The sequence below is a fragment of the Musca autumnalis genome, unplaced genomic scaffold (assembly GCF_047663935.1).
Source record: "Musca autumnalis isolate F117 unplaced genomic scaffold, ASM4766393v1 scaffold_5, whole genome shotgun sequence".
In the NCBI taxonomy this organism is placed as follows: Eukaryota; Metazoa; Arthropoda; class Insecta; order Diptera; family Muscidae; genus Musca; species Musca autumnalis.
The window spans coordinates 54,877,970-54,999,142 of NW_027412088.1; the positions used below are offsets into that span (position 1 = coordinate 54,877,970).

The 121,173-nt window shown below is 37.2% G+C and overlaps 4 protein-coding genes across 5 annotated transcripts; 2 read left to right on the plus strand and 2 right to left on the minus strand.

Moving 5' to 3' along the window:
- Positions 1-12,296: 12,296 nt before the first annotated feature.
- On the minus strand, positions 12,297-14,634 carry LOC141387400 (uncharacterized). The gene is made up of 2 exons (XM_073957031.1): positions 14,458-14,634; positions 12,297-12,742 (listed from the first exon to the last, which is right to left on the minus strand). The coding sequence occupies exons 1-2, from the start codon at positions 14,579-14,581 to the stop codon at positions 12,495-12,497; spliced, it is 372 nt and encodes a 123-aa protein (XP_073813132.1). The 5' UTR covers positions 14,582-14,634; the 3' UTR covers positions 12,297-12,494.
- A 9,554-nt stretch (positions 14,635-24,188) lies between these two features.
- On the minus strand, positions 24,189-105,021 carry LOC141387547 (uncharacterized). Of its 2 annotated transcripts, none has more exons than XM_073957428.1 (3): positions 104,391-105,021; positions 80,138-80,204; positions 24,189-25,405 (listed from the first exon to the last, which is right to left on the minus strand). In XM_073957428.1, the coding sequence occupies exons 1-3, from the start codon at positions 104,454-104,456 to the stop codon at positions 25,080-25,082; spliced, it is 459 nt and encodes a 152-aa protein (XP_073813529.1). In that variant the 5' UTR covers positions 104,457-105,021; the 3' UTR covers positions 24,189-25,079. The 2 variants fall into 2 exon arrangements, with proteins under 2 accessions (XP_073813529.1, XP_073813528.1); XM_073957427.1 differs by lacking the exons at positions 80,138-80,204; positions 104,391-105,021 and adding exons at positions 69,605-69,662; positions 75,831-76,371.
- On the plus strand, positions 27,001-63,754 carry Adck1 (aarF domain containing kinase 1). The gene is made up of 3 exons (XM_073957426.1): positions 27,001-27,248; positions 61,894-63,180; positions 63,250-63,754. Exons 2-3 carry the CDS (start codon positions 61,975-61,977, stop codon positions 63,589-63,591), a joined length of 1,548 nt encoding a protein of 515 aa, XP_073813527.1. The 5' UTR covers positions 27,001-27,248; positions 61,894-61,974; the 3' UTR covers positions 63,592-63,754.
- A 6,149-nt stretch (positions 105,022-111,170) lies between the features above and the next one.
- On the plus strand, positions 111,171-116,131 carry LOC141406680 (uncharacterized). The gene is made up of 9 exons (XM_073992574.1): positions 111,171-111,278; positions 111,348-111,434; positions 113,417-113,526; positions 113,590-113,684; positions 113,753-113,884; positions 113,950-114,098; positions 115,427-115,571; positions 115,633-115,883; positions 115,949-116,131. The coding sequence occupies exons 1-9, from the start codon at positions 111,237-111,239 to the stop codon at positions 116,099-116,101; spliced, it is 1,164 nt and encodes a 387-aa protein (XP_073848675.1). The 5' UTR covers positions 111,171-111,236; the 3' UTR covers positions 116,102-116,131.
- Positions 116,132-121,173: the final 5,042 nt, after the last annotated feature.

Below are 121,173 nucleotides of genomic sequence, written 5' to 3' on the forward strand. Positions count from 1 at the left end.
TCGATATCAATGCATACCGCTAGTGTATACATCTTCCTGTCGAAGGTTATCTCGATGTGGTGTACAACCTCATGTAATGCGGTTTCCACTGATCTACCTTTAACGTATGCATGTTGTTTGTATTTAAGCATATCGTTTGGAATCTTGCTCTTAATCATGGTGTCGACTATTCGTTCCACGGTTTTAAGCAGGAAGGATGGTAGGCTTATCGGACGATAAGACTTAGGAATTGCGTAACTTGCCTTCCCAGGTTTGGGGATAAATACTACCCTCGCCTCCTGCCAGGCTTTAGGGGTATACGCAAATTTTAAGCATGCGTTAAAAATTCCAGATAGTTTGGGCGCAATGAAGTCCATCTCTTTCTGGAGTAAGGCCGGAAATATCTCATCCGGCCCCGCTGCTTTGAAGGTTTTAAAGCTCTTGATGGCATCCTTTACCATCGCTTCATCAATTGTTGGTGCTTCCTCTGTAACACATTCCCTCATTACCGGCACCCCTGCGTGCGTCGCAGTGTTCGGCGGGAAATGTGTACTCATCAAAAGCCCCAGCGTGTCCTCGATTGTTTCCATCTTATTTCCCATATCATTCACCATGATCTCGGTTTGTGTATGGGTTTTCGATAGAAACTTTTTTAATTTGGATACATCATTTACGCTGTCTACCTGTTCACAGAAAAGTTTCCAGGAATTGCGCTTTGCTGTTCTAGTCATTTTGTTGTATTCTTTAAGTTTTGTGTGATAGTTGTCCCAGAATACAGCTAATTTCTTTCGTCGAGCTCTGTTGTAAAGCCCTTGGACCTCTTTGCCTTTGTTACGAATTTCTCCTGTCATCCAGGGTTTTTCGTAGGCAGATTTCCTCTCTCGAAGGGGACAACTTTCTTCGAATGACTTTACTAAGACCTCCGTTATAATGTTGACATTTCTGTCTATATCTTCCGTGCTTAGGCATTCATATCTATCGTGCCCTAGCCTGTCTTTTATTAGTTTCCCAAATTTTATCCAATTGGTTTTGGATTTATTTCGGAAACTTATAGGTTTCGGCGATGGCCGTGTTAGTTCAAATCTTATATAACGATGATCCGAGAAGGAGTGCTCTTCCGAGACCCTCCAATTCTGCACCTCGTTCATAAGATTTTCGGAACATATTGTTATATCTAATACCTCCTCCCTAATCTTGTTAACAAAGGTGGCTTTATTACCTATGTTAAGGGTTATTAGGTCGTTAGTATTCAAGAAATCTAAAAGGGCTTGGCCCCTTTTGTTAGTATTAGTACTACCCCACGCAATGTGGTGTGAGTTAGCATCGCTATCTACTAGTACTTCGTTACCTGTTTGTTTTGCTTTCCTCACCAACCGCTGCAGCTCCGACGTAGGTGGTAGTGTCGGCGAGTCGAACGGTAAATATACTGACGCAAGGTACAGTGAGTGTCAAAAATATTCGGTTTTAAATTTCACCAATAGTAACACCTCAGTATTTTAGAAGCCCATACCCAATATTCAAAAAACCAAATACATAAAAAAATGTTGGTCCTGTGGCAATTAAAAAATGTATGTAACATGGATCCATGGCAACCCTATAAGCGAGAATAACAAAGAAGAAGTTGTTAACCCTGTTTTCTATGCGTCAAAAATATTCGGTTTTTGTAACTTTTGTTAAATATTTTGGCAAAAAACCGGTCAATATCGAACTTTTCTCCAATATTAGCATAATTTTCAATAATTGCGAACAGAATCTTTGTTCCTGTGTGCAATAATATCATATTTCATAGCAAATTATCAAAATTTAGGGCTAAGGAAAAACGCTATCCTAGAAAAGAGAAAACTGTTTATATTTTATTATAAAAAGGGCAGAAACAAAGGGAATTTCTGCTCATTTTTGAATAATTAGTCGAATATAGTTAAAATAATGTGCAAAAGTCACGAAAATACAGAAATAATCGATTTCGTGAAACACATAAGCCAGCCAAACCAAGGACTGGGAGGGAAGGTAGAGGAATCTCCTGGAAAATTACGGCTAAACCGCCCTTAATTTTCTTGGAATTGATCACCGAGCCCTAATTGACTTTCAGAAGATAGAAAATATGCACTTACTTTCCAAAAAAATCGTAGGGATAAAGCCTTTCATGGCCTTGTAACACATCACACACGATTGGCTTATTTACATAACCAAAAATCTAGTTCAAATTTCGCCTTGATGTACCTTCAAAACTTGATGTACATCAGAAACTTGGTGAAATGGAGTTAGTTTTGAATGCCTAAGCAGGAAAATCAGTATACCACCAAGTTTCCGGCCTTTCTGTGTACTCCAACACAAAAAGTACGAAGAAGCTTTTAGGAGGCATATATTTATCAATGACTTATGATGTGTTACAAGGCCATGAAAGGCTTTATCCTTACGATTTTTTTGGAAAGTAAGTGTATATTTTCTATCTTCTGAAAGTCATTTAGGGCTCGGTGATCAATTTCAAGAAAATTAAGAGTGGTTTAGCCATAATTTTCCAGGAGATTCCTCTACCTTCCCTCCCAGTCCTTGGTTTAGCTGGCTTATGTGTTTCACGAAATCGATTATTTCCGTATTTCCGTGACTTTTGCAAATTATTTCACCTATATTCGACTAATTATTCAAAAATGAGCAAAAATTCCCTTTGTTTCTGCCCTTTTTATAATAAAATATAAACAGTTTTCTCTTTTCTAGGATAGCGTTTTTCCTTAGCCCTAAATTTTGATAATTTGCTATGAAATATGATATTATTGCACACAGGAACAAAGATTCTGTTCGCAATTATTGAAAATTATGCTAATATTGCAGAAAAGTTCGATATTGACCGGTTTTTTGCCAAAATATTTAACAAAAGTTACAAAAACCGAATATTTTTGACGCATAGAAAACAGGGTTAACAACTTCTTCTTTGTTATTCTCGCTTATAGGGTTGCCATGGATCCATGTTACATACATTTTTTAATTGCCACAGGACCAACATTTTTTTATGTATTTGGTTTTTTGAATATTGGGTATGGGCTTCTAAAATACTGAGGTGTTACTATTGGTGAAATTTAAAACCGAATATTTTTGACACTCACTGTATATATTTCCATTCCCCAGCTTCAGCACAGTTGCGTCCGATGTTGACAACTCTGGAGAGAAAAGAAAACTTAAGTTTTTGTGACATATTATACAGGTTCTCAGTCGAGACCCCGTATTTGCATAAAACAGTTGGTAGTTTATATGGTTTAGTCCAGAGACCTTGTTCTGAATAGTCCAAGGTTCCTGGATCAAGCCAATATGGATTTTACCTGTATTGATTTTCTCCATCAGGGCCATGGTTGCCGTCTCGCTCCGATGGAGGTTTATCTGGATGACCTCAATCATTGGTCCTCCGGCATCGACTCCCTTTTCATTGTTGCTGGGAGGTAAAACCTCTTCGCTATTTTCTTTGGCTTCCTCGCTTTCGCCGATTACCGCCTTTCCTGTTTTGAAGCGGACTGCGTTGGAGATGTAGAAAGTCCTGCCCTTAGTCTTTGTCAGACTAGCCATGGAGAGATGGGCAATTCCGACCACAAGGAGAGTTCCGTCCTCCTGCTCCTCCCTGTGGAAGACCTCCCATCTCTTCACGGCCAAGTCCTTGTTTTGACGACCAAAGACTTCGAGCATGCGTTCCGTCTCGAACTTGCTGCCCCATCCTCTGACGAATACTGAAGTTTTTGTTAGTTGAGGAATTTGGTCTTTCCTCACCAACTTTAGTTTGCCGTTTTCCCATGGAGGTATTATGCTGCTGATAATATCCTTGAGGGCGGCAACGTTTGCATGCTGGGCAAATTGGAACACCATCACGTCCCCTTTGACCCCGCTGCTGATAATTTGAATTGGATCACCTCCAATCATTATGTGATCCAATATCTTATTGTTGACCATTTCCTCAATTGCTGGAAGATGGTCTTTGGGTAGCTTTCCGGAACCTCTATTGGTATCGATCACTGCATAGCAGAGTTCGTCCCTATAGCGTTTCTTGGCTACCTTGGCGTAAGATGGCGGCTCTCTACCAGTCTCCGCAGCCCTCTTCCTCTTCTGCCGGGTCCGGGATTTCTTCGCAGAATCCCCAGGCACTGCAGTCGATTCCGCGGCTGGGCACACCCTCTTCACGTTCGAGCTGACTTTGTCGCCCTCTGCCAAAGGATTCTCGGAACAGTCTCCTTTGCGTGGTACTTGACGCGGTGCACTCGAAACGTTTGGGGATGTGGAGCTCTTTTTCTTCTTCGTCGGCTTTACAGTGTTCTGCTCTTCGGGGGATCTGATCCTCTTCGCCGCTTCCGAAGAAGTGGAGGGAGTGTTCATGATCCCTGTGGGAGCATCCTGCGATATAGCCTTTTTGCTTGCCCGTTGCTTCCTGCACTTGCGTCGTTGAGCACCAGACCGCTGCTTTTTGTGTGTTGTGAGCTTTGCAATGCTGTCGCTCACTTCGTCTACCATCTTGTGGACCTCCTCCTTTTCTGGGATTTCCATGAGCATGAACTTCCCCTTAGCTTCTCAGTCTCTTCCTCCCTGTATCTGCCCTTAGGCTGTGTGCTTGTCGCATTACCTTCGACCACAGGTGCCAAGGCACCCACACCTGTGGGAGAGATTTGCTCACGATCGCATGATGACGACGGGGTGTGACTCGTGGGCAGATCAACATCACCCGCCGGTACTGGGTTTATTAGGCCCTGCACCGTAACTTTTTCGCTTTGTCCAACTTTCTTCATATTGTGTTTTTTGTTTTAGGGGAACACCCCCATAGTCAGTTTTTTGTCCGCGGGGAAAATAAATTTCCCTGAGGCAGGTGATCGTACTAATCCGTTCCGGAACAGGTTTACTCACAAATGAATTCCCTAGATCTAGAACAAATTAGTACGGTCATCCGCCTCCTCCTATCCGCCGGTGGGGACGCGCCCGGTAGGAGAACTGACAAACACCCTCGGGACAGCAAAGATAACATTCCATGTAGTTTCTTTATATGTAGGTATTTCTTTATTAAACACATTATGGAATTGGAAGAATTGTGAAACGTTTTTTTTTTTTCAAAACTCCCGATGTTCCTTTGTCAGATCAATAACATCAATTTTTGGTTCAATCAAAATACAATCATTGCTTTCATTGTTAGCAAGAAGTTTTAATTTGCCACTTGATTCCACCTGCTTCGCGTTCACCTCCCCCTCTGGTGTTGTTTCATTTGATATGGATGCAAGGGATTCCGATGATTTCCATGAAGTGGATAAAGATTTTGACGATTTTGGTGAATAAATATTAAATGAACTGCTGCGAGCATTGCTTGTTATGGAATCCTTAGAAATATTTTTTGTCTCATCCAAGGATGTTCTGCTATTCGAATTTTTCTCGGACATGCTGATATTTTAGAATTGGTAAATGTTGTAATAAAAAAATATGAAGAAATAATTTGTATTTATGACACAATAGATAATTTTTGATAACAAATTTAAATTTTAAATTTACAAAATAAACGTATTCAATAAACGTGGATTTTTTTTAACTTCTTAAGAGGTCCTAAAGGTGGTAATAAATTTGGTTTTTCAAAGATTTTAAGGGCAGAACTTTGAATCATTTTTTGGAGGACCTCATAAGGGCTCAATAAACTTGTTATACCCTCCACCATAATATGGAGGGTATAATAATTAAATTTTTTATTCCGTTTGTAACACATCGAAATATTCATCGGATACCCTATAAAGTATATATATTCTTGATCAGGGTAAAATTCTAAGTCGATATAACCAAGTCCGTCTGTCAGTCCATCTGTCGAAATCAAGATACTGCTCGCAATTTTTAAGATAGAGCTTTGTAATTTGGTATAGAAGTTTCTATTACTGCTAGGATTATTACTGTTTCTATTACTGCTAGGATGGCCTATATCGGTCCACGTTTTGATATAGCCCCCATAGAACGATACTCCCCGATTTTCGGTATTTTGAAGATTTTAGCTTCATTATCACAAGGAAATGGCTGAAATTTAGTACTTAGTCTTCATTGGGGGTATAGAACTTTTCCCCAGAATTTTGTCGGTATAGGCCCGACGCCTTCATATAGCCCCCATAGAACGGTTCCCCCGATTTTCGGTATTTTGAAGGTTTTAGCTTCATTATCACACCGAAATGGCTGAAATTTTGTACTTAGTCTGGGTTGGGGGTATAAAACTTTTCCCCAAAATTTTGTCGGTATAGGCCCACGCCTTCATATAGCCCCCATAGAACGGTACCCCCGATTTTCGGTATTTTGAAGGTTGTGGCCTCAATATTCCACCGATTTGGCTGAAATTTGGTATTTAGTTTTCACTTGGGGAATACAACTTTTCGTATGAAATTTGTTGGTATAGGTCCACGCCTTCATATAGCCCCCATAGAACGGTACCCCCGATTTTCGGTATTTTGAAGGTTGTGGCCTCAATATTTCACCGATTTGGCTGAAATTTGGTATTTAGTTTTCACTTGGGGTATACAACTGTTCGTATGATATTTGCTGGTATAGGTCCACGCCTTCATAAAGCCCCCATAGAACGGTACCCCCCGATTTTCTTTATTTTAAAGGTTGTGGCCTCAATATTCCACCGATTTGGCTGAAATTTGGTATTTACTCTTCACTTGGGGTATAAAACCATTCGTATGAAATTTGTTAGTATATGCCCACGCCTTCATATAGCCCCCATAGAACGGTACCCCCGATTTTCGGTATTTTGAAGGTTGTGGCCTCAATATTCCACCGATTTGGCTGAAATTTGGTATTTAGTTTTCACTTGGGGAATACAACTTTTCGTATGAAATTTGTTGGTATAGGTCCACGCCTTCATATAGCCCCCATAGAACGGTACCCCCGATTTTCGGTATTTTGAAGGTTGTGGCCTCAATATTTCACCGATTTGGCTGAAATTTGGTATTTAGTTTTCACTTGGGGTATACAACTTTTCGTATGAAATTTGTTGGTATAGGTCCACGCCTTCATATAGCCCCCATAGAACGGTACCCCCGATTTTCGGTATTTTGAAGGTTGTGGCCTCAATATTCCACCGATTAGCTGAAATTTGGTATTTAGTTTTCACTTGGGGAATAAAACTTTTCGTTTGAAATTTGTTGGTATAGGTCCACGCCTTCATATAGCCCCCATAGAACGGTACCCCCCCCCCCCCCCCCCCCCGATTTTCTTTATTTAAAGGTTGTGGCCTCAATATTCCACCGATTTGGCTGAAATTTGGTATTTAGTCTTCACTTGGGGTACAAAACTTTTCGTATGAAATTTGTTGGCATATGCCCACGCCTTCATATAGCCCCCATAGAACGGTACCCCCGATTTTCGGTATTTTGAAGGTTGTGGCCTCAATATTCCACAGATTTGGCTGAAATTTGGTATTTAGTTTTCACTTGGGGAAAAAACTTTTGGTATGAAATTTGTTGGTATAGGTCCATGCCTTCATATAGCCCCCATAGAACGGTACCCCCGATTTTCGGTATTTTGAAGGTTGTGGCCTCAATATTTCACCGATTTGGCTGAAATTTGGTATTTAGTCTTCACTTGGGGTATTCAACTTTTCGTATGAAATTTGTTGGTATAGGCCCACGCCTTCATCTTGCCCCCATAGAACGGTACCTCCCGATTTTCGTTATTTTGAAGGTTGTGGCCTCAATATTTCACTGATTTGGCTGAAATTTGGTATTTACTCTTCACTTGGGGTATAAAACTTTTCGTATGAAATTTGTTGGTATAGGCCCACGCCTTCATATAGCCCCCATAGAACGGTACCCCCGATTTTCGGTATTTTGAAGGTTGTGGCCTCAATATTTCACCGATTTGGCTGAAATTTGGTATTTAGTTTTCACTTGGGGTATAAAAACTTTGAAATTTGTTGGTATAGGTCCACGCCTTCATATAGCCCCCATAGAACGGTACCCCCGATTTTCTTTATTTTAAAGGTTGTGGCCTCAATATTCCACCGATTTGGCTGAAATTTGGTATTTACTCTTCACTTGGGGTATAAAACCTTTCGTATGAAATTTGTTGGTATATTTCCACGCCTTCATATAGCCCCCATAGAACGGTACACCCGATTTTCGGTATTTTGAAGGTTGTGGCCTCAATATTTCACCGATTTGGCTGAAATTTGGTATTTAGTTTTCACTTGAGGTATAAAAACTTTGAAATTTGTTGGTATAGGTCCACGCCTTCATATAGCCCCCATAGAACGGTACCCCCGATTTTCGGTATTTTGAAGGTTGTGGCCTCAATATTCCACCGATTTGGCTGAAATTTGGTATTTAGTCTTCACTTGGGGTATAAAACTTTTCGTATGACATTTGTTGGTATAGGTCCACGCCTTCATATAGCCCCCATAAAACAGTACCTCCCGATTTTCGGTATTTTGAAGTTTGTGGCCTCAATATTTCACCGATTTGGCTGAAATTTGGTATTTAGTTTTCACTTGAGGAATAAAACTTTTCGTATGAAATTTGTTGATATAGGTCCACGCCTTCATATAGCCCCCATAGAACGGTACCTCCCCGATTTTCTTTATTTTAAAGGTTGTGGCCTCAATATTTCACCGATTTGGCTGAAATTTGGTATTTACTCTTCACTTGGGGTATAAAACCTTTCGTATGAAATTTGTTGGTATATGCCCACGCCTTCATATAGCCCCCATAGAACGGTACCCCCGATTTTCGGTATTTTGAAGGTTGTGGCCTCAATATTCCACCGATTTGGCTGAAATTTGGTATTTAGTTTTCACTTGGGGAATAAAACTTTTCGTATGAAATTTGTTGATATAGGTCCACGCCTTCATATAGCCCCCATAGAACGGTACCCCCGATTTTCTGTATTTTGAAGGTTGTTGCCTCAATATTCCACCGATTTGGCTGAAATTTGGTATTTAGTTTTCACTTGGGGTATAAAACTTTTCGTATGAAATTTGTTGGTATAGGTCCACGCCTTCATATAGCCCCCATAGAACAGTACCTGCAGATTTTCGGTATTTTGAGGGTTGTGACCTCAATATCCCGCCAAAATGGCTGAATTTCGGTATTAAGTCTTACTTGGGGGGTGAACAACTTTCCACCTAAAATTTGTTGGGTTAGGTTCAGGCCTTCATATAGGCCCCATAAAACGACACCTCCCGATTTTCGGTATTTTGTAGGTTGAGGCTGTGGTTATACATTTCTCTATTTTATTGACTTGCATAATTTTGCATATGTTATATGTTTCGATTGCAATTGAATCAGAAGCCAAAAATATGCCCAGTCCCAACATTTGGCATGAATCGGGCCAAAAATAGGGGTTGCATAAAATTCCGCTGTCTAGATATAATAGATGTCGGTAGTGGGAGCATCTTAGAGATTGTTCTGGACTGGTCATGAGAGCGACTACGACAGGGACTATGTTGCTGCATGATGCGGTGGAACACAGCCCCCAGTGAGTCGTCGTCGTTATCAACATACGTGATTCCCCTGCAGTCCCCCCTGAATACCAGCCGTTGCTGTTCCAATCGCTAAAAATTCATCCTTTTTATTTTAATTGCAATGGTAATTTAATTGCCGAGGTAAGATAGATCATGGTCACAGCGTTGTGATGGTTACAACGTACTGAGGAAAAATCGCACCAGAAGTGGAGGTGGGAGATAAGGGTTTTCCTATTGCACCAGTCTATTCTATCTCGCTTGAGCCTGTCTCTAATGACCCGTACATGGAATGTATGGGGGTAGCAGTCAGGTTTGGAACTGCCGAGATAAAGTTGCTGAACGTATACATCCCGCCGAGAAATAGCTGTATCTCAGTTTACGAGACTGACATTAGCCCGCTCTTGGAAGGTCATAACCGTCTGTTCTTAGGGTACATTAATGCGCATCATGAGATGTGGCATTAGATCCTCGGAAACGACCAGAGGTACAGCCCTGGCTGAGCAGGTTGACAGCTCTACATTTTGCTCGGTCAATGAGAACACTCCTACCAGAATTAGAGGAGTGTGTCACAGTTCGCCAGACATAACCATCGCGTCACCTGGTCTGACATATGACGTCACCTCGCAAACCGTCATTTTCCTTGGATCAGACCATCTCTTCTCAATTGTCTACATCAGCAGACCGCTCGATTTCATTACCTCTGAACGCTGCACTTTCATCAGTCATGGAAATGATAACTGGCCGAGTTTCAGAGAGTTCAATAATCACCGTTTCAGTGATCTTCCCAACTCTTGTGATGTTCGGGTAGCGGAAAGGACGTTCCGAGACGTCATCACTGCTGCAGCCGCTCGCCATATACCTGTCGAATACCCGAAGTAAGACAAAACTTCCCAGCAGATGCGACGGAATTTGCAAATGAGCGTAATGAGCTTCGTCGAGCTAACCCCAATGACCCCAGAGTCAGGGAAGTTAACAGGTAAGCATAAGTGGAACAAGTGGCTAAATCATCTGAAGAGTTGCAACATTGGGGCCGGAGCAAGTGAATTTTGGGCAACGGTTAAATCACTCTCGAACCCTGGAAGGAGGGAAGATATTTCAATCGACAGTTTGTCGAGCACCCCGAAAGTGACAGGGCTAAGAGAAGAGTACTACATCGCATTAGATATCTTCCTACCGAGAAGGAACCACCAAAATTTACAATGGATGATGTTGTGAATGTCATCAGAAACACTAAAGCACTCAAACCGTTGGCCCAGATGGAATCTCCATGGTAATGCTGCAACAGCTGAATAAGGCTCGACTCTCGACTCCACTATGTCACTAAAGTTCACAACGTATCACTAGCCACCCACATCGTTCGCGAAGTCTGGAAAATTGGCAGGCTACTAAAGCCAGGTAATGATGCCAGCAAAAGTGAATCGTCGCCTGTAGCAAGACCCTTGAGGCTTTCGTCTTCACCAGTGTCAGAAATAGCAATCCAGTTGCCGATCATCATCATGGGTTCGTAAGCAGCACAGCACGACAATTGCGCTGCACGCCATCTCCATACATATTTGTCGAGGACTCAACCAGAGCAAGCGTGATGGTGGTGCCCGACTTATCAAAAGCCTTTGATGCTGTCAAGCACAACACGCTGTTTGATGACATCGAGCAGAATACCCTTCGGCCAAGTTTGAAACGTTGAATATTCAATTATATTTGTGGACGCCTGTCGTACGTGGAATTCAGGAATAAGAATACCAAACCGCGTAGAGAAAAACAGGGAGTTCCCCAAGGTGGGGTGATATCTCCGAAACTGTTTAACCTCTACCACTCCCTTATTTGGCGTCAGGTACCTTCCCTGATGACACCTGTGAAAGACTGAACTCTTATTTAACCGATCTTACCATCTTTTTCTACGCCAGGAATATGCAGATATCCGCCACTAAATCTACGGCCACTCTGTTCACCGCATGGACGGCTCCGGTGAGAAGAGAGTAGAATGTCGTGATCGATGATAGCAGAATTCCCGACATCAAACTACTCCAAAATTCTAGGGGTCACATTCGACACTACGTTCACGTCGTCCGCGAATGCCGCATCTATCAGCGATGAACTGAAAAGTAGGAACAAGGTCATCAAGTCCCTAGCCGGCCGACCAAGTCCCTAGGTCGGTCTGTGGTAAGCTATGAGGCGCTAGTTTGGTTCCCGACTTTATGTGATTCGCAATGGAATAAAATTCAAACTTGTCAGAATGCCGCCCTGAGAACAGCAACAGATTGCCTCCTCATGTCTTCAGTGAACCATCTACATGAGGAGGCAAAGATGCTTCCACTAAAGCAACAGAAAGAGATGCTTTCGTTACAGTATATGCTCGGGTGTTACCGTGAGAGTCATCCCAATCACCATTTGGGCGTAGGCCCGACCCACTCAGGCACATCAAGAAGGATCTTCAAGTTCTAGGGGAAGAGGCCCGACAATACAGGAGATAACTTCTAGTTCAACAGGCATATCAAGCACGTTTAAATAGCATTCACACGGACGCAGTTGCTAAGGCCATAATCAAATATAGTGAGCAGCTGCCACGACAAACCAGAGTAGTTTTGACTCAACTACGCTCGGGATATTGCAGTCGCCTAAATTTTTATAGGGCAAAGATTATTGGCACCGTGCAAAACATCTGTCCAGTATGCGGCATGTCCCGCACACCGCACTGCACCTTTTCAATTGACCTGCCAAACCTACTCATCTAACTCCAGTGGAGCTGTGGTTACATCCCATCGAAGCAGCCACTTTCCTGGAACTAGAGATAGACTCAGATCCAGATTACAGAACATACAATAATAAACACAACAACTATTTTTTCTATAACAATCAGTTTATTTAAATGGCGCCCGATATTTATTGGTTAACTAAAAGTTAATTTATAGTTTTAGTAATTAATTTAAATAATAAAAATAAAAGAAGGCGTTAAGCTAATGTTACAAACAGTCATGCAGCTTCGTTTTTGCCTTCCTCATAATATCGATCACCGTTAATGCTGTTGGTGCGTCGCCATCGACTCCAATTGAAGCAAGGTCGGCAACTAACTCATGGTTGTATTGCCACTGATGTTCTCTTCAATGTTAATTGTTGCAATTCCATTAGTTTTTGCTTCAATACGACCTGTTTTACTTTTCTCTTTCTGTAAATCTCCTGGTTGCGTTGCAACATCTTTATAAGCCGGAGAACAATCTGTGGTGGTCATATTGTTAGCTACATTACAGCCAGCTTCTTTGGGAAAATAAGGAGTTGAAACGGTCTCCATTCTGGCATTTGGAACATTTTCAGGAGCTGAAAAAAAAAACAAATGGTTGTTGTATGTTTAACATCAGGTTAGTTACATGTTACGCATACTAGCGTAAAATAATTTCGTCTGATAAATGAAATCGTAAGTCATAAGTTGAGTCATAAAAATGTCCACACATTATATTCCTACACAAGTGCCGAACGTATAATTATCGCTGGTTACGAAGTTTTTCGGGAAATCACACTCACAAGACCCGAACGAAAAGAAAGAGCGTACGAAATAGAACAGACAGTCTATAGAAGCGCCCCTTTCTTTCAGAAAGGTTCTAAAGCAGTCACCTTTCTTTTAGAAAGGGGTATAGAAGCACCCTTTCTTTTAGAAAGGGGTATAGAAGCACCCTTTCTTTTAGAAAGGGGTATAGAAACACCCTTTCTTTTAGAAAGGGGTATAGAAGCACCCTTTCTTTTATAAAGGGGTATAGAAGCACTCTTTCTTTTAGAAAGGGGTATAGAAGCACCCTTTCTTTTAGAAAGGGGTATAGAAGCACCCTTTCTTTTAGAAAGGGGTATAGAAACACCCTTTCTTTTAGAAAGGGGTATAGAAACACCCTTTCTTTTAAAAAAGGGTATATAAGCACCCCTTCTTTTAGAAGGGGGTATAGAAGCACTCTTTCTTTTAGAAAGGGGTATAGAAGCACCCTTTCTTTGAGAAAGTGTATATAGAAGCACACTTTCTTTGAGAAAGTGTATATAGAAGCACCCCTTCTTTCAGAAAAGGGTCTATCGAAACACCCTTTCTTTCTTTCTTTCTTTCTTTCTTTCAGAAACACCCTTTCTTTCAGAAAATGGATATAGAAGCACACTTTCTTTCAGAAAGGGTCTATAGAAGCAACCTTTCTTTCAGAATAGGTCTATAGAAGCACCCTTTCTTTCAGAAAGAGTCTATAGAAACAACCTTTCTTTAAGAAAGTGTCTATAGAAACAAGCTTTCTTCCGGAAAGGGTCTATAAAAGTAACCTTTCTTTTAGAAAGGGTCTATAGAAACAAACTTTCATTCAGAAAGGGTCTATAGAAACAGACTTGCTTTCAGAAAGGGTCTATAGAAGCAACCTTTCTTTCAGAAAGGGTCTAAAGATCAACCTTTCTTTCAGAAAGTGTCTAAAGATCAACCTTTCTTTTAGAAAGTTTCTATAGAAGCACTCTTTCTTTCAGAAAGGGTCCAGAGAAGCACCTTTTCGTTCAGAAAGGGTCTATAGAAGCAACCTTTCTTTCAGAAAGTTTCTATAGAAGCACTCCTACTTTCAGAAAGGGTCTATAGAAGCAACTTTTCTTTGGGAAAGTGTCTATAGAAGCACCCTTTCTTTGAGAAAGTGTCTATAGAAGCACCCTTTCTTTGAGAAAGTGTCTATAGAAGCACCCTTTCTTTGAGAAAGTGTCTATAGAAGCACCCTTTCTTTGAGAAAGTGTCTATAGACGCACCCTTTCATTGAGAAAGTGTCTATAGAAGCAACCTTTCTTTCAGAAAATTTCTACAGAAGCACCCTTTCTTTTAGAAGGACACTATAGAAGCACCCTTTCTTTGAGGAAGGCTCTATAGAAGCACCTTTTCTTTGAGGAAGGCTCTATAGAAGCACCCCTTTCTTTTGGGAAAGCTCTATAGAAGCACCCTTTCTTTGAGAAAGTGTCTATAGAAACACCCTTTCTTGTCTTTATAGAACGTAAACGTGATTGCAATTAAGAAATTTCTAGTTGAAACTTACCAGCGATAGTGGACTTGGTCGTATCCTTAGCCGAACGACGTTTAATATACTCCGCAATAGCTATACATGCCATACTTATCCAGAATATACATAAAAGAACTTCAAGAAATAGAAGAAAATACATTTTTTGCTCGTTTTCGAATTAATGAGGAAAGAATCGGCGAAATGGTCTTGTCGAAGTCGTATATCGTACTATTGAAATCACAACCACTGAACTAAACGAAATTTTTGCAGATATCTATCAATTCAGTTAACACATACAAACAAATAATTGTTTATATTGAAATGCATTAACAAATTTCCACTTATCGTTGTATGTAGAAATGACTTAAATATGGAAATTAGAAAATAGTATGTAATATGAAAAATCATTTAAATTTCAATATTTATTACTTCAAATTAGTTTCAGAATCCACATACTAATTGGCCACCATCCATTGATGTACTGGCACTTTCAGATGTCGCCAGAAACACAGCATGTGTTCATTTGAAAATTCGGAAAATGTAAGCACATTTAGTAAACTTTAAAAATCAATACCGAACAAAGCGGAGGATGTAATATTTAACTTTATATCATAATTAATTCCATTTGCATTCCAATTTCAAATCCTATTACAAACGATAAGATAAACAATAGTTTGTTGCTAATTTTGTTCTTAGAAAAAATTCAGGAGTTGACAAAGCGGATCAAGAAAACTTATAGTGGTAATGGGTTATTTTTAATGACTCAGGGAAAGACGAAGATTTGCACTGGCAAATCAATTGGCTCGGGAGTGTTTTAATGACTTTCACTAACTTACATATGTATACAAACATCCCGGAAGTTTCAAGAGAGACTTCTAACATATCAATAAGTGCTGGGGGCCACAAGTCCCGGCACCGTTTATTTTGTCTGACTGACAGCATCCTGAATAATTTGCAAGGCACTTTTTTGGAACGTTTGAAGGATTCTCCATGATGTGTGTCCAGAATAATTTTTCAAACATCCATTAAACAATGTGGATTTTTTAACGAATATGTATGTATTTTTTTACAAAAGTGGATTTTTTAAACTAATATTTTTTCAAGTCATCTGGATCTGGGTCTATCTCCAGTTCTAGAAATGTGGTCGATGGGTCGTATCCACAATGCTACTGTAGTTAGTTGAGTAGGTTTGGCAGGGCAATTGAAAAGTCGCATGCTGGACAGATGTTTTGGACGGTGTCATCGATTCGTGCCCTATAGGACTTCAGACGGCTGCACCACCCAAGAGTGGTTGAGCCAAAACTACTATGGTCGTGACAGCCGACACTCCTCAGCTGCTATAGATGGGGGATGTTCTCCGAGAACCGCAATCACAAGATAGTTTTTTATGGCATCTGCGATTGCATCTGTGTGAATGCTATTTAAACCTGCTTGATAGCCTCGTTCTCTCTTGTAAAGCAAATGGTGCAGATGCAGTTCTCAGCGCTCGGACAGTTTTGAATAATTTTTCCGCTATTGCGCTGCATAGCTTACCAGCCTAGGGACTTGAGCACCCTGTTCCTAAATCTCAGCTTATCGCAGATAGCAGTGGCGTACGCGGACGACATGAACATGCTGTCGAATGGGACCCCTAGAATTTTGGGGTAGTTTGTGGTCGGAATTCTGCTGTCAAGAGCCACACGTTTCTATCACACGGCTTCCTCTGGTTGATTCATCGACTAATACCCAGCAAAATAATTTGGAAGTAGTGCAATGTGGACTAGTTCTGTCACGGCATGTTTTGATGCAGTTCAAACGGAGTCGTGAAAAAGGCACTCCAGTCATCACATTTTAACTGCATTTGGATGCAATCCAAAGAATCACATCCACTTGTCACATTTTAACAACATCCGGATGCAGTTCAGCGGAGTCGTGAAAAAGGCACTCCGTTCGCTACATTTTATTAGCAGTTGTTAGAGATCCCTACATGTACATAAATCAGTTTGTACATCTCTATAGGCAGCGGTATACATTTTACAAAAAGAGATAAGCGTGTTAACATTTCCAAACATTTGTTAATACAAACTAAATAATATTTAATTTGTGAACATTTTTCCGGTAACTCACGAGAAGAAAATTTCCGAATGGAGTGCTGTTAGAGTACATTTCGAAAACTTAACTGGTGATGGGAAGACAACCCATTTAGCACATGAAACAGAAACAGTTCAGCTTGGATTAAATGGAGAGCGGAGGAAACACGCATGTTTGCGATTGAATTCAATGGAGAATTTTCATAATTTGTGTTAATGTAATAAAGTTCTTAATATTTTTGTTTTACACAAATAATAAATGCATTTTTTTTGTTCTGGGATATTTTGTAATGGCTTGCACAATTTCCGCAGAATGCCTGTATCAAACACGTGCTTTGGACTGCCTCCTATTCTACCCCAAAGGGTTAGTTAAAATGCTATGCCAAAGGGTCAGTTAAAATGCAGTGCCAGAGGGTCAGTTAAAATGCAGTGCCAGAGAGTCACTTAAAATGCAGTGCCAAAGGGTCAGTTAAAATGCAGTGCCAGAGAGTCACTTAAAATGCAGTGCCAAAGGGTCAGTTAAAATGCAGTGCAATGGAGTGCCTCTTTCAGTAGTCACGCTCTTGTAAAAATCATGAGTGAAAATGCATAATTTGATGCACTTCCAGATCACTTGTACATATCATTTAACTGCCTCTTTGGAGGCAAACTTTTTGCTGGGTATGTGTGGAGATGGCGTGCAGTGCTGTTGTCGTGTTGTGCTGCTTACGAAACCCGTGCTGATGATCGGCAACTGGGTAGCTATTTCTGACGCTGGGGAGAATTAAAGCCTCAAGGGTCTTTGCTATGGGCGACACAAGCAAAATCAGTTTGTACGATTCACCTTTGATGGTATCCTTACCTGGCTTCAGTAGCGGGACCACCCTGTCTATTTTCCAGATAGCGGGAACGATGTAGGTGGCTAGCGACAGGTTGAGGAATATAGTGAGATATTTGACTCCCGGCACATCCAGCTGTTTCGGCATTACCATGAAGATTCCACCAGGGCCCAACGCCTTTGATGACTTAGCGTTCTTGTTGACATTCGCAACATAATCCATGGTATATTGTGATGGTTCATCCTGGGCAGAAAGAGATTTGATGCGACGTAATACTCTTCTCTTCACCCTTTCACACTCGGGGAGCTCGACAAACTGTTGATTGAAATAACTTGCGCACCTCTTCGGGTCAGTCAACGTAACGTCGCCAAACGTGACTGAGGTCCTATCTTCCCTCTTTCCAGAGTTCGAGAGTGACTTAACCGTGGCCAAAAATTTACTTATACCGGCTTCAATGTTGCAACTCTTCAGATGATTTAACCACTTGTTCCGCTTACGCTCGCCGATCAGCCTGTTAACTTCCGGTATCAGCTTCCTGACTCTGGGGTAGTTGAGGTTTTCTCGAAGCTCATCAGGTTCACTTGCTAATTCCGTCGCCTCTACTGGGAAGTTTGGTCTTATTTCGGGTATTCAACCAGCAGGTATATGGCGAGCGGCTGCAGTAGTGATGATGTCTCGGAACGTCCTTTCCGCTACCCGAACATCACAAGGGTTGGGAAGATCTCTGAAGCGGTGAAGAAGTGATGAAATCGGGTGGTCTGCTAATGGAGACAATTATGGGGAGATGGTATGATCCAAGAGAAACAATGTGTTGCCATGTGATGTCATTTGTCAGACCAGGTGACACAATGGTTATATATGGCGCACTGTGACACTCTCCGCTAGGGGCATTCTCATTGACCTGCAAAACCTGAGGTCAGCCCGCGAAATACCCCTCTGGTCATTTCTGAGGACCGAATGCCACAACTCATGATGAACATTAAAGTCCCCCAAGACCAGACAGTTATAACTTTTCAACAGCGAGCTAATGTTGGCCCTATATGCCACTCTGCCCCGGCAATTGCACACCTGACTGTTACTTCCATACATTCCATGTATGGTCTGTATTGAACAGTGTGGTGCAGTAGGAAAGCTAATCGTCTTGGTCTTGCATTTCCTCCGTCCCGGCACGAACCAAAAGAATCCGGAGCAGGCATTCCGAGATAGGCTGCTTCCAACACAGAAAAACGATACAAATACAAACATGTGTACACTGAGGTATTATTTGGGTCTGTCGGTGGAATAATCAGCCTTACGTCTTACTTACTTAGCTGGCCCATTACCGAACAGAAAGAAAAGATCTCCATTCCTCTCTATTTGTTGCTTCGCACTCTGGAATACCGCGCCTTTTCATCTCATCATCCACTTGTTTGCGCCTATTCCTTGGCCTGCCAATTCTGCGTGCACCGCCAAGCGGTCCGTATTTATACGCCTTTTTAGCGGGTTCATCATCGCTCATTCTTATGATATGGCCTAGCCAAGGCAATCGCTGCATCTCGATACGTTTAACAATATTGATGTCGTTGTATAGCAGATACAGCTCGTGGTTCATGCGACGTCGATATTCACCGTCAACGCAGATTCGAAGAATTTTTCTCTCAAACACACCAAGCACTGTCATGTCTGCTTGCGCAAGTACCCATGCTTCGGAGCCAGTGTTTTGTAGAGCATTATTTTTGTTTGACGAGATGTGGCTTTGTTTTTAAACTGATTATTTTAACCAAAGTAGCATCTGTTGGCCAATACAATTCTTCTTTTTATTTCACAACTGATGTCGTTTGTTGTGTTTACGGAGGTGCCGAGGAAGACGAAGTCTTTTACTACCTCAATATTATAGGAACCAACTTCCACAGTCGGTCCGAGCTCAATGGACGCATTGCGCGTCGACACCATCAACTTGGTCTTCTCACCGTTTACCGCCAGACCCACTTTAGCAGATTCTTCTTCGACCTTTATAAAGGTATCAGTTACTTCTTTTACTGATCGGCCCATGATGTCTATATCATCAGCATAAGCAAGTAACATGTGACTATTGGTGTAGATTGTGCCACTTCTTTTGACGTTTGCCTCTCGTATAACCTTTTCTAGCAGGATGTTGAAGAGGTTACACAAAAGGCTGTCTCCTTGTCTGAAACCTCTTTTGGTACCAAACTCTTCGGAGAGGTTCTTTCCTATTTTAACTGAGGACCTCGTATCAGTTAAAGTCATTTTACAAAGGCGGATGAGCTTTGCGGGGATACCAAATTCAGACATGGCTTGGAATACCTTTGAACGCAGCGGGCTGTCGAAGGCTGCTTTATAATCGACAAAAAGGTGGTAGGTGTCGATCTGCATCTCTTGGGTCTTCTCCAGGATTTGCCGCAGGGTAAATATCTGGTCAATGGTGGACTTGCCAGGTCTAAAGCAGCATTGGTATGGTCCAATTATCTCGTTGACCATAGGCTTTAGTCGTTGGCACAATATCCCTGACACGATCTTGTAGGCAATAGGGAGTAGACTTATGCCCCTATAGTTAGAGCATACAGTCTTATCTCCCTTCTTGTGGACGGGGCACAGGATACTCAGGTTCCAATCGTCGGGTACTCGTTTTTCCTGCCAGATGGTGCTAACTAGCTGATGAATACACCTTATCAGCGTGTCGCCTCCGGTTTTGAACAGCTCGGCTGGTAAGCCATCGGCCCCTGTTGCCTTATTATTCTTCAGCCGATTTATTGCTGTCTTTACCTCATCTTGGCTGGGCGGTATACATTCAATACCATCTTCTGGGATTGAGACTGTGGTATCTTCGTCGTCTTCGCTGCTATTGGATACCAACAGATTTGAAAAATGTTCTTTCTATATCCTGAGTACACTATCTGTATCAGTTACCAAATTACCTTGCTGGTCTCTACAGGAGGATGTGTCTGTACCAAAGCCATCAGTTTGATGCTTGACTCTTTGGTAGAATTTTCGGACTTCATTCTGGCTCCTGTACATCTCGATTTTTTCATACTCCCGCTTTTCCATCTCTCTCTTTTTTCTGCGGAAAAGACGTTTCTCCTCTCTCCTTTTCTCCCTGTATCTCTCTCGTGCGCTACGCGTTGCTACTGATTGTAAAGTAGCCCTATAAGCCGCATTTTTCTCTTTGGTGGCAGCACGACACTCCTGATCATACCATGGATTCCTTGGTGGAGGTCTCTGGTATCCAAGTATGGATTTTGCGGCTGTTTGCATGGAGTGGGCAATGCTTTGCCATTGCGCTGATATGTTATCGGGATGAGGAGTGCTTTGATTAAGCAGTTGGGCCAGTTGAGTGGAATATGCTGTGGTTATCTGTTGTGATTGCAGCTTACCGATGTCTAACTTTCGTGTTGTGTCTGTTCGTACTTTGTTTGCTACGTTTAAGCGGGTGCGTACCTTTGCTGCAAAAAGGTAGTGGTTCGAATCAATGTTTGCGCCTCGGAACGATCGTACATCCAACACGCTCGATGAATGTCTTCCATCTACCACAACATGATCAATTTGATTTCTTGTTTTCTGATCTGAAGACAGTCAGGTGCCCTTATGAATATCGAGATGATTAAATCTGGTACTGGTAACTACCATGTTTTTTGCAGCTGCAAAGTCTATCAGCCTCATACCATTGTCAGATGTTTCACTGTGGAGACAGAATTTCCCGACTGTTGGGCCATATTCTCCTTTCCAATTTTGGCATTAAAATCGCCTAGAATGATTTTAATGTCATGGGCAGGGCAACGGTCATATGTTTCTTCTAAGCGCTCGTAAAATATATGTATCTTTGGTCTGTTCGTCCTTTTCTTCAGTGGGAGCTTGAGCGCAAATAAAGCTGATGTTGAAGAATTTAGCTTTTATTCGAATTGCAGCAAGTCTTTCATTCACTTGGGTGAAGCTGGATACCAGATGTTTTAGTCTCCGACTAACTACGAATCCGCAACCAAACTCATGCTTTACGTCATGGCAGCTATAATACAGTGCGTCACCTTTAGGTGTTGTTGTGACGCCTTTCCCAATCCATCGTATTTCCTGTATGGCAGTAATATCGGCCTTGTACTTTTCAAGTACGTCTGCCAATGCGAAGACAGCACCTTCTCTATAAAGAGTGCGAACATTCCTGGTGCAGATTCGCAGCTCATGGTCCTTAAAACGTTTGCGGGGTTCGTCAACTTTAGAGGGGTTTGTTTTTCTTTTCTTTCGTTTTTTCATAGTAGGATGTTTTTTCTAGGGGAGGGTTACTAACCCGACACACATACGAGTAATATAGGCCAAAAGTTGATCAAAACTCAACATATAAAAATCGCGTTTTTAAAAACAAACTATTGGTAAACAGTCACCTGACCCTTTTCTCCATTCGCTATGACCATCCGCAACTATCTGCGGTTAACCAATCCAAAGCAGCAGCCGATTGAACTCAGCTATAATGAAAGCAAAAAAGTACATTCTCAAATATTATAAAATGATGTGAACATTGAAATAAAAATATTTTCGCGAAAATTTATAATTTTCAAGGTTTTTTGTTTTTGTATATTCTCCGTACCAGAAAAGCTTATAAAAGTTCCAATTTGTTTTTGCAGTTTCACTCTTTAATAATGGTGGTACGTCTCTTCCTTCATGCATATTTTTTATGAAAATTTTTAAGATACCTCAAATTTCAAAAGTGAAAAAGTGCATGATGCGAACTTTTGCGGACCTAATTACTTTTGGTGATTTATGCACTGAAGTCTCCTACATTAGATCCAACCATAATATATTGCGCATATTTGCGCCATTCTGAAAAATATCTCATTTTTATCAACTAAAACCATTGAATTATTTAAATATTGAAGTATTTAAGAAAAACATTTACAAAATAGAAATATATTTTGGTTCCAGCGTTCGCCAAATCTACTTATTTTATTTGTACTCATGTGTATTAGAGCTCATAAAAATCGCTAAAGATAATTGTTTTTGCATCTTCACTATTAGTTTATTGTGATACATCCCGTCATTCATAGATATGTTTTATGATAACTCAAATTTCAATGGTGAAATACTACATGATGCGAACGTTTGCGGACCATAGTTACTTTTGATGTTTTATGCAAGTTTCTGCAGATTATGGTGATTCAAAGATAATACGCTACGCATAGTTGCGCCAATCTGAAATAATCATATTTTTCTCCACTGCAATCAAAAACCTTTAAATTTGTTTCTGCAGTTAAATAGGAAAAATTTATGTAAAACAATTGTAAAAAAAAATTACAAAAATATTTTGGCAACGTTTGCCAACACTAATTTTTGATCTGTCTTATAGCCGGGGCTCTTATTTATCAGACTAAATCAAAACTTTTGATAAATGTTTGCGCCATTCGGAAAAATCACTGGTTTTTCTGAAGTAAAATTTAAATAATTTATGTAAAACAATTTTAAAAAAAAATTCCAAAATATTTTGGCAACGTTTGCCAACACTAATTTTTGATCTGTCTTATAGCCGGGGCTCTTATTTATCAGACTAAATCAAAACTTTTGATAAATGTTTGCGCCATTCGGAAAAATCACGGGTTTTTCTGAAGTAAAATAGGGGTAAGACAACAAGTGCGCACAAGGGTTATAACTTTTTGCACTTTTTTGCAAATATCAAAAATACCACCACATAGCCATGTAGAAATAAGGTAGGTAGGTTTGTACCAATTTTCAGCTTGATCGGACCTGTACTACGCCTTTAGTGCATTATTTACCTCATATCCGATGCTAATATATATGGGAGCTATATCCAAATCTGGACCGATTTTCATTATTTTCTACAAAAATAGTCCTTGGACCAAAGATATGATTTGTGCAAAATATTATATCAATCGGATTATAAATGAGGTTTTTAGGAGTTTTAATCAACTTTTAACATACATTACTCCTATGTGCGACGCCCAAACCCAAGTTTTTAACGTTCTTATGGGTGAACGCGCGGCACATGTTAGCTCACTACCTTTAACGGGTGTTAAAGGCAGTTCCCCAGGTGACACCACGGGGAGGTCAGTGTCCACTTGGGATGAAAGAGGGACCAAGATAAATCCTGGGCTTTGCCACGTTAAAACCGGTCAGGACCGTTGCTTGGCATCTTCCATCCCCTACGTCACACGGTTAATAATACATACCTCTCAAATTAGAGTACATTTAGGCCAGCGTCGCCCAACAGAATACCATCAAACTGAAGCAAGTGTTTATGTATAGGTGAAAAAATAACAAACACATGATGTTTATCAGTCGTGTTTTGCTCACGCACACTGTGAATGAGGGAGAATGGCAAAACCAAAACAACTGAGTGGGCGCCCGCAGTATAAAGATGGGCGACCCTGATTTAGGTCCACCACGCCTGTTATTGTATTTTCGTGCAGCCATAGGATAGGTCGGAAAGTTGGTTACGCGTATAAAAGTAGTATTCATAAGTTTTAAAACGATACCCATATTACCCATGTAAGGATAGTAACATGTCAAGGCCATTGACTTGGCCTAGACTTACGCTCGGAAAACTATAAATCGTTTCGATCATGATAAGAAGTATATTTCAAACCGATCCGAAGGAACCCCTAAACAACATTATGGTGCTAAAGTAACACATTCACAATAATCCAATATGCACATTTGGTAAAGTATGAACCTGCAATTTCAAACCGATCTGATGGGTGCTTCAAAACAACACCTAAACCAAAAAATATGTTTCTGGATAGGTGGGCCAAAGAAGACATTCAATGTTAAATTTTTGTTGGCACTTTTAATTTTGAAAGCTCTTAAAGTGGACTCTCAATTTATTTCAGTTGCATACTTACTTCTTTCGTTCCTTTACCAAAACATTAAAAGACATACGATGGACATAAAAATATAATTTTGTATTCAAGTAATTGAGCCATTTTTTATTGTCGTTATTTTTTAGAATTAACGTTTTTGTTTAAAATATTCTGAAATCTATTGCCTTTTTGGGGGACAAAACTAAAACAAAAAATATATATAACTCATATATAAAACAAAAAATAATATAATAATAATATAGGGAGTGGAATTGGATCCATACTAGAGTTGTATAGTTCACGAACGAACTAGTTCAATAGAACGATTCATTGAAAAGAGCGTACGAACTAGATCAGTCGATATAGTTCATTATAGTTCAGTAGCTCATTGAGCACTGACCCAAAGATAAAAGAACGATGAAATCAAACGATTCGATTCAGCACGTCATTCACGTATCATAATGTGACGCCGTCGTCAGAGTTAACTGTTGCCTTTGTAAAGGTAATAGTTTTGTTTACCTTTTGAATTTTACACAGATACCCACACACATCTTTATTCATCGTAATTTTATAATTTTAATAATATTTTCATTTATTTTTAACTTAATTACAAATTCAAAGTTTAATTAGGTTCTTTAAAATATTCTTCTGTTGTTTGTTCTTTATCGGTATACATAAGTATTTGTGTTTGTACACAAATGAACAAACTTGCAAGCGAACGAGTCAGAGCCGGTGAACGATAGAACGAAAAGACAGCTGACGACAGAGCTTTTCGACGAACGATTGAACTACTGAACTAAAAGAACGACCTAGTTCGTTGAAAAGAGCTGAACTAAAAAGAGCGATCAGCTAAAAGAGCTAAAAAGTACAACTCTAATCCATACATAGTAAATGCCGTATAGGAGACCCACTATCCACCCACATAGTCATTTAGGTGTTTAAAAGAAAGAAAAAATGTGGTTTTTTAGCAAATGTTATACAGAGTTGGTATTTTGATTTGTTTTTTCGTTGGTCACAATATCGATAACAGTTGGGGATGGTACAACTGTTTCAGTGGTGCCAGAAGCAGCAGCAGCTGGACTTGTTGTGGCATTGCAAGCGCTGGCATTTTCAATGGTAATTGTGGCAATGCCACTGTTATTTGCTCCAGTTGCACTTGTTGTAGCTCCACTTGGCTGTATTACATCATCATAAGCCGGTGGACAGTCCGGGCTCTTGATACTGTTGTTGCAGCTAGTCTCTTCATGAATGTTCAAGGTGGAATTGGTGTTCATGTAAGCACTTTGGGCATTTTGACGAGCTGAAAGTAGATAAATAAGAAAAAAAATAGATTAGAAAATTTTGCATTGAAATATTAGAGGATACTATATCCAGATTTTTAAAAATATTTGTTTTTTTTTTTTTAATAACGTGGATCTTTTTAAAGTTTTGAACATAATTTAACATAACAGCCATCTGTTATATTCAATAGCTGTGTCTGGTTACCCTAAAATTTGTAACAATAGCTGTGTCTGGTTACCCTAAAATTTGTAACAATTTGTACCAATTGTTGCTGGAAGTCGTCTGTTAACACAAAAAACCAGCAAAAGAGAGCGATTCGAGAGAGACATTTTGACAGTTCTTTCACTGAGAGCTTGCAAATTCTTGCTGGAAAAATTTCTTCTAGCAAGCACTTGCAAGGTCTTCTTCTTCCTGAAAACAATCAATCAGCCGTTTTTAGTTTTTTTGTTGATTTATGTTTGTGAACATTAAAAACAATTTTATTGTGGAAATAACATAGTCTAATTGTATTGTTTTATGGAGAACAAATTTGTAAAGTGGAAAAATACCTTTTTGTTTCATTTTCTTTTTTATTTTTAATAAAATACAACGTGTTTGCTTCCTTTGTTGGCGGACAAATTGTTCTGTTTTGGCAAGTCAGCTGGTTGCTTGCTGGTTTTTGCTGGGAAGGTGTCTGTTTACTTTTTACAATTTTCTAGCAAAAGAGAATAAAAACCCCTTACTCTCTGAGAAAGTTCTTGCTGGACAATTCTTGCTGGGAAAGTAACCAGACAGACTTAATTTGTACCAATTGGTGCTGGAAGTCGTCTGTTAACAAAAAAACCAGCAAAAGAGAGCGATTCGAGAGAGACATTTTGACAGTTCTTTCACTGAGAGCTTGCAAATTCTTGCTGGACAAATTTCTTCTAGCAAGCACTTGCAAGCTCTTCTTCTTCCTGAAAACAATCAATCAGCTGTTTTTAGTTTTTTGTTGATTTATGTTTGTGAACATTAAAAACAATTTTATTGTGGAAATAACGTAGTCTAATTTTATTGTTTTATGGAGAACAAATTTGTAATGTGGAAAAATACTTTTTTTTTCTTTTTTATTTTTAATAAAATACAACGTGTTTGCTTCCTTTGTTGGCGGACAAATTGTTCTGTTTTGGCAAGTCAGCTGATTGCTTGCTGGTTTTTGCTGGGAAGGTGTCTGTTTACTTTTTAAAATTTTCTAGCAAAAGAGAATAAAAACCCCTTACTCTCTGAGAAAGTTCTTGCTGGGAAAGTAACCAGACAGACTTAATATATGCTGTTGCAACATGTTTATCGATCTCTCTCTCTATCTCTCTTTAATTTAGTTGCCTACATACAGTCAACACTGTATAATTGATTTTTTACTTCAACTTTTATTAGATAACCTCAAATTAATGGACATCAAATTTATGTACAAATACCACCAAAAGTGATAGCTGGCAGTAGATTGTCATTTGCCTTAATCTCTCCAATACGAATTTAATATTTTTCCTTCTTTTTTAGCTTATTATTTTAATAGATTTTATTAATTTAAGCTTGTCACAATTATGTGGTGTTGACTGTATGTGATTTCCATAAATATTTTGTTTTGTGGGGTCTTGCGCAGTAGTTAATTTTAGCTCAGCGCCAAACACAATCAGTTTATCTCTGGTCGGTGGGGCACAACGTTTGCCGAATTAGTGAACGAACGAGCGGCGACGGAATTCGTTTGTGTCGTTGACAACAAAACAATAACTTAAAAATAAATGCAATAAATTAAAAATGTTTTTATAATAAAATTTCTTAACATAAAATACCTACTCCTACTTCATCCAAAACACCTTGTAAATAGTTGCAATTTTTCCTCAAAGGTAATGGCAAAAATCCACGAAATTCTTTTTGTTAAAATGCATTTATGTAATGTTTATTATGACAAAACACGTCATTGATGAATTGTGTGTGGAGCATTCTCGCATTTGGCCAATTAATTGGCTGGCTCATTCATTTCAACAATGGACTTTAACAATTTCATCATTCATTCATTTGATTCATAATTTCTCCGTTCAAATAGCGGTGTTAAAGTGTGTAGTTTCATTGATATGCGTAGAGGCGCGTTAGTTAATTAGTCAAAGTATTTAACAACGTTTTGTCTCTCTGCCAACAGTGAAAGTTTTAGTGCAAATATCAAATTGTATATGACGATTACAAAGTGTAATACAAAAACAACAACATTAAAATATGTAAACAATAACAAGGTCGGTCGGTCTCTGTTAAAACGTGTTGCTGCTTGAAGATGAAATGTGTGTGAGATAATAGTGAGAGACAGAGAGCGGTGTTGTAAATTGTAAACAGTGATGCCAATTTTAAACGTAAAAAAATCGTTGAAATTTGGTTACACAGCTAAATTGATCATAGAAACCATTGAGAATGGTAGGAAGGACTTTTTATATAGTAAGGAGGGTACCCGAGGACGAGTATCATCATACATTTTCATGTAAAATATCCAAATAATCTTTTGTGACCCTAAAAAGTATATATCGTCAACTGTATTGAAATTCTGTAACTCATTTTTCGAGTTACCGACAAAAATAGATAACATTAAAATGCTTATAATTTCGACAATTAACGAAAATTGTTGGTAAGATAATAACCAAAATAAAGTCGTCGCTAAGTGCTACCAATAGCAACAGTGTTGTCAACATTTATTGATACTTTTTATTCATAATTTTGCGTTTTAATTGTACCGATTTTTTTCGAAAACTCAGAAAATGAGTTACAGAATTCCATTACTGAAATCATGGTAGAACAATAAAAGGTAACAGCAATACACAGCTGACTGAAGTGGGTTGTAGCGTTAGTGTCAAATTCCATACGACATTTTATATATATATTTTTATTTCGATGTACATTAGGGATATATATTTGCAACCTCTTCCAAGTCCGAACGACTAGCCGCACAATAAAACGCCGCTTATAGAGGCGGTACAACGGTATTTTGTTAAATTTGAAAAAAAAAATAAAACCCTAACAAACATGTGCTTCTTTGATTTCAAAAACAAAAGATTAAACCAACTTCTCTTTTTCAATAAATTTCCAGCGACCCCAAACATTTTTGAAAGAATTCTACTTTCTGCGAGAAACTATGCATTTAGTGGAATGATGTGGAAACATTCAAATTGAAAATTTAAAGAATTTTCATTCATATTTTTCAAAATATTCAAATGTGAAAAATTATTAGTTTTTTAAATTCAAATAATTTATAGACATTTCCTTGGTTTATTTACATATACTTTTGACACTAACATTACAAACAAAACAAATTTCTATGTGGTTGTTGTTGAGTTGTATTTGTTGTAGTATTTACTTTACCTTATATTCGTTATACCATGTACTGAAATGCTCAAATACGTAACGCAAAAAATTAAAATTTGTGTTCATATCCTCAGCCTTTAGGCTTCTTTGATACGACCAAAAATGTGCCTAATCGAAATAATGTATTTAGACACCAAGTATGTTTGGACGAAATCTGTGTCAGGCAATTTGGATTCGATTGAGTGATGTCCGTTCGTGTGACTGGTGCGCACGATAACTCTCAAAAGAAAGCAACCGATAGGGTCCAAAATTTGACATTCGTAATATTTTGTCCAAACTTAGTTTATGTTCGAAGATGGGCTATATCGGTCCACTCCTTCCGGTACATCCCCCACAAAAGTTCAAATTTTTTTGCTAAAATGGTGCGCACGAAACCGAATTGATTATATCTTTGCGTATCGCAATACTACTTCCAGACATAGATCGGGTTCAAATATGCATCGGGCCACTCCTTCGGGTACCGGCCCTCTTTACGATACAATTACGGTATAATTTTTTTCGGATGCTAGTCCATATTTCCAGAGATAATGGCCTAAAAGCTCCAAGAAACCTTGACGGCACCAACTAATATGGTAAATCCGGAAGATAACTCTCGCAGAAAGTTTCTGATTGCTCCAAACTTTGCACATCGTATTATTTAATTTATTCATGGAATATGGACTAAATCGGTCCCGTCCTTCGGTTACCTCCCACACAAAATTTGGGAAAAGTGCAGTTTAACATAACAGCTCGTCTCGGATCGTTTTGATTTTTTTCCCAAAAAGTTATTTTTGCCGGCCTTATTGCTTGCCGGTAAGATAACTCTCGAATATTGATTACATCGGACCACTTTTTCGGGTACCTCCCACACAAAATTTGGAAAGAGTGCAGTTTAAGAACACGTCTGGAATCGTTTTTAAAAGTTTTGGCAACATGTTGTGTATTCGACCCTAGTTAACACAGTACAATTTTTTCTTACATACGGCTGTAAATCATCGAAAGAAGGTTAACGCGGTAAAATATTCGAATGCAAATGGCGTTTAAGATTCCCGAATGTCAGTAATTTCTAAAGCCAGATATGAGGGGTCTAGAAAAATATAAAAGTCTAAGAAATTCTAAACGTAAAGGAAATAAACGAAAGATCAATACCGCGAATCAGCTTTAAATGGCACAACATTAGCAGAAAATCTTATACTGAAAGCTAGAAGAGGGAGAAAGGGAGCTCCTTTACCTCCGCTCTCTCCTAAAAGCTAAAATATTTTCATGTGTTATTTTCAGTGTCTGGCACAAGCAGCGTACGTAAAAATACTTTAAATAACATTTCCAATCGTTTCGTATTTTCCATAGGAACAATACAAAACGAAACATAACCCACGTTGGCCGAGCTCGCTGTTTAGTTTTGTTTTGTATACATTCGTGAGTGCGAACAAAACGAAAAGCGAAAAGTACTCAACTCCTCAAGAGCAGATAGAAAACGGAATAGTACTAAACACATGTGAATAAATCAAAAACGTTTGGTTGTAGATAAAATTCACTGTGGTATGCTGATTGGTGGTTGATAAAATTCACTGTGGTATGATGATGCTAACTTATAGGATTCCCTGTAGGGACTGTGGCCAATTTAAAGCTCACTTAAGGTTGGCTTTTTTTTAAACATAAGTGGCATTTTATCGATCATTTTGCCTTATGCCAACTGACTAATTTTACAAGGCGATGAGCGCCTGAGTGGTCAGTATTGTCCAACGCCAGATAAGTTTTCGACTGATAATAAACTAACTTTTTTTTGCCTATTTTTAGTCAGTATAAAACATAATGTGAAAAAAAAACATTTTTTGTTTCTGTGTATTTTTTATTTTTGACTTTTCATATTCTCTCTCTCCCTCTCATTGTCTCTCTCTCTCTTTTTGTTAGAGAGAAGAAGGGGCAAATTTGTATATTTCCTTTGTGTTCCTTTTTAATTCCAGAATAATACGAGTAATATGTACGAATATGTTCAGTCCATCAACACTGTATTCTATAACTGGATGCTGCATTTGTACGAAGAATATTAAGAAAAAGCAAGTGCGAATTATTTATACATTTGTGCCTAATTTCTTCGACAAACACAAATACTTTGCAGACGGTACATGTTTCTGTTTTCAGAGTGGTTAATCTCTAGATAACTTTTCGACTAACTTTTTATTGGTCGAAAAGTTATCTAGACATGGACAATTGCCGAAAATTTTTTCTGTTCAAAGTGGTTCATCTCTAGATAACTTTTCAGCCAGTTTTTAGTCAGTTTAAAAATTATCGATCTATTATCAATCATTTGATCAACTGGTTAATAAAAGTCCGACAGGGTTGTTAAGCAATCACATGTGTGTGTGTGTGTCTGAGTGTGTCATTGACAATACGCACGGGAAACGTTTCCCAAAAATACTTTTTAGTTCGGTGGTGAATGAAACAACTCGTCAAAGCATAGCCGAAGTTACATTTCAGCAATCGTACAGTTTCCATCTTTTTACATTGAAAAGTTTGTGTTTTTGTTTTGGTTGTGAGAATGAAACGATTCAGAGAAGCTGAAAAGTTTGTGGCTTTGTGTGATTGGTACGGGAATCGTTTTGTTTCTTTCCGTTCATTGGGCACAAGAGTATGGCTAGGTAGAACAACTATCGTTTAAGGGCTAAAATTAGTTCAGTTCAATTTTTTATTTAAATTTTCGAAGACCGTACTTTTCTAGATATGGGGTTTGAAAGTGAACTCGTGGTCTTTAACCGATAAAATGCAATTTTAACTTAGTTCAGGCAATCTCTACTTATTTTAAGCTTTCCTTCCGACACGAACTGGATATATGAAACTACGATCCAATTTTTTTGGGTTTCAATTTACTGTGATTCCATTCTCGAACCTTTATTTTTTATATAGTTCAAATTAAAGAACAAATCAACCACGCTTTCACATATCACCAAAGTTTACGGCATCTTTTTTAGTTATCTTATTAAGAGTAGACTGAAATGACATAATAACAAATCTACAAATATTAGCTCTGTTCCTTTACGTGCAATCTTCAAGTTTTACCACTTTTTACTCGAAAATCGTTCCTTTACTTCTGACACCACACAATTCATATGGGAGCAGTTCACAATTTTTGCTACTTTTGCCCGTTTTACCGTTTTCAAAAGTAAAGGAACAGACCAATTATATAATGATTATGTTAAAGAATTGCAATGATTATTAAAAATAAGATTTTGATCTATTTAGCCGTATTAGCTTTTAAACATAATCCATTGCTTACCTTGACTTCTAACATCTGTTTGATTGTGAATATTTTTTGAATTTTTGATACAACAGAAAATATGAGAAGCAAGCCAAAATAATGCAATTGAACAGCCAATAATACAACAAATGACAATTATAGCAATTAAATAGGGCGGCATATTACAATTAAATAACTTAACACGCTAATAAATTTTTATTGTAACACTGTTTATGTCTGCAATGAAACTAACTTTTCAATTGAAAGTGAAAAGTAATAATCACATTGAATAATGATAGACAAAATTGCTCACACTATGAAAGTGTACTAGACAGCAAACGATAAGATTAAATCGGGGCTCAAAAATGGAGAACATTCATACGTATGGGAGATATTCTCTTTCCAAATATAAATTCTCTATGCGACCCAGGATTATATAAAGATAAGAAATCTTGATTGTGATACATACTAAAAAATTTTTGACTTTTATTTATGGTTTTGAAAATCAATGAATTTAATTCGATGATAACTTCCTTCATAACAAGGAACTATGTTTAATGAGTCATATTATGAAAAGAATTGGAGCCAAATGTTGCAAAACTCTAATTTCTGCATACCTATTTTTTCTGAGAAGATAAAGACCCGAAAGTCATGACTAATATAAAATATAAATGGAATAATAATAATTTCTTTTGTGATTGTTTGAGATTCTCATGCCTTAGTAAAATCGTAACAACGATCTGATGAGTGTTTCGGGTTTCGAGGATTTTATTATAATTAATCCGCCAACTTGAGTCATATTCGTTTGAATAGCGCAATCTTGTTTATGTTTAAGACGTTTTTCTACTTATTTATGCGTTTTTTATCGGTTCTGACGTTTTCCATAATTGCATCTCTGACACACAGTGGTTCAAATCGATTTTCCTGGCCAAAACCCCAAGTTTTTGTCGTCATCGATTGTTAGTTTCTATATGTAATTCGATACTAAACATATTGAAAACAAAAGAAACCAAAAAATTAGATCAAAATATTAGAAGTGTTGGGCGTGTCGTGCTCCTAAAGACGAATTTTTTTTTCCTTAATTTTGGAAAATAAGTAATTTTTGCTAATTTCTGGATAAAGTAAAACTATTTCCGAAACTATAACAGATATTTTGTTAGATAGGTAGGAATGTTGCCTTTAAGAAACGTTTCAATAAATTACCGTAGCTTTTACATGTAGCGAGTTATTTTTGGTCCGTTCCAGAATTGCAAGAATCTACTAATTCTTACTATTTTTCGATAACATAAAGGAAAAATTGTTATCGTAGTAAAAAATAGTAGCTTCTTGCAGATTCTGGAACAGAGCATTTATGTTTCCTCAGGTACTAAATTTTACTGAAATTCCAACATAAGTGGAGCAGAACTTTTAGGGAACAATGTAGAACAAGGTTTGGTATTCGCAGGAAGATGCCCGAGAGTGTCCACTTCCAGCTCATATGTACTTTTGTACACTTTCAGTTCCGTCCGTTTAACACTTTTTTAAATTTATTGAAATTACATGCGTAAAAATGTGTGTTTTTATACCCTCAGCATTTATGCTAACGAGGGTATATACAATTTCATACGGGCAAAATGTGCCTCATGAAAATAATGGTATTAGACCCCAATTACGAAATCCGTTTCAGACAATTTGGAGCCGATTTAGCAATGTTCGCCTGTCTGTCTGGCTGGAGAGCATAATAACTCTCGAATGGATAAACCGATTTGGTACAAAATTTGGCGTTAGTAATATTTTATCCAAACTTAGTTTAAGTTCGAAGAGGAGCCATATTGGTCCACTCCTTCAGACACCTCCCCCACAAAAGTTCGGAAAAATTGTGCGCCGGATAAATCTTGAAGCAAGTAACCGATTTGGTCCTTACTTTGCACAGCGTGATATTTTTACCAGGCATAGGTAAGATTCCAATATGGACTCTACGGTCCACTCTTTTTGGAAAAGTTCAGTCCACGACCTGCTTTCAAATAGCTTTGATTTTTGTTGTAACAACTTGTATTCGCTGCCCCCATTACGACTGTACAAGTTTTATCAGGGGCTAATCCATACTTCCTGAGAAAATAGACCGAAAGGTTAAAAAAACCCTATGGCATCATGTGTAGTGGTTGGAGCGCACGATAACTCTCGAACGGATCAGCCGATTCGGTCTAAAATTTGGAAACGTAACATTTTGCCCAAAGTTAAATCAAATTCTAATATGGTCCTTATTGGTCCACTCATTTGGGTACCTCCCCCCAAAAGTTCAAAACCTTTCACTAAAATGGTGCGCACGACAACTCTCGAAGTCAGTAACTGATTTGGGCCATACTTTGGACATCGTAAAATTTCTACGAGACATAAATCAGCTTAGAATACGGACTATATATGTTAACTCCATCGGATACCTCCCACACATACATTTCTGAAAAGTGCAGGTTATGATCTCCTCTCGAATCGTTTTGATTTTTCTTTGCAACAGGTTGCACTCAAGGCCCCTATTACGATGGTACAAGTTTTTTTCAGTGGCAAGTCTATACTAGGGATAATGGAAAGCAATAACAGATTTTTCGAGTTTGGTCTAAAACTTGCGCTTATTTCAGTTGTTTTAAAACTCGACTTTTGATTATATTCGTCAATTTTCGAGTGTAAAACCGCCAAGTCAAGAATATATGATAGAGCTGGCAAACTATCGATATTCCCAACATTAGATATTTTCGATATTTCATTTCAAAAAATCGATTGTTATCGATATTATCGTTGATTTGTCATCACCAGGAATTTCGAAATAAAAATGGCGGAAATGTCTATACTTTCGTTGATAGTTTGCACAAGTACTTCACAGAAATATAAAGAAAAAACAAATACTTTTATTCAATAAAAATACACAAAAATAAATTTTACTTTTCCGAAAAATTTTTACGTGTGACTACGGACTTAATTTCTCACATCCACAAAAAACCGCAAAATTTTTATTTATTTCAATTAATTTTAGGTTAGGGTTTTTAATCCGATAATATTGATAGCAAAAATATCTGTCGATATTGAATTTTTAAAAAATATTCGATATTATCGATATTGCCATCGAATTTGTGCCAGCTCTAATCTATGGGCAAACTCGATAATCGATTATGCGATTTTCCCTCCAGACAAAAGTCAGCTCTAAAGCTGAGTACACATTGCCAGTTTTGAATGACAGCTTTGTTGGCGCTTGCTAGTGTGGCCGTTCATTTTTGTCATTCATCATGCAACCACAAAATGTTTCGTGGTTGCTGGACGGTTGGACAGTTATCGATAACTTCGAAATATCGACATTCAAAACTGACAATGTGTACTGCTCTTAATCTATGGGCAAACTCGATAATCGATAATGCGATTTTCCCTCCAGACAAAAGTCAACTACGATTTTTAGATTTTTGACTGCAAAAAGTCGATAATCGTTTAACCAAAAGTAAAAAACTCCTACGGCAGGCATGTGTAGTGGCTGGAAATATAAAGTAAAAACAAGTACTTTTATTCAATAAAAATACACAAAAATAAATTTTACTTTTCCGAAAAATTTATACGTGTGACTACGGACTTAATTTCTCACATATACAAAAAACCGCGAAATTTTTATTTATTTCAATTAATTTTAGGTTAGGGTTTTTAATCCGATAATATCGATAGCAAAAAATATCTTTCGATATTGAATTTTTGAAAAATAATCGATATTACCGATAGTGCCATCGAATTTTTACCAGCTCTAATCTATGGGCAAACTCGAAAATCGATCACAAGATAATCGATTATACGATTTTAACTCCAGACAAAAGTCAACTACGATTTTTAGATTTTTGACTGCAAAAATCGAAAGTAAAAAAGCCCATACGGCAGGCATGTGTAGTGGCTGGTGCGCACCTCAACTCCCGAACCGAATACTGCGTTGGACCACACTTTGCTTATCGTAATATTTCTTCGAATATTAGATGAAGTCCGAAGATGGTGTTTATAGGTCCACTCCTCCACAAAAGTTTGAAAATGTTCGCTAAAATGGTAAGCGGAATACCTTATAAACGCAGCAACCGATTTGGCCCAAACTTTGGATCTAGTTATAAGTTTGATCAAAAAACATAGTTTATGTTCAAAAGTGGGCCCTATCGGTCGATTCCTTAGGGTATCATCCACACAAATGATGAACATTTTTGTTTAAGTGCGGTTAAGTGTCTGTGCGAGAATCATTTGGAAATTTTTACCGAAGGTGCCTCCTAGTAGCCCTGTTTACAGCGATATGATCGAGAGGAATGACTCCCAAAATAAGAAACACTTCCAAAATGGACTATGTCGGTCCATTCCTTTATTAATTAATTAGAGTTTTTTACACAAATCAATTTTTTTAGGTATGTATATGAGTTTTTATATGAGTTTTATGAAAACCCAAGGAATATTTTTTAATTTTTGAACAAATTTTAAATTTTTTGACCGAATTTGACCGTTCTTTATTCACCGAAAAGCTGAATATGTTTTCTGTCGAACAAAAAATTATGAAAATATCTTTATCCGTTCAAAAGATACAGAATTTTGACCAGGAAAAAACGATTCTGAACCACTGTGAGCCATGAAATAATAAACAAACATATAATGCTCATATAATATAAAAATACTACCTGACCCGAGTCCGTGTTGCTGGCCCGTTTTTTTGTTCTCCATGTAAACAATAATTAATCTATCCTTTTTTATAACCCACCACTATATGGAGGGTATAGTTTTTTATCATTGTATATAACACATCACCGAAATAGATGACATTTTGTATTTAGTCTTCATAAGGGATATGAAACATTCCCAAGGTCCACATTTTGATGTAGTACGGTACCTCATGGTGTTCGGTGTTTTGAAGCTTTTAGCCGTTTTGATATAGCCCCTAGAGAGTACCGCCCTAGAGATAAAAACAATATTCCAGCATAGAATGCTCTAACCTGGACCTGCAGGTTTTGATATAGCCTCCTCCGAACGGTGCATCCCAATTTTTGGGTATTTTTAAGGTTTTAGACATATTATTTATCAAATTTGGTTATAAATTGGTTGTTGGTCTACGTTGGGTGTCGTTAATGTTCCTGCAGAGAATTGTCGGTATAGGCCCACGCTTCCTATAGAGCGGTACCTCCCTATTTTCGATAGTTTGGAAGTTTTAGCGTTATTATCCCTTAGAAATTGCTCAAATTTGGTAACAATTCCTGCAGAGAATTTTCGGTACAGGTCCAAGTTTTGATATAGCTCCCAGAGAACAGTATCTACCGATTTTCGATGTTTCGGAGGCCTTATTATCCCACCGAAATGGCTTAAGCTTACGACATACGTATTTATACACCTAACTAACCTACACATAAAATTTCACCATATTCTGTCCAGCCGTTTCGGAGGAGTTTAATTTCGAAAATCATGACAGCCCTGAAGAATTTTATAATATGAATATAGATAAACTGCATTGCTGGCCCATCGTTTTAGCGACCAATGTACAGCTTTTGAGACGTTCTAGATATTTAACCTTCTTTAAAATTCGGTTTTGCATTGGTATACTACTATTTTAAACATTTTGAATAATTTGTTTGATTTCCCAATCAAATTTTCTGGAATATCGGTCAAGTAACATTTCAAGATATCAGAATTTACTGTATTCCAAAATGTGTGTTTGATCGCGCTATACCACTCATTAAGGCCAGTTTTACAGCGTTTTTGTAATCACGCTTATTAAAATTATGGCTAATATCTTTATTTATACAATTTTTAAAAATTGTTCTGACCGCGATATTTTACTTCCGAGACGATTATTTCGGATGCAATCGCGGTATTCTACTTCTAAAACACCTATGAATGATAGAGGCTTCAATTGCTATTGTATTAATTACCAATACGTCTAATAATCCCTGAGAGTTCGCGATTTGTTAAAATCCGTTGTGGGGAGGTCCACCGTCCCCTCCATTTTTCCGTATTCTCACACCTACTCGTAATGAACCTACACACAAAATTCGGCCGTTTAATTTAGAACATCATGTTGCAGTGACTAATGCACAATTTTTAGACGTTATGGTTATTTAACCATCTATGAAAGTAGGTTTTGCCTGATTGCTCAATGGGTTTTTTGGGAACTTCGGTCAAGCGACATTTACATTATCGGGTTTGTACTGTATTCCAAAATGTGGGGTTGATCGCGCTTTCCCACTTTTTGAAGCCAGTGTTTATAGCATATTTGTAGTCACGCTTACTAAAGTAAAGGATATTATCTATAATTACACATTTTTGAAAAATTGGACTGACCGCTATATTCTACTTCCGATGACCATTCAGGAACAAAACAGTTATTGCCGTAGTATTGCAATAAATTTTTTAAACAATATGTTGAAAAATATCATGGATTTCGCGTTTTCTTAAAATTTTTTGTGGGGGAGATACCCCGGGCCCTCCACTTAACCCTATAAAAATAACTTACGGCCTTTTCTCAGATCTAAAAACTCCACATACAAAATTTCAAAAATAGTAGACTCTTACAGGCTCTGGAATAGAGCAATTTACAAAGCTTGTTTTGCTAAAAAACGCAGCATTTAGCTTTAATTTTACACCACATTGACAACATTGTTTACGCAATGTCTTCTCTGAGAGCACGGAAACAACTTGTTGGCATTGAGAGATATTTAACATGCCAAAGAAATTTTATTTTCCAAAAACCAAATATGGAGAGTTACAGAATACTGAAATCGAAAATCTGTTAAAATCATTCAATATTTAAAATTAAAAAACAAAAATATTTTTAACTAACGAACTTAAAACGTATTGGTATATGAATTATTTATTAATATGATTTGATGGATTGCAAAAATATATCTTATCATTTTGCATTAATTATAAAATTGGGAAAATACTTTGTTTCTTACAGTGACTCAAGTAATTTCGACAGATTAATAAATTTATTCATTGTTTATCATTCATTCATTTATTTATTCGTTTATAAGACATTTTGTTGTAATTGATGGTATTGAAGACAGGACTTGGGTAAATATAGGTATTAAACCATCAACTAGACTACAAACGTTTGGATGTCTTTGGTGTGTAGAATTATGAACTCATTCCCAAAGTTCGAATGGTTTATGTCCAGTCCAATAAGGTTTGATTGGGGTCAAATCGAATGACCCAACAGATCAGTTTTATTTTTATACCCTCAGCCTTTAGGCTAAAGAGGGTATTTACACTTTGATACGACCAAAAATGTGCCTCATCGAAATAATGGTTTTAGACCCCAAGTATGTTTGTACGATATCCGTTTCAGACAATTTTGAGTAGATCTAGCAATGTCCGTCTGTCTGTCTTTCTGTCCGTCCGTCTGTCTGGCTGGCTGGTGCGCACGATAACTCTCGAACGGATCAATGGATTCGGTTCAAATTTTGGGTATCGAAATATTTTGCCCAGATTCGATTTAAGTTCGAAGATGGGCCATATAGGTCCACTCCTTCAGGTACCTCCCCCACAAATGTTCAAAAATTGTCGCAAAACTTGTGCGCACGATAACTCTTGTAGGGAATAACCGCTTTGGTCCATACTTTGCACATCGTGTAATTTCTACCAAACATAGATGAGGTTCCAATATGGACTCAATCGGTCCACTCCTTCGGGTATCTCCCACACAAAATTTCGGAAAAGTTTAGTTTAGGACCAGGTCTCGAATCGCTTTGATTTTTGTTACGCAAGTTGTATTCGCTGTCCTCTACACGACGCTGTAAGTTTCATTAGGGGCAAGTCCATACTTCCTGAGAAAATAGCCTGAAAGTTACAAAAAAGAGCGCAAGATAACTCTCGAACGGATCTGCCGATTTGGTCCAAAATTTGGCTTTCGTAATATTTTGTCCAAACTTAGTTCAAGTTCAAAGATGAATTATATCGGTCCATTCCTTCCGGTACCTCCCCCACAAAAGTTCGAAAATGTTCGGAAAATTTGTGCGTACGATAACTCTTGAAGGAAGTAACCGATTTGGTACATACTTTGCACATTATGAAATTTCTACCAGACTTAGATGAGGTTCCAATATGGACTCAATCGGTAAACTCCTTCGAGTACCTCCCACACAAAATTTCGGAAAAATTCAGTTCAGGACCTGCTCTCGAATCGCCTTGGTTTTTGTTGTAACATCTTGTATTAACTGTCTCCTATACGAAGGTACAAGTTTCTTCAGGGGCAAGTCCATACTTCCTGAAAAAATAGCCCGAAAGTTGAAAAACAAACCCCACTAGCAAATGCCCGCTACTTCGTATGCGGAAAGGAAAAAATATATATAAACAATATTTAATATTTTTTACCAATATTTTTTCGATTGTAGTCAGAATTTACAAAAAAAAAAAAAAAGTCTGCCGTATCGCATCCTTATTTCGAATTTCCTACGTATCATATTGCAAATTTCAGATTTGACTCCTGGTTTTAACCCTTCGCTAATACAGCATTCCCTTCCAGTACGAATTTCCAAACACTAAACTTTATTTCACCCCTTCACAACAACAATCCCGCACATTTACAATGCAAGGTTCTAGCTTTAGCGGTTTCGCCCAGAACCCGAATAGGTCCGCTAAACTTTCTGCATTCAAAATGGTCATGAAAATCCACGTTTTCGTATATCCCCATATATCGGTACCTCTCGACTTAGTGTATTTTAAAAGAAGAACAAATCTATATTTTCCAATTTTCTTTAAATTTCGACCTTGAATACTCAGAGGATATAAAAGTTTAATTTAAAAAATGTCCACTTCAATCCACGTTTATTAGAAGAGATATTTTGAAGATTTAGAGTATTTTGAAGATCTTCGGCACATTTTCCAACTGAAATTCGGAATTTTTGGCATGAAAGGTTAGAACCAGGGTTTCGGAGTCGAGGTATTTTCGGCTCGACTCCGACTCCGACTCCAGGCCAGTTTTTTTCCACGACTCCGGCTCCGACTCCGACTCCGGGTCGACTCCGACAGTAAATTCCTATACCACTAAAAATCAATAATATGTGCACAATATTTTTATTTTTTTCCTAAATTCTAGCCTATATAGGATAATCTCTTATTTTTTTCTTTTTATGGGCGTTTCTGAGTGAAACCGGACAATTATTCAAGATGAGGTTTTTGATTTCCCTTACTTTTTGCTGTGGAATGGAATGAAACCAGGTAACGTAATTTGGTGACTATGTGGGTTCGAGTCCTTGGCTTTCCTTTTTCACTTGCAAATAATTTCCGATCATCAAGCTTAACTCTAAACGAGAAAATTAATAAAAAATCATTAAAAATGATCTTCGCCTTACAGGCAAATTTTCAAAAAATAGAAAACATCTTTTTTGTATTTTTTGCTGTTTTATCAGCTATCTAATAAAAATATAAAAAATTTTTGCAATGTGAATTTGGATGGAATTTTCGCGATTTAAAATTTAAAATCAATTTTTATCAATGATTGTACTCTTCGATTTTCTTGATTTTTTTGTATTAAACTACGTTCAATTACAAAAATTTTAAGACTAATTTGGTAGTGGGATTCGAATGATTACTATTTTTTCTTATTTTTTTAAAACATGCCAATACAAATTTTCCTTTATACCAGTGTGAAAATGTTGTTATTTTGCAAAAAAAAAGTAAAAAATTAAACTCGGAACGGGTAAAACTTGTGAAGGACAATGAAAATGTGACTATATCGATTTCTTGGATATGGAAAACCTACATACAATTTTCGGTGGAACATTTCCGAAATTTCATCTTTCAAACTTTTTCAGTCCTAGAACAAAAAGGACATGGAAGGCTAGAAGGACAAAATATTCGACAGAAAGATTCCTCATTCTATTTTACTGAGCTTATGTCATCTCAAAATGATGAAACAATATCTCCAAACAGAGATATAAAGCTATTTTCTCAATGATTGTTGGAGGTCAATCAAAAAATTCATTATGTCATAACTCAGAAATTTCAGCTATGGGATCGTTTGGAGTTCTTAACATAATCAATAGCGGCTTTCATTCCGAAAAGGAATTTTACAACCCCAGATCGAGTTACACAGTAAAATGTCCCATAGAGACAACAATGTCTTTAATAGAAGACAAGGATGACTTCTCATAAAAAAAAACAAGTAGACTTCTGACAAAAGAGATAAAATAATAATCTTAATTCGATTATCATTAAACTTATTATAATATACCGTTTGCATAAGTTTTCTTATAGCATTCTTCTAAATTCCTAATGATTTAAAAAAAAAAATAATGTTATATTTCCATAACGTGGAAAAAATTTTGCCCGGAGTCGGAGTCGAGTTATTTTTTTCGACTCCGACTCCAGCAAAATTGCTCGACTCCGACTCGTAGACTCCGACTCCGACTCCGAAACCCTGGTTAGAACAACTTTTTTTACAAAAAATTGTACGGATTTTTTTTTGGTGGCATTTCACCACGTTTTCAAATTAACATACCAAAGCGGTCAGAACAAAAACATTTTTGAAAAAATACTTCACGTTTGATTATTTAATTTCAGTACACTATTTAGAAACGCCTTGGCGTTAACATCAAATCAATGGAACAATATTCAGTACAATTTTTCAAACTCAGAACTTTGTCTCTAATTTTAGAGTGATCTTCATAACAAATAATTTTACATTTCGTATTTTTTGTACAAATAGCATATTTCCAAATTATATAATCCCAGCTTTGTTCCTACAGCCAACACCAAATTTAGTACCTTAACTGTTTACACAATGCCAAAATGGTTTTGGTACCAACATGTTACCCAACTTTTCGTACACATAGGTAAACGTTTCAAAAATTACTTCCTTATATTCAACTTATATCCTAACCACAATTCACTTTTCCAGCTTTATCCGTTCCCCTGAAACCCATTATAGTACTATTTAGTACTTTATGTATAAATAAGTACGAATTTTCAAAACCTCCTCCCTACCTCCACTCTAACCACCAATTGCTAATCTAATACCGCATTTCAAAATTCCAGTTCTACCCTTTACATAATCACAAATTGTGCAAAATTCTATACCATATAGCAAATACCAAAAGGTACCAAATTTTGTATCATTTAGCACTTTTCGTACACGAATTTCCAAAATGTACTTTCATATCTCAGCTCAATCCGTTCACCTTAACCCTATTTATAGCCAATATAGTTCCATTTAGCACTTTTCTATAAGTACGAATTTCCAAAACTACCTCAATCCTGCACTCCAGCAGTAATCTGTTTACGCAAATTCAAATTGTGATTCGTGCACATTAGTACGATTTTCTAAAGCTACCTCCATATCTCAATTCTATATTCCAACAGTAATCTTAATTCCAAATTTCGGGATTCCAGCTCTTCAAATCCAAATCCAAATCATACTAAACTCACTACCATTTAGGACTTTTCGAACTTTGGTACTTCTTTCTTACTCTTCATCAGTGACCCCCATTCCAAATTTCAGGATTCCGGCCCTATTCGTTAAACCATATCCAAATTGTACTATATTTAGTACTATTTAGTACTTTTCGTATACTTTTAATTCGAATTTCCAAAAACCTTTCTTTTTACTCTCCATCAGTGACCTTAATTCCAAATTTCGGGACTCCAGCTCTATTCGTTCATCCAAACCCAAATTGTACTAAATTTAGTACCATTTACTATTTTTCGTAAACTTATAGTTCGAATTCCAAAAACTATCATTTTTACTCTTCATCAGAGATCCTCATTCCAAATTTCAGGATTCCAGCTCTATCCGTTCACCCAAATCCAAATTGTACTAAATTTAGTACCATTTAGTACTTTTCTTGCACTTATAGTTCGAATTTCTAAAAACCTTTCTTTGTTACTCTCCATCAGTGACCCTCATTACAAATTTCAGGATTCCAAGTCAATCCGTTCACCCAAATCCAAATTGTACTAAATTTAGTACCATTTAGTACTTTTCGTGCACCTATAGTTCGAGTTTCCAAAAACCTTTCTTTGTTACTCTCCACCAGTGACCCTAATTTCAAATTTCAGGATTCCAGCTCTATCCGTTCACCCAAATCCAAATTGTACTAAATTTAGTACCATTTAGTTCTTTTCGTACCCTTATAAAACCTTTACAAAAACCTTTCATTGTTACTCTTCATCAGTGACCCTCATTCCAAATGTCTGTATTCCAGCTCAATCCGTTCACCCAAATCAAAATTGTACAAAATTTAGTACCATTTAGTAATTTTGGTACCCTTATAGTTCGAATTTCCAAAAACCTTTCATTGTTACTCTTCATCAGTGACCCTCATTCCAAATGTTTGTATTCCAGTTCTATCCGTTCACCCAAATCCAAATTGTACTAAATTTTGTACTATTTAGTTCTATTCGAGCACTTATAGTTCGAATTTCCAAAAATCTTTCTTTGTTACTCTCCATCAGTGACCTTAATTCCAAATTTCAGGACTCCAGCTCTATTCGTTTACCCAAACCCAAATTGTATTAAATTTAGTACAATTTATTACTTTTCGTACACTTATAGTTCGAATTCCAAAAACTTTCATTTTTACTCTTCATTAGTGATCCTCATTCCAAATTTCAGGATTCCAGCTCTATCCGTTCACCCAAATCCAAATTGTACTAAATTAAGTACCATTTAGTACTTTTCGTGCACTTATAGTTCGAATTTCCAAAAACCTTTCTTTGTTACTCTCCATCAGTGACCCTCATTACAAATTTCAGGATTCCAGCTCAATCCGTTCACCCAAATTTAAATTGTACTAAATTTAGTACCATTTAGAACTTTTCGTGCACTTATAGTTCGAATTTCCAAAGACCTTTCATTGTTACTCCTTATCAGTGGCCCTCATTCCAAATGTCTGTATTCCAGCTCAATCCATTCACCCAAATCCAAATTGTACTAAATTTAGTACCATTTAGTACTATTCGTGCACTTATAGTTCGATTTTCCAAAAAGTTTTCTTCGTTACTCTCCACAATTGACCGTAATTTCAAATTTCAGAATTCCAGCTCCATCCGTTCACACAAATCCAAATTGTACTAAATTTAGTACCATTTAGTAATTTTCGTACACATAAGTACGAATTTCCAAAATCACCCTCATGTCTCAATCATACACTTTAACAGTAATCTTAATTCCAAATTTCAGGATTCCAGTTCTATCCGTTCACCCAAATATAATTTGTACTAAATTTAGTATCATTTAGTACTTTTCGTACACATTAGTACGATTTTCCAAAAACATTTAATTACATCAACAGCACTTCCCTACCTTGATTTCCATACCAATTTCCATGATTCTAGCTATATCCGTTCAAAATATACAATTGGTACTAAACTTTGTAAATTTTAGTACTTTTCGTACACTTAGAGGTCGATTTTCCAAAAACCCTTTGGTACATCTTTCTAGATCTCCAACAGTTACCCTCAATCCAAATTTCAGAATTCTAGCTCTTACCGTTTTCCTAATACAAAGGGTACCATATTTAGTACCTTTTAGTACTTTTCGTACACTTCTGGGTCGAATTTCCAAAAACCCAGCCTTATCTCACCCCTACACACCAACAGCAACCTACACCCAAAATTTCAACTTTCTAGCTTCAGCGGTTTCGTCTGGGCGGTGATGAATCAGTCAGTCAGTGAATACCTCACCTCACTGCTCTTTTATATATATAGACTAGCAAAGTGCCCGCTACTTCGTATGCGGAAAGGATATAAAAAACAAATAAACAGTATAAAATATGAAAATGGCGAACACTGAAAATTTTATTGCACTAATACCAATTTTAATCAATATTTATTGTTATTTTAGTACTGTTCGAATCCTCTTTAGTTCGATTTGAAAAAGATCAGCAGTATCTCACCCTTACATATTAACAGCGATACCAACTTTGCACACCAATACTCACCCTAAATCCAAAGAATACAGATTTCAGCACTGTCTCTACACCCAACAACAAATTGAGTGCCATTAAGTACTCTTCGTACCCATAAGTACGAATTTCCAAAACTACCTCAATCCTACTCTTCAACAATAATCTCAATTCCAAATTTCAGGATTCCAGATTCCAAATCCCAATTGTACGAAATGTAATACTTTTCGTTCTCATAAGTACGAATTTCCAAAACAACCACAATCCTACACTCCAACAAAAATCTCAATTCCATATTTGAGGATTCCAGTTTTATCCATTCAACCAAATCCCCATTGTACAAAATTTAGTACCATTTAGTACTTTTTGTACTCTAAGTACGAATTTCCAAAACTCCTTAGTTCTACACTGCAACAGTAATGTCAATTCCGAATTTGAGGATTCCAGCTCTATCCGTTCACCCAAATCCAATTTGTACTATATATAGTACCATTTAGCACTGTTCGTACACATAAGTAAAAATTTCCAAGAGTACCTCAATTCTATACTTCAACAATAATCTCAATTACGAATTCAGGATTCGTTCACTCAAATCACCATCGAACCAAATTTTGTACCATTTAGTACTTTGGTCACTTCATCAGCGACACTCAGTCTAAATTTGAGGAATCAAGCTCTATCCGTTCACCCAAATACAAATTGTACTAAATTTACTACCACTTAGTACTGTTCGTACACATAAGTACGAATTTCCAAAACTTCCTCAATCCTACACTCCACCAGTAGTCTCAACTTCAAATTTCGAGATTCCAACTCTATCTGTTCACCCAAATCGTAATTGTACCAAATTTAGTACCACTTAGTACTTTTCGTACCCATAAGTACGAATTTTCAAAACTATTTCCATTCTATTCTCTAACATCAGCATTAATTCAAATTTCAGGATTCCAGCTCTATCCGTTCGCCTAAATCGTAATTGTTCCAAATTTAGTATCATTTAGTACTTTTCGTACCCATAAGTACGAATATTCAAAACTACTTTCGTTCTACTCTCCAAAAATAGCCTTAGTTCAAAATTTCAGGATTCCAGCTCCATCCGTTCGCCCAAATCGTAATTGTACCAAACTTAGTATCATTTAGCTATTCGTACCCATAAATACGAATTTTCAAAACTACTTCCGTTCCACTCTCTAATAGCAGCCTTAATTCAAATTTCAGGATTCCAGCTCTATCCGTTCGCCTAAATCGTAATTGTTCCAAATTTAGTATCATTTAGTACTTTTCGTATCCATAAGTACGAATTTTCAAAACTACTTTCATGCTACTCTCCAACAGTAGCCTTATTTCAAAATTTTAGGATTCCAGCTCTATCTATTCGCCCAAATCGTATTTGTACCAAATGCAGTACCATATAGTAATTTTCGTACCCATAAGTACGAATTTTCAAAACTACTTTCGTTCTACTCTCCAACAGTAGCCTAGGTCAAAATTTCAGGATTCCAGCTCCATCCGTTCGCCCAAATCGTAATTGTACCAAATTTAGTACTTTTCGTACCCATAAGAACGAATTTTAAAAACTACTTCCATTCTACCCTCCAACTATATCTTAAATCCAAAATTTCAGGATTCCAGCACTATCCGTTCGCTTAAATCATAATTGTACTAAATTTAGTATCATTTAGTACATTGCGTACCCGTAAGTACGAATTTTCCAAACTACTTCCATTCTACTCACCAACAGTAACCTTAGTTCAAAATTTCAGGATTACAGCTCTATCCGTTCGCCCAAATCGTAATTGTACCAAATTTAGTACCATTTAGTACTTTTCATACCCATGAGTACGAATTTTCAAAACTACTTCAATTTAACCCTCCAACTGCAGCCTTAATTCAAAATTTCAGGATTCCAGCTCTATCCGCTCAGCCTAAATCCAAATTGTACAAAATTTAGTACCATTTAGTACTTGTCGTACACATAAGTACGAATTTTCAAAACTGCTTCCATTCTACTCTCTAACAGCAGCCTTAATTCAAATTTCAGGATTCCAACTATATCCGTTCAGCCTATATCCAAATTGTACCAAATTTTGTACCCTTTAGTACTTTTCGTACCCATATGTACGAATTTTCAAAAGTACTTCCTTTCTACTCTCTAACATCAGGATTCCAGCTCTATCCGTTCGCCTAAATCGTAATTGTTCCAAATTTAGTATCATTTAGTACTTTTCGTACCCATAAGTACGAATATTCAAAACTACTTTCGTTCTACTCTCCAAAAATAGCCTTAGTTCAAAATTTCAGGTCAAAATTTCAGGATTCCAGCTCCATCCGTTCGCCCAAATCGTAATTGTACCAAATTTAGTACTTTTCGTACCCATAAGAACGAATTTTAAAAACTACTTCCATTCTACCCTCCAACTATATCTTAAATCCAAAATTTCAGGATTCCAGCACTATCCGTTCGCTTAAATCATAATTGTACTAAATTTAGTATCATTTAGTACATTGCGTACCCATAAGTACGAATTTTCCAAACTACTTCCATTCTACTCACCAACAGTAACCTTAGTTCAAAATTTCAGGATTCCAGCTCTATCCGTTCGCCCAAATCGTAATTGTACCAAATTTAGTACCATTTAGTACTTTTCATACCCATGAGTACGAATTTTCAAAACTACTTCAATTTAACCCTCCAACTGCAGCCTTAATTCAAAATTTCAGGATTCCAGCTCTATCCGCTCAGCCTAAATCCAAATTGTACAAAATTTAGTACCATTTAGTACTTGTCGTACACATAAGTACGAATTTTCAAAACTGCTTCCATTCTACTCTCTAACAGCAGCCTTAATTCAAATTTCAGGATTCCAACTATATCCGTTCAGCCTATATCCAAATTGTACCAAATTTTGTACCCTTTAGTACTTTTCGTACCCATATGTACGAATTTTCAAAAGTACTTCCTTTCTACTCTCTAACATCAGGATTCCAGCTCTATCCGTTCGCCTAAATCGTAATTGTTCCAAATTTAGTATCATTTAGTACTTTTCGTACCCATAAGTACGAATATTCAAAACTACTTTCGTTCTACTCTCCAAAAATAGCCTTAGTTCAAAATTTCAGGTCAAAATTTCAGGATTCCAGCTCCATCCGTTCGCCCAAATCGTAATTGTACCAAATTTAGTACTTTTCGTACCCATAAGAACGAATTTTAAAAACTACTTCCATTCTACCCTCCAACTATATCTTAAATCCAAAATTTCAGGATTCCAGCACTATCCGTTCGCTTAAATCATAATTGTACTAAATTTAGTATCATTTAGTACATTGCGTACCCATAAGTACGAATTTTCCAAACTACTTCCATTCTACTCACCAACAGTAACCTTAGTTCAAAATTTCAGGATTCCAGCTCTATCCGTTCGCCCAAATCGTAATTGTACCAAATTTAGTACCATTTAGTACTTTTCATACCCATGAGTACGAATTTTCAAAACTACTTCAATTTAACCCTCCAACTGCAGCCTTAATTCAAAATTTCAGGATTCCAGCTCTATCCGCTCAGCCTAAATCCAAATTGTACAAAATTTAGTACCATTTAGTACTTGTCGTACACATAAGTACGAATTTTCAAAACTGCTTCCATTCTACTCTCTAACAGCAGCCTTAATTCAAATTTCAGGATTCCAACTATATCCGTTCAGCCTATATCCAAATTGTACCAAATTTTGTACCCTTTAGTACTTTTCGTACCCATATGTACGAATTTTCAAAAGTACTTCCTTTCTACTCTCTAACATCAGGATTCCAGCTCTATCCGTTCGCCTAAATCGTAGTTGTTCCAAATTTAGTATCATTTAGTACTTTTCGTACCCATAAGTACGAATATTCAAAACTACTTTCGTTCTACTCTCCAAAAATAGCCTTAGTTCAAAATTTCAGGATTCCAGCTCCATCCGTTCGCCCAAATCGTAATTGTACCAAACTTAGTATCATTTAGTACTTTTCGTACCCATACATACGAATTTTCAAAACTACTTCCGTTCCACTCTCTAATAGCAGCCTTAATTCAAATTTCAGGATTCCAGCTCTATCCGTTCGCCTAAATCGTAATTGTTCCAAATTTAGTATCATTTAGTACTTTTCGTATCCATAAGTACGAATTTTCAAAACTACTTTCATGCTACTCTCCAACAGTAGCCTTATTTCAAAATTTTAGGATTCCAGCTCTATCTATTCGCCCAAATCGTATTTGTACCAAATGCAGTACCATATAGTAATTTTCGTACCCATAAGTACGAATTTTCAAAACTACTTTCGTTCTACTCTCCAACAGTAGCCTAGGTCAAAATTTCAGGATTCCAGCTCCATCCGTTCGCCCAAATCGTAATTGTACCAAATTTAGTACTTTTCGAACCCATAAGAACGAATTTTAAAAACTACTTCCATTCTACCCTCCAACTATATCTTAAATCCAAAATTTCAGGATTCCAGCACTATCCGTTCGCTTAAATCATAATTGTACTAAATGTAGTATCATTTAGTACATTGCGTACCCATAAGTACGAATTTTCCAAACTACTTCCATTCTACTCACCAACAGTAACCTTAGTTCAAAATTTCAGGATTCCAGCTCTATCCGTTCGCCCAAATCGTAATTGTACCAAATTTAGTACCATTTTGTACTTTTCATACCCATGAGTACGAATTTTCAAAACTACTTCAATTTAACCCTCCAACTGCAGCCTTAATTCAAAATTTCAGGATTCCAGCTCTATCCGCTCAGCCTAAATCCAAATTGTACAAAATTTAGTACCATTTAGTACTTGTCGTACACATAAGTACGAATTTTCAAAACTGCTTCCATTCTACTCTCTAACAGCAGCCTTAATTCAAATTTCAGGATTCCAACTATATCCGTTCAGCCTATATCCAAATTGTACCAAATTTTGTACCCTTTAGTACTTTTCGTACCCATATGTACGAATTTTCAAAAGTACTTCCTTTCTACTCTCTAACATCAGGATTCCAACTCTATCCGTTCGCCTGAATCATAATTGCACCAATTTTGGTATCATTTATTACTTTTCGTACCCATAAGTACGAATTTTCAAAACTACTCCCATGCTACCCTCCAACTGTAGCTTTAATTCAAAAATTTTAGGATTCCAGCTGTATCCGTTCAACCTATATCCAAATTGTACCAAATTTAGTACCATTTAGTACTTTTTGTACCCATAAGTACGAATTTTCAAACTACTTCCATTTTACTCTCGAACAGTAGCCTTAGTTCAAAATTTCAGGATTCCAACTCTATCCGTTCGCCAAAATCATAAGTGTACCAAATTTAGTACCATTTAGTACTTTTCGTGCCCATATGTACGAATTTTCAAAACTACGTCCATTCTACCCTCTAACAGTAGCCTTAGTTAAAAATTTCAGGATTCCACCTCCATCCGTTCGCCCACGTCGTAATTGTACCAAATGTAGTACAATTTAGTACTTTTCGTAACCATAAGTACGAATTTTCAAAACTACTTCCATGCTACCCTCCAACTGTAGCCTTAATTCAAAAATTTCAGGATTCCAGCTCTATCCGTTCAACCTTTATCCAAATTGTACCAAATTTAGTACCCTTTAGTACTTTTCGTACCCATAAGTACGAATGTTCAAAACTACTTCCATTTTACTCTGCAACAGTAACCTTAGTTCAAAATTTCAGGATTCCAACTCTATCCGTTCGCCCAAATCATAAGGGTACCAAATTTAGTACCCTTTAGTACTTTTCGCACCCATAAGTACGAATTTTCAAAACTACGTCCATTCTACTCTCCAACAGTAGCCTTAATTCAAAATTTCAGGATTCCAGCTCTATCCGTTCGCACAAATCATAATTGTACCAAATTTAGTACCATTTAGTACTTTTCGTACACATGTGTACACTTTTCCTAAACCACCTCCTTATGTCAACCGTACCTTTTAACCTTGATTCTCACACCAAATTTCAACCTATAACCTTTATCCGTTCACAAAGTACGAATTGGCACCAAATTTAGTACACTTTAGTACTTTTCGTACACTTATAGTTCGAATTTCTAAAAACCCTTTGGTACACCTTTCTAACTCTCCATCAGTGACCTTCATTCCAAATTTCAAAGTTCTAGCTTTACCGGTTCGCCAAATACAAACGGTACCATATTTAGTACCTTTTAGTACTTTTAGTACCCTTCCAGTTCGAATTTCCAAAAACCAAGCCTTATCTGTCACCTTCGGACCAAGAGTGACCCTCACCCAAAATTTCATGATTCTAGCTTCAGCCGTTTCGTCTGGGCGTTGATGAATCAATCAGTCAATCAGTCAGTCAGTGAATCAGTCACTCTACTCTTTTATTAATATAGATGACACCATGTTTATGGGTGGAAGCGCAAGATAATTCTCGAACGGAAATGCCGATTCCGGCCAAAATTTGTCCTTCGTAATATTGTTTCCAAACTTAGTTTAAGTTCGTAGATAAGCCATATCGGTCCACTCCTTCAGGTACCTAGCCCACAAAAGTTCAAAAATATTCGGAACAATTGTGTGCACGATAACTCTTGATGGGAGCGACCGATTTGGTCCATACTTTACACATTCTCATAATATCTACCAGATATAGATCAGGTTCGAATATGGACTATATTTGTCCACTACATCCCGTACATCCCACACAAAATTTTGGATAAGTTCACTTTGGATAAATCACTTTGATTTTTGTTGAAGCAACTCAATTCGATGGTAAAAGTTGTTTCAGGGGCAAGTCCATACTTCTTGAGAAAACAGCCCGAAGGGTGTAAAAACCACCTATGGCACACCCATGGTCTATGTCGGTCCATTCCTTTAAGTACCTCTTCCGCAAAATTTTTGAACTTTAATCCTAATCAACATTTTTGTCGGTTCATACGACCAAAATTTTGAAACCCCCTAAATACATAAGTTTTTTGTGAAAAAAGTGTTTCAATTTGCACAGGCTGAGGGTATATCTCTGTCGGCAAAGCCGACTGATACTTTTGTACTTGTTTTTCTTTGGAACAGGTTGCACTCAAGGCCCCTATTACGATGGTACAAGTTTTTTTTAGTGGCAAGTCCATACTAGGGATAATGGATAACAATAACCGATTTTCGATTTTGGTCCAAAACTAAAAATGCGATTTTCGATTTTGCGCTTATTTCAGTTGTTTTAAAACTCGACTTTTGATTATATTCGTCGATTTTCGAGTTTTCTGTAAACTGTAAAACCGCCAAGTCAACAATCTTTGATAAAGCTGGCAATATAATATTCCCAACATTAAATATTTTCGATATTTCATTTCAAAAAATCGATATTATCGTTAATTTGTCATTACCAGGAATTTCGAAATAAAAATGGCGAAAATGTCTATGCTTTTGTTGATAGCTTGCATAAGTATTTCACAGAATTATAAAGAAGAAAAAAATTGTTTTTATTTAATAAAAACACACAAAAATGCATTTTACTTTTCCGAATGGTTCAGTCGATTCGGTCTAAAATTTGGAAACGTAACATTTTGCCCAAAGTTAAATCAAGTTCGAAGATGTTCCTTATTGGTCCACTCATTTGGGTACCTCCCCCCAAAAGATCAAAAATTCTCACTAAAATGGTGCACACGATAACTCTCGAAGACAGTAACCGATTTGGGCCATATTTTGGACATCGTAAAATTTCTACGAGACATAGATCAGGTTACAATATGGACTATATACATATGTTAACTCCTTCGGATACCTCCCACACACAAATTTCTGAAAAGTGCATGTTAGGACCTCCTCCCAAAAACGTTTTGATTTTTCTTTGCAACAGGTTGCACTCAACGCCCCTATTACGACGGTACAAGTTTTTTCAGTGGCAAGACCATACTAGGGATAATGGAAAGCAATAATCGATTTTCACATAATTTCTCACATACACAAAACCGAAAAATCGCGAAATTTCTATTTATTTCAATTAATTTTAGGTTAGGGTTTTTAATCCGATAATATCGATAGCAAAAATATCTGTCGATATCGAATTTTTAAAAAATAATCGATATTATCGATAGTCCCATCCAATTTTTGCCAGCTCTAATCTATGGGCAAACTCGAAAATCTATCACAAGATAATCGATTATGCGATTTTCTCTCCAGACAAAAGTCGACTACGATTTTTAGATTTTTGACTACAAAAAGTCGATTAATCGATTAACCGAAAGTAAAAAACACCTAGTGGCTGGTGCGCACGACAACTCCCGAACCAACGCAGTGACCACACTTTGCTTATCGTAGTATTTCTTCGAATATTAGATGAAATCCGAAGATGGTGTTTATAGGTCCACTCCTCCACAAAAGTTTGAAAATGTTCGCTAAAATGGTAAGCGGAATACCTCATAAACGCAGCAACCGATTTGGTCCAAACTTTGGATCTAGTTATGTTTTGTCCAAACTTAGTTTATGTTTAAAAGTCCATATCGTTCCATTCCTTAGGGTATCACCCACACAAATGATGAACATTTTTTAACCGAATTTGACCGTTCTTTATTCACCGAAAAGCTGAACATGTTCTCTGTCGAACAACAAATTATGAAAATATCTTTATCCGTTCAAAAGATACAGAATTTTGACCAGGAAAAAACGATTCTGAACCACTTTGCGCCGTGAAATAATAAACAAACATATAATGCTCATATAATATAAAAATACTAGCTGACCCGGGTCCGCGTTGCTGGCCCGTTTTCTTGTTCTCCATGTAAACAATAATAATTAATCTATCCTTTTTTATAACCCACCATTATATGGAGGGTATAGTTTTTTATCATTCTGTTTATATAAGGGATATGAAATATTCCCAAGGTCCACATTTTGATGTAGTACGGTACCTCATGGTGTTCGCTGTTTTGAAGCTTTTAGCCGTTTTGATATAGCCCCTAGAGAGTACCGCCCTAGAGATAAAAACAATATTCCAGCATAGAATGCTCTAACCTGGACCTGCAGGTTTTGATATAGCCTCCTCCGAACGGTGCATCCCAATTTTTGGGTATTTTTAAGGTTTTAGACATATTATTTATCAAATTTGGTTATAAATTGGTTGTTGGTCTACGTTGGGTGTCGTTAATGTTCCTGCAGAGAATTGTCGGTATAGGCCCACGCTTCCTATAGAGCGGTACCTCCCTATTTTCGATAGTTTGGAAGTTTTAGCGTCATTATCCCTTAGAAATTGCTCAAATTTGGTAACAATTCCTGCAGAGAATTTTCGGTATAGGTCCAAGTTTTGATATAGCTTCCAGAGAACAGTATCTACCGATTTTCGATGTTTCGGAGGCCTTATTATCCCACCGAAATGGCTTAAGCTTACGACATACGTATTTATACACCTAACTAACCTACACATAAAATTTCACCATATTCTGTCCAGCCGTTTCGGAGGAGTTTAATTTCGAAAATCATGACAGCCCTGAAGAATTTTATAATATGAATATAGATAAACTGCATTGCTGGCCCATCGTTTTAGCGACCAATGTACAGCTTTTGAGACGTTCTAGATATTTAACCTTCTTTAAAATTCGGTTTTGCATTGGTATACTACTATTTTAAACATTTTGAATAATTTGTTTGATTTCCCAATCAAATTTTCTGGAATATCGGTCAAGTAACATTTCAAGATATCAGAATTTACTGTATTCCAAAATGTGTGTTTGATCGCGCTATACCACTCATTAATGCCAGTTTTACAGCGTTTTTGTAATCACGCTTATTAAAATTACGGCTAATATCTTTATTTATACAATTTTTAAAAATTGTTCTGACCGCGATATTTTACTTCCGAGACGATTATTTCGGATGCAATAGCGGTATTCTACTTCTAAAACACCTATGAATGATAGAGGCTTCAATTGCTATTGTATTAATTACCAATACGTCTAATAATCCCTGAGAGTTCGCGATTTGTTAAAATCCGTTGTGGGGAGGTCCACCGTCCCCTCCATTTTTCGGTAATCTCACACCTAATGAATTTACACACAAAATTCGGCCGTTTAATTTAGAACATCATGTTGCAGTGACTAATTCACAATTTTTAGACGTTATGGTTATTTAACCATCTATGAAAGTAGGTTTTGCCTGATTGCTCAATGGGTTTTTTGGGAACTTCGGTCAAGCGACATTTACATTATCGGGTTTGTACTGTATTCCAAAATGTGGGGTTGATCGCGCTTTCCCACTTTTTGAAGCCAGTGTTTATAGCATATTTGTAGTCACGCTTACTAAAGTATAGGATATTATCTATAATTACACATTTTTGAAAAATTGGACTGACCGCTATATTCTACTTCCGATGACCATTCAGGAACAAAACAGTTATTGCCGTAGTATTGCAATAAATTTTTTAAACAATATGTTGAAAAATATCATGGATTTCGCGTTTTCTTAAAATTTTTTGTGGGGGAGATACCCCGGGCCCTCCACTTAACCCTATAAAAATAGCTTACGGCCTTTTCTCAGATCTAAAAACTCCACATACAAAATTTCAAAAATAGTAGACTCTTGCAGGCTCTGGAATAGAGCAATTTACAAAGCTTGTTTTGCTAAAAAACGCAGCATTTAGCTTTAATTTTATACCACATTGACAACATTGTTTACGCACTGTATTCTCAGAGAGCACAGAAACAACTTGTTGGCATTGAGAGATATTTAACATGCCAAAGAAATTTTATTTTCCAAATAACAAATGTGGAGAGTTACAGAATACTGAAATCGAAAATCTGTTAAAATCATTCAATATTTAAAATTAAAAAAACAAAAATATTTTTAACTAACGAACTTAAAACGTATTGGTATATGAATTATTTATTAATATGATTTGATGGATTGCAAAAATATATCTTATCATTTTGCATTAATTATAAAATTGCGAAAATTCTTTTTTTCTTACAGTGACTCAAGTAATTTCGACAGATTAATAAATTTATTCATTGTTTATCATTCATTCATTTATTTATTCGTTTATAAGACATTTTTTTGTAATTGATGGTGTAGAAGAAAGGACTAGGGTAAATATAGGTATTAAGCCATCAACTAGACCATAAAAATGGGATGTCTTTGGAGTGTACACTTATGAACTCATCCCAAAAGTTCGAATAGTTTATGTCCAGTCCAATAAAGTATGATTGGGGTCATAGCAAATGACCCAAAACTGCATGAATTTCAACATGCATGCATTTATTAAATTTGAAAGACCAACAGATCAGTGTCAGATTAAAGTTATTGCATTCTCATTATTTCTCTTTGGGGTTAGTTTTATTTTTTTTTTATTTCACATTAATCACAATCTCACAATCACAAATTTGATTTATTAAAGTTGTGGTAATACCTACATTTAAAAAAGAAACTCTTTCACAAGTTCAAGTTCAAGCTGTTAATTTTTCAAAATGCATAATTTTTGCATAATTATTTTCTTCGCGTTTATTTTGTTTTATTTTCTTTTTTTTGTAAATGTCCATGTGGGTTTTGAGATCAACAGAGGAGATAATTGATTGTGACATAAAGGTGTTTTATGTTATGATTCATTTATTATTTATATGTAGATAATTATCATTATGATAATTATGATGATGGAAGACTAAAAATAACCACTGTGATAGGATAGGAAGATAACAACAAAGATAAATGAATTTGAGTTTTTCAAATGAGTTTTCCGTTAAGAATCACCCAGTCACAAAATGTGTGGGAATAAAGAATTTACAGCTTCCATAATTGTGTTAACACAGGGGTGGGCATAATGATATGCAAAATAATGCATAAAAATAAAAATGCATAGGAAAGTTTGTATAAATCTGAAAAATCTAGGCCACATATAAAGCAATAGTTCGTTTATATATGTATAACCGGATTTCAAATGTCAACTCCTTTACGTATACGTCAAATAAATCCTCTTTAAGAAGGTTAACCCTGCAAAAGGCTATAATATAAACATGACCCAAAATTTATATGATGTTTATCTTCTCGAAGTAAATAGGCGGTAATAATATGCGAAAACAATTCTTAAGGACCATGTCTGTGAATATCCACTAAGAATGTCGGGATTATTTAGAAATAAGGATTTAACACGATCTAAGAAGTACCCACTCGCTATATACCTTCCGGTCGAATACCCGAAATTAGACCACATTTCCCAGCAAATGTGACGGGACTAGCAAATGAGTGACGTGATAAGCTACGTCGTACTAACTCTGAAGTCCCAAGAGTTGGGAAAATTATTCTTGAAGTCTGCAGGGTAGTAGGTGAATATACATCACATTTGAATTAGGTCGAACTTGGTCTTTAGTCATTTACCAGATATGACTTAAGCAAGATTTCCATGCTTCTTATGTGTCGAGGCCTTAACTGAAAGAAAGGGTGCTTCTATTGACCCTTACTGATAGAAAGGGTGCTTCTATAGACCCTTACTAAAAGAAAGGGTGCTTCTATTGACGCTTACTGAAAGAAATGGTGCTTCTATAGACACTCTCTGAAAGAAAGGGTGCTTCTATCTATATCTATCTATACTGTAAGAAATGCTGCCTCTATAGACCCTTACTGAAAGAAAGGGTGTTTCTATAGACACTGATAGAAATGGTGCTCCTATAGACCCGTAATGAAAGAAAGGGTGCTTTTAAATACCCTTACTGTAATAAAGGGTGCTTCTAAATACCCTTACTGTAATAAAGGGTGCTTCTATAGACCCTTACTGAAAGAAAGGGTGTTTCTAAAGACCCTTACTGTAATAGAGGGTGCTTCTAAAGACCCTTACTGTAATAGAGGGTGCTTCTATAGACCTTTTCTCAAAGAAAGGGTGTTGCTATCGGCCTTTCTGAAAGAAAAGGCGTTTCTATAGCCCTTCCCAAAAGAATGAGTGTTTCTATAGACACCTTCTGAAAGAGAGTGTGCTTCTGTAGAACCTTTCTGAAAGAAAGGGTGCTTTTAAATACCCTTACTGAAGAAAGGTGCTTCTATAGACCCTTACTGAAAGAAAGGGTGCTTCTATAGACCCTTACTGAAAGAAAGGGTGCTTCTATAGACCCTTACTGAAAGAAAGGGTGCTTCTATAGACCCTTACTGAAAGAAAGGGTGCTTCTATAGTCCCTTACTGAAAGAAAGGGTGCTTCTATAGACCCTTACTGAAAGAAAGGGTGCTGCTATAGACCCTTACTGAAAGAAAGGGTGCTTCTATAGACCCTTACTGAAAGAAAGGGTGCTTCTATAGACCCTTACTGAAAGAAAAGGTGTTTCTTTAGACCCTTTCTGAAAGAAAGGTTGTTTCTATAAACCTTTTTTGAAAGAAAGGGTGCTTCGATAGAACCTTTTTAAAGAAAGGGTGCTTTTATAGCCCCTTTCCAAAAGAAAGGGTGTTTCTATAGCCACTTTCTGAAAGAAAGGCTGCTTCTATAGCCACTTTCTGAAAGAAAGGCTGCTTCTATAGACCCTTTCTTCTGTAGACCATTTTTGAAAGAAAGGGTGTTTGTATAGAGCCTTTACTGAAAGAAATGGTGCTTCTATAAACCCTGTACTGAAATAAAGGGTGCTTCTATAGAGCCTTTACTGAAAGAAAGGGTGCTTCTATAGACCCTTTATTGAAAAAAGGGTGCTTCTATAGACCCTTTATTGAAAAAAAGGGTGCTTCTATAGACCCTTTCTGAAAGAAAGTGTGCTTCTAAAGACTCTTTCTGAAAGAAAGTGTGCTCCTATAGACCCTTTCTGAAAGAAAGTGTGCTTCTATAGACCCTTTCTGAAAGAAAGTGTGCTTCTATAGACCCTTTATTGAAAGAAAGGGTGCTTCTATATAGGGTGCCTCTGGGGACCCTCTCTGGAAGAAAGGGTACTTCTATAGACCCTTCCTGAAAGAAAGGCTACTTCTATGGACCCTTTCTGAAGGAAAAGCTGCTTCTGTGGCCCTTTCTGGAAGAAAAGGTGCTTCTTTAGACGCTTTCAGAAAGAAAGGGTACTTCTATGGACCCTTTCTGAATGATAGGCTGCTTCTATGGACCTTTTCTGAAAGAAATGTTGCTTCTATGGACCCTTCCTGAAAGAAAGGTAGATTCTATGGACCCTTTCTGAAAGAAAGGTTGCTTCTATAGACCCTTCCTGAAAGAAAAGTAGATTCTATAGACCCTTTATTGAAAGAAAGGGTGCTTCTATATAGGGTGCCTCTGAAAGAAAGGGTGCTTCTATAGACCTTTTCTGAAAGAAAAGGTGCTTCTGTTGACCCTTTCTGGAAAAAGGGTGCTTCTATAGACCCTTTCAGAAAGAAAGGGTGCTTCTGTAGACCCTTTCTGAAAGAAAGGTTGCTTCTATAGACCATTCCTGAAAAAGGGTGCTTATATAGACCTTTTCTGAAGGAAAGGGGACTCCTGTAGTCCCTTTCTAAAGGAAAGGGTGCTTCTGTAGACCCTTTCTAAAGGAAAGGGTGCTTCTATAGACCATTTCTGAAAGAAAGGGTGCTTCTGTAGACCATTTCTGAAAGAAAGGGTGCTTCAATAGATCCTTTCTGCAAGAAAGGGTGCTTCTGTAGATCCTTTCTGAAAGAAAAGGTGCTTCTCTAGACCCTTTCTGAAAGAAAAGGTGCTTCTGTAGGCCCTTTCTGAAAGAAAAGGTGCTTCTGTAGACCCTTTCTGAAAGAAAAGGTGCTTCTGTAGACCCTTTCTGAAAAAAGGGTGCTTCAATAGACCCTTTCTGAAAGGAAGGGTGCTTCTATAGACCTTTTCTGAAGGAAAGGGGACTCCTGTAGACCCTGTCTAAAGGAAAGGGTGCTTCTATAGACCTTTTCTGAAGGAAAGAGGACTCCTGTAGACCTTGTCTGAAGGAAAGGGGACTCCTGTAGACCCTGTCTAAAGGAAAGGGTGCTTCTGTAGACCATTTATGAAAGAAGGGTTGCTTCTATAGAACCATTCTGAAAGAAAGGATGCTTCTTTAGACCATTTCTTAAAGAAAGGGTGCTTCGGTAGAACCTCTTTTTAAAGAAGGGTGCTTCTGTATAACCTCTGTTTAACGAAGGGTGCTTCTGTATAACCTCTGTTTAACGAAGGGTGCTTCTGTAGGACCTCTTTTTAAAGAAGGGTGCTTCTATAGCCTCTTTCCAAAAGAAAGGGTGCTTCTATAGCCCCTTTCCAAAAGAAAGGGTGCTTCTATAGCCCCTTTCCAAAAGAAAGGGCGCTTCTATAGCCCCTTTATAAAAGAAAGGGTGCTTCTATAGCCCCTCTATAAAAGAAAGGGTGCTTCTATACACCCTTTCTGAAGGAAAGGGTGCTTCTGTAGACCCTTTCTAACGGAAAGGGTGCTTCTGTAGACCCTTTCTAACGGAAAGAGTGCTTCTGTAGACCCTTTCTAACGGAAAGGGTGCTTCTGTAGACCATTTCTAACGGAAAGGGTGCTTCTGTAGACGCTTTCTAACGGAAATGGTGCTTCTGTAGACACTTTCTGAGACAAAGGGTGATACTATAGACCCTTTCTGAAAGAAGCGGTGCTTCAATAGACCCTTTCTGAATGAAAGGCTGGTTCTATAGACCGGGAATGGCCAAAACACACACATTTGCAGATTATAACTTGCGCTAGTGTGAGTGGAAACGTAAAAAATGCATCAACCTAACGAATGTGTTTATAGTGTAGGTGTGTTTTGTATGCCCGGGGGCATAGGAAAGTTGTTGTTGGCGGCCATCCCTGCAATGGACCCTTTCTGAAAGAAAGGTTGCTTCTATAGACCCTTTCTGAAGAAAAGGGTTATATTTTAAGCTCATTTTAACCCCTCCTACCTAACTAACAAGTTCAACAATCTCATATCCATCATCAAATAGTTTGTGTTTTCTTCTTCTTCATTCATATCACCACCACACAACCTTTACCCAAAGTGGTGTCAAAAATCATTAAAAACAACTTTGGAAAATAAGCAGGTCGCAGACGCATTTAATTTATGGGCATAACCTAAACCTTCCCCCCTAACCCCTTTATGCAATCTAAACAGCTGACAATTTGTTTATTAATCTTTATATTTTGTTTTTCTTTTAGTGTCTCTACAACCTTTGAACGTGTCACATCTCCCGGCAGCAAACATCAAGACGACGACTAGCCATCTTTCACAGTGGGGAGATGATACGACGCGTTTTAACATACAGTGTTTTGGGCGCCAGTGCCGTTGGTACCGGTTTGAGTTTGCACACCAATGATTACGACATCAATTCGCTGGGTATTGTGCGTTTGAGTCGCTCAGCGGTGGCTGTCATCGATGTGGCCTTGACATATAAACGCGAGCTGTATTATCGTGAATGGGACAAGAACTCTCCCGAATATAAAGCAGAGAAAAGCCGAGTTCACACTTTGGCTGCGGAGAGATTGTTGCAGCTGATATGTGTCAACAAAGGTGTCTACATCAAGGTGGGCCAACACATTGGAGCCCTCGACTATCTGCTGCCCAAAGAATTTGTCCAAACCATGAAGGTATTGCATTCAAATGCCCCACAAAACCCCATTGAAGATTTGCACAAAGTTATCAAACAAGATTTGAAACGCAACGCTGAAGACATATTCGATGATTTTGAACGGGAACCTCTGGGTACGGCATCATTGGCCCAGGTCCATAAAGCCAAACTGAAGACGGGAGAAGTGGTGGCCGTCAAGGTCCAGCATCCCTATGTTAAAGGCAACTCCAGGGTCGACATGGCCACCATGGAGGTGGCTGTCAAGGTTTTGGCTTTTATTTTTCCCGACTTTAAAATCCAATGGCTGGTGGAGGAGTCTAAAAAGAATCTACCCATTGAATTGGATTTCCTCAACGAGGGTAAAAATGCCGAAAAGGTGCAACAACAATTTAAAAAGTACAAATGGCTGAGGATACCACAAATTTATTGGGATTTTTGTTCACCGCGTGTCTTGGTTATGGAATACATTGAGGGTAGCCAGGTCAACGACTTGGAGTACATAAAACGCCATCGCATTGATCCATTTTCAATTGCCAATAAAATTGGTCAACTATATTCGGAAATGATATTCAATACTGGATTTGTACACAGTGATCCACATCCGGGTAATATTTTGGTACGCAAACAACCTGGCAAGGAGGTGGAAATCATTCTACTCGATCATGGTCTATATGCCAATTTAACAGATAAATTCCGTTATGATTATTCCAAATTGTGGCTGAGCATTCTCAATGTGGATCGTGTGGGCATGAGGAAATATGCCCAGAATTTGGGCATTAAAGGTGATCTATATGGTCTGTTTGCTTGTATGGTAACGGGTAGGCCCTGGGAGACCCTAACCAAAGGTGTGAATAAAGTAAAATATTCTAAGGAAGAGGTGAGCGGAAGATGAAATATCTTCATTTTTACCATATAGTAATTTTCTTCTCTTTTTTGTCCTTTACAGAAAGATACCCTGCAACAAAACACCTCACTTGTGCTACCTCACATATCCGATGTCTTGGAACAGGTGGATCGTCAAATGCTGTTGATTTTGAAAACAAATGATTTGATACGTGGCATTGAATCAACTTTACGCACACAAAATCGCATGACCGCCTTTTGGGTAATGTCCAAGTGCTGCCTACGTTCCTCGTTTGGTGAAGAGAAGTCACTCGCAAAAACTAAGTCAAAACGTCTGGGACTCCTTTTACGGGAGAGATGGGAAATATTTAAGTTAAATTTATATTATTTATATTTGGGCCTTATTAATTTTGGTCTTATGGCTGCCATTAAGGAGTTGCTATGACATTGCCGCGACTAGGCGGTCGAACAAATGAAATCCATGTTTTTTTACATAAGTAGATAATTGTTTGTTTCTGTAATTTGTTTTTAATTCAATTTTTTTGTAATATTTACTTAAGTCTAATTTATTTTTGTAAAATAAATTGTAAGCTTTGTAAAGAAAAGAAGAAGAAGGAGGGTATATTTTATGTATAACATGGTCATCTTCTACTCAAATTGCCACCCACTCAATCGCCCGACATTTCTAGAGGTCTTCTATAAACAGAGGATCTCCTGTGGTCTTCAATCGGCAGAAGGAGAACGCTAGAGATCTTCTATACACGAAAGAAGATCTCTTAAGGTGTACTGTTGACAGAAGATGAATCCTTGAGGTCTTTTGTAGACAGACGAATGCTTTTTGAGGGCTTCTGTAAACAGAAGGAGGCCACCTTCGGGTCTTCTGTAGAGAGAAATAGATTTCTTGAGGTCTTCTAAATGCCGAAATAGATCTTTTGAGGTCCTCTATAGACAGAAGACCTCTTGAGGTCTTCTATAGACAGAAGAAGACCTCTTGAGGTCTTCTATAGACAGAAGAAGACCTCTTGAGGTCTTCTATAGACAGAAGAAGACCTCTTGAGGTCTTCTATAGACAGAAGAAGACCTCTTGAGGTCTTCTATCGACAGAAGAAGACCTTTTGAGATCTACTATGGACAGAAGAAGACCTCTTGAGGTCTTTTATAGACAGAAGAAGATCACTTGAGGTTTTCTATAGACAGAAGAAGATCACTTGAGGTTTTCTATAGACAGAAGACCTGTTGAGGTCCTCTATAGACAGAAGACCTCTTGAGGTCTTCTATAGACAGAAGACCTATTGAGATCTTCTATAGACAGAAGGCCTCTTGAGGCCCTCTATATACAGAAGCCCTCTTAAGGTCTTCTATAGACAGAAGAAGACCTCTTGAGGTCTTCTTTAGACAGAAGAAGACCTCTTAAGGTCTTCTATAGATAGAAGAAGACTTCTATAGACAGAAGAAGACCTCTTGAGGTCTTCTATAGACAGAAGAAGACCTCTTGAGATCTACGATGGACAGAAGAAGACCTCTTCAGGTCTTTTATAGACAGAAGAAGATCACTTGAGGTTTTCTATAGACAGAAGAAGATCACTTGAAGTTTTCTATAGACAGAAGACCTGTTGAGGTCCTCTATAGACAGAAGACCTGTTGAGGTCCTCTATAGACAGAAGACCTCTTGAGGTCTTCTATAGACAGAAGACCTATTGAGATCTTCTATAGACAGAAGGCCTCTTGAGGCCCTCTATATACAGAAGCCCTCTTAAGGTCTTCTATAGATAGAAGAAGACTTCTTAAGGTCTTCTATAGACAGAAGAAGACCTCTTGAGTTCTTCTATAGACAGAAGAAGACCTCTTAAGGTCTTCGATAGACAGAAGAAGACCTCTTGAGGACTTCTATAGACAGAAGAAGACCTCTTGAGGTTCTCTATAGACAGAAGAAGACCTCTTAAGGTCTTCTATAGACAGAAGAAGACCTGCTGAGGTCTTTTATAGACAGAAGGTATATTGAGGTCCTCTATAGACAGAAGACCTCTTGAGATCTTCTATAGACAGAAGGCCTCTTGAGGCCCTCTATATACAGAAGACCTCTTGAGGTTTTCTATAGGCAGAAGAAGACCTCTTGAAGTCTTCTATAGACAGAAGAAGAGCTCTTGAGGTCTTCTATAGACAGAATAAGACCTCTTAAGGTCTTCTATAGACAGAAGAAGACCTCTTAAGGTCTTCTATAGACAGAAGAAGACCTCTTAAGGTCTTCTATAGACAGAAAAAGAGCTCTTGAGGTCTTCTATAGACAGAAGAAGAGCTCTTGAGGTCTTCTATAGACAGAAGAATACCTCTTAAGGTCTTCTATAGACAGAAGAAGACCTCTTAAGGTCTTCTAAATACAGAAGCAGATCTTTTGAGGTCTTCTATAGACAGAAGAAGACCTCTTGAGGTCTTCTATAGACAGAAGAAGACCTCTTAAGGTCTTCTTTAGACAGAAGAGGACCTCTTGAGGTCTTATATAGACAGAAGAAGACCTCTTAAGGTCTTCTAAATACAGAAGCAGATCTTTTGAGGTCTTCTATAGACAGAAGAAGACCTCTTGAGGTCCTCTATAGTCAGAAGAAGACCTCTTGAGGTCTTCTATAGACAGAAGAAAACCTCTTGAGGTCTTCTAAATACAAAAGCAGATCTTTTGAGGTCTTCTATAGACAGGAGAAGACCCCTTGAGGTCTTTTATAGACAGAAGAATACCTCTTGAGGTCTTCTATAGACAGAAGAATACCTCTTGAGGTCTTCTATAGACAGAAGAAGACCTCTTGAGGTCTTCTATAAACAGAAGAAGACCTCTTGAGGCCTTCACTAGATAGAAGAAGACTTCTTGAGGTCTTCTATAGACAGAAAAAGAAATCTTGAGGTCTTCTAAATACAGAAGCAGATCTTTTGAGGTCTTCTATAGACAGAAGAATACCTCTTGATGACTTCTATAGACAGAAGAAGAAATCTTGAGGTCTTCTATAGACAGAAGAAGAGGACCTCTTCAGGTCTTATATAGACAGAAGAAGACCTCTTAAGGTCTTCTTTAGACAGAAGAGGACCTCTTGAGGTCTTATATAGACAGAAGAAGAACTCTTAAGGTCTTATATAGACAGAAGAAGACCTCTTAAGGTCTTCGATAGGCAGAAGAAGACCTCTTGAGGTCTTCTATAGACAGAAGGCCTCTTGAGGCCCTCTATATACAGAATACCTCTTGAGGTCATCTATAGGCAGAAGAAGACCTCTTGAAGTCTTCTATAGACAGAAGAAGAGCTCTTGAGGTCTTCTATAGACAGAAGAAGAGCTCTTGAGGTCTTCTATAGACAGAAGAAGACCTCTTGAGGTCTTATATAGACAGAAGAAGACCTCTTAAGGTCTTCGATAGGCAGAAGAAGACCTCTTGAGGTCTTCTATAGACAGAAGAAGACCTCTTGAGGTCCTCTATAGACAGAAGAAGACCTCTTGAGATCTTCTATAGACAGAAGGCCTCTTGAGGCCCTCTATATACAGAAGACCTCTTGAGGTCTTCTATAGGCAGAAGAAGACCTCTTGAAGTCTTCTATAGACAGAAGAAGACCTCTTAAGGTCTTCTATAGACAGAAGAAGACCTCTTAAGGTCTTCTTTAGACAGAAGAGGACCTCTTGAGGTCTTATATAGACAGAAGAAGACCTCTTAAGGTCTTCTTTAGACAGAAGAGGACCTCTTGAGGTCTTATATAGACAGAAGAAGACCTCTTAAGGTCTTCGATAGGCAGAAGAAGACCTCTTGAGGTCTTCTATAGACAGAAGAAGACCTCTTGAGGTCCTCTATAGACAGAAGAAGACCTCTTGAGGTCTTCTATAGACAGAAGAAGACCTCTTGAGGTCTTCTATATACAAAAACAGATCTTTTGAGGTCTTCTATAGACAGGAGAAGACCCCTTGAGGTCTTCTATAGACAGAAGAATACCTCTTGAGGTCTTCTATAGACAGAAGAATACCTCTTGAGGTCTTCTATAGACAGAAGAATACCTCTTGAGGTCTTCTATAGACAGAAGAAGACCTCTTGAGGTCTTCTATAAACAGAAGAAGACCTCTTGAGGCCTTCACTAGATAGAAGAAGACCTCTTGAGGTCTTCTATAGACAGAAAAAGAAATCTTGAGGTCTTCTAAATACAGAAGCAGATCTTTTGAGGTCTTCTATAGACAGAAGAATACCTCTTGAGGTCATCTATAGGCAGAAGAAGACCTCTTGAAGTCTTCAATAGACAGAAGAAGAGCTCTTGAGGTCTTCTATAGACAGAAGAAGACCTCTTAAGGTCTTCTATAGACAGAAGAAGACCTCTTAAGGTCTTCTAAATACAGAAGCAGATCTTTTGAGGTCTTCTATAGACAGAAGAAGACCTCTTGAGGTGTTCTATAAACAGAAGAAGACCTTTTGAGGTCTTCTATAGACAGAAAAAGAAATCTTGAGGCCTTCTTAATACAGAAGCAGATCTTTTGAGGTCTTCTATAGACAGAAGAAGACCTCTTGAGGTCTTCTATAGACAGAAGATCACTTGAGGTTTTCTATAGACAGAAGACCTGTTGAGGTCTTCTATAGACAGAAGGCATCTTGAGGTCCTCTATGGACAGAAGACCTCTTGAGGTCTTCTATAGACAGAAGAAGACTTCTTGAGGTCTTCTATAGACAGCAGAAGACCTCTTGAGAGCTTCTATAGACAGAAGAAGACCTCTTGAGGTCTTTTATAGACAGAAGAAGAGCTCTTGAGGCCTTCTTTAGACAGAAGAAGACCTCTTGAGGCCTTCTATAGACAGAAGAAAAAATCTTGAGGTCTTCTATAGACAGAAGAAATCTTGAGGCCTTCACTAGATGGAAGAAGACTTTTTGAGGTCGTCTACAGACAGAAGAAGGTCTCTTGAGGTATCTGTACAGGTGTTCTGTAGACAGAAGATTGCATCTTGAGGTCGTCTGCAGAAAAACGAATACCTCTTGTGGTCTTCCGTAGATAAAATAAGACCTCTTTAGACAGAAGACAACATCTTTGTGCCTTATGTGGACATAAAAAAGATTTTTTTGGAGTTCTGAAAACAGAAAAAACCTTTTAAAGTCTTCTATAGACAGAAGAAGAAGGGAAGACCTCTTGATGGCCTATATAGACAGAATAAGAAATCTTGAGGTCTTTTATAGGTAGAAGAATACCTATTGAGGTCTTCAACAGACAGAATAACGCCTCTTTGGGTATTCTATAGACAGAAAAAAAGTTCTGTTGTCTTATAAATGCACAAGAAGACCTATTGACATCTTCAGTAGACAGAAAAAATCTTTTATGGACAAGAAAATACCTTTTGAGGTCTTCTATAAATAGAGGAAGGGCTCTTGAGGTCTTCTATATATAGAAAAAGGAGTCTTGGGGTCTTCCATAAACAGAATAATGCCTTTTTAGGTCCTCTACAGACAGAAGAGGACCTAAAGAGGTCTTCAAGAAGGCCTCCTCAGGTCTCCTATAGGCAGAAGAAGACCTAAAGGGGTCTTCTATAGACAGAGGAAGACCTTCTAAGGTCTTCTGTAGAGAGAAGAAGATCTCTTAATGTCTCGCTTTTGATACCACAGCGCGACCAAATATGTTCCAATGACTCAGCTGACGAAAGAATTGAGCAACGGAGGGCATAAATCCAGACTCTTATTCTCCAACACAGGTATTTCAAGTAGCTACAACATCTCAAGAAATAACTGTGCATTTCTAAGCAAGTGTGATCCACAATAAAAAGTCTCTGGTTCAAATAAGAATAAAAATCTAAATGTTATAGTGTTCAATGACATGTCCCATTCAGATGCCAAAAACACGTGTGAAACACATTTTTGCCGGCAATTTTTCCAGACGGCATATCCATGGTAATGTGAACGAATTTGGGAGCTGCGGGTTTGAGCAACTTGACAAAATCCCTGGGATTCAGGGAAGTTCGCAGCACTATAACGCTTTTGCAAGAGATAATTAAAAAGATTTTGAATGGCCTAAACCATTGTGGCAACACTTGATCTTTCCAAGGCGTTCGATATGGACGACCATCCAATGCTGATTTCCTATAATATGATCTTTTCTCTTCCTAATGAAGCCAAACGTTGGATTGCTAACTACCTAAGTCGTAGACAAGCCTTCGCTGACTTCCGAGACCAACAATCCAAATTTCGCAAGTTTAAAATGGAAGTTTAGCAAGGCGGAAGATCCACCATCTATACACATCCGTAAGGACTTCTGATGCGGATAGCATGTACTCCACTTTACACACCTTAAAATTGATTATCTCTAATCAAAATATGTATATAATAATTCGAATCTTAAAAAAATAATTTGAATATAATTTATAATTTTCAGATTACATGTGTAATGTTGCGAATTCTAAATATTTTCAAATTAAATGTGAGAATGATGATTGCAATGATTTTTTTTTTTCAAATAAATTACCTCTCATTTGTTGAAGAGCCAGCTGAGCCTGGACTTGTTTGCGTTTATTCATTGCCAACTTAATAATTGAGGAGAAAGGAAATATAAACAGTTCAATTTTAAGATTTCAATACAAATAATAAGAAATTAGGATTTGTTTGTAATTAGATATCGATACGAAAATGAATTTGTAAGAAAAACGGCAAAACTTGTAAAGTTTAATTAATTCCCTTTTGACCGAAGTCCCACACATCCGACACGTTTCTCCACGAGTGGTTAAGTCCGTTTATCAGGAATATTAGAATGTTATTTGTTAGTGACCAGACGAAGGCTAAGCTTGGTAACTACCATTAATGTTAGTTACTTAATTCCAAACTTTTCCTAAAGTACGACTTTTGTGGTAACCCCATTTTTCAGTATTCACCAAAAATACCATGGTAACTTTTTTCCCACCTTCTTTGTATTTGACGCTGCACACAACGGACCGTATGTACCGAGACCTTAATGATCTAAGAGTTACCGGCGTTGTTAAGTCCAATTATCGGGCATATTAGAATGTTATTTTTTTTTTATTATTTTTTGTCATATCGTTTTGATAGTTTTGTGTTGGGCGCCACTTCTTTATATCTTCCGTAAGTCCATATTTACATTAGGCAATTTTCCTTGCGGCAATTGTCAGTATGAAGGAGAGAGGGGTGAGGCATTTGGTAACCCTTTGCCTCTCAACACCCTCTCTCACCTACAAACTGACAATTGCCGCAAGGAAAATCGCCTAATGTAAATATGGACTAACGAGACAAATACAATCTTCTGAAACTATCAAATCCTGCTGAACCGTTACATGAAGATTGAAACGCAGAGGTTGCCGATGCTCTGAGAGCACACAGTGCCCAATTATGTTGGTACAAGTAGCTAAAATCTCAAAAAAAAATGGGGGGATAAACATTTTTAAGAGAATCCAAGATCGGGCAAGAATTCATAGAATTGTGGAATTCATAAATAAGAAGACCCATAGAGTGAAATAGGGAGTTCCCAAAGGCGGTGTTTGTTATAAATGTTTAGAAGCCTGTTTATGTATGTCCAAACGAAAATGTTTGTGTGTGATACGCACCCAAACTTTAGTTTTCGAAATATTTGCTTATGCTTCAAAACAAACAAAAAAAAAAACTAATTTGAAAAACACACACGATTTTGGTAGCGTTTGGTACGCATTCGTTTTATTTTCGACATACATAAACAGGCTGTAAGTTCAGGCTGTAATTGCACACCCTCCAAACGGCAAAGAGGTCGTTACGTATGTGTGTAATTGTTCGATCTTGGCGTCGGGTTCAATCGTCGATGCAGTTCTTCCATGTGAGGAATATGAAAATATCCGACGCTAAATCACTATCTCGAGCACTAAAATGAAACTCCACTGGAACATAATTTCGAAGATGTCCCAACTCCGACTACTTACTACGTAAAGATATTGGGAGTAACGTTCGATAGCATAATTAAGTTGTCCGAGCAAGCCACTGCTTTTTGTGACAAGATGAGAAATAGGAACAAAGTCCTCAAGTCTCTAGTTGGCAAAACTTGGGTTGCTGACAAAATGCCGCCTTAAGGACTGGAACAAGTTGTATCCTCATGACACCAACCATCTTTATGAGAAGGCGAAAATTTCACCGCTGCAGCAGCACAATAACATGTTGACAAGGCAGTAGCTGCTTTGGTATAATTGCAGTGAGCATCCTTGACATTATCTTGTGCCCAGACTAACCCCCAAGATCGCCATGATCTCTTGAAAAGGGGGAAGGGGGCCTCCAGATCAATGAGCCTATGATGCCGGCTTGGATACCTTTCACACTGATGCAGTTGCACAGGCAGTTCAGTTCCAGCCATACATCTCAGCAGAAGAACGCCAGTTACCAAGACAAACACGGGTGGGATTTTAGCCCAACTAAAGTCGAAAACACAATAAACGTTCGAGTAAAGTTTTGCGGGTGCAATGGTATGCATAGCCGCCTTGAACGCTGAGTGCCCAGGCAAAATTAAATTTTCAACAGTGGCATGTTTTCTGGAAGGAAGGAGTTGTACGACATAGTCCATCTTCGCTCTTGTTTTAAGTTTGGGAGAATTATTACGTTATGGACCAATGTGTATCATTACATTCGATAGTTATCACACCCACGGGTCATAATAGTTGGCCATCATAGGTTGTTAGTTTTTTTTTTTTTGGAACATGGTCGTGCCCACTAGAAACTTTATATCGTTCTAATCAGAATCACAATGATGATCTTCGATAAAAAATACCGAAACGATCCTCCAACAGCTCTTCAACTGCACATAAACGAAATTTTGGACCTTTGCAAAAGCAGTACCCAAAAAGGGATTTTCAGAAATGAACCTTCTTGGAACTTGATGTACAACCTTCAAAATACCGAAAAACAGGAAAACATGGATCTATACTCATAATTCTCTTCTGGAAAGTTTTATACCGCCTACGAAGACTAAACACCAAATTTCAGCCATTTCGGTGGTATCTTTAAGACATAACTTTAAAAATACCCAAAATTGGGGGTATCGTCCCATGGGGGCTATATGAAGATGTGGACCTATACTGACAACATTCACGTGGAAGTTTTTATAATCGCAAAGAAGACTAAATATCAAATTTCGGCCATTTCGGTGCCGTTCTATGGGGGCTATATCAAGACGTGAACCTATACCAAAAAATATCTGGTGGAATATTTAAACCCCCACGAAGACTAAATTTCAGCCATTTCGGTGGGATATTGAGGTCACAGCCTTCAAAATACCGATACTATGGGATCTGTATTATAATACCGAAAGTCGGAAGGTAACGTTATGTGGTGGCTATATGAAGACGTGGACCTGTACTAACAAATATTTGGTGGAATGTTTAAAACACCTAAAGAAGACTAAATACCAACTTTCAGCCATTTCGGTTGGGTATTGAGACCGCAACCTTCAAAATACTGAAGATCAGGTGGTACCATTCGATGGGGACTATATCGTCACCATAAATGCCCGAAGACGTAACCCACAAAACCAAAACTTTACAGGAGAAGTAAAAAACGTTATAAAATTAAAAACTGTTTTACGGAATATTAATCGTATGAAGGTGAGAATATGGGATGTTATCGACCATATACGAAGAGGAATAAATAGTGAAACCTAAACCGTTGAATTGCTTAGTTTTGAGATCTTCCGTTACAACAAAATCTGCAATATTATCCCATTTTCCGAAATGCCATTTTTTGAATTGGATCGTTCTTTTTGAACGTATAAGCTTAAAATTTTGCCAGGGCATGTATTTTAGCTTTATGTATCACATTACGTAAAAAAAAGAATTTCGATTTTCATGTCGGTTACGTCTTCCGGCATTTATGGTGACGATATGAAGACATGAACCTATACCTGAAATTTTCAGATGAAAATTGTTATTTTTATACCCCAAACGATGATTAAATACCAAATTTCAGCAATTTCGGTTGGGTATTGAGGCCGCAACTTTCAAAATGCCGAAAATAGGAAGGTACCGTTCTTTGAGGGCTATATGAAGACGTGGACCTACATATACCGACAAAATTCAGGTGTAAAGTTTTATACCTCCAACGAAGACTAAATACAATTTCGGTTGGGTATTAAGCCCACAACCTTCAAAATATCAAAAATCGGGGGCGCCGTTCTATGGGGGCTATATGAAGACGTGAACCTATACCTAAAAAAATTCTGGTGGAAAGTTTAATACACACAACGAAACTAAATACCAAATTTCAGCCATTTCGGTGGGATATTGAGGTCACAACCTTCAAAATACCGATTATAATCGGAAGGTTCCGTTATATGAGGACGTGAACCTATACCATAAAATTTCTAGTGGAAAGTTTAATACAACCAATGAAGACTAAATATACAAGGTCAGTCATTTCGTTGGGATATTGAGGTTACAACCTTAAAAATTCATTTTTTCCAAGTAGCAGGCTTTTACACAAGGGAATTTCAAAGACCCATATCTCGGAAGTATAGACTTCCCCGAAACGAACTTTATATTTCTGTAATCAGGACAAACAGATCTACCTGTGGTAAATTTTTCAGATTTTCCGCGAGTTGGGAGAGCAAGACCTATTTACCAGGTCACCTAAGTAGCACAACAACAGCTCGATTTTGTTCGAAAATTATTCAAGATGTCAAAATGTTTGTTTACGTTTCCGTATAATTCATTCACATTAACAACAAATTTGACTGATTGAAACCACTATTAATTTCATCATGTTGGAGAGTATTCAATTTATGTCAATATTTCGACGTCAAATCCATAGTGGAATAATAAGGTGTATCGCCAAAAACAGCTGATCTTCATACCAGTCAAGATCTATTTAATTATAATAATTTCATCATGATACCAGTTGTCAAAATGCGTTATTGTGAATAAAATCACATACAAAATGTAAACAAGCAATTCACAGTAATGCATTATTGTGAGCAAATTTGACGTTTGACATGATTTGATGTAATGCTTGGTTTACATTTATGAAATCCACTCGATTTCAACTGTCAATTCCATTGATTAAACGTCAAATAAAATCAAATGGATTTCAGATGAGTTTTAATTTGACGCAATGGAATTGACAGTTGAAATCGAGTGGATTTCGTAAATGTAAACCAAGCATAATGCCAAGTTTACACTTGCGCTCCAAAATCCACTGGATTTCACGAAATCCTGAAATACACCCCGGTGTTTACACTTATTTTTTTGTTGATTTCAAACATATCACAATGATCAAGGTAGATGCATATGCGCAGCTGATCGAACATGAATTTTCAAAACAAGTTGTTGTAAATTGAATTAGTAATCAAAAATAGACGACAATTTAGAACTTTACAACTTTATTTCGAAAGTTATCGTAAAATTATTTATATATCGTATTAATTGTGTATAGTACTAACAAATGAAAAAATAAAAAATGATTTTATCATTGAGACATCATAATAATAAATTTTGATAGATAAAAGTTGTGTTCAGAACATGCAGCAGTTTTCCCGTTTAGTGCTAAAAATGCGTTCCCGTACTCCGAAGTCTAACAAGACTTGCACTTCTCTTTAAAAAAAAAAATAGCGCCGAATAACACCCTATTCTCCTGCTTTCTGCCATACAATTTTGGCATAGTAGAAACCAGCAACATGTTCATTATCATCTAAATACGATAGCTGTTATGTTGATTTGCTGCAGTTTTTGCAATTTCCGTCATTTTTTGGTTTCCGTATTTTTTAACAAATTTGTATGGGGAAGCAATTTTTGACAATTCGCTATTTTTTCCTAACATTACCATTAAAAAAATACTAGAACACAATGAAAAATAGCATTGTAACAAAGTAAGTATATATTTTTTTCACATTGTTTAAAAATTTTGATACTAAAATTTTTTGTGCAGCAATTGACCATCTACCTTGTTTATTATGATACGTGAAACGTGTTGCAACTTTTGGTACTTTTTCAGGGAAAAACAGGGTTGTATATCATGTGTACTGTGATTTCGATGTTGATTTCGCTGAAATCACGAAATGAGATGATTTCATTTTTGTATGCGAAATCATGATTATTTTTGCTTGATTCCGCGCGAAATCACGAAACGCCTTCGAAATCACGAAAAGACTCCGAATGTAAACCAAACATTATTGTGCCATGTACCCTGCAGATTATTATAGAGGGTATAAAAAGGTAATTCAACAATTATTAATTAATTTGTATGTATGGTCTGTTGTTTTAGCTCCAGGATCAGTTAATTGGGGTAGTTTTTCTTCCGCTTTCATTTTCGTATCGACATAAAAATAAGCTATGGAATACTGTTTCACAATGTTGAATCCAAACAACAACATCACTATCGTGACTGAAAAATGTTCCTCCACGCTGTCAAAATGTTTGTTTATGTCTTATTACGATTAATTCACAATTACAATTCATCTGACAGCATTGGTTAAATCTTTTGACTTTTTTATCTTGAATGAACATTTACTCGAATTTTAGACACTCAAGCAGTTTCATTATAGAAAAAATCTCAGTTTTGGGAGAGATTATCAAAAAGGCACTAGGTAGAAATTTTTAATTTTCCTCTTTTCCCATCTTATTGTTTACTTCCTCGAAAATTTTTGAACCATAACCCGATTTTAGATTTCACATTCAACATTGTGAAATAGATTATTCCCGTTTTCATATCCTTTGAAATCTTCACAAACAACAAACCTTGGCAAAAACTAAGCCCACAAACAAGAGCAGCAGAAGGAACACAGCATACAAATAGGCATACGAAAAGTATGGATAGGTATACATAGGAGTCTCTTCTACAACACCACCAGGATAATAGGGTTGCCAAGCGCCGCTAGTCCAGTTCGATGAATAATTTCCATAAATGGAAACATTCCAATATACAGGAGTTGTTTGTGGTGTCCAATTGGACATATTCCAATACGATTGAGTCGATGTAGCGGTCCAGTTGGAGTTTGCTGCCATTGTTGTCAATATGGTTGTATTGTTGTTGATATCCATGGGTGCAATCGTAGTGGAGCTCATATTAAGGGCTTGTTGCATTGTTGTTGAGGATACATTTTGTGTATCCAAATTTAAAAACGACATATCCTTTTTCAAAGAAAGAAAAAACAAAACCGACAACTTGCACAATTCACTTTCACCAACGTAGTAGTTCCACTAAAGGCGGCACGTCGTGTTCATGACCGTTTTATTATTGCAACTAATCGAAGGGAACTTTTGAATTTTTGCAACTCCCTTAATTTTCTTTCTACTTTTGGCATTGCGATTTAACTTTGTTAGAGTAATTACACATTTTTGTAGATAAAAAAAAAACTAAGCAAAACAAGTGGTTAGAATTTTAAGACCAAGCATTATTTTTTTATCAACTACTTTGCTACTGTTCTTTGATTTCTATTTTGTTGTGGAGGGGATTCGATATTATTTATCTATTTTTGTGTTTTGGTAAAGTACACTCGGTTTGTAGGTACACCTAAATGTAAATATGTGTTTGTATTTTTATATCATCAATATTGGAATCGATTTTCATTAATGACCAACGATAAGATAGCATAGATATATCTAAGAATAATTTATTTGTAGGTATGTATATTTTTTCAAGTATTTTTGCAATGTAGACTCGATATAAGTTTAGATAATTTTTGTGTTGTTTTACAATAAAAAAGCAATTACAATAATACGCCAATACTTGAAAATACCAGTCCTCAGAGGATTGAAATCACATGTAAGAAACCTCAGAAAATTCAACTGCAAAATCAACAGACATTAGGTCTGTACGATGACCTGAGGTCCTTGTTCCTACATCTCAATTTGTCGCAGATAGCTGTGGCATGCGTGAACAAAGTGGATGTTACGCCTAGGATCTTGGTGTAGTAAGTGGTCGGAATTCTACTACCATCGACCAGGACATTCAACTCTGTGCTCATATCCACAGTCCATGTTTTGAACAGATTTAGTGGTGGATAATTGAATATTCATTGCGAGGAAAAAGGTGGTAAGATAGAAATTAAATATAACTGGTGCACCTCTTCGGATCGATCAGTGTAGCATCGCCAAACGTGACGCGCTTATACGAAGGTTTAATGCTGCTACAACAACAACTAAGGTCCTATCTTCCTTCTTATCAGGGTTCTAGAGTAATTTAACCATGGCCCACATTACACTTATTCCGCTTCAATATTGCAATTCTTCAGATTATTTAACCACTTGCTCTGTTTATGCTCACCGACCGACCTGTTAACATCCAATGTCAGCTCCCAGACTCTTGGTCGTGCCAATCCGACCAAGCTCATCATGCTCATTTGTCGTCGCCTCTGCTGGGAAGTTTTGTTTTACTTCGGGTATTCGACCAGTAGGTATATGGCCAGCGGCTGCAGCAGTGATGATGTCTGGGAATGTCCTTTCCGCTACCTGAACATCAGAAGTGTTGCACAGATTTCTGAAGCAGTGATTAGTGAACTCTCGGAAACTAGGGCAATTATATTTCCCATGATTGATCCAAGGAGATGAAAGCATGCATTCTGCTGAAGGAGACACTCATTGGGAGATGGTCTGATCCAAGAGAATGCATGTGTTGTCAGGTGACGTCTATAGAAAAAAGTGTCCTCAGGGACCTGAAGAATTCTTTTCTATAGAAAAAAGTGTCCTCAGGGACCTGAGGAATTTTTTTCTGTAGAAAAAAGTGTCCTCATGGACCTGAGGAATTTTTTTCTATAGAAAAAGTGTCCTCTGGGACCTGAGGAATTTTTTTCTATAGAAAAAAGGGTCCTCTGGGACCTGAGGAATTTTTTTCTATAGAAAAAAGTGTCCTCAGGGACCTGAGGAATTTTTTTCTATAGAAAAAAGTGTTCTCAGGGACCTGAGGAATTTTTTTCTATAGAAAAAAGTGTTCTCAGTGACATGAGGACACTTTTTTCTATAGAAAAAAGGGTCCTCAGGGACCGGAGGAATTTTTTTCTATAGAAAAAAGTGTCCTCAGGGACCTGAGGAATTTTTTTCTATAGAAAAAAGTGTCCTCAGGGACCTGAGGAATTTTTTTCTATAGAAAAAAGTGTCCTCAGGGACCTGAGGAATTTTTTTCTATAGAAAAAAGTGTCCTCAGGGACCTGAGGAATTTTTTTCTATAGAAAAAAGTGTCCTCAGGTACGTGAGGAATTTTTTTCTGTAGAAAAAAAGTGTCCTCTGGGACCTGAGGAATTTTTTCTGTAGAGAAGAGTGTCCTCAGGGACCTGAGGAATTTTTTTCTATAGAAAAAAGTGTCCTCAGGGACCTGAGGAATTTTTTTCTATAGAAAAAAGTGTCCTCAGAGACCTGAGGAATTTTTTTCTATAGAAAAAAGTGTCCTCAGCGTCCTGAGGAATTTTTTTCTATAGCAAAAAAGTGTCCTTAGGGACCTGAGGAATTTTTTTCTATAGAAAAAGTGTCCTCAGCGTCCTGAGGAATTTTTTTCTATAGAAAAAAGTGTCCTCAGCGTCCTGAGGAATTTTTTTCTATAGCAAAAAAGTGTCCTTAGGGACCTGAGGAATTTTTTTCTATAGCAAAAAGTGTCCTCATGGACCTGAGGAATTTTTTTCTATTGAAAAAAGTGTCCTCATGGACCAATATCTGAGGAATTTTTTTCTACAGAAAAAAGTGTCCTCATGGACCAGGATCTGAGGAATTTTTTCTATAGAAAAAAGTGTCCTCAGGGACCTGAAGAATTTTTTTCTATAGAAAAAAGTGTCCTCAGTGACCTAAGGAATTTTTTTCTATTAAAAAATTGTCAGTAGGGACCTGAGGAATTTTTTTCTATAGAAAAAAGTGTCCTCTGTGACCTGATGAATTTTTTTTTTAGAAAAAAGTGTCCTCAGGGACCTGAGGAATTTTTTTCTATAGAAAAAAGTGTCCTCAGGAATTTTTTTTCTATAGCAAAAAGTGTCCTCAAGTACCTCAGGAATTTTTTTCTATAGCAAAAAGTGTCCTCAGGAACCTGAGGAATTTTTTTCTATAGACAAAAGTGTCCTCATAGACCTGAGGAATTTTTTCTATAGACAAAAGTGTCCTTAGTAACCTGAGGAATTTTTTTCTATTGAAAAAAGTGTCCTTATGGACCTGAGGAATTTTTTTCTATAGAAAAAAGTGTCCTCAGGGATCTGAGGATTTTTGCTATAGACGTTAGCGGCAGAAACAAAACCACCACCATTGGTTTTAAACACAATTTTACTCACACAAATAAACTTTTTGTGTACGTGAAGATGTGTTAGCCCAAACAGCAAAATGCCTATGTCCGCGGGCATATGAATTGCCTCTGCTGACCATCACTGTTTTAATGGGACTTTTCATTTCATTTTTCACAATTACAATGCAGATGTTGTGTAGCAGAATTTTAATTTTCTTCTTTTCCTACAACATCTTCATTTTACTTGATGGATTTAATGTGTTTTGAAAACGAAAAGTCCGTGTTTTTTGAAATTTATTATTTATTATTGTGCCATATTTTGTCAAAATAATGGGAATTTATAATGTTGGTTGTGATATGAGGTAACTGGCCCCATTTTACCCCAACCGATGACATGTGGCGGATGTTGTTTATGTGCCAAATTTGTAACCGAATAAACTTCTGTGACCTTCAGTAAACCAGCGAACAAAAGAAGAGACGAATCTAAAACTTTGTACGATAAAAATTATGGAGCAAAACAATTTTCTCCAATAGCTGCCTGCAATTAGAATTTATTGCCCTTTGGATAGAAATCTGTCCCAGAATATCTGATAAACAAATCTTATCACAGGTCTATGAACTTTCCAAAAAAAATCAGTTCAAATGGGAGAGTCAATATGAATCACCTTTAAGGCATTTCTTTATAATGTGATGTGATTTAGGTGATAATATATTAGTCCTAATTTAAACAAACCAAATTTATCTTGGGGGTTCATCGCTTTTTGAAGACAAAGGAAGAAGATAGGTAGGTAAATTTTTTTATATTTAAATGTAAACTTTAAACCGAGTTCAGAGTTAAACAACTTACCCGATTGTTGTTCCACCGCCTTCAATTGACGTGACATTAAAAAGTATTTGTATGTTAAAATGGCAATCTGAAAAAGGTATTGAAAAAATATAAATATAATTAATATTAAATAATAAAAAGGATTATATATTAAGTTTTTTTTTCACACAAACTTGGAAAAATTAAAATACGTTAAGTAATTTTAGGAACTACTGTTGGACGAAAGTTATATTTTTTGGATCAAAGATGATAATAAACCTGGATATTTAAAGATTTTTAGGAAGAACCAAAGACCACCGACGTAGCCAGCAGGGAAGTCCGGGTGGTCCGACCAAAGACCACAATAAACGTGGATTTTTTAAAAATTTTAGAATCTACCAAAGACTACAAAAAACGTGGATTTTTAAAGATTTTTTAGAAACAACTTTAATGGAAAAAATATTTTTAAAAAAGCCACGCATAGATCTTTGATGAAAAAAAATATTCTTAAAAAATCCACTCCTAGAGCTTTTATGAAAAAAAAAATCTTAAAAAACCCACGACTAGAGCTTTGATGGAAAAAATGTTCTTTAACAAATCCACGCCTAGAGCTTTGATGGAAACAATATTCCTAAAAAATCCACGACTGGATATTTTATGGAAAAAATGTTCCCCGCCGGGGATAACAATCTTGGCGCGATGCGGGGGCTAGACGTCACAATCCTTCATTTAACTTATTGTAGTGTTGAACTAGGAGGCTGTGATCGACCAAAGGTTATCCACTCTCTGTCACGCACCAACACAGTGCGCTCGAAACTCATAGTGCATCTCTGGACTGAGTGACACAGATTTGGTAGCGATCTCCTACCAAAGTAATGGTGAGATCCCCTAACACCGGGGTGTAATGCGACCTCGTGCCTATCGGTGTTCCAAGGTTTGCAGTTAGGGTACCAACTGTATTCGAACAGAGCCTCGCTTGATACCTGGGCACCACAGCGAGTAGTTAGCGCCCTAGTCATGGTAGTGGAGGGCTATGCCATGGCTGTCCTAAGCTCCCCCATAAACTCATATTCTTTTGGATACTCATTGCTATGCACCCGAACAATGTTGCACCTCGTGCGAATACCCAATCCCTGGACGGGGACGTCAAGAGAACGACACTGGACAGTGTAAGCGACGCCATAAATAAGCAGGGCAGGGAATTGCTCGAGCTCCAGAGGGACAACGAGAGTCTCCGACTAAGTCAGGAGAGCCCCCCTCCATTGGACTGGGAGAGTTGGGAGGATGATGAGATGGATATAACAATTATCACATCTCAATCATCCATCGCTACTCTCTCTTGTGTCCTGGAGAGCTCCAACCTTACGGTCGGGGATCCTGCTCCCTCAGGGGCTGAAGTGTCGGTCGGTTCCGACAAACCTCCCCTAAACAGGCAGGATGCCTTGGTGAAGGATGCTGTGGAGGAGGATACGACGACGGCCTCCCCCATGTCTCCCTCAATCAAAGCTAATAGATCTCGGCTGAAGAAGGATAGATAAAAATACCGAAGAGTTATTTTCTACTGTCAGAGGTTTATTGGCAAAGACCCCTCCGAGGTGACCCAGTCGGAATTTAGGGAAATTGGCCTGAAGATCCGATTTGTGAGGCGTTTCGAACGGAAATATCCTCACATTGAAAAGATCTTCTTGCCAATTGACAAAATTCCGACCCCTGTCGAGGCTGCAGTCTCCAGCCCAGCGGCTGAGACAAGGGCAACCTCTACAGGGAAAAATGCAAATCCGGTCCTGTCAAACTGCTCGAGTCCTTTGCGGACGTATTTGACGACCGCGGTAGGATCGAGCATCCACAAACTAGACAGCCGCCAAAGGTACGGCCTATGTCGACTGTCTCGTCGGTGGCTGCCATCGAACCTGCCGGGGTTAAGAAAGGTGCAGATCTAGTAGGGGCGACTGTGCAGAGGACTGGGCAACAGACCACTGTAAAGCCATCGTCACCTACTAGACCTCACTCTTCCGATGTAAAGGGCGGTGCTGGCACTGTGAAAGGTCATGGGGCGGTGGCGGGAGATGGACCATCGACCTCTAAATAGAGCGGATACTCAAGAACATCTGCGCAGGAATGGGTTAAGAGGGTCAGGTCCTCTGAGGATCCGCATCCTGTTGCCAAGAGGGTGGTGAATCGTCGACCGATTAACCAAATGGACCCGCACTCACAGGGGACCGGTCATATGAAGACAGGGGCTCAACCGGGGAAGGCCAGTAAAGCTGACCCAGGTCTGGTACCCCCACGGTCTTCAAATGACAGGACACCGAAGCCAGCGAGCCTAGAAGGGGTGATCGCCCCGGGAGGGAGGCGCACATCAACGGCCTTGGTGTGAATCCGGCTAAGATAGAGCTGGTGCTCTTTACCCGAAAAAGAAAAACCGCCGAGTTCGTACCGCCAACACAGGATGGAGTGCGGCTAAATCTCTCTATGGAGGCGAAGTACCTGGGATTGATTCTTGACCATCGTCTCAGATGGAAAAGGAACACAGAGGAGCGCTCTAAGAGGGGTCTAGTTGCACTCTACTCCTGTAAGAACTCCATAGGTAAGAGTTGGAGTTTGAGACCGCATGTGATACACTGGTTGTTTATGACAGTGGTCTGCCCAGTTTTGACCTATGGATGTCTTGTTTGGTGGCAGGCCCTGAACAGTAAGCCAAATTTGTCTAGGTTACTGTGCAAAGATCTGCTTCAATTCTAATCACAGGAGCAGTGAAGAGCACCCCTCAGGCAGCACTGAATGCAGTACTGAAATTCCAGCCTCTGGATATTCTTGTTCAGTACCAAGCATCCCGTAGTGCCTTGAGGCTCAAGGAGCTTAACCAGTGGCGCTCTTCAGGGTCTGGACATGCTTGCATTTTACAACAGCTAAACAGTCGGATCGGACTAAGAGGGGGAAGTGTAACCGACTACATTTCGCCTTCACTGGATTTTGATGTAGCGAAGATAACTATCCCTGATAGAAGTGAATGGAAGCATGGCAGACCACTACCCGATAGCCTTTCCATCTTTACTGATGGTTCTAAGATGGATGAAGGTACTGGAGCGGGGGTGTACTGCGAAGAGCTAAACATTAAACGCTCGTTCAAGCTCAATGCAAATTGCAGTGTTTTTCAGGCTGAAGTCTTTGCAGTATAGAAGGCCTTAGAATTAGTCGCAGGAATGACGGACAACGCAGGCAGGACAGTTACAGTCTATGTAGATAGTCAGGCTGCCCTTAAGGCGTTAGGATCTTACAATATTAAATCTAAGATCGTTCAAGATTGTAGGTCCACCTTAAAAACTTGCAATTTAAGCGTCAACCTTTGTTGGGTTCCAAGGCACTGCAATGTTGAAGGGAATGAGATTGTTGATGAACTAGCAATGCGAGGCTCCCAGTCCTCTGACCTTATGGTAGAGGACTATGTCAAGCCATGTAAGTGGGATGATAACAACATTGAGTACTGTAGGTTATGTGAGGATGAGGAGGAAACAGAGACAATCGAGCACCTTTTATGTAGATGTCCTAGACTGATGGTCAAAAGGCATAGACTATTTGGTGTACATGTGATTGACTCTCTATCTTACTTCTCCTCTATTGACCCTACTATCCTGGTGGTTTACTGTAAGAGTCTAAAGTGGCTCCGGGGCGGGTCAGAACAGGCTTAGTACAGTCTAGAAAAATAATCTCTTTCTTCTTAAAACAATCTACTAATCTCCTTTACAATTACTCATTCCTCTTATTCTCGTCTCTTTTGTCTTATCACTTTCCTCCTTCCCATCTTTCCAACTTAATCCAAAATCTCCTCCCACATAGCTCACTATATCATCATAAACAGCCTTGCATCATCATCTGCAGGCTTACAGCACCATTCAGAACACCATCTGCAGTCATGCAACATCATACAGCCTCGCCCGCAGCAAGAAACAAATCACAACATTCAGAATATCATCACCGTATGCACAAATCACCATATACCCATCAGACACATATCACCACAATCTGCAGTCACGCAACATTATACAGCCTCGCCCATAGCAAGAAACACATCACACCTTCCACTACACATCAACACCATTTGCACTCACTCATCACCACATAGCTGCATCCAACATCACCTCATCCATAGTCTACAATGAATCTTCTTTTCAACACCATCCATCATCCATCCATCAAATCCACAACCGGTACACCTCTTCAACAATACACATAGCCACATTCTTCATCTACAAATCAATAACCAACCATACACCTCATCGAATTACGTAACATCATTATCATATCTACAACACATACATTTCAATAGTCAGGATGATCACAATGGACCTCAAGGTCTCCGAGTGGAGTGGCTGCCGGCACGGCAGTTACGCATCCTAAACCTAACCTAACCTTTTTTAAAAAATCCACGCCTAGAGCTTTGATGGAAACAATATTCCTAAAAAATCCACGACTGGATATTTTATTGAAATATATTCTTAAAAAATCCACGCCTAGAGCTTTAATGGAAAAATGTTCTTAGAAAAAACCACGCCTGGAGCGTTAATGGAAAAAAATATTCTTAGAAAAAACCACGCCTGGAGCGTTAATGGAAAAAATATTCTTAAAATAATCCACGCCTAGAGCTTTAATGGAAAAAATATTCATAAAAAATCCACGCCAAGAGCTTTAATGGAAAAAATATTCATAAAAAATCCACGCCAAGAGCTTTAATGGAAAAAATATTCTTAAAAAATCCACGCCTAGAGCTTTAATAGAAAAAATATTCTTAAAAAATCCACGCCTAGAGCTTTAGTGGAAAAAATAATCTTAAAAAATCCACGCTTAGAGCTTTAATGGAAAAAATATTCTTAAAAAATCCGCGACTAGAGCTTTGATGGAAAAAATATTCTTAAAAAATCCACGCCTAGAGCTTTAATGGAAAAATATTCTTAAAAAATCCACGCCTAAAGCTTTAATGGAAAAAATATTCTTAATGGAAAAAATATTCATAAAAAATCCACGCCAAGAGCTTTAATGGAAAAAAATGTTCTTAAAAAATCCACGCCTAGAGCTTTAATAGAAAAAAAATTCTTAAAAAATCCACGCCTAAAGCTTTAATGGAAAAAATATTCTTAATGGAAAAAATATTCATAAAAAATCCACGCCAAGAGCTTTAATGGAAAAAATATTCATAAAAAATCCACGCCCAGAGCTTTAATGGAAAAAATATTCTTAAAAAATCCACGCCTAGAGCTTTAAAGAAAAAATATTCTTAAAAAATCCACGCCTAGAGCTTTAGTGGAAAAAATAATCTTAAAAAATCCACGCTTAGAGCTTTAATGGAAAAAATATTCTTAAAAAATCCACGCCTAGAGCTTTAATGGAAAAAATATTCTTAAAAAATCCGCGACTAGAGCTTTGATGGAAAAAATATTCTTAAAAAATCCACGCCTAGAGCTTTAATGGAAAAATATTCTTAAAAAATCCACGTCTAAAGCTTTAATGGAAAAAATATTCTTAAAAAATCCACGACTAGAGCTTTAATGGAAAAAATATTCTTAAAAAATCCACGCCTAGAGCTTTAATGGAAAAAATATCCTTAAAAAATCCACGCCTAGAGCTTTAATGGAAAAATATTCTTAAAAAATCCACGCCTAGAGCTTTAATGGAAAAATATTCTTAAAAAATCCACGCCAAGAGCTTTGATGGAAAAATATTCTTAAAAAATCCACGCCTAGAGCTTTAATGGAAAAATGTTCTTAAAAAATCCACGCCTAGAGCTTGGATGGAAAAATATTCTTAAAAAATTCATGCTTAGAGCTTTTGAAAGATTTTTAGGAACCACCAAGGCCTCAATAAACGTGGATTTTTTAAAGATTTTTAGGAGCATCCAAAGATGGCAAAAACGTGGATTTTTAAAAGATTTTCGGGAGCAGCCGAAGATGACAATAAACGTGGGTTTTTAAAGATTTTTAGGAGCATCCAAAGATGTCAATTAAAGTTGATTTTTTAAAGATTTTTAGGAGCATCCAAAGATGACGATAGACGCGGATTTTTTCAGATTTTTAGGAGCATCTAAAGATTACAATAGACGTGGTTTTTTTTAAAGATTTTTAGGAGCATCCAAAGATGACAATTAACGTGGTTTTTTAAAGATTTTTAAGAGCATCCAAAAACAACAATAAGCGTGGATATTTTAAAAATTACTGTGCCATGTTGCATATCTAAACAATGGGAGTTTCCAGATTTCTTTTTGATCCTAGACCGATTTTAGTGTTTCCTCGATAAAAATAAAACAAACTAATTTAAAAAAATATGTCACTGGGTGATTCAGAACATAAACATGAATGACATGAGACATTCGGGTTTTTTCTGTTATGTGGTGGCGAATGACAACAATTCAATTCAAAATATTTTTAATGATCTCCAGTTATTGTTATTTTTTTGGTTTTTGGTTTACTAAACAAGGTCATAAACTCTTGAAGAAAAAACATGTTATGCATAAAAACATTTTTTAATAAAAATATTTTTTCAAAAAAATACTTGTACACATAATAAACGTTTTTTTACCCCAATGAAATTTTCATTATCCATTATTGGGAACATAAGAACCAACGAAGAAGAAGCAGTAGAAAATAATGATATTTTCCAGAGCAAAGATTTCATGGCAAATGCAAAAAAAAACGAAAAATGAAAACGTTTTCGCTTGCGTAGGTGGCATATTTGTCAATTTTTTATTTTTAGCTTTATTATGTTTTTATTCTCTTCTTTGCCTCTTCTTGGCGTTTTTTTTTCGTGGATATGTCACAATGCTCTGGCTAGTTGATGGTCCAAATGACTCTTCAACGTGAGTCCGAATAAGTTTTTGTCACACATCGAGCAAAGCAGCTATGGAAAAATGGCATTTCCAAAACGATGAAAAACAAAACATCAACAAAAATACATACATATGTATGGACATGTGTTGTGAAAAATTCAAATATATATGTTCATATGTATGTATTTACATATATACATATGTATGTAGATATATAAAAAATTAAGAATTTTTTTATACATATGTATAATTAACAAGTAAAAAAGCTTTAAGTTCGGCCGGGCCGAACTTTTCATACCCTCCACCATAAAATATTCATTCCTGTCCCCAACTTTAAGTTAGTACGTTAAAATGTCAGATAATGTACATAAAATGCTTCATTCGGGAGGCCCTTTTTTATGGTGCCTATATCGTACTGTTGACAATTTTTGGTGGGCTAGAAATTGGGAGGTACTGTTATATAGGGGTTATAATAAAACATGGGCCTATGTTGACAGTTTTTGATGGGAGCCTTTAATATCAAATAACTCCTAATTCGGTTAAAAATTGTAGCTAGAATCTTCAAAATACCGAAAATCGGTACAAATGTCATTAACAGCTAGTTCGGAGGTATGTGGGCTATACGAAAATATGAACTTAAATGAACAATTTTTGTTGACTTTTAAATTTCAATTTACAGAAAGTTCGTCCAAAAAATAAAGCTAAGGTACGGAAAATCGGGAGGTTTGTTTTGGGGCTATAGAACAACATGGACCTACGTGCGGTTAAACATTTTAAGTAAAATCCTCAAAGTACCGAAAATAGGGAAGTATCGTTATATTGGGGCTACGTTGAAAATTGTTGATGCAGATGTGTGGTGACCACTACAACCTTCAATTGTCAAATTACAGTTAGTTCTGTTAAAAATTGTAGCTAAAATTGCCAAATTACTGAAAATTGGGAGGTACCGTTACATGGGAGCTATATCCGAACATGGACCTATGTTGACAATTTTTGAAAGAGAGGTGTTGTGACCACTAAGAACTTCAAATGTCAAATTACTGCTTGTTCGGTTTAATATTGTAGCTAAAATCATCAAATTACTGAAAATCGGGAGGTACCGTTATATTGGGGCTTTCTTGACAATTTTTGGTGGAGAGGTGTGGTGACCACTAAGAATTTCAAATGTTAAATGTTCAAATTACAGATAATTCGGTTAAAACTTGTTGGTAAAATTCTCAAAATACCTGAAATCGGGCGGTAACGTTATATGGGGGCTATTCCAAAACATGGACCTATGTCCACTAGTTATATAAGTTTATTGACATTTAAGAACCCTAAATGTCAATTGATAGCTAAATCGGTCTGAAAATGTAGATAAAAACGTCAAAATGCCGTAAATCAGGGTACCGTTATATGGGGGCTATACCAAAACTTGGACCTAGGTCTACAACTTTTGTTATATAAGTTAAGTTACACTTAAGAACCCTAAATGTCAAATTATAGCTAAATCGGTCTAAAAATGTAGCTAAACCCGTCAAAATACCGTAAATCGGGGGGTACCGTTATATGGGGGCTATACCAATACGTGGACCTATGTCCACAAGTTTTGTCACATAAGTTTATTGACATTTAAGAACTTCAAATGTCAAATTATAGCTAAATCGGTCTGAAAATGTAGCTAAACCCGTCAAAATACCGTAAATCGGGGGGTACCGTTATATGGGGGCTATACCAATACGTGGACCTATGTCCACAACTTTTGTTATATAAGTTTATTGACCTTTAAGAACCCTAAATGTCAAATTATAGCTAAATCGGTCTAAAAATGTAGCTAAACCCGTCAAAATACCGTAAATCGGGGGGTACCGTTATATGGGGGCTATACCAATACGTGTACCTATGTCCACAACTTTTGTTATATAAGTTTATTGACTTTTAAGAACCCCAAATGTCAAATTATAGCTACATCGGTCTGAAAATGTAGCTAAAAACGTCAACATACCGCAAATCGGGGGGTACCGTTATATGGGGGCTATACCGAAACGTGGACCTATGTCCACAACTTCTAATTTATAACTTTATTAACACTTAAGAAGCCTAAATGTCAAATTATAGCTACATCGGTCTGATAATGTAGCTAAAAACGTCAAAATACCGCAAATCGGGGGGTACCGTTATATGGGGGCTATACCAAAACGTGGACCTATGTCCACAACTTTTGTTATATAAGTTTATTGATACTTAAGAACCCTAAATTTCAAATTATAGCTAAATCGGTCTAAAAATGTAGCTAAAAACGTCAAAATACCGCAAATCGGGGGGTACCGTTATATGGGGGCTATACCAAAACGTGGACCTATGTCCACAAGTTTTGTTATATATGTTTGTTGACACTTAAGAACCCTAAATGTCAAATTATAGCCAAATCGGTCTGAAAATGTAGCTAAAACGTCAAAATACCGCAAATCGGGGGGTACCGTTATATGGGGGCTATACCAAAACGTGGACCGATATAGCCCATCATCGAACTTGACCTGCCTGCAAACAAAAGATGCATTTTCCCAAAATTTCAGCGTCCTATCTCTATTTTTGTGGATGCTAGAGTGATTACCACAGACGGACGGACGGACGGACGGACGGACGGACGGACGGACGGACGTGCTCAGATCGACTTAGAATTTTACCCTGATCAAGAATATATATACTTTATAGGGTCGCAAATGAGTATTTCAATGCGTTACAAACGGAAAAACAAACTTAATATACCCTCCATACTATGGTGGAGGGTATAATAAAAACGTTTTGTCTTTATACCATAGAAGGAGAGGGTGTAATTAAATTGTTTGTCAACTGATTGTTAACGCCTTCACTATACGCGTGCCAACCATTTTTCTATAGGCACTGACCTCGGTATTTTCGGTTTGCTATGGATCACATAAATCATATGTTTTTATAACGTCCGACCCAACTTAACGATATGCTTTGATCATCCTAATGAATGGTCGTATTTTCACACTATTAAAATACACACACATATGTACATACACATGCCTATTTTGAGTTCCTGATTCATGAAAACGCTGTGGGTTTCTTATTCCTGAAATACAATTTCGGTTACCATTTTCATATTTCGCTCAGACCGTCTTCATATCATCGGTCCCTTTTAAGAAACCACCCAACTTCATAGCCTCTGACCGCCGTCTTTTTCTGTAACATGGAAAAGCTGATTGGCAAGGGTTCATAGAAATTACCAATCCTCGGGTAGCTGAGAGAATTTTCCGGGACATCATCAGAACTGCAACAGTTCGCTATAGTGACAGATCGAAGAGGTGCGTGTTATTTCAACCGGGAAAGTTGCAGGTTGCAAATTGCCAAAGGCCTACGCTGCTAGCGTAGATTCTAGAAACATTACTTCTCACCATGATGAGGGGCTGTTTCACAGTTGCGCAACATCGTGAATGGATGGATTCGAAAAATGCTCAGTACATCATTAGAGGCCACATCAACACATGTCAGTCGAAGACTTAGAACAGGTCGTGTGACCGAACAACCATTGTGACCATTAATCCATGCCAAGGTGTTTTATGATATAGAGAAGACTTCCCTGCAGCCGTGTTTCAAACGTTGTGTGGACGTCACTCGTTTGTGGAATTCAGAAATAAGAAGTCGAAGTGGTGTTCCCTAAGGCGGGGTGACTTCTTCGGAACTGTTTAACCTCTATCTTTCTGAAAAATACCCTCATACCGCATATACATACACCGCAAAGTATGCGGATGATTGTATGATCTTGGTGTCGGGTCCAATTGTCGATAGGTTACATAACTAAATAGCTGCCTTAGTAGAGAACTGCCAACTAAGGAATATGAAAAAAATCCGACGCTAAATCTACTGCCACACTATCCATCGCCTGGACGACTTAAATGAGGCTTCACCTGAACATATTCTTCGATAGTGTCCTAAATCCGACCACTAACTACTCCAAGATATTAGGTGTAACGTATGATTGCATCATTTAAGTCGTTCGCGCAAGGCACTGTTTCTTTTACAGCAGGATCAGAAGAAGGAATAAAGTGCTCAAGTCCATAGGTGGCAGCACTTAGAATGGCTGACATATAAACCTTCTTGACCTCTTATAATGCAATAGATGGGTCTGTGCAATTGTTAGTGGAAAAATGTTTGGTCTGATATGACCATTTTAATGAAGTTGCGAACATTTTACCGGTACATCTGTACAACAAGATGTTACCGATGCAGTACCTGCTTGAGTAAACATGCTTCCACCACCCAGACATGTCATGAGAGATTTTCATGAACTGGAGAGTGAGAGAAAAGTCAAAAAATACAAATGGGAACTTCTGGATCAATAATCCTATCAGACAGGCTTAAATAGCGTTCACATTGATGCAGTCGCCCAAATATTTCAAAGGTATAGTGCGAATGCCGTACTTGGAGACCCCTCCCATCCATCTTAGCAGACGAATGTCGATTGCCAAGGCAAACGACAGAAGTGCTTTGAGCTCAATTAAGATTCGGATGGTACAGCCGCCTCAATTCGTATTGGTTTCAAATTTACAGTCCTGCATGTGGACTAGGACCGTAGGATACGCTGCGTTTGTTTAACTGTCCATCTAAACCAAGCATGGCCACTTTTGGCACGGCGGTGCCGATGATTTTCGGCAATTTACACGTACACGACCCGAATGCACAGAAAGAGCGTACAAAAGAGAACAAAGGTTTTGATTTGTTATTGTTTTATAGCTTGCGTGAATACAAACTTACTAACACACTGTCATAAATTGCCAATATTTTGAATACATTCACACTTTCTCCTTTCTCTTGTTGGTCATGCCTGATCTAAACCCTCTCATCTGTCTCTCGTTTCTTTATGGACGCAGACATTCAGATTACAGAATGTTTTAATAGGGACACAGAGGAACCTGAACCAGATATCTTAATTTATCTGGTTCTGCAGGATGCGTTGCTACAACAACCCTAAAATCAGCAGCACAGCGTAACACACTAGAGATATATCCTGAGAAAAGAAGGGAGAAATGCATTTTCGACACAAAAAGAGAGAAATGAAAAATCGGGATCAATATGTACAGTAGCCAGGAGGAAAACCAAAAGTCTAGCAAATAGTGAAACATCAAACTGATGCCTACAACCTCCTACAGAAACAAGCAAGGTAATCTGGTAACAAATGCAGATAGGGTGCTTAGGATATGGGTATGGTATCCAAAACAAGTAAAAAAGTATAAATCGGCTTTGTCGACAGAGGTATACCCTCAGCCTGTGTGAATTAAAACACCCTTTTCCCAAAAAAACGTATGTATTTAGGGTGTCTTCAGAATTATGGGCCAACAGAGATATGGATAAAATCACAATCAATTTGCGAGGGAGGTACCTAAAGGAATGGACCGACATAGGCCATTTTGTAAGTGTGTCTTATTTTGGGAGTCATTCCTCTCGATAGAACCATTATATCAGGAAACAAGAACTTGCCCACGAAAAATATCATATCGCTGTAAACAGGGCTTCTAGGAGTACCTTTGGTAACAATTTCCAAAAGATTCTCGCACAGAAACTTAATCGCACTAAAATAAAAATGTTGATAATTTGTTTGGGTGGTACCCTATGGAGTGGACCGATAGGGTCTATTTTTGAATTTGAATTTTGTTTGGACAAAATTTTTCGAAATCCAAAGTTTGTACCAAATCGGTTGCACCGTTTTGATGAGATATTGCGCTTACGATTTTAAGGAATATTTTCAAACGTTTGTGGGGGAGGTACCGGAAGGAGTGGACCTATAAGCACCTTCTTCGAATTTCATCTAATATTCGAAGAAATATTACGATATTCAAAGTGTGGACCAACGCAATATTCGGTTCGGGAGTTGTCGTACGCATCAGCCACTACACATCATGGCCGTAGGGGTTTTTACAGTTTTCGTGTCAATTTCTCAAGAAGTATGAACTCGCCACTGAAAAAACTTGTACCATCGTAATAGGGGCATTGAGTGCAACCTGTTGCAAGAAAAATCAAAACGATTCGAGAGGAGGTCCTATTCTGCACTTTTTCGCTGTGGGAGGTATCCGAAGGAGTTGACATATAAGTCCATATTCTAACCTGAATTATGTCTCGTATTACGATGTCCAAAGTATGGCCAAATCGGTTACTGCCTTCGAGAGTTATCGTGGGCACCATTTTAGCGAAATGTTTTGAACTTTTGTGGGGGAGGTAACCAAAGGATTGGACCGATAATGCGCATCTTAGAACTTGATTTAACATTGGGCAACATATTACGATTGCCAAATTTTGGATCGCATCGGTTTATCCGTTCGAGAGTTACCGCGCGCTCCATCCACAGCACAAGGTGACATGGCGGGTTTTAACAGCTTTTAGACCATGTTCTCAGGAAGTATGGACTTGCCCCTGAAAAAACTTGCACGTTATAATGGGAGCAGCAAATACAAGTTGTTACAACAAAAATCAAAAGGATTCGAGAGGAGGTCTTAAAATGCACTTTTCCGAAATTTTGTGTGGGACGTGCCCGAAGGAGTGAACCGATATAGTCCATATTCAAACTTTATCTTTATCACCTAGTTACCACCATCTGACAGGAGAAACGCGTACCCGAGGAAGTAAATACGAATTATGATCAAACGATAGGGGCAAACCTCTTCTCCATATTTCCTCTAAGATTTTATCCCGAATAAGAGTATTATGTAAACGTCTAAAGGTAAGGTCACATTAGGCAAATATTTGCTACAGCGACCGGCAATGTACGCTTACTGAGAGCAAGTGAGCGTAAATAATGCATTGAAATGTATGCTCACTTGCTCCCAGTAAGCTCACACTACCGGTCGCTGGAGCAAATATTTGGTTAATGTTATTATATTAATATTATTGTAAACATGACCACAAGTAGTATCTTCGGTAAAAAGGTCCAAAGGATCTTTGTCCAGACCTTGAAATGCTCTTTTAAAAGAAGATAAAATGATATACAAGAAAAAGTCGGTGTATAAAGACGTGGTGAAATATGAATGTTGGCGCGATGGGTGTATGTCCAGGTAGAATTATCATCCGGATGGAACCTGTACTTATCCTAAAAAATTCATAAACCATAACCACGAACACGAAGAAGATGAATATAAAAAACTGTGTGCTCTAAACGAAATCAAGCACGAAAGTGCAAATATTTCCAAAACTTTGGGAGCTCAGCCAAGTGCCATTAGTGGTGTGAGGACCACTTTTAGAAATGTCACTGGGAGGTAAGTACATATCTCAATCTTTAATAAATTTCTATTCAAAAACAAATAATTAATTTTCAGATTACAAAGCGAGACGAAGAATTTAGAATTTGATAGATTGAGCTTCAAAAAATCTTATAACTACTCCCAAAGATGGAAGGGAAATAATCGATGCTTTCACCCTAGAAGCAGTATGAGAGTCATATGGAAAAACCCAAGGCATGGAGAATCCCAAACCATTTTACACTGCGTGTATTGTGGAAAATGACTATACGTTTCTTCACAAAAATCGATCAAATTAATCGTATACCACGTTAGCGACCATCAAGGGAAGTGTTTAATTGATGGAACTTTTAAGATCGTTCCGAGTGGATGTTTCACCCAATTGCTCGTGATATATATCGAGTACTGCAACGAAGTAAGAACAAATAATTAAAATATTTTGTAAACACTAAAATAAATATTTTCAATAGATGTTTCCCATATTCTTCGTGCTAATGGATAAGAAAACTATACAGGCGTATGGTAATATGTTGAAATACATAAAGGAGAATATCTTTGATATGAATCCTGCTGTGGTAGTAACGGATTACGAGCAGGGACTAAGAACTTCCTTAAAAAATATTTTTCCAAACGTGAAATGCATTGGATGTTGGTAAGTTTATAATATAATTAAAATATTATAATAAAAAAGTATTTTATGATATGTTTGAAATCGATTTTTAATTTAATACTTGTGAAGGAATGAAAATGAATCCCTTGGGGGAACCTGTAACCCCTATAGGGCGCGTCCCCAGGTGGCGGATAGGGGAATGCTTCCCAGATATGGGTGGTAGGACGGAAATCAAATACGTCCCGCGGACCAACAGGTTGCTGCGTCTGACTTTAAGTAAAGCGGCAGCAAACAGCGTCTGAACTCCATGCGGAGCGGCTGAAAACTAGATGGAAAACTGTAAACCCTTCAGAAGGCAACGGGAAACCACTGAAGTAATCTCCCTTGAAAATCATACAATATGAACAACACAAACCAAAACACACGGCCCTCAGTCTCCGGCCAAACGAGGGTGCTAAGAATCCCCGGAGGTAAAAACAAGCAAAAACTGAATATTGGAACTTGGAATGTCCGAAGTTTATACGAAGTTGGCAAATTAAACAACACAATTAATGAAATGAATCGGCTTAAGATTGATATACTAGGTGTCAGTGAAACCTGGTGGACAGAATGCGGCCATTTTGAATCCCAAAATGTTGTAGTATACCACTCAGGAAATATGGAAGGGATACACAGGAAGGGTGTAGGCATTATCGTCAAAAAAGACATTGCAGACTGCGTGATTGGTTCTGTCCCAATGTCTGAAAGGACTATGATGATTAAAATCTCAGCAAAGCCCCTGAATTTAAATATTATCCAGGTATATGCCCCTACATGTGATGGAAGTAACGACGAGGTTGAACATTTCTATGAAGAAATAAGTCAATTATTAAACATGACGAAATCACATGAAATAACTATAGTTCAAGGCGACTTTAATGCCAAAGTGGGGAATGATGAAGTAAATGGAGTAACTGGAAGGTATGGACTTGAAGAAAGGAGACAGATTAATTCAATTTTGTCAAGAGTTTAAGATGACCATTACAAACACAACATTCCGATTACATCCCAGGAGACTTTATACATGGAGATCACCAGTAGATAACAGAAGGAATATCGTTCGAAATCAAATTGACTTCATAATGATCAACAGCAGATTTAAATCTTGTGTAACGAAATGCTCAACATACCCAGGAGCTGAAGTACCATCCGACCACAACCTGTTGATGCTCAATATTCGGCTAAAAATTGCACGAATTAAAAAAAGGAAGAAAAAGTCTCACAAGATAAATACTGAGATACTAAATAACCCATATACCAGAAATGAAGTGAAGATGCAAATTAATAACAAACTGGAAGTCATCGATTCAAACGATGTAGAAAATATATGGAACAAAGTCAAGGACACAATGTGCGAAATAACAAAAAATTATCTTAGAAACTGTACAAGAAGAACACAACAAGAATGGATGAACGAAGAAATTATGGAGCTTCATGAGGAACGAAGGAAATACAAAAACGTTGACTATGAACGTTACTGGGAAATCAACAAGGAAATTCGCACTGCTACCCGAGCTGCAAAAAATGATCTACTCAATCAAAAATGTAGAGAAATTGAACATCTGCAAAACATTCATGATGACTATAATCTACATAAAAAACTAAAAGAGTCCGCAGGAGTGTATAGGAAGGCATCACCGGCATTACTAATGGATGACAACAATCAGCCAATTTTCGAGACATTACACATAAAGGATCGATGGAAAAACTATATTGAACAATTATTCACAGACGACCAACGATCAAGAAATGATCAGAACACAATTAATTATATAACGGGAAACCCAATCACTACAGCCGAAGTAGAATATGCGATTCAATCGATAAAAGATAAAAAATCAACAGGACCCGACGAAATTCCTTCCGAAATCTTAAAATTAATTGATGGAAACAACATCTCACTCATTACACGACTTTTTAATCATGTGTATGGTACTGGCCAATATCCAAATGATTGGTTGAAGTCTACTTTTATTGCAATACCAAAAAAATCTAATGCAAAAAAGTGTTGTGACTACAGGCTTATAAGCCTTATGTGTCACATATTAAAAATTTTCCTAAGAATAATTCACAAACGAATTTACTCCAAATGTGAAAGAGTTATGGGAGAGTCCCAATTCGGCTTCAAGGAAGGTATGGGTACCAGAGAAGCCCTACTATCCATCCAATTACTTGTACAGAAATGCAGAGACGTCCACAAAGATGTTTATATATGCTTTATCGATTATGAAAAGGCATTTGATACCGTCCAACACGACAAATTGATTAATATACTGAGGGAAATAGGAATAGAAGAAAACGAAATTAGGTGTATACAGAATCTATATTGGAACCAAACTGCAAGAATCGAAATAAATGGTGAACTGACTGACGACATTCCCATATCAAAAGGAGTCCGACAAGGGTGCATACTATCACCGCTCCTCTTTAATATATATTCCCAAAAAATATTTCATGAGTCAATCGAAGGAGAACGAATTGGAATAAGAGTTCAGGGTAAAATTATAAATAACATACGGTACGCTGATGATACCACAATTATTGCCGGCAGTATATCTGGGCTACAACAGCTCCTAGACAAGCTCACGTACGTAAGTGAAACATATGGCCTCAAAATAAATACAAAAAAGACAAAATACATGATTGTTAGTCGGAAAGATGCAAGTTATGAAACGTCACTGAGTATTAAAGATGAACTTGTCGAACGTGTAAAAACTTTTAAATACCTTGGCGTTTCAATTAACGACCAATGGAATATTTCAAACGAAATAAAGCGCCGAGTGGAGATGGCCAGAAACGCCTTTTTTAAATACAAAAAAACACTTACAAATCACGAATTAAGTCTCGCAACCAAGATACGATTCGTCAAATGTTATATTTGGTCTATACTATTATATGCCGTAGAAACTTGGACCATCAAAAGTGCAGATCAAAAAAGAATTGAAGCATTTGAAATGTGGGTCTATAGAAGAATACTTAAGATACCCTATACATCGCACATTTCAAACCAAGAAGTTCTCAGACGAATGCATGTCGACAGGCAACTCTTACACACGGTCAAATCGAGAAAAATCGCATACCTTGGACACCGGATGAGAAATGACAAATACAGATTTATACAATGCATTATTAAATGCAACATAGAAGGACAACGACCAAGAGGCAGAAGAGAGATATACTGGCTAAGTAACATCCAAGAGTGGACAGGATACAGAGATGAAACAAATCTGCTACATGCTGCTAAAAATCGAGAGCTGTTTATAATTTCATAAAATAAAATAACATAACATGTACATATGATATATATAAATGTAATGTATACTATTGTATGACCGCTTTATATCCGAATAACGGATCCGCAAATAAAGAAGAAGAAGAAGGAATGAATGAATCGCGCGATTTTTAAAACAAACTCACCCATGCTCCTTCACAAGTATTACAATTAGAAATCGATTTCAAACATATCATAAAATATACCTTTATGTAAAATATTTAAGTGGGGAAAAATTTTTATGAGTAACAAATTGAAGAGGCTAATGAGAAAAAAAAATGTTTCCCACTTAAATATTTTACATTAAAAACAGAATTTGTTTGCATTATAAAAATATTTAATTGTATACTTTCTAATTATTTTAATATATTTATGTAGGTTCCATTTCTGTCAAGCAGTGAGAAGAAATGCTGTGAAGAGTAAACATCTTCTAAACTACATTCGAACTTCTAAGCCGGCGTCCATAGCATATCATAAGTTGTTGGTCCTCCCACTTCTTCCACCTTCTATGATAAAAGATGGATTTCGCCAAGTCAGAGTGGATATAAATGTAATGGATGGCAAAAGACACTTTTCAAAAATTTTGCAATATTTTGAAAACCAGTGGTTGAAAAAGGTAGACACATATTGTTATAGAAGAATAATCTAATTTTTAATAATTTTAAGATCGGTTGCGAAAACCTTAGTATTTATAATCAAAGCACACGTACCACTTCGGCCGTCGAAGCCTATAACGGCGTATTGGGAAAATGTATCCCATCAAATGCAATTTTTTTTTAAATTTGTGAAAGCCTTACACAGTGATGAGTATTTTAAGAGTAGAGATTTCTCTATTCTTGCAGAAAGTGGAGTTTCTTTCAAAAAGTACCGAGAGAAAAATAGTGTGATAAAAGACTCCTTGACAGAGGAAACAACAAAATTATTGACTGAAGGCAAAATCACGGTAGCCATCTTTTTCTCACGAATGGTACATAAAAACAATAATATTGTAGCGGAGCAAATTCCCGCAGAAAACATTTTTGAAGAAAATTCAACTGAGGAAGATCTTTCTGGAGAAGAAGAAGCTCCCGCAGAAAATGAAAACAATGATAGAGAATGCGTAGTATGCAGAGACAATTTAGCCAATGTGGTGATGCTTCCGTGCAAACACTTGAAGTGTTGTTCTGCTTGTACATCCACTTTGGCGAAATCTGAACATTTTCTTTGTCCTTATTGTAGAGAACATGTCAAAGATACTATGGTTGTTTTTATATAACTAATAAAAATTAATGATTTTTTGGGATGAAATTTCATTTTTTATTTTGGGCCATTTTTCATTTTATTGTTGGGGTAATGCTTGGTTTACATTTATGAAATCCACTCGTTTTCAACTGTCAAATCCATACGTTAAACGTCAAATGAAATCGAGATGAGATGAGCTATGGAATTGACAGTTGAAATCGAGTGGATTTCGTAAATGTAAACTTAGCATAATATTGCATTATTTTGGGCTAAAATTGTTTGAGCCATATTGGGGTCAAATTTGGGGCCATTTTTCGCGGAGGCATACTAGGTAAGTGTATATACCTCGTTAGCCTAAAGGCTGAGAATATAAATAGTATTGAACAACAGGTGCTACTTTGAACTAATAGTGCATTTACATTAACGAAATCGAGTGGATTTCAGCTGTCAATTCCTTTGTGTATACGTCAAATGAAATCTCATCTGAAATCCATTGGATTTCATTTGACGTTTGAGCAATGGAATTGACAGTTGAAATCGAGTGGATTTCGTAAATGTAAACCAAGCATAGGTCTGGTAGAAATTTCACGATGTGCATAGTATGGACCAAATCGGTTACTTCTTTCAAGAGTTATCGTGCGAGCAAATTTTCCGACAATTTTCGAACTTTTGTGGTGGAGGTACTGGAAGGAGTGTACCGATATAACCCATATTCGAAATTAAACTAAGTTTGGACATAATATCACGAAAGCCAAATTTTAGACCGAATGGGTGGATCCGTTCGCGAGTTATCATGCGCTCCAGCCAGACAGACGGACGGACATTGCTAAATCGACTCCAAATCGTCTGAAACGGATTTCGCCCAAACATACTTGGGGTCAAAAACCATTATTACGGTGAGACACATTTTGCCCGTATAAAAGTGAATATATCCCGTATGAAAGTGAATATAGCATTAATGCTGAGGATATAAAAAATTATGATTTATAGCTGTAACTTTTGAGGGATACTTCCCCAAATAGAATTTAAAATGTGTTCACGAATCAAAAAGAATTGAAGCATTTGAAATGTGGGTCTATAGAAGAATACTTAAGATACCCTATACATCGCACATTTCAAACCAAGAAGTTCTCAGACGAATGCATGTCGACAGGCAACTCTTACACACGGTCAAATCGAGAAAAATCGCATACCTTGGACACCTGATGAGAAATGACAAATACAGATTTATACAATGCATTATTAAATGCAACATAGAAGGACAACGACCAAGAGGCAGAAGAGAGATATACTGGCTAAGTAACATCCAAGAGTGGACAGGATACAGAGATGAAACAAATCTGCTACATGCTGCTAAAAATCGAGAGCTGTTTATAATTTCATAAAATAAAATAACATAACATGTACATATGATATATATAAATGTAATGTATACTATTGTATGACCGCTTTATATCCGAATAACGGATCCGCAAATAAAGAAGAAGAAGAAGGAATGAATGAATCGCGCGATTTTTAAAACAAACTCACCCATGCTCCTTCACAAGTATTACAATTAGAAATCGATTTCAAACATATCATAAAATATACCTTTATGTAAAATATTTAAGTGGGGAAAAATTTTTATGAGTAACAAATTGAAGAGGCTAATGAGAAAAAAAAATGTTTCCCACTTAAATATTTTACATTAAAAACAGAATTTGTTTGCATTATAAAAATATTTAATTGTATACTTTCTAATTATTTTAATATATTTATGTAGGTTCCATTTCTGTCAAGCAGTGAGAAGAAATGCTGTGAAGAGTAAACATCTTCTAAACTACATTCGAACTTCTAAGCCGGCGTCCATAGCATATCATAAGTTGTTGGTCCTCCCACTTCTTCCACCTTCTATGATAAAAGATGGATTTCGCCAAGTCAGAGTGGATATAAATGTAATGGATGGCAAAAGACACTTTTCAAAAATTTTGCAATATTTTGAAAACCAGTGGTTGAAAAAGGTAGACACATTATATTGTTATAGAAGAATAATCTAATTTTTAATAATTTTAAGATCGGTTGCGAAAACCTTAGTATTTATAATCAAAGCACACGTACCACTTCGGCCGTCGAAGCCTATAACGGCGTATTGGGAAAATGTATCCCATCAAATGCAATTTTTTTTTAAATTTGTGAAAGCCTTACACAGTGATGAGTATTTTAAGAGTAGAGATTTCTCTATTCTTGCAGAAAGTGGAGTTTCTTTCAAAAAGTACCGAGAGAAAAATAGTGTGATAAAAGACTCCTTGACAGAGGAAACAACAAAATTATTGACTGAAGGCAAAATCACGGTAGCCATCTTTTTCTCACGAATGGTACATAAAAACAATAATATTGTAGCGGAGCAAATTCCCGCAGAAAACATTTTTGAAGAAAATTCAACTGAGGAAGATCTTTCTGGAGAAGAAGAAGCTCCCGCAGAAAATGAAAACAATGATAGAGAATGCGTAGTATGCAGAGACAATTTAGCCAATGTGGTGATGCTTCCGTGCAAACACTTGAAGTGTTGTTCTGCTTGTACATCCACTTTGGCGAAATCTGAACATTTTCTTTGTCCTTATTGTAGAGAACATGTCAAAGATACTATGGTTGTTTTTATATAACTAATAAAAATTAATGATTTTTTGGGATGAAATTTCATTTTTTATTTTGGGCCATTTTTCATTTTATTGTTGGGGTAATGCTTGGTTTACATTTATGAAATCCACTCGTTTTCAACTGTCAAATCCATACGTTAAACGTCAAATGAAATCGAGATGAGATGAGCTATGGAATTGACAGTTGAAATCGAGTGGATTTCGTAAATGTAAACTTAGCATAATATTGCATTATTTTGGGCTAAAATTGTTTGAGCCATATTGGGGTCAAATTTGGGGCCATTTTTCGCGGAGGCATACTAGGTAAGTGTATATACCTCGTTAGCCTAAAGGCTGAGAATATAAATAGTATTGAACAACAGGTGCTACTTTGAACTAATAGTGCATTTACATTAACGAAATCGAGTGGATTTCAGCTGTCAATTCCTTTGTGTATACGTCAAATGAAATCTCATCTGAAATCCATTGGATTTCATTTGACGTTTGAGCAATGGAATTGACAGTTGAAATCGAGTGGATTTCGTAAATGTAAACCAAGCATAGGTCTGGTAGAAATTTCACGATGTGCATAGTATGGACCAAATCGGTTACTTCTTTCAAGAGTTATCGTGCGAGCAAATTTTCCGACAATTTTCGAACTTTTGTGGTGGAGGTACTGGAAGGAGTGTACCGATATAACCCATATTCGAAATTAAACTAAGTTTGGACATAATATCACGAAAGCCAAATTTTAGACCGAATGGGTGGATCCGTTCGCGAGTTATCATGCGCTCCAGCCAGACAGACGGACGGACATTGCTAAATCGACTCCAAATCGTCTGAAACGGATTTCGCCCAAACATACTTGGGGTCAAAAACCATTATTACGGTGAGACACATTTTGCCCGTATAAAAGTGAATATATCCCGTATGAAAGTGAATATAGCATTAATGCTGAGGATATAAAAAATTATGATTTATAGCTGTAACTTTTGAGGGATACTTCCCCAAATAGAATTTAAAATGTGTTCACGAACGTGGCTCAATCTGTATTTGTGGAGAAGGTACCGATATTACCACAGAGAAGAATAAAGCTAGCTATATTGAATGCCCCATAACACTTGGTTAAAATTGGCTGAGAACTGTTTCCTTAAACTTTGTGAGGATCTAATGGGCCATTTAGATATGACTTTATCAGCCGGATTTAGCGCATTTACAACAACTTCTTTTGACGTTTCAAATTCGATTAGATGGGCTCAAGGCACATTTATGGAAGGTAGAAGTGACAATCAGCTGTATTTTTACTTTTTTTGTAAATTTGGTTTTCAATATGTAATAGGGCTACTCATGAAATTTGAAACTTCGAAATTTGCTACCATAAAATACTTCTTTTCATCATAAACGTGTAATAACAATGACCTATGACAGTTCTTTATGCTTTATATTTACATTTTGATTCAAATTTATTCTATTTTGGAGGATTTTCAAAATGTATTTATGCATTTCCTAAGAAATTTTTGAAAACGACCCCATTAATCAATATTTTTTTGACATTTAATTTTCCATAATAACAATGTTGTTTTTGTAAATTTGTTAGTTGTTGTAATTCATGCATTTACCTTATATAAATTTGCCGGGGATGGACTGATGCATCTACCTTGGGAATTGTGCTATGAACAAAAATCAGCTGACTGCCATTTAAATCCTCCAAAGGTAAATGCAATGAGATTTGTACTGGATTTATTAAACCCAGTTGAGGATTTATGGCTAGTCTAAATGAGCTATAAGATCTTTTGCATTGTTCTGCAAAGTAAAACGCAGTTTACACTTTACATGTTTTATAAAACATGCATCAAACGCCTGTTATAGTATGTTTACATTTACGAAATCCACTCGATTTCAACTGTCAATTCCATTGATTAAACGTCAAACGAAATCCAATGGATTTCAGATGCGTTTTCATTTGACGTATACGCAAAGGAATTAACAGTTGATATCGAGTGGATTTCGTAAATGTAAACCAAACATTAGACTATACACGTATAACATGTTTAAGTGCATTATCTCTATTTATTTGACAGATATTGTATGAAAATGACAAGTTAAATCGACTGGATTTGCTAAATCCACCATAGTCTAAACGTCAATTCTATACAATATCTGTCAAATAAATGACGTAAACTCCAAAAACACCTGTTTTGAGTGCAAGTGTAAAATGCGAAAAACAATCCAGTAACAATTTTACAAATTATTAGGCCTGTTCGTTAACCCAACAATTTTTACAAACTTTTACAACTTTTGTTCAGTAAAAGAGAACTGAGAAGTACTTGCAAACACGTGCAAGTACTTCTTACTTGCGAAGTTACACATATTTGGTCGACCAAGTCTAACTGTACTATAAAGTAAACTCAGATGCAACCTATACTATAGTCTCTTCTTATTGAATATTTATATCAATTTATATTTATGTTCTTAAACGTTACTTACTCTCATTATGAAAAGTATGAAGGGTAGAGACATCAAACAAATCAAAATAATGCTGATGTCGTTCATGTTGAAGCTGTTGAGTTACGCTTGCGTCAGGCGGTGTTACTTTAAAAACTGTAAAAAGTGTATATTTTTGGTAATTTTTGTGTTCTTTTGCGCAAATTTCTCCAAACTGGGAGGCAATATTTGACGTTGTTTGTCACAAAGATACAATTTATTTTTCTTTAAATTTTGTTGTTTTTTTCTTTTTCTTTCAGATTTTCAATAAAAATAAACTTTATCCACTTGTGTTGAGGATCATTGACAATATTTTTGTTGAGATGATTTCTTTTTTTTTTGGGTTTGTTGGTGTGTGCTTTGCCGTTATATTTTCAGAAATTACTTTTTCAGAACATGAACAGAATTCTTTCTATATGTACGGATTATTTTCTTTTTCTTAACTTGTTGATGTTGTTGTTTTGGTTCTTTGGTTTGGTTTTTTTTTGTTTTATTTAGTTTCGCTTTAGATTTACTTTGAAAGAAATATATATTTTTTCTTTAAGGAAAATTATGTTATCACTTTTTTTTGTTATTCGCAACGTTCCGTTCTTTTGTTGTCGTGCGTCGTGATGGCTCTCTACTTGAATACTGTAAAGTTTAATATTAAAATTTAAATATCTATTCCACCAGCTAGCTATCCGTCCATCCATCTATCCACCCGCTCATAATACGCTTATACTTTTGTCGTATATTTACTAGAGATCTCTATATTAACAAACAAACAAAAAAATATATCAAAAATTTTATCAAATACACTCAGCGAAATGGGGATTTTTTGATTTCATGGATGATATTGTGGCAAAGAGATTGGCCCTGCATTCAAAGAGCTAGAGAGTGAGGTGAATTGTTAGAAGAAGAATTATTTTGGAGGCATGTGTCACGGTATAGCTTGTGATTCATATTGTATTTATTAAAGAATTCGATCAGGACCATAAGAAATTTATTTTACATAGAATATACATCTGATTCAAACTATCCTTAACTTATTGAACATATTTTCTATTTTTTTTTTCATTTTCTAATTTAGCACGGTTCCAGATTGTATTTGGTCGTCTTCGGCTGTGAGTGTCCTAAGGGCTCCTTCAATTCAGTTTTGTATTTCCGCCATTTAATTTGAGTGTTGATACTAATATCTACGCCTAGAGTGCTGATGGTCCATGAAAAAATATTCTTAAAAAATCCACGCCTAGAGGGCTGATGGTCAATCAAAAAATACTCTTAAAATTCCACGCCTAGAGGGGTGATGGTCCATGAAAAATATTCTTAAAAAATCCATGCCTAGAGGGCTGATGGTCCATTAAAAATATCCTTAAAAAATCCAAGCCTAGAGGGCTGATGGTCCATAAAAAAATATTCTTAAAAAATCCACGCCTAGAGGGCTGATGGTCCATGAACAAATATTCTTAAAAAATCCACGCCTAGAGTGCTGATGGTCAATCAAAAAATATTCTTAAAAAATCCATCCTAGGGGGCTGATGGTCCATGAAAGAATATTCTTACAAAAACTACGCCTAGAGGCCAAATGTGTACGATAGTGGAGAGCGTTCCTTAAAGGGTCTCAGATCGAGACTTGATGAAACACGTTCCTTTATCTACACCGGACAATAAATGAAAAATTTTCCACAGTCAGCCATTTTATACCCTCAGCCAAGAGGTTTGGCAGACCAGTTGAAAATGTGCAGTGTGTTGTGCGGGACTGTGCCGTATGCTGGACAGGTGTTTTGCACGGTGTCATCGATCCTTGTCCTATAGGAATTCAAGCAACTGCATCATCCCGAGCGTAGTTGAGCGAAAACTAATCCGGTGTGTCGTGTCAGCTGACGCTCCTCAGCTGCGATAGATGGGATGTGTTTTCCGGGGACCGCATTCACACGATATTTGTTTATGGCATCTGCGAATCAGTGTGGGGTTCCCTCTTGTAACGTTGAACCTCTCTTTTCTAGATCATGAGGATCCTACCTGATATGCGTGAGTGGTGATTATGGTGGCTCTCACTGTAACAACGGAGCAACGAGACCTTTGTCACCTCATGTATATGGTTCATTGAAGACATAAGGATGCCGACCTGAGAACGGCACCCTGTTGCAGATCTCAGGTCGGTCTTCTGAGAGGTTTGAATATTTGTACATCGTGTTGCACTTTATTAGTGGACAATACTGGCGCCTTGCCCGGCTTCAGTAGCGGGACCACCCTGTCCATTTTGCAGACTTCGAGAACGACGTGGGAGAGATACTCTACTCTGAGATACTCTATTCCTCGAACATCCAGTTGTTTCAGCATTACCATGGAAATTCTATCATGACCCAACGCCTTTGCGTTCCTGATGACATTCGCAACACCATCCATGGTATATTGTGGTGGTTCATCCTCGACAGGAAGAGATCTAATGCGACTTAGTACTCTTCTCTTCGCCCTGTCACTTCTGGGCTGCTCGACAAACTGCCGACTGAAATAACATGCGCACTTCGTCCGATCAGTCAGCTTAACGTCGCCAAACGTGACTGAGGTCCCATCTTCCTTCTTTCGAGGGTTCGAGAGTGACTTAACCGTTGCCCACAATTCACTTGTTCCGGCTCCAATGTTGCAACTCTTCAGATGATTTAACCACTTGTTACGCTAATGCTCACCGACCAATCTGTTAACTTCCTGTGCCAGCTCCCTGACTCTGAGGTAGCTGGGGTTGGCACGGCGAAGCTCATCACGTTCATTTGTTAATCCCGTCGCCTCTGCTGGGAAGTTTTGGCTCACATCGGGTATTCGACCAGCAGGTATATGGATAGCAGCCGTAATGATGATTCGAAACGTTCTTTTTTGCTAGCCCAACATCAGATGGGTTCTCTGAAGCGGTGATAATGAACACTCTGAAGCTCGGCCAATTAGCTTTCCCATAATTGACGAAAGTGCGGCGTTCAGAGGTGATGAAATAGGGCGGTCTGTTGATGAAGGCAACTATGGGGAGATGGTCTGATCCAAGAGAAATGACGGCGAACGGTGACACAAAACGTAGAGTTATCTATCAGCTCAGTCGTTTCCGAGGACCGAATGCCACAACTCATGCATTAGCATTAAAGTCCCCTAAGACCAGACGGTTATGATCTTCCAAAAGTTACTATTGTTGAGCCTATAAACTGGAGTACAGCCATTTATACCTAGCCAGTTCCACACCTGTCTGCTACCTCAATACATTCCATGTACAGATCTCAAGAGCCAGGCTCAAGCAAGATAGATCTGTATTGAACAGACTGGTGTAATAGCAAAGCCAATCCCCCACCTCCACTTCTGGTTGAGATCCTTCCCCAGTACGTTGTAAGCTGCGGTTATTGCTGAGTTTCCTGCACTGCCGCGGCCTTGATATTCTTCCGATTCATGAAGGGTATTATTTCCTCGATCTTACCTCGGAATCCATTGCAATTTAATTGCAAAAAATATGCATTTTCAGGGATTGGTACAACAAAGGCTGGTGTTAAAGGCAGCGTGTGCGGCTGCTGTTGGGGGGACTGCGGGGGAGTCGCGTAATCTGACAACGACTCAGTGGGGGCTGTGTTCGCGCAGCATACACCAACACAGCTGTACCTGTCGTAGTCCCTCGCAAGGACAAATCCAGAACTTGTATTTGGGTAAAGATGCGAATGTGACACACCGAGCACAAATTCATATACTGATCCTGGATTTTCATCCGCCCCGGCACGGACTAAAAGAATCCGGTGCAGGCAATCCCGACACACAGCAAATAAGCTTCGTCGTTCTAACACCAGTGAGTCAGGGAGCTGAAACTGAAAGTTAACAGGTTGATCGGTGAGCATAAGCGGAACAAGTAGTTAAATTATCTGAAGAGTTGCAACTTTAGAGTCGGAATACATAAGTGAATTGTGGGCAACGGTCAAGTCACTCTCGAACCCTAGAAAGAAGGAAGACAGAACCTCAGTCACGTTTTGCGATGTTACGCTGAATGATCTGTGAAAGGGCGAATAGAATCTCCATGATAATACTGAAACAGCCCGACAACAGCGCTGCACGCCATCCCCACACATACTAGTCGAGGAATCAACCAGAGCAAGCCGTGTGATAGAACTGTGATGTTGGCTCTTGACTTGTCAAATGCCTCTGATACTGTCAAGCACTCCACTCTGTTTGAGGTTATCGAACAGATAACCCTCTGACTAAATTTGAAAAGTTGGATCATCAATTATATGTGTGGAGATGGGGTAATACCTCCAGAACTGTCAAACCTCAATCTCTCCTGTATTCCACCCCTCCTGACGGCATTGAGAACGTATGCGAATGATTGTACGATCTTGGCGTAAGGTAACGTCATTTGTGAAAGGCTGATTCGACTGATTTTACAACTTATTTCACGCGAGGAATGTGCAAATGACCTCCACTAAATCTACGGCAACTATGTTCACCACATGGACTGTAGGCGATTGTAGCAGAATTCCGACCACAAACTACCCCAAAATTTTAGTGGTCACATTCGACACCATGTCTTGCGCGCATACCACAGCTATTTGCGACAATCTTAGTCCCTTGCAGCCGCAAGTCCCTAGCCGGCAGTAGGTGAAGATAAAGGAACCTTGTTGACCACATACTACGCGATAGATTGGTCTGTGGTAAGTTATGCTATAGAAGCCTCCTACGGAGGTCTTCTATTCTATAGGAGCCTCCTACGGAGGTCTTCTGTTCTATAGGAGCTTCCTACGGAGGTCTTCTATTCTATAGAAGCCTCCTACGGAGGTCTTCTATTCTATAGAAGCCTCCTACGGAGGTCTTTTATTCTATAGAAGCCTCCTACGGAGGTCTTCTATTCTATAGGAGCCTCCTACGGAGGTCTTCTATTCTATAGAAGCCTCCTACGGAGGTCTTCTATTCTATAGAAGCCTCCTACGGAGGTCTTCTATTCTATAGAAGCCTCCTACGGAGGTCTTCTATTCTATAGAAGCCTCCTACGGAGGTCTTCTATTCTATAGAAGCCTCCTACGGAGGTCTTCTATTCTATAGAAGCCTCCTACGGAGGTCTTCTATTCTATAGAAGCCTCCTACGGAGGTCTTCTATTCTATAGAAGCCTCCTACGGAGGTCTTCTATTCTATAGAAGCCTCCTACGGAGGTCTTCTATAGAAGCCTCCTACGGAGGTCTTCTATTCTATAGAAGCCTCCTACGGAGGTCTTCTATTCTATAGAAGCCTCCTACGGAGGTCTTCTATTCTATAGAAGCCTCCTACGGAGGTCTTCTATTCTATAGAAGCCCCCTACGGAGGTCTTCTATTCTATAGGAGCCTCCTACGGAGGTCTTCTGTTCTATAGGAGCTTCCTACGGAGGTCTTCTATTCTATAGAAGCCCCCTACGGAGGTCTTCTATTCTATAGAAGCATCCTACGGAGGTCTTCTATTCTATAGAAGCCTCCTACGGAGGTCTGTAAAACGCATTTTACACTTGCATTTAAAACAGATGTTTTGGGAGTTTAAATTTTATACATTTACATTTAACATGTTTTATAAAACATGCACAATTTAAGTTATCAATTCCATACAATATCTGTCAAATAAATGACGTAAACCCAGTGGGTTTGTTAAATCCGGTTATATATAAACGTACTATAATTGGTCTGTTCCCGAACTGCAAGAATCTACTATTTTTTACTATTTTCTCCGATAACATAAAGAAAAAAATGTTATCGTAGTAAAAGATAGTAGCTTCTTGCAGGTTCTGGAACAGAGCAAATGATTGGTTTACATTTACGAAATCCACTCGATTTCAACTGTCAATTCCTTTGCGTATACGTCAAATGAAAACTCATCTGAAATCCATTGGATTTCATTTGACGTTTAAGCAATGGAATTGACAGCTGAAATCGAGTGGATTTCCTTGTTAAATCCGGTTATATATAAACGTACTATAATGCTTGGTTTACATTTACGAAATCCACTCGATTTCAACTGTCAATTCATTTGCGTATACGTCAAATGAAAACTCATCTGAAATCCATTGGATTTCATTTGACGTTTAAGCAATGGAATTGACAGCTGAAATCGAGTGGATTTCGTAAATGTAAACTTACTATAAGTCACTTCGATGTTATTAAAACTTAATTTATCTAATGCTATGTTTACATTTACGAAATCCACCCGATTTCATCTGTCAAATCCATAGGTTAAACTTCAAATGAAATCCAATGGATTTCGGATGAGATTTCATTTGACGTTTGAGCTATGGAATTGACAGATGAAACCGAGTGGATTTCGTAAATGTAAACTTAGCATAAACCACGATTTGGGGCGAATGCGTTATTTATTTGACAGATATTTAATGGAATAGATAACTGAACGCATTTTTTTAAATATCTTTGATGTAAATGCGACTAAATGCTTGGTTTACATTTACGAAATCCACTCGATTTCAACTGTCAATTTCTTTGACGTATACACATTTCATTTGACGTATACACAAAGGAATTGACAGTTGAAATCGAGTGGAGTTCGTAAATATAAACCAAGCATAAGATGTGGAATTGACAGTTGTAATCATGGCACAAAAATACTATTCCACCATGGTTATAATCGAGTGGATTTCGTAAATGTAAAATTACTATATGACGGTTTTCTTGGCGATTTGAAAATTTTATACCGTATAATTTCCCCTTCTCTCTTATCAACCCTCGTGAAGATGGTTAATGATTACTTTATAGAGAAACGGTTACTTTACCAACTAAACAAAAACAGCTGATGTGATTTTTGGCGGTTGCTTTGGATGTAAACAAAAGAAGTTAGAGAGTCAATCTTGGAAAATTTAATTTAAAAGAAATGCGAAATGCATTACCAACTAGCACCAAGTTTTCAACTTATTTGTAGAGTAAGTCTATGGTTAAGTAAGGACAACTGATTGTTCCTTTATTTTCACATAAAATTCTTTTATTTTCAGACCCTTAAAGAGAGAACGGAGAATAACAATCGACGTCAACGTTTTGAAATCCTAGAACTTTTAAAAACGTTAAATGCTACTGAAAAGGTAAAAAGGGTAAATGTGCAAAATTCAGGTCATAGATAGATTTTAAGATTTCCAGTTAATATTGGAAAACATTTGCAAAACAAGATTCATTGCAAATACGAGATTAAATAAAATATACATACAGTTAGTCAACTATATTATTGCAAACGATGAATTTTTAAAAAAATAGATGTTTAATTAGGAATTTCTACAATAAATTCTTTCAATAATGTTGGGCTTTTACTTGTTAATGACAACATCAAGCCAACAAATTCAGAAATAGGTCGGAAATAACAAAAACAACAGGCAAAAAGGATAGGTACCTGGTTTTTGTGGTGTCAACTAAATAATTGCAAAATGAATGAATGTGCAATAAAATCTTTCCCGCGATTTTTTCCAATAAAGGATTTTTATGGTATGTGGACATGTAGATTCATAATGTTTGATCATAAATTAATTTTTGTGTGTGTAACATAGACATTATAATCAGAACAAGAGAATGTCAGGTAAACGGTTTCGGAAAATATGCTACATTTGGCCTATTCCAATTATAATAATGGTAAATCTGAAAGAGAAATTCTTTAAGTCACTCCTCGTAAGCTGAGAAGTGTATACAACATCATATACCGCACCGAGAAAGAAGCCAGGCTCAAACTTAAGGCGTTAAATGCAGGCCCAAGATAGTAAACACACGAATTGACAGGAGAGTGATTAAAGAAATTGACGAAAGAGCCCAAAGTAGCACCAGAAAATTGTTTTTTTTTTTTTTTTTTTTAATTAAAAAATATGTTGGAGTAAGTGTGTCACATGCAATAGTCAGAAAAGTGCTACATAATAACAAGCACTCATCACGAGTGACTAGGTAAAAACCATTGCCCTCCCACAGCACAATATATAGAAACTATTCAGACTTGTTACAGACAACTTTTCACGCCATCTTTATTATCGGCATGACGTTACATTTTCTGATGAGACTAAAATTATGCTGTACTATCACGATGGGTCTCAAAAAATGTTGCGAAAATCCCTTACAGCCATGGAAAAGAAAAAGAATTTAATACATACCGTAAAGTTCAGAAAACTGTCATTTATGGTATGGGGTTGTACACCAAGCAGTGATGTTGGTAACATCCAGATTTTGGAGGAAATAATGACATATTAAGTTTATTTAGATGTTTCAAACCAAAAGCGTCAAGAAATTTAGACCTGTTGGCCCTGAAAATTCAAACATATTGCAATATAAGTACTACCAAGACAACGACCCTAAGAATAAATCTAATTTATGTAGGACTTGGTTGTTATACAACTGTACCAAAGTCATTTACACCCCGTTCCAATGTCTAGATATTAACCCCATCGACAATTCATGGGTACACCTGAAGGAAAAAGTTGGGAATAGGCCGCCCACTAACTTGGGGGACTAAATAAAATGCAATAAAGAAGAATGGCAAAAAATATCATTGGAATATGACATTCCGAAACTTATTTATTAAATTCAGATACGTTTACAAACTGTTCTTGATGTCAAAGTTGGTCATACGAAATAATAGGACCAACTTCTCGAAAAATACCGTGAAAGACTGAAAAGTTGTGAATTTTGCAATTCATTAGTTGGCAGTGAAAATCATGAGTTGTTCTCTATTTTTGTTAATTTTTATAAAATGTTTAGTAAAATTTAGCTACTTTTTATTATTTTAGATTAATAAACATATGTAAGAATTATACTGCTAACAAAAATATTAAAAATTATATTCATTTATACCAATCATGGTACAATAATACAGGTAGCATTATCATGCCAGCTGATGGTAACATAATGTGTCAATTGCATTGAATTGATGTCAAATTTTGACATCTTATGTTGCCGACGATTGCCGATGCGGCTACCTGTGTATTTGTACCATGATACCAATAAAATTACGTTTTATTTTAAATTTTGTGATAATTTTGGTTTTGCAATAATTAAGTTGACTAACTGTATTTTCCAAATTATTCAAAAGTAGCTACTGATTGCCAAGTTCTTTTGTAAATTGCCATGGAATATTGGAAGTCTCCATGTCTTGGGAATGTTGCATGATTTGCGTATATTAACAGCAACGGAATTTATTTTAAGGTAAGTTTCATTTTGTTTTTCATGCGTTTTCTCAATTCAGTTCAGGAATATTTCTTATTTCAGTTATAACAGCAGTGAAGATGTCCAGTTGATATTAAATGATTTTCTCGAATCGGAATATGAATTAATAACTAATCTTTTTATAAATTCCACAATGGGTAAAGGAAACCAGCTTTGTCGTAATTATCTTCAGACCATTAAAAGTATCTTGATCCATTTTTTTCAGACTCTTCGAATGCTATACGTTTAAATGAGATATTGGAAGTGTCACTGGAAAATCTATTCAAAGATTTAATAGCGAAATCCGATTTAAATGACCTAAGTTATACAAAATATCTGCGTAATGTTGTTCCTGCAGGTAAGGATGCGTGAAAAAATTTTAATGATTATTTCTAAGCATTATTTTATTGTCCTCTTTTAAAGGTGAACTGTTATTGAAAATAATACAAAAGCATTTGGATGTTATAGTTAAGCTCCACCAGAGCAGTTTAAACGTTACATTCCAGAATTTTTCTTCTTGGATAAATGAGGGTGTTGATGAACTGAAATTTCCCAAGGATCTGTATGAAAATGTAAGTTAAAAACTTGTTTCCAATGATCATACGAAGAGAAAAATATGAATTTTTTATCTATTTGTTGTGACTGCTTTATAAAGCTGTTGTCTTCCCGTCACATCGTTGATTATCGGTGGAAAATATGCTTTCAGTAATTCTATCTTTCCTTTTAAACGAAATAGATCTACATTGAGTTAAAAGAAAATGTACGTCTTTTGTCTTCTTCGAATGTCCCAATATACAAAACACAACCCAAGACATTTTTGCTTCCATGCCTATTGTCCTTTTTGGATGTATTTAAAAACCTTTAATAATTCCATTGTTATTGTCCTCTTTGGATGCATTTAAACAACTTAAAAAAATCCACGCTTATTTTCCTCTTTGAATGCTTTTAAAAACTTTAAAAAAACCCACGTCTAATGTCCTCTTTGGATGCTATTAAAAATCTTTAAAAAATCCACGCCTATTATAATCTTTGGATGCTATTAAAATCTTTAAAAAATCTTAAAAAAAAATCCACGCCTATTGTACTCTTTGGATGCTATTAAAAATCTTTAAAAAATTCACGCTTATTGTCCTCTTTGGATGCATTTAAAAACCTTCAAAAATCCACGCTTATTGTTCTCTATGGATGCATTTCAAAACCTTTACAAAATCCAAGCTTATTGTCCTCTTTGGATGCATTTAAAAAGCTTTAAAAAATCCACGCCTATTGTCCTCTTTGAATGCTATTAAAAATCTTTAAAAACCCACTACTATTGTCCTCTTTGTATTTTTAAAATTTTTAAGAAATTCAGGCATATTGTATTCTTTGGAGGCTTAAAAAACCTTAAAAATATCCACGCCCATTGTCCTCTTTGGATGCTTTCACAACTCAAAAAAATCCACGACTATTGTCCTCTTTGGATTCTATTAATAATCTTTCAAAAATTCACGATTACTGTCCTCTTTGGATGCTATTAAAATTTTTAAAAAATCCAAGACTTATTGTCGTTAATTATTGTTGCTTTTAAAAATCTACGCCTAATGTCGTCTTTGAATGCTTAAAAAAATCCACAAAGTCTGTCCTCTTTGGATGCTTTTAAAAATCTTTAAAAAAATCCATGCCTATTGTCCTCTTTGGAAGCTTTTAAAAATCTTTAAAAAATCCAAGTCCACTGTTCTCTTTGAATGCTTTTAAAAATCATATAAAATCAATGCCTATTGCCCTCTTTGAATGCTTTTAAAAATCTTTAAAAAATCCACTTCCATTGTCCCCTTTGGACGCTCCAAAAAATCTTTAAAAAATCCTGTTGTCCTCTTTCGGTCCTCCTACAAATATTATTCAATGTTTTGTTTTGTTTCAGTTACTCTTGAATAACATCGAAGATTCTTTGAGCTACATTTTGAAATTGTCCGCCAATGATAATTTCAGAGATTGGAAATTTTATTTAATTATACTACAAACATTGTGTAGTCGTAACAATGAAAAGGCAGGTCCTTTTGTAAGAAGTAAGTCATGTTATCGTTAAAATGCCTTTTAACAATTTTAACATTTGAAATTAATTTGCAGAACATCTAAAAGCCCGCTTGAAACAATGTGCCACAGTACCTTGCAAACGGTCCATGTTGAATTTATTGCTTAAAGCTCGTGCAAGCAATGCTGTAACCATGGATATAACAAAAAATTTAAATCTCTATGCCGATTGGTATAAGAATAATATTGGTGAAATGAAATTTTTCCTAAAGGCTGAAGAATTTCACAATGTTATCAATCTGTTGGATCAGTGTATTGCATATGAATCGGAATTGGATTATTTGGAGGTATATTAATATACAAATATAATTAAAAAATATGTTTATTTAAATGAAAATATCCCATATTACAGATCCATGCCGCCATATCCATATCACCACCTGTATTATGTGGCAAGATTGTCCAATCGTATAAAAGTAAATGTAAACAACGTTTACAACAAATCAAAAAGGGCATTAAGGCAACTGATGTTGATGAAAGTATTTTAATTGAAGATAGCAACTGAGGCATTTTCATCCTCATTTGTCCATGCAATAGTCGGTCTGAATGTTACAAATACCAAATCTCTCAATGGTATATGTTATAGTCAATACAGTTCTACTGTTTTATTTACCTCATTTTCTAATGGTATGTATACAATTATAACGTTCATCCCATAGCGTAACACCATCACAGGCACAAATCTTTTTGAAGTTTTGTAAAATACCCTGAACGAGCAATTACACCGCAGGCAATCTTATAAGAAAGTAAAATTAAATAAAAAGAAAAAAACTTTGCGCAGAACATGGCCACTAACCTTTCTCTGGAATTTCCATCAATACGACTCTGTTCATTTCCACCACGACCCAAGTCATCTGGACCCTGTGTTATAACCATCGAACGTCCCATAATTTCATATACCTCTAAAATATTATCCATAAATCGGAATGTTGCACTGGCATTTGCATCATCTCTGATCAACGAACGGAAAGAAACAAAATGATTCCCGTACCAATCACACAAAGCCACAAACTTTTCAGCTTCTCTGAATCGTTTCATTCTCACAACCAAAACAAAATCACAAACTTTTCAATGTAAAAAGATGGAAACCGTACGATTGCTGAAATGTAACTTCGGCTATGCTTTGCCGAGTTGTTTCATTCGCCACCCAAACAAAAAGAATTTTTGGCAAACATTTTCTGTGCGAAATGATCAACGACACACTCATACACACACACATTTGATTGCTTAACAACCCTCCTATCGCTAACTGAAAATACTACGGTTGATGTGGTTGATGTATTCAACCACCAAACGAATCATTCGTTCATTGAATCGTTCAGGTGTTTTGAACTTTTTTGTTTTCTATCTGTTGTTGTGGAATTGAGAACTTTTCGCTATTCGTTTTGTTCGCACTCACGAATGTAAACAAAACTAAACAGCGAGTTCGGTCAACGTGGCTTATGTTTCGTTTTGTATTGTTCCTATGGAAAATACGAAACGAAACGATTGGAAATGTTATATAAAGTATTTTTACGTACGCTGGCAAAAATATTATACATATTTCATAGCAAATTATGGAACTCCTTTCCTTTACCGACCCAAAGCAGAAAATTATGAAAAACTTACCACAGATAGTGCTTTTTACACCGAATCCAACGATGTAATACTTTTGTTGCGGAAATGTATACTTCCCGAGATATGGGCCTCCAAAGATCCACAAAGGCCCTAACCTGTAACTTTGGCAAAACATCGCAGAAAATGATGAAAAAATTACCACAGATAGTGATTTTTATCCCGATTCCAACGATGTATTGCTTTTGTTGCGGAAATGTATACTTCCCGAGATATGGGCCTCAAAAGATCCACAAAGGCCCTAACTTATTTTTCTCTAAATAGCCGGCCTTCGGACGGGTTTTAAGACTTTCTCCTATGGACAGGTGCAAATCTCGGGAACGGGAACAAAATTTTCTTTTAAATTAAATATTTTTCTCTAAATAGCCGGCCTTCGGCCGTGATTTAAGACTTTCTCCTATGGACAGGTGCAAATCTCGGGAATGGGAACAAAATTTTCTTTTAAATTTAATATTTTTGGAGGCCTATAACCCTTCAACAAAATAATACATCGTTGAAATCTGTATAAACATCACTATTTGCGGTAATTATTAATACTTTTCTGCGGTGTTTTGCCAAAATTTTAGACTAGGGCCTTTGTGGAACTTTTGAGGCCCATATCTTGGGAAGTATACACTTCCGCAACAAAAGCAATACATCGTTTGATTCCGTGTAAAAAGTACTATCTGTGGTAATTTTTTCATAATTTTCTGAGGTGGGTCGGTAAAGGAAAGATAAGCCCAAATTATTAAAATGAGGGCAAAGGAAAACGCTATCCTAGAAAAGAGAAAACTGTTTATATTTCCAGGTTAGGTACATAAGCTACCTCGCCTGGATGCCTTGCTTCCTTCTGATAAAAGAATAAAAAACAAAAGGGCAACCTAGTTCGAAATGGGCTCGGCCTTCTTTATTCTTTTATTTTTGTTATATCAGAAATAAAACAGGAAAGCGAGGCAAGCAGGCGAGGCAGCTTATGTACCCAGGCCTTAAAAGTCCATATTTATATTAGGCAATTTTCCTTGCGGAAGGAAAGGTGAGGCATATGGTAACTCTTTGCCTCTCAACACCCTGTCTCACCGACAAACTGACAATTGCCGCAAGGAAAATTGCCTAATGTAAATATGGACAAAATTTTCATTTCATCATGGTACAATGCATTTTCATAGAAACAGAATTGAGCCCCAGACATAGATCAAGTTTGAATATGAAATAAATCTGTATTCTCCTCCCACAAAATATTTGGAAAAAGTACAATTTAACAGCTAACAGCTCGTCTCGGTTCATTTTGAATTTTTTTGCAACAAGTTCTTCTAGGACGGCGCAATTTTTTTTCGAGGGCAAGTCCATACTTCCTGAGTTAATGGCCCAAAAGCTCCAAACAAAATTCTGCCGGAACCAACTAAAGTGGGTAGAACATAAGATAACGCTCGGAGGCAGGAACTTTTTTGGTCTAAACCTTGTACAGCGTATTATTTCTTTCAGACTAGGATTATGTCCGAATATAGACTATATCGGGCGGACCACTTTTTCGGGTACCACCCACACTATGTTTGAAAAGAGTGCAGTTTAAGAACTCGACTGGGGTCGGTTTTTGACAACATATTGTGTATGCGGGCCTAGTCACAACGGTACAATTATTTTCGGGGCAAGCCCATACTTCCTGAGAATTTGACCCAAAAACTCAAACTTATAGAAGACCCCAAACATGAAATTTTTGTAAAATAAACAATGAGTAATAGCTCATTTAGACTAGCCATAAATCCTCGACTGGATTTAATAAATCCAGTATAAATCTCATTGCATTTAGATATACATTTTGGAGGATTTAAATGGCAGTCAGCTGATTTTTGTTCATAGCAGAATTACCAAGGTAGATGCATCAGCCCATCCGATCGAATTTGAAACTTCAAAAGATTTTTTTGTAAATTGAATTCGTCTCAAAAAACATACGTCAAATTACAAATTTATTGTTTAATACTGAAAATGTTAGCACATTATGCTACTAATGCTAACTAAAGAGCAACTAAAGAGTTATTTTATAGCAATTTTCCCATCTAAAATAAATAAACGAATTATTTTATCGTTTAGACATCGTAAATATTGGTCTTGGTTGATTAAAATCAACTTTGTACACCAAAACAAATTTAACTTTTCTGCCTTGTTTACAAATTTTTACATTTTAAATTATTTTTAGTGTCGCAATTCACCGATGCATCTACCTTGTTTCTGGTACCAGCTTGCAACTTTTTGTATTTTCTAGCAACATGTTGCAAAAAACAGAGTTGTATACGAGGATTTATGCCAGATTTAAAACAAATCCACCCAATACGAGGATTTATTTTTGTATGGGAAATGTGATAGATTTTGGCTGGATTTAGCAACTAAAACCTGATAATGTGCTAAATCCGGCTAATGAAGTCATATCTAAATGGGCTATAAAGTTGTTAAAAAGTTACTGTAGGCCTATTCTGTAATTTTTATCGATAGAATAGTTGTTAAAATTTCTTTTGTTTTTGTAACAACTACAAAACAAACAAATGAAATTGTTGTAAAAATTGGAGTAAAGTTGTTAAAAAGTTACTGATTAGGGGGGCTGGGTACGTATTCTGTAACTTTTTAACAACTTCACTCATTGTTTATTTTACAACAATTTCATTTATTTGTTTTGTAGTTATTACAAAAACAAAAGAAATTTTAACAACTTTTCAATCGATAAAAGTTACAGAATAGACCTACTAAACTCTTTTTCAAGCCTTTACCTAATTAACTGCGTGTTGCGTGTGCGTTCAAAAATACAAAAACAAAATACATGTATTTGTTTTTGTTTTCAATTTGAAATACATGTATTTTGTTTTTGTATTTTTGAACGCACACGCAACACGCAGTTAATTAGGTAAAGGCCTCAAGTAATTTTGTTGTCAATTGGCCTGTTCCCGTACGTTATAAAGTGGTAAAAGTTGTAAAAGACGTAAACGATTTTCATATAAATTTTTGGCCTGTTCCCGTACTTTATAAAGTGGTAAAAGTCGTAAATGTTGTAAAAGTCGTAAACGATTTTCATATAAATTTTGTGTACGGGAACGCAAAATGTGTAAAAGTGGTAAAAATTGTAAAAACTTTTTAGTTCTGGAACAGAGCTTTTGTGTACGGGAACGCAAAATGCGTAAAAGTGGTACAAATTGTAAAAACTTTTTAGTTCTGGAACCATGGTAGAACAAATATAAGGTAAAGTTAATACTACAACAAATACAACTCGAACAACAACCACAAAGGAATTTGTTTTTGTTTGTAACGTTACTGCCAGTTGTATTTGTAAACAAAACAAGGAAATGTCTATAAATTATTGGAATTTAAAAAACTAATAATTTTTCACATTTGGTTGAATATTTTGGAAAACATAAATGAAAATTCGTTACATTTTCAATTTTTATGTTTCCACATCATTCCACTAAATGCATAAATTCTCGCAGAAAGTAGAATTCTTGCAGAAAAGATTGGGGTCGCTGGAAATTCATAGAAAAAGGAGAAGCTGTTTCAATGTTTTGTTTTAGAAATCAAAGAAGCACATGTTTATTAGGGCTGTATTTCTTTAAATTTTAACAAAATACCTCACATATTAACAAACGTTGTATCGCCTCTACAAGCGGGGATTTACTGCGCGGCTTATCGTTCGAACTTGGAGGAGGTTACATATCATTGATATGAAGAAGTCTTTCTGGGAAATGTTTTTTTTCGAATGATATATTTTTTTTTCTCAAAAAAATATATGTCCCCAATGTACATCGAAATAGAAATAAATGTATAAAATGTCATATGAAATTTGACACTAACGTTACAACACAGTTCAGTCAGTAGTGGGATTCTGTAACTCATTTTTGCTGTTACCGACAAAAATCGGTAAAATTAAATCGCAAAATTATGACTAAAAACATAAAGAAAAGTTGGCATCACTGTTTGTGTCGGTAGAGGCTAGCGACTACTTTT

Bases quoted from the DNA above. Each gene is read 5' to 3' on its own strand.
- LOC141387400 (XM_073957031.1), bottom strand. From the start codon at position 14,581: ATGTATTTTCTTCTATTTCTTGAAGTTCTTTTATGTATATTCTGGATA. The intron at 12,743-14,457 runs GTAAGTTTCAAC...TTTTTTTTTCAG, and splicing joins GACCAAGTCCACTATCGCTG to CTCCTGAAAATGTTCCAAAT.
- LOC141387547 (XM_073957427.1), bottom strand. From the start codon at position 76,220: ATGTCGTTTTTAAATTTGGATACACAAAATGTATCCTCAACAACAATG. The intron at 69,663-75,830 runs GTTTGTTGTTTG...TCAATTATTAAG, and splicing joins TGGGCTTAGTTTTTGCCAAG to TTGGCAATGAATAAACGCAA. The intron at 25,406-69,604 runs GTAATTTATTTG...ATCTACTTTCAG, and splicing joins GGCTCTTCAACAAATGAGAG to CTCGTCAAAATGCCCAAAGT.
- LOC141406680 (XM_073992574.1), top strand. From the start codon at position 111,237: ATGCATTACCAACTAGCACCAAGTTTTCAACTTATTTGTAGA. The intron at 113,527-113,589 runs GTAAGTTTCATT...TTCTTATTTCAG, and splicing joins GCAACGGAATTTATTTTAAG to TTATAACAGCAGTGAAGATG. The intron at 113,885-113,949 runs GTAAGGATGCGT...CCTCTTTTAAAG, and splicing joins GCGTAATGTTGTTCCTGCAG to GTGAACTGTTATTGAAAATA.
- Adck1 (XM_073957426.1), top strand. From the start codon at position 61,975: ATGATACGACGCGTTTTAACATACAGTGTTTTGGGCGCCAGTGCCGTT. The intron at 63,181-63,249 runs GTGAGCGGAAGA...TGTCCTTTACAG, and splicing joins TAAAATATTCTAAGGAAGAG to AAAGATACCCTGCAACAAAA.